This window comes from Nerophis lumbriciformis, linkage group LG21, assembly GCF_033978685.3.
Source record: "Nerophis lumbriciformis linkage group LG21, RoL_Nlum_v2.1, whole genome shotgun sequence".
Taxonomy (NCBI): Eukaryota; Metazoa; Chordata; class Actinopteri; order Syngnathiformes; family Syngnathidae; genus Nerophis; species Nerophis lumbriciformis.
Window position 1 is genome coordinate 5,707,796 of NC_084568.2, and position 144,179 is coordinate 5,851,974.

General features: G+C 37.8%; 5 protein-coding genes across 7 annotated transcripts in view; 3 read left to right on the top strand and 2 right to left on the bottom strand.

Moving 5' to 3' along the window:
• Nucleotides 1-3,217: 3,217 nt before the first annotated feature.
• On the bottom strand, nt 3,218-13,278 carry smim13 (small integral membrane protein 13). Its single transcript, XM_061983465.1, has 2 exons — nt 12,822-13,278; nt 3,218-4,013 (listed from the first exon to the last, which is right to left on the bottom strand). Exons 1-2 carry the CDS (start codon nt 12,895-12,897, stop codon nt 3,820-3,822), a joined length of 270 nt encoding a protein of 89 aa, XP_061839449.1. The 5' UTR covers nt 12,898-13,278; the 3' UTR covers nt 3,218-3,819.
• A 7,150-nt stretch (nt 13,279-20,428) lies between these two features.
• zc3h12ab (zinc finger CCCH-type containing 12Ab) lies at nt 20,429-49,006 on the bottom strand. Of its 2 annotated transcripts, none has more exons than XM_061983464.2 (6): nt 48,909-49,006; nt 44,294-44,769; nt 33,902-34,041; nt 29,499-29,733; nt 22,859-22,959; nt 20,429-21,497 (listed from the first exon to the last, which is right to left on the bottom strand). In XM_061983464.2, the coding sequence occupies exons 2-6, from the start codon at nt 44,638-44,640 to the stop codon at nt 20,740-20,742; spliced, it is 1,581 nt and encodes a 526-aa protein (XP_061839448.1). In that variant the 5' UTR covers nt 44,641-44,769; nt 48,909-49,006; the 3' UTR covers nt 20,429-20,739. The 2 variants fall into 2 exon arrangements, with proteins under 2 accessions (XP_061839448.1, XP_061839447.1); XM_061983463.2 differs by having other exon boundaries at nt 44,294-44,945; nt 48,909-48,993.
• Nucleotides 49,007-60,993: 11,987 nt separating this feature from the next.
• oscp1a (organic solute carrier partner 1a) lies at nt 60,994-82,647 on the top strand. 2 transcript variants are annotated; one of them, XM_061983177.2, is made up of 11 exons: nt 60,994-61,192; nt 61,255-61,290; nt 68,732-68,886; nt 73,731-73,898; nt 73,968-74,048; nt 75,431-75,534; nt 78,764-78,892; nt 81,682-81,730; nt 81,795-81,940; nt 82,043-82,100; nt 82,173-82,647. In XM_061983177.2, the coding sequence occupies exons 1-11, from the start codon at nt 61,081-61,083 to the stop codon at nt 82,293-82,295; spliced, it is 1,161 nt and encodes a 386-aa protein (XP_061839161.1). In that variant the 5' UTR covers nt 60,994-61,080; the 3' UTR covers nt 82,296-82,647. The 2 variants fall into 2 exon arrangements, with proteins under 2 accessions (XP_061839161.1, XP_072771632.1); XM_072915531.1 differs by lacking the exon at nt 61,255-61,290.
• A 25,039-nt stretch (nt 82,648-107,686) lies between these two features.
• lsm10 (LSM10, U7 small nuclear RNA associated) lies at nt 107,687-117,168 on the top strand. The gene is made up of 2 exons (XM_061983462.1): nt 107,687-107,821; nt 116,663-117,168. The coding sequence occupies exon 2, from the start codon at nt 116,677-116,679 to the stop codon at nt 117,082-117,084; it is 408 nt and encodes a 135-aa protein (XP_061839446.1). The 5' UTR covers nt 107,687-107,821; nt 116,663-116,676; the 3' UTR covers nt 117,085-117,168.
• A 25,952-nt stretch (nt 117,169-143,120) lies between these two features.
• eva1bb (eva-1 homolog Bb (C. elegans)) overlaps nt 143,121-144,179 on the top strand; it is a 25,355-nt gene continuing 24,296 nt past the window's right edge. Inside the window, exon 1 of the mRNA XM_061983460.2 lies at nt 143,121-143,417. The gene's annotated coding sequence lies outside the window, so the exon portion shown is untranslated. The remainder of the gene's footprint in view (nt 143,418-144,179) is intronic.

The following is a 144,179-nucleotide window of genomic DNA, read 5'->3' on the forward strand; positions in this document are numbered from 1 at the left end:
TTGTTTTTTTTAATTAATAAATATATTTATTTTTAGGTAAGATAAACATAATAATACAATTTATCTCTAGTCTGGATGATTTAGTTATTGTCACCCTGTTGTCCTCCTGTAGTGAAAAAAGGCTGTCCTCACTCAGGTCCGCATGGAGCTGGAGGGGGCGTGGCCTCCAGCTCCGGCTGAAAATCGGGAGATTTTCGGGAGAATATATGTCCCGGGAGGTTTTCGGGTGAGGCGCTGAATTTCGGGAGTCTCCCGGAAAATTCGGGAGGGTTGGCAAGTATCAAATCAAATCAAATCAACTTTATTTATAAAGCACATTTAAAATTTACCACAGGGGTAGCCAAAGTGCTGTACAATGAGCAGGTTAAAAGATAAAACGAGTACCGAGCAAACACAACACAACACAAACAGAACATGATAAAAAATAAATAATTAAAATAGAATTAATAAAAACATAAGTATGTATTATGGTACATTTTTAGTCTACTTTATACCTACATTATCCTTTCCATCCTTTGTAACTGAGCTACTGTGTGGAACAATTTCCCTTGTGGATCAATAAAGTTTGCCTAAGTCTAAGTCTAATTCGACCCCATCCTGTTTCTCGATTCAACACGATTCTCGCAATGTTACAATAATTATAATGAAACTTTTTCCAAACAAGTAACCGGTCAGAAAAGCTCCTTCTGGTTGCATGGAAAGGGCCTCAATTGTATTTCTAAAAATGGATTCTTTTTTTTTCTTCCAATTTTTGAAAGTTATAAATCAATTTAGAATCGGGATGAATAAGAATCGCGTTCATTCGGATGTGAATGGATTTTTGTGTGTACCCCTAGCAATTACCATCAAATATATATTATAGGGGTGTAACGGTACGTGTATTTGTATTGAACCGTTTCGGTACGGGCATTCCGGTTCGGTTCGGAGGTGTACCGAACGAGTTTCCACACGGACATATTAAGTAGCGTAACGCACGTTGTGTAAACAATGCACACCGAGGCACAACACACGGCATGCTAGCAGCTAACAGGCTAGGATAGACTGACCATACGTCCTCTTTTGCGGAGCTGTCAGGGCGGAGTTTCTTAAATGCCTCAAATGTCCGGCATTTTGAGTTAGGGTTGCGTGTATTTTCAATGTACGTTCAGGGTTAAGAAGGGGTTAAAAACAAAACAAATTGTGCACGCAGCAGAGCGAGAGAGTTATGATAAACGCGCATGCGTCGCCAGGCTCTGCTTTTTATCCATAGATTTATCACATTTAATTTTTTATCATCTATAGCAGGGGTGTCAAAAGTGTGCCCCGGAGGCCATTTGCAGCCCACGGCTAATGTTTTAAAGGCCCACAGCACATTCTAAAAATACTATTAAAATAAACAAAAACATAACAAAAGTGAAATAAAAAAGCTTAAAAGGCAAAATGTAATTTAGAAAAAGTTGCAATGTTGACTAATAAGACAAAGCTGTTTTTTCTTTCTTTCAAACTGTCATTGCTCAAAACATAATATTGAATCAAAATCAATGTTATTATGAATTACTGACCTATCCAAGGTTCCCATTACTTCACATCAAATATTCTACTAAGAAAAATATTTTTGGTGGAAGATTTTGCAAATTTGGTAAATAAATAACCCAAAAATGTATATTTTGTTGTTTTCTTACTGTACCGAAAATGAACCGAACCGTGACCTCTAAACCGAGGTACGTACCGAACCGACATTTATGTATACCGTTACACCCCTAATACATACCTGCCAACTTTTGAAATCAGAAAAACCTAGTAGCCAGGGTCCAGGGGCCGCAGGCCCCGGTAGGTCCAGGACAAAGTCCTGGTGGGGGGTTCAGGCTTCGCCCCCCGACGCAAAATGATTATTAGCATTCAGACAGGTTAAAATGTTGCTAAAAGCATCACTTTTCTATCAGTCACAGTGACTTTTCAAAACAAAAATATTACAGCAAAAATCATATGGGTTGATTGACATGTTTATTCTGTAAGCTAACTTCAATAGTTTGAAATTATTTTGACAGTTAATGCCAGTTATCCTGTCAACCTTTCACAAGACTTCAATTTGCTAATTGAAAGTATAAACAGTATAAACACTTTTTACAGTAAACAAATGGTAAAACAGTACTAAACAATTCCATTAAAAAAAAAATTGGTGTCATTATTAACTTTCTGTCCAAGCTTGTATAATCTACTGCCTTGTTCAATTGTATAAAATATTATGTGCCTAAAATTCACATTTCTATCACAATTATCATACTGTAAACATGGTAAGCTAACTTCATTAAAATTAATAGTCCTGTCAATAGCATGGAATTACAATTCAAATGTAGTTTTTTTGTAAGCCTTTCAAAAGAATTCAAAATGTGAAAAATTAATGAAAATTAATTTAAGCCATCAGACACTTGAAAAGTGGCACATCACATCTCTAATGTAATCATTTTAACTTTTCAACAGAAATAGCACTGCAAAAATATTAAGGACATACTTCTGTATTTTGGTAGTTATGCTGTCAACATTTAACAAGATTTCTTCAACTTGGACTTCAAAGCATAAATAGTACAAACACTTTTAACAGTATAACAGTACTAAACAATTCCAATAGATAACATTGGTGTCATTACCTTTTTGTGGCTAAAATCCGAAAAACGTTGAAAGTTTTCCACTTGTATCGCTAGCAACGGCATTAGACTTGTGTTTTTTTGTCCCAACGTGGTCTTTTACATCGCTAATTCCTCCGTGTCCGATCGAAAAATCTTGTCTGCACAAGGTGCAATTCGCGTAGTTCTCACCCTTTTTGGAACGGATAATTATTCCCGGATAGGCTTTTGAATATTCTTCACGGAATGACTGCAGTTTTCTTTTCGGTTTAAGACTCGTTTGCGATTTTTCTCCGGCTGATTCCATGATCGTTCGCTCGTTTGGAAACAATGGCAACAGGTGCCTCGTGCTTGGCAGCGGTGCTATAAATAGCCTCGCGCATTTTAAAAAAATATTTTTTTTTAATTAATGAAAAACCGTATTTTTTATCACTGCAACCGTAACCCTGAATAGGTTGATGAAAACCGTACTAATTACGGGAAAACCGGAGTAGTTGGCAGGTATGCTAATATATTATAATATTATCTAATAATGGCGGGGTATTAGAATACAGGTTTCTTTTTTTGCTGCTTTGTTCAAGTAGATAAGAGCTGGTAAAAAAACACAAACAAAATGGTGAATATTGAGGACTTTAATGTAAAAAAATGAACTAGTGAGGACACACAGTACATCTCTGACGACTGAGCTCCGCATGTTTGGTTTGAAGCAGCTGCTCCACAGATATAATTCATTATCCTTCATTAAAAAGGTGCAGTAGTTCTAATAAACGTGAAGGGAAGGGGAATCATATCAACAAGGCCTGCTTGGCTTTGCATTGGTCAATGGACATGACCTTGTTGTAGACGGCACACATGATGTGGCTAACAGTGGACGCCATCTACAGACAGGCACTAGTGCAAGCAGAAAGCAGGAAGGGGGCGACAGAGGCGGTTTGGATGCCATAACCGCGTTTTTTTTTTTTTTTAACTGCAGCAGGTAGACATCTAGTGTGTAGCAGCTTCTTCACTACTGGACTGCATGAATCCTTTCATTGCACTTCTGGGAGGTGAACGTGTGCAAAGTCCAAACACAGGAAGTGGTGACATGCCCTAATGGATGCTGCTCTAAATCCCTTTAAAAGCCAGGACATCTGCCTGCTCCAAATTCAAGTGTCTGGGTTCAAGAGTGAGGCTTCCTACCTCACCTCGGACCTTGTTTAGTGTAGAGGAGCGCATCTCACAAGGTGCCGCTCTCCGGAAAGGACACTCTTTGGCGTGCGGTCCTGGGACGATGCCGCGCGGGGACGTCGGCGGCGCGCTCGCCCCTGCTTTCGGACGGTTGGCTCTCAGCCCGCGGGGCCGCCGCGTCTCCGACGAGCTCGCGCAGGAACTTGAACTTGGACAGGAAGAGCTGCCAGACTACATACCAACCTGGGGCCGACAGACAAGGCAACATTGTGACAGTCACTCATTAACAATGCAGCCTATCATTGCATGCAGACCACCATAAACATCCCAGCAATCTGATTGGCTGTTTAGTAGTTGCCATGACAATACATGAGTCGTAATCACAGCTACTGTATATTAAATGTAGGGGTAAGGTTGTACGGTATACCAGTACTAGTATAGTACCGCGATACTAATGAATCATATTCGGTACTATACCGCCTCTAAAAAGTACCAGTGTCCCCCTCGACCCCCCCCCCCCCTTTTTTTTTCTGTTTTACGAGTAGCGCAGCATGTTCGGCAGCGCACAATCACAGAGTACTTACAAGCAGACACAGTGTGTAGACAGAAAAGAGAGAATGGACGCATTTTGGCTTAAAAACTAACGATAAAGGTGAAGTTATAACACTGAAACGCCCTCAGGAAGAGGTGCTTTAAGACATGGCTAGCTAGCAGCTAAAATCCATCTGCAGTCGGCACTGTATTAGCTACTTCTAAATCACTAATCCTCGCCTCCATGGTGACAAATAAAGTGAGTTTCTTACAAGTATCATCCCAGCAGGACGAGGAATAGCTAAACATGCTCCACTACACACCGTAGGACAAAAGCCTGAATGTAAACAAACGGCATGGGTGGCTCTACACCTGACATCCACTGTAATGATACCAAGTACAGGAGCGTATATAGTCGATACTACTATGATTACATCTATATTTTTTGCATCACAAAATCTTTTTTTTAAATTCATATTATGTTTATAAACTCAGTAAATACGTCCCTGGACACATGAGGACTTAAATTATGACCAATGTATGATCCTGTAACTACTTGGTATCCGATTGATAGCTATATTTGTGGTATCATCCAAAACTAATGTAAAGCATCAAACAACAGAAGAATAAGTGATTATTACATTTTAACAGAAGTGTAGATAGAACATGTTAAAAGAGAAAGTAAGCAGATATTAACAGTAAATGAACAAGTAGATTAATAATTAATTTTTTACCACTTGTCCTTAATAATGTTGACAAAATAATAGGTAGATAAATGACACAATATGTTACTGCATATGTCAGCAGACTAATTAGGAGCCTTTGTTTGTTTACTTACTGATAAAAGAAAAGTTGTCTAGTATGTTCACTATTTTATTTAAGGACACAATTGCAATAATAAACATATGTTTAATGTACCCTAAGATTTTGTGTTAAAATAAAGCCAATAATGCCATTTTTTTGTGATGCCCTTTATTTAGAAGAGTATCGAAATACATCTTGGTACCGGTACCGGTTTTCATGTTGGTTCTACCTCTAAATGCAGTCTGCACAGGCGAAACCTATCCTACCCAATCTGAAACTGAGCTCAGACATTCAGTGCTATTTATTGTTTTGAATAGTCAATGTAATTGAGACTCTGGCCGTGCCAGCAACTTGAGGGTTCCAGGTTCGATCCCCGCTTCCGCCATCCTAGTCACTGCCGTTGTGTCCTTGGGCAAGACACCTTACCCACCTGCTCCCAGTGCCACCCACACTGGTTTAAATGTAACTTAGATATAGGGTTTCACTATGTAAAAGTGCTTTGAGTCACGAGAGAAAAGCGCTATATAAATATAATTCACTTCACTAATTGGGAGACATGTTCCAATACTTTTGCTCTCATCTAAATGGGTCGGTTCAAACAAAAGGTGCTATAAGTCAAAGTTACAGTACCAATGATGACATACATTTCCATTTCCTATTTTTGTTTATTTATTCAGGATAAATGTATTTGCCTTTCAATGACAATACAATGGTAAACAATTATTTCCTTTTAAATGGTTACTTGCATTAATAATATTATTACATTAAACCACTGTATAGTTTTTATCCATTATTGCTTCAGTTTAAGAGCATGAAGTAGACAAAAGCTTAAAGTGTAAGTACCAATGATTGTCACATACACACTAGGTGTGGTGAAATGCGTCCTCTGCATTTGACCCATCCCCTTGACCACCCCCTGGGAGGTGAGGGGAGCAGTGGGCAGCAGCGGTGGCCACGCCCGGGAATCATATTTGGTGATTTAACCCCCAATTCCAACCTTTGATGTTGAGTGCCAAGCAGGGACGTAATGGGTCTCATTTTTATAGTCTTTGGTATGACTCGGCCGGGGTTTGAACTCACAACCTACCGATTTCAGGGCGGACACTCTAACCACTTATCTTATAAGTAGAAATGTCCGACAATGGCTTTTTTGCCGATATCCGATATTCCAATATTGTCCAACTCTTAATTACCGGTTCCGATATCAACCGATACCGATATATACAGTCGTGGAATTAACACATTATTATGCCTAATTTTGTTGTGATGCCCCGCTGGATGCATTAAACAATGTAACAAGGTTTTCCAAAATAAATCAACTCAAGTTATGGAAAAAAATGCCAAGATGGCACTGCCATATTTATTATTGAAGTCACAAAGTGCAATATTTTTTTTTAACATGCCTCAAAACAGCAGCTTGGAATTTGGGACATGCTCTCCCTGAGAGAGCATGAGGAGGTTGAGGTGGGCGGGGCTGGGGGCGGGGGGGTTTGGGTAGCGGGGGGTGTATATTGGGGCGGCATGGCGTAGTGGGTAGAGCAACCATGCCAGAAACCTGAGGGTTGCAGGTTCGCTCCCCGCCTCTTACCATCCAAAAATCGCTGCCGTTGTGTCCTTGGGCGGGACACTTCACCCTTTTCCCCCGGTACCACTCACATCGGTGAATTGAATGATGAATGATAGGTGGTGGTCGGAGGGGCCGTTGGCGCAAAATTGCAGCCACGCTTCCGTCAGTCTACCCCAGGGCAGCTGTGGCTATGAAAGTAGCTTACCACCACCAGGTGTGAACGATTGATGGGTTTTACATGTAAAGCGACTTTGGGTACTTAGAAAAGCGCTATATAAATCCCAGTTATTATTATTATTATTATATTGTAGCGTCCCGGAAGAGTTAGTGCTGCAAGGGCTTCTGGGTATTTGTTCTGTTGTGTTTATGTTGTGTTACGGTGCGGATGTTCTCCCGAAATGTGTTTGTCATTCTTGTTTGGTGTGGGTTCACAGTGTGGCGCATATTTGTAACAGTGTTAAAGATGTTTACACTGCCACCCTCAGTGTGACCTGTATGGCTGTTGACCAAGTATGCTTGCATTCACTTGTGTGTGTGTGAAAAGCCGTAGATATTATGTGATTGGGCCGGCACGCCCCCAATATTGTTGTCTGGGTGGAAATCGGGAGAAATTCAGGAGAATGGTTGCCCTGGGAGTTTTTTGGGAGGGGCACTGAAATTCGGGAGTCTCCCGGGAGGGTTGGCAAGTATGACTGGGAGACGCAACTGCTCTGTACTTCTCCCTACATCCGTGTACCACTCCGTACAGCGGCGTTTTAAAAAGTCATACATTTCACTTTTTGAAACAGATACCGATCATTTCCGATATTACATTTTAAAGCATTTATCGGCCGATAATATCGGCAGTCCGATATTATCGGACATCTGTACTTCTAAGTTGTGAATCAGATCCAGATATAAATACCTTGAAATAAAAGCGGAAATGTTCCATCTCTTGTCCCTTTGACGTCAAACCCAAATGTTTTCAGTCTACAACAAAAATAAACGAATTGGACTCACTGTTCCAATACTTTTGGAGGGCACTGTATATCGTCCATGGATGTATCGTATCAGCAACTACAAATTCCGAATCCAATCGTTGTTATAACGAATGGTGACACCCACATTTTAATGGTGACAAACATGCAAAAAGACTAAGACATGAGGAAGTCTCACCACTGTAAACACATTTGGTGCTATGTGATGGACACTATAAGCATGGTATCATATTAGCAGGGATAGACTCATCAGCACAAGATAAAAATAGACTTTTCAGGGACATGACTAACTTGTGACTGCTAATCCACGCTTTAAAAAGCTCAAATTAAGTATAGCACATGTAAGTAGTAGCTTATGTAAGTATAGTACATGTAAGTAGTAGCTTATGAAAGTATAGTACTTGTTAGTAGCTAATGTAAGTATAGTACATGCAACTTGTAGCTTATGTAAGTATAGCACATGTAAGTAGTAGCTTATGTAAGTATAGTACATGTAAGTAGTAGCTTATGTACCGTATTTTCCGCACTATTAGCCGCACCTAAAAACCACAAATTTTCTCAAAAGCTGACAGTGCGCCTTTTAACCCGGTGCGCTTTATATATGGATAAATATTAAGATTCATTTTCATAAAGTTTCGATCTCGCAACTTCGGTAAACAGCCGCCATCTTTTTTCCCGGTAGAACAGGAAGCGCTTCTTCTTCTACGCAAGCAACCGCCAAGGTAAGCACCCGCCCCCATAGAACAGGAAGCGCTTCTTCTTCTACTGTAAGCAACCACCCGCCCGCGTAGAAGAAGAAAAAGCGCGCGGATATCACCGTACGTTTAATTTCCTTTGTGTGTTTACATCTGTAAAGACCACAAAATGGCTCCTACTAAGCGACAGGGATCCGGTTCATGAAAAGACGCAATCTCTCCATCCACACACGGATTACTATTTCACAGCAACTGATATTCCTGTGAAACGCACTGTGGATACAACGGGAGCACGTACGGTGAATATTCGCACCACAGGGAATGAGAAGTCATCCTTCACTGTGGTTCTAGCTTGCCATGCTAATGGCCAGAAACTTCCACCCATGATGATATTCAAAAGGAAGACCTTGCCAAAAGAGACCTTTCCAGCCGGCGTCATCATAAAAAGCTAACTCGAAGGGATGGATGAAGAAAAGATGAGCGAGTGGTTAAGGTAAGTTTAAGTTTACGCGAAGAGGCCGGGTGGCTTTTTTCAGCAGCTCCGTCCATGTTGATATACGATTCCATGCGCGCCCACATCACGCTGGTTTTAATATATTATTAAAGTTTGACTGACCTATCTGACTGTTTTTTTGACATTCCTTTAGCGCAGTTAGATGCGGCTTACAACACGGGGCGGCTTATAGGTGGACAAAGTTTTGAAATATGCCGTTCATTGAAGGCGCGGCTTATAACCCAGGGCGCCTTATGGTGCGGAAAATACGGTAAGTATAGTACATGTAAGTAGTAGCTAATGTAAGTATAGTACATGTAACTTGTAGCTTATGTAAGTATAGCACATGTAAGTAGTAGCTTATGTAAGTATAGCACATGTAAGTAGTAGCTTATGTAAGTATAGTACATGTAAGTAGTAGCTTATGTAAGTATAGTAAATGTAAGTAGTAGCTTATATAAGTATAGTACATGTAAGTAGTAGCGTATGTAAGTATAGTAAATGTAAGTAGTAGCTTATATAAGTATAGTACATGTAAGTAGTAGCTTATGTAATAAGTATAGTACAGGGGTCGGCAACCCAAAATGTTGAAAGAGCCATATTGAACCAAAAATACAAAAACAAATCTGTCTGGAGCCGCAAAAATTAAAAGAATTAAAAGCCATATTACATACAGATAGTGTGTCTTGAGATATAAATTGAATTAAGAGGACTTAAAGGAAACTAAATGACCTCAAATATAGCTACAAATGAGGCATAATGATGCAATATGTACATATAGCTCGCCTGAATAGCATGTTAGCATCGATTAGCTTGCGGTCATGCAGTGACCAAATATGTCTGATTAGCACTCCACACAAGTCAATAACGTCAACAAAACTCACCTTTCATGCACAACGTTAAAAGTGTGGTGGACAAAACGAGACAGAAAAAGAAGTGGCATAAAACACGTCCTAGAAAGTCGGAGAAAGTTATACATGTAAACAAACTACGGTGAGTTCAAGGACCGCCAAAATTAGTAGGGCAAAACGGCGCTCGCCAAATACTCGAATCAGTGAAGCATGTTTAATATAAACAGAGGTGGGTAGAGTAGCCAGAAATTGTACTCAAGTAAGAGTACTGTTACTTTAGAGCTTTATTACTCAAGTAAAAGTAAGGAGTAGTCACCCAAATATTTACTTGAGTAAAAGTAAAAAGTATGTTGTGAAAAAACTACCGGTACTCAAGTACTGAGTAACTGAGTAACATACACACACATATCATATATATATATATATATATATATATACATATATATATACACACACACATTTATATATATATATATATATATATATATATACACACACACATTTATATATATATATATATATATATATATATATATATATATATATACAGTATATAATTTATATTTATTTATTTTGCCGTTTTTGTTTACATGTTAAAGGTGTTTTAATGAATATACATGCATGTTTAACACATATAGATTCCTTTCTTTCATGAAGACAAGAATATAAGTTGGTGTATTACCTGATTCTGATGACTTGCATTGATTGTAATCAGACAGTAGTGCTGATAGCGTCCACGTTAAAAAGTTCCTCCTTTCTGTCTAATACCACATGAAAGTGGTTGATTTTTGGCATCTTATTTGTCCAGCTTCCATATTCGTTTTTATACACTTTACAAGAAATACATTGGCGGCAAACTCCGTAGCTTGCTAGCTTGTTTGCGCTGGCTTTCGGAGACTCTTGTTTTGAAAGCGCAGGCGCGATGGAGCGGCACTTTTATTGTGAAGACAGGAACTGTGCAGTCAGACTTTAGGCTTTTGACGGGATGTACGGTTGAAATAAAAGGGTATTTTTTCCTTCACACTTTTGATTGATTGATTGAAACTTTTATTAGTAGATTGCACAGTACAGTACATATTCCGTACAATTGACCACTAAATGGTAACACCCCAATAAGTTTTTCAACTTGTTTAAGTCAGGTCATGTGACCGCCTGGCTCTGTTTGATTGGTCCAACGTCACCAGTGACTGCATCTGATTGGTGGAACGGAGTGAACGTCACCAGTGACTGTATTTGTTGAAACGCAGGCACTATGAAGGTCTGTCTGACAGACCAAAACAAACAAAGCGTGCATTAACAGATCGATAAAAAATAGTAGCGAGTAGCGAGCTGAATGTAGATAAAAGTAGCGGAGTAAAAGTAGCGTTTCTTCTCTATAAATATACTCAAGTAAAAGTAAAAGTATGTTGCATTAAAACTACTCTTAGAAGTACAATTTATCCCAAAAGTTACTCAAGTAGATGTAACGGAGTAAATGTAGCGCGTTACTACCCACCTCTGAATATAAACAGTGTGCTTTGTAACAATTAGGGAGGCTTGTGTCATGTTTGTCCTTCTACATAAACCATATTTAAACAAAAACCTCATCTTTTTCCATTTTTCATACATTTTTTAAAAAGCTGCAGAGAGCCACCAGGGCGGCGCTAAAGAGCCGCATGCGGCTCGATAGCCGCGGGTTGCCGACCCCTGGTATAGTACATGTAAGTAGTAGTTTATATAAGTATAGTACATGTAAGTAGTAGTTTATATGTACATGTAAGTATAGTACATGTAAGTAGTAGTTTATATAAGTATAGTACATGTAAGTAGTAGTTTATATAAGTATAGTACATGTAAGTATAGTACATGTAAGTAGTAGTTTATATAAGTATAGTACATGTAAGTAGTAGTTTATATAAGTATAGTACATGTAAGTATAGTACATGTAAGTAGTAGTTTATATAAGTATAGTACATGTAAGTATAGTACATGTAAGTAGTAGTTTATATAAGTATAGTACATGTAAGTAGTAGTTTATATAAGTATAGTACATGTAAGTAGTAGTTTATATAAGTATAGTACATGTAAGTAGTAGTTTATATAAGTATAGTACATGTAAGTAGTAGTTTATATAAGTATAGTACATGTAAGTAGTAGTTTATATAAGTATAGTACATGTAAGTAGTAGTTTATATAAGTATAGTACATGTAAGTATAGTACATGTAAGTAGTAGTTTATATAAGTATAGTACATGTAAGTAGTAGTTTATATAAGTATAGTACATGTAAGTATAGTACATGTAAGTAGTAGTTTATATAAGTATAGTACATGTAAGTAGTAGTTTATATAAGTATAGTACATGTAAGTATAGTACATGTAAGTAGTAGTTTATATAAGTATAGTACATGTAAGTAGTAGTTTATATAAGTATAGTACATGTAAGTAGTAGTTTATATAAGTATAGTACATGTAAGTAGTAGTTTATATGTACATGTAAGTATAGTACATGTAAGTAGTAGTTTATATAAGTATAGTACATGTAAGTAGTAGTTTATATAAGTATAGTACATGTAAGTAGTAGTTTATATAAGTATAGTACATGTAAGTATAGTACATGTAAGTAGTAGTTTATATAAGTATAGTACATGTAAGTAGTAGTTTATATAAGTATAGTACATGTAAGTATAGTACATGTAAGTAGTAGTTTATATAAGTATAGTACATGTAAGTAGTAGTTTATATAAGTATAGTACATGTAAGTAGTAGTTTATATAAGTATAGTACATGTAAGTAGTAGTTTATATGTACATGTAAGTATAGTACATGTAAGTAGTAGTTTATATGTACATGTAAGTATAGTACATGTAAGTAGTAGTTTATATAAGTATAGTACATGTAAGTAGTAGTTTATATAAGTATAGTACATGTAAGTATAGTACATGTAAGTAGTAGTTTATATAAGTATAGTACATGTAAGTAGTAGTTTATATAAGTATAGTACATGTAAGTAGTAGTTTATATAAGTATAGTACATGTAAGTAGTAGTTTATATAAGTATAGTACATGTAAGTAGTAGTTTATATAAGTATAGTACATGTAAGTAGTAGTTTATATAAGTATAGTGCATGGAGATGTGCTGTCCTTGAAACTTACCACACAACATGAAGATAAGCGCACACAACAGCGTGGCCACAATGACCAGCAATGTGAGTCCGACACTTTGCCACATCTTTGCCGGAACACTTGGTAGACGAGGGCGGGAGAGTTATTTTCCAGAAGACACCATGGCTGAGGTGAATTAAAAAAACGCGCAGTATTAGCGAGGTTAGCCGCCTGCTAGCTCGCTCACATAGCGAGCTCGTCGAGAGGGGAAAAACAAACACAGTTAGCCTGCTAGCATGTGGCTAACCCAATTATCTGTTCCACAAACAGCAGTTTTAAAGGGACTTCTCGGGCCCAATGGAGGCCGTAAAGCTGGTCTACAGTAACTGTCCCCTGTCTAGTCTAGAGTAACTGTCCCCTGTCTAGTCGGGTCCTCTTTCTTACAAGCTACATAACTGCACAATGTATTCATCTGGCTGGCTCTTTAAAGAGCAAGTACATCTACTGCGACTGCGCGAAACAGAAGTGGCTTCTGGGTAATGTAGTTGACTTAGCAGGCAATTCTGCAGTCGTGTGGTTTTAATATATTCATTATTGTTTTAAAAATGGTGCGACGATGTTTTTTTATTTACATATTTTTATAAATGTTTTTAGAATATTTTCTTTTTTTTGTGTGTTCATATTGTTGCTGTCATATGGTTGTTGCAATCAGGGCCGGCCCGTGGCATAGGCCGTATAGGCAAATGCTAAGGGCGCCGTCCATCAGGGGGCGCCACGCCAGTGCCACAAATGTTGGAGAAAAAAAAAAAGTTGGTACTATTATTTCTAAATACAAAAAATAATCCCACGTTAATTAAAATGCAAAGTAAAGCCTATTTAATAGAAATATTATTTGTTACATTACTCCCCCCGCACGTTGCACCCCCTCCCTTCCCGTATCATGACTCTTTTTGGACGTCACCACATCAAAAAATCAACACAAGATGTCAAAACGGCCAAAACTGTCAGGTGCCCAGGGAAGAAAAAAGAGAAAAGAAGAGGAGGAGAAACGAGAAAAGACAAGAGGTAGCAGGTAGGTAACGTTAGCCTACATGAAATTATTTGTCTGTTACAGAATGTGATAGTAACCTGGCTTTTTAGCATTAAGCTAATGCTACATGATTCGGCAATTGCTAATCAATAAATAGCTAGTTCTGTTTTAACGTCGGGTTAATATTGTGGAGGGGGCTAAATTGTTATGGAAAATAATAATGTAACGTTAGGTAATTACAGTACTCCCACCTTACATTCCTCAGGGACATTTGTATTAGATCTTTTAAGCAGGTGTTTTTTGTTTACATTGTTATTGCCTTCTGGTTAGCTAATGTTTGCCCTGCAGGTAATAGTCACTTTTCCACCCCTTTATATATTAGGTATAGTTGTAAGCCTAGTTGTTAAAGTGCACATCATTAATGTTAATTAAGCAATATGTATGTAAAAAATATTGTATTTCATATATTCATTTTTTATTTTTTGCATTCATTTATTTATTCATTTTTTTTTTTATCTTGTTAACTATTCTGATTGTTAATTTGCTTTCTTTAAGTAAAAAAAAGGTCAAAGACAAAGCTATTCGGTTTCTTGTGAGTATATACACTTCACTGCCGATGTGGGGGGGGGCGCCACCTAAAATCTTGCCTAGGGCGCCAGATTGGTGAGGGCCGGGCCTGGTTGCAATAAAGTTCCAGAAAAATAAATAAAAACGAACACATCGACTAACACTGCGACTTTGAATAAGGAATTGTCTTCCTTATTCCAGTCAGTTATTCAAATGAAATAAATAAATACATGTAATCATTGAAATATTAATATGATGAAAATGTAACCTATTTTTATGGACTTTCCTCTTTGTGATGTTAAGTTCCTGTTATAAGCTGTTATGCCTTGGCTTGAACTCTTATTTTGAAGGCGCTAAGAGCGGAAGTGGTGACACGGTGTGGTGGAGCGGGGTTTTGAAGAAAAAAACCGAAATAAAGTGGTCCTCGTGTAAAACTGGAGCCTCCGTGTTTGTGGTTGTGTAGTTTTTATACAGTATAGGTGACATATATCAACCCACTGGTGGCAGCAGTGTGATTTTTCAAAACGCCGCTCCGCCACACTGTGTCACCACTTCCGCTCTTAGCGCCTTCAAAATAAGAGCTCAAGGCATATACTGTATAAGAGCTTCTAACAGGGACTTAACATCACGAAGAGGTTACATAAATAACGCATCTTAATTGACTGAACATTTTTTTGGTTTAAATTCTTCATTTAACCAGTGTTCCCTTGTTTAACGCTGGGGTTATGTTCCAAAAAAAATACCCGCTTTAAGTGAAATCCCTGGAGGAGAGTTGATTTATTTATTTATTTTTCGTTTTTTTGTGTTTTTATTCAATATGTTTTTTCATTTACAGGATGTTTTTTTTTTCATTTTCTGTGCATATTTTTTTCCGTTTACAGGCTTTTTATGTATTATGTTTTTTGTTTACAGTACTGTACAATACAATGCGCATTCATACGCTGTAAATAAAATAAAAAACATGCGACACTAAAAAAATTACACACACAAAAAAATCTGTGTAATTGCGAGGCCGTATAAAGTGAACAGTGTTGTAGCGAGGGAACACTGTACATCCCATTTAAAGTCTATGAAATGTTATTTCATTTACATAGTATTATTTGAAATTATTTAATTATATTATTTATATCTTTTTAACACAAAAAATACATACCCAGATACCTACTGGCAGAGGTGGGTAGAGTAGCCAGAAATTGTACTCAAGTAAGAGTACTGTTACTTTAGAGATTTATTACTCAAGTAAAAGTAAGGAGTAGTCACCCAAATATTTACTTGAGTAAAAGTAAAAAGTATGTTGTGAAAAAACTACTCAAGTACTGAGTAACTGATGAGTAACATACACTCATATCATATATATATATATATATATATATATATATATATACACATACATTGATATATACAGTATATAATTTATATTTATTTATTTTGCCGTTTTTGTTTACATGTTAAAGGTGTTTTAATGAATATACATGCATGTTTAACACATATAGATTCCTTTCTTTCATGAAGACAAGAATATAAGTTGGTGTATTACCTGATTCTGACGACTTGCGTTGATTGGAATCAGACAGTCGTGATGATAGCGTCCACGTTTTCAAATGGAGAAAAAAAGTTCCTCCTTTCTGTCTAATACCACATGAAAGTGGTTGGTTTTTGGCTTCTTATTTGCCCAGCTTCCATATTCGTTTTTATACACTTTACAAGAAATACATTGGCGGCAAACTCCGTAGCTTGCTAGCTTGTTTGCGCTGGCTTTCGGAGACTCTTATTTTGAAAGCGCAGGCGCGATGGAGCGGCACTTTTATTGTGAAGACAGGAACTGTGCAGTCAGTCTTTAGGCTTTTGACGGGATGTACGGTTGAAATAAAAAATGGTCTTTTTTCCTTCACACTTTTGATTGATTGATTGGAACTTTTATTAGTAGATTGCACAGTACAGTACATATTCCGTACGATTGACCACTAAATGGTAACACCCCAATAAGTTTTTCAACTTGTTTAAGTCAGGTCATGTGACCGCCTGGCTCTGTTTGATTGGTCCAACGTCACCAGTGACTGCATCTGATTGGTGGAACGGAGTGAACGTCACCAGTGACTGTATTTGTTGAAACGCAGGCACTTTGAAGGTCTGTCTGACAGACCAAAACAAACAAAGCGTGCATTAACAGATCGATAAAAATTAGTAGCGAGCTGAATGTAGATAAAAGTAACGGAGTAAAAGTAGCGTTTCTTCTCTATAAATATACTCAAGTAAAAGTAAAAGTATGTTGCATTAGATCTACTCTTAGAAGTACAATTTATCCCAAAAGTTACTCAAGTAGATGTAACGGAGTAAATGTAGCGCGTTACTACTCACCTCTGCCTACTGGGCAGTTTTAATAGCTAAAATACTAGATTATTGTATTATTTATGCACCTTACATGTTGTTCCTCACCAGTCCAGCAGGGGGCTTAACTGCCAAACGCTTCAGATGCATTGAAACTGCCACAAAAAAAAAGAACCAAAAAAACAAGGCACTCCCTGGTTTAGTTAAAATGCCTTTAATATTTACAGCATGTTTAAAAACAAAAATTGCAGTGAACCTCTTTTTTTTTTAATGTTTCCAATCCAAGATTTAAATAACGATCATCTAATTACAAACAATAGAGTATCAGAAAACATTAATAAAGCTTTAATTAGTCATGTGCATACAGGCATAACCAATATTGTACAATCATGAAATTTAACTAAAAATAGAGTCAATCACTCTGTGAGAAACAGAATGTCTCGTGCACCTGCGCAGGCAACAAGATCCTCCTCACCTCATCATTTGCATATTATGAGCGTGCCACTTTACGCATTGTGTCAAAAAAAGGAATGTCAAGAATACAATCAGACCAGCCAAACAGTTTGTGTGACTGACACCCTCAGTACCTGCCAGGTACGACAGTCATGTACGTCACACTAACAGACATATTTGACTTTTACATTTTTTGCTGACTGAGCCTTTTTCTTTCCCCCTTCTGCACATGTTGTGCACACCAATGGTGCTATACCCGCATCATTCTATCTGTGTCTGGTGAAAGGTGCATACTGTATTGATAGTATTGCTTATAATCTGACAAGATACAATTTGTATCAACTATAATGGCCTCAGAGGAAACATGAAACACAATTCCAAAGCATTAATAAAATACAGTACAGGCCAAAAGTTTGGACACACCTTCTCATTCAATGCACTTTATTTATTTTCATGACTATTTACATTGTAGTTTGTCACTGAAGGCATCGAAACTATGAATGAACACATGTGGAGTTATGTACTTAACAAAAAAATGACTGAAAACATGTTTTATATTCTAGTTTCTTCAAAATAGCCACCCTTTGCTCTGATTACTGCTTTGCACACTCCTGGCATTCTCTCCATGAGCTTCAAGAGGTAGTCATCTGAAATGGTTTTCACTTCGGGCGGTACAGCTCGGTTGGTAGAGTGGCCGTGCCAGCAACGTGGGGGTTCCAGGTTCGACCCCCGCTTCCACCATCCTGGTCACTGCCGTTGTGTCCTTGGGCAAGACACTTTACCCACCTGCTCCCAGTGCCACCCACACTGCTTTAAATGTAACTTAGATATTAGGTTTCACTATGTAAAAGTGCTTTGAGTCACTAGAGAAAAGCGCTATATAAATATAATTCACTTCACTTCACAGGTGTGCTTGAAGCTCATGGAGAGAATGCCAAGAGTGTGCAAAGCAGTAATCAGGTGGCTATTTTGAAGAAACTAGAATATAAAACATGTTTTCTGTTATTTCACCTTTTTTTTGTTAAGTACATAACTCCACAAAACTATGAACACATGTGGAGTTATGTACTTAACAAAAAAAGGTGGCTATTTTGAAGAAACTAGAATATAAAACATGTTTTCCGTTAATTCACCTTTTTTTTTGTTAAGTACATAACTCCACATAACTATGAACACGTGGAGTTATGTACTTAACAAAAAAAAGGTGGCTATTTTGAAGAAACTAGAATATAAAACATGTTTTCCGTTAATTCACCTTTTTTTTTGTTAAGTACATAACTCCACATAACTATGAACACGTGGAGTTATGTACTTAACAAAAAAAAGGTGGCTATTTTGAAGAAACTAGAATATAAAACATGTTTTCCGTTATTTCACCTTTTTTTTAAGTACATAATTCCACAAAACTATGAACACATGTGGAGTTATGTACTTAACAAAAAAAGGTGGCTATTTTGAAGAAAAAACTAGAATATAAAACATGTTTTCCGTTATTTCACCTTTTTTTTAAGTACATAATTCCACAAAACTATGAACACATGTGGAGTTATGTACTTAACAAAAAAAGGTGGCTATTTTGAAGAAACTAGAATATAAAACATGTTTTCCGTTATTTCACCTTTTTTTTAAGTACATAATTCCACAAAACTATGAACACACGTGGAGTTATGTACTTAACAAAAAAAGGTGGCTATTTTGAAGAAACTAGAATATAAAACATGTTTTCCGTTATTTCACCTTTTTTTTTGTTAAGTACATAACTCCACAAAACTATAAACACATGTGGAGTTATGTACTTAACAAAAAAAAGGTGGCTATTTTGAAGAAACTAGAATATAAAACATGTTTTCCGTTATTTCACCTTTTTTTTTGTTAAGTACATAACTCCACATAACTATGAACACGTGGAGTTATGTACTTAACAAAAAAAAGGTGGCTATTTTGAAGAAACTAGAATATAAAACATGTTTTCCGTTATTTCACCTTTTTTTTTAAGTACATAATTCCACAAAACTATGAACACATGTGGAGTTATGTACTTAACAAAAAAAGGTGGCTATTTTGAAGAAACTAGAATATAAAACATGTTTTCTGTTATTTCACCTTTTTTTTAAAGTACATAACTCCACAAAACTATGAACACATGTAGAGTTACTGTATGTACTTAACAAAAAAAGGTGGCTATTTTGAAGAAACTAGAATATAAAACGTTTTCAGTTATTTCACCTTTTTTTTAAGTACATAACTCCACAAAACTATGAACACATGTAGAGTTACTGTATGTACTTAACAAAAAAAGGTGGCTATTTTGAAGAAACTAGAATATAAAACATGTTTTCAGTTATTTTACCTTTTTGTTTGTTAAGTACATAACTCCACCAAACTATGAACACGTGGAGTTATGTACTTAACAAAAAAAAAGGTGAAATAACGGAAAACATGTTTTATATTCTAGTTTCTTCAAAATAGCCACCCTTTGCTCTGATTACTTTTTTTTTTGCACACTCTTGGCATTCTCTCCATGAGCTTTAAGAGGTAGTTGCCTGAAATGGTTTTCACTTCACAGGTGTGCTTGAAGCTCATGGAGAGAATGCCAAGAGTGTGCAAAGCAGTAATCAGGTGGCTATTTTGAAGAAACTAGAATATAAAACACGTTTTCTGTTATTTCACCTTTTGTTTTGTCAAGTACATAACTCCACCAAACTATGAACACGTGGAGTTATGTACTTAACAAAAAAAGGTGGCTATTTTGAAGAAACTAGAATATGAAACATGTTTTCAGTTATTTCACCTTTTTTTTTGTTAAGTACATAACTCCACCAAACTATGAACACATGTGGAGTTATGTACTTAACAAAAAAAAAAAGGTGTAATAACGGAAAACATGTTTTACATTCTAGTTTCTTCAAAATAGCCACCCTTTGCTCTGATGACTTTTTTTGCACACTCTTGGCATTCTCTCCATAAGCTTTAAGAGGTAATAATAATAATAATAACTGGGATTTATATAGCGCTTTTCTAAGTACCCAAAGTAGCTTTACATGTAGAACCCATAAAGGTAGTCGCCTGAAATGGTTTTCACTTCACAGGTGTGCTTGAAGCTCATGGAGAGAATGCTAAGAGTGTGCAAAGCAGTAATCAGGTGGCTATTATGAAGAAACTAGAATATAAAACATGTTTTCTGTTATTTCACCTTTTTTTTTTGTTAAGTACATAACTCCACGTGTTCATTCATAGTTTTGATGCCTTTAGTGACAATCTACAATGTAAATACCGTATTTTCCGCACTATAAGGCGCACCTTCAATGAATGGCCTATTTTAAAACTTTGTTCATGTATAAGGCGCACCGCATTATAAGGCGCATAGAATAGACGCTACAGTAGAGGCTGGGGTTACGTTATGCATCCCGTAGTTGCGAGACCTGTTGTGGCTCAATATTGGTCCATATATAAAGGCGCACCGGATTATAAGGCGCACTGTCAGCTTTTGAGAAAATGTGAGGTTTTTAGGTGCGCCTTATAGTGCGGAAAATACGGTAGTCATGAATGAGAAGGTGTGTCCAAAGGTTTGGCGTGTACTGTACACAAAGCTCATCTCATCTTATTGTGACTCTGCATCATGACGATCTCAGCCACCAACATCTGCGGGTCCACCACATGCGGAAACATGTCCATGGCGGCGTCCACCACGTACGCGCTATAGATGGCGAGGAGCTTTTTACGCATGACCTTTCTCTCCTCCGAGTCGGGGTTGGACGGCGGCCTCTGACGAGGCTCCCTTGGCGAGTGGGCGCCCGGGAAAGAGTGGGCGGGCGCACCGTGCCTGAGCGGGTCGGTCCAGTACATGTGGAGGTGATCGCTGTGGCCGTGGGCCTCCATGCTCAGAGGGTGGCCTCCGTAGGTGGCGTAATGAGGCAAGTCGGAACGCATCATGTCGTGGCGAGCTGGCATCTGATGAACAGATCTCCAAGAGGCGTGTGGACAGCAGTGGCATGGAGATAATCTAGCAGAGCCATGATGTATAGGCTGGTAGCTCCCAGATTTTGCTCCATTCTGACTGTCTATAGAACCAATGCCAGAGTCCAGCTGCTTATGAGAACTTGTGCAGTGGGCCACTTTAACCTGGGTTTCTTTCTTCAAGGGCCCCTTCTCGGGACCCAGTGTCAATTTCCTGGCCATGCTTTCTACGAGCAGGAGGCTCTCGCCGGGAGCCAGGCCGCTGTCGAGTGATTTGCACGGGGGGAGCTTCCTCGTGTTCTCCCGCAGTTCGTTGGCAAGCAAGAGAGTCGACTGCTTGGCCCGCTCAGGATGCTGGAACCTACATTTGAGTCCGAAGGTACACTTCCTTCCTGGAAAGAGCAGACGCTACAGTGGAACCTCGATTTAAGAACCCCCGCACTATGCAAGATTTTCCATTTCCATCCATCCATTTTCTACCGCTTGTCCCTTTTTGGGGTGGCGGGGGGTGCTGGAGCCTATCTCAGCTGCATTCGGGCGGAAGGCGGGGTACACCCTGGACAAGTCGCCACCTCATCGCAGACCCGAGATAAAAAGTCAAAATGATGACATAAGTCTTAATTGTAAAATTAAAAAACTCATAATTTAAACTTTTTTTTGTCATAAATATGACTTTCATCTCTCAATTTCAGTTTAACGTATTTTTTAGTAAATATTAAGAAATGGAAAAAGATGTGATATAAATATGACTTTTGAAAATTATTTATAGACTTTTTCCCTCATTTTTAGACTTTTTATCTCAAAATTTAGATTTCCTTATCTCCTTATGTCGACTTTTATAACACAATTATTACTTTTTAAAATCATAATCATTACTTTTTATATCATAATTATGACTTTTTTAAATATCATAATCGTGACTTTTTTTATATCATAATCATGACTTTATATATAGTAATTATTACTTTTTTACATCTTAATAATTACTTTTCTATCATAATCGTGACTTTTTCACATCATAATCATGACTTTTTTATATCATTATCATTACTTTTTATTTCATAGTTATGACTTTTTTATATCATAACCATGACTTTTTTTTAATATTAAAATCATGACTTTTTTATATCATAATCATTACTTTTTATTTCATAGTTATGACTTTTTTTATATCATAACCATGACTTTTTTTTTTTATATCATAATCATGACTTTTTTAATCTCATAACTTTTTATATCATAATCATGACTTTTTATCTCATAATCATGACTTTTCCATTTACCAAATAAAAATACGCCTTGTAATACGAACCCTGTCTCAGTGTACAAACGTTTCACTCACCCTATTGTGTGCCAGCAGGGCAGCCATTTTGTGCCAGGCAGCACATCCACTTTCCGTGCTCGTTCAGTCAGCGGAGCAGTGCTGCCGTTAGCTATTGTGCTACTTGCACTTTTTAAAAACTATTTTTCTAGTTTTGTAAGCTCCAAAATAGTCCAAAGAAAGCAGCAATGTATGGTTTGAAACATTCAGGAACTATCATACAGCGTTGTCGACACTGCCTCACCCCCACCACCTTTCTTCCGCCGCACACCGAGAAGATTAACCGACCGTTTTGATTCCTAACATTGTAACTTTTAAAAGTTAAGGAGTTTTGTGATTTTAGCCTGTGAGTGCACCACAGGGCTAGTGACAGTGTGTGTGTGTGTGTGTGTGTGTGTGTGTGTGTGTGTGTGTGTGTGTAACATCTCTCACCATAAGGACATAGAGGGGTTTTCTGCGTCTTTGGAAACTTCCGAAGAAAGTTCTTAAGGTTCGGACCGTGGCGGCCAAGTGGATCATCAGGAACCATGAACCTGTATTTTGAGGAGAAAATCGAATCAGTAATAATAACAACAACAATAATAATAATATTGTAATATTTGTTTTATGCCTTGGGTTGTCAAATACAGCAGATTAATCACAAAAAATGATGACCTAGGACTTTTAAAGAAAGTGTCGAAACTGTGTTTCCACTGAGGGCCTCATACTGAAAATTCAAAAATGCGGGGACCACTTTGATATATTTTATTTTGAAAACCAATACAATAATATATAGATTTTTTTGGAGAAAAAAAACCCTGTATGTTAGGGGGTCTCAAAAAAATCGATTCACGATTCGATTCTGATTCTAAATCGATTCATAGTTTTATGGTGATGGTAAATCTGCTTTTCTACCTTCAAGGTACTCAAAGCACTTTGACACTTTTTCCACATTCACACACTGATGCCATGCAAGGCTCTAACCACCACCCATCAGGAGCAAGGGTGAAGTGTCTTGCTCAAGGACACAACTAGGGATGTCCCGATCCGATATTTGGATCGGATCGGCTGCCGATATTTGCCAAAAATTGCGTATCGGCAAGGCATGGGAAAATGCCGATCCAGATCCAGTTTAAAAAAAAACTCCGGTTCGTGTTTTCCAACGCACCTATTTAAATAATACATTCCACTTTCTGCTGCTCCGTAATTTCCGTTCCGCATTTTCCAGCACACCTTCAACACATCCACAATTCTCACGCAGTTGCTTTTAGCTGCTGGCATTACACGACAGGCTCTTCTCACTCTTTCCTGTGTCTCCCTCTCACAGACAGCGAGCGCACCTTCTTACACACGTCACACACTGTCACGTCACACGTCACATACTGTCACGTCACACGTCACATACGTATACGTCCTCTCCCAGCAGAGAGCGAGGTAGCGGCATGGCTAACGTTAGCTGTGATGCTAGCGCAGCCGCTAAGGTGCGCGCCTGCTCAAGCGTCCTCTGCGCACGGCAAATCTATGCCACACACAAAATCAAATAAAAAAATAAGCGCATAACAATTTTCGACACACCGACACGACAGAGACAACAGTTTTCGTCATCATTGTTCAAATATTATAACGTCTGTCGAGACGCTTATCTCCATTCGGTGCCACACGTCCACACCATCAAAATGCAAGGCAAACATTTCAACATCAACACCGTATGAAAAAACTAGTGATTTTTTTAGTTGTGATTTCCTTCTCTGCATGAAAGTTTAAAAGTAGCATATATTAATGCAGTATGAAGAAGAATGTTTTAATGTAGACATGCAAGCCTTGAAAGAACATTTTGAAAATCAAGACTACATTTCCTGCAAATGGGTGCATTTCTACCCTATATTTTAACTTTAGATTTATTCTCATATCAAACTCTTTTGGCTGTCTTTTTGACACTTACATCAGGCGCACCCCTCCACACCCTGGATTATAAATAATGTAAATAATTCAATGTGATTATCTTGTGTGATGACTGTATTATGATGATAGTATATATCTGATAGTATATATCTGTATCATGAATCAATTTAAGTGGACCCCGACTTAAACAAGTTGAAAAACTTATTGGGGTGTTACCATTTAGTGGTCAATTGTACGGAATATGTACTTCACTGTGCAACCTACTAATAAAAGTCTCAATCAATCAATCAAAACACATAGAATCATCATACTGCTGTGATTATATGCATCAAGTGTTCATTCAAGGCTAAGGCAAAATATCGAGATATATATTGTGTATCGCAATATGGCCTTAAAATATCGCGATATTAAAAAAAGGCCATATCGCCCAGCCCTAGTTCAATGATGCCATTTCTGTTTGTCATGTATAATTTTGTCTATTTTGTGTTTATCCTTGAATAAACAGGTCAGTTTCTTGTTACCAACCATTGTGTATTATTCAAACTCCCCTAATTCAGCTGGCTAGTTGTTATCAAGAGTACTAAAACCCTTTTCAACATGATTCTGACAACTAAGTAGGCTAAATAACTTTAAACTTTAATACATGCTCGGATAGGCCATTATCGGTCAGTATCGGTATCGGATCGGAAATGCAAAAACAATATCGGTATCGGATCGGAAGTGCAAAAACCTGGATCGGGACATCCCTAGACACAACGGACGTGACTAGGATGGCGGAAGCCGGGGATTGAACCAGTAACCCTCCGGTTGCTGGCACGGTTGCTCCACCAACCGAGCCACGTCGTCCATCATTTAATTTTTTTTTTATTGAAAACGAAACTTACATTTAAAATTTTTTAGGGATGAAATAAATCCTACATTTTTTTAAGAATAATTTAAAAAAATGACATTTTGAAACCTGTTTTGAAAAATAATTATTATAGCCAATAATACATTGCGAGAATCTGTTTGAATCGGGAATTGATTCTGAATTAAATCGCCGCCCCAGGAATCGTTATCAGATCATTTGTGAGGTGCCCAAAGATCGCTACCTCTACTGAATGTCGTCTTTTTGTTCGTAACGTTTCAACTTTTCTCGTTGCTTTCAGAAATCAGAATCAGAAATACTTTATTAATCCCCGAGGGGAAATTAACATTTTCAGCACAATCCCATTCAAGATCAGACAAACATTACAGGGAGACAGAACAGACAGGATCGCTGACTTTACATTGGTTTGCTCTTTTATTTCACACTCTTTAGGTATTTTTTGTTTTTTGTAATAGTATTTTTGTTCAAAAATTTACCCCGGGCCGCACTTTGGACACTCCTGTTCTAAAGCCTTCCAATAAAAGTGCTGTACAATGTGTACATTAAGGCAGTGGTCCCCAACCACCAGTCCAGGGGCTGGTACCGGTCCGTGACGCATTTGCTACCGGGCCGCAGAGAAACATCGAATCATTTATAAACACCTGCATTTTCTCCCACTTAACTTTGGCCTGTCCCACTCGAGCAGAGGTGTCAAACTCCTTTTCATCGAGGGCCACACCGCAGTTATGGCTGCCCTCAGAGGGCCGCTTATAACGGAGAGTAATATTACTGTATCTTTCGGAGTATAAGTCGCTCCGGAGTATAAGTCGTACCGGCCGAAAATGCATAATAAAGAAGGAAAAAAACATATATAAGTCGCACTATAGTATAAATCGCATTTTTTGGGGAAATTTATTTGATAAAAGCCAACACCAAGAATAGACATTTGAAAGGCAATTTAAAATAAATAAAGAATAGTGAACAACAGGCTGAATAAGTGTACGTCAGGGGTGCTCATTACGTCGATCGCGAGCTACCGGTCGATCGTGGAGGGTGTGTCAGTCGATCACCAGCCAGGCATTAAAAAAATAGTCCTATAAATGAGCGATCATAAATCGTCACTATGACGTCACTTTCGTCACTTGATTGACATTCACGGCACCCGAGGGTCTTCTGAGATGACGCTGGCTGCTGCCAGCTCATTAAAATTACCGACTGGAAGGCGAGAAACACTTTATTTCAACAGACTCTGGCGCCGTACCTGTCGTCAAAACTCCAAAGACCGACTGCACAGTTGCGCTAACAAAATAAGAGTCTCAGAAAGCTGGCGTGCACAAGCTAGCAAGCTACGGAGTTTGCCGACAATGTATTTCTTGTAAAGTGTATACAAAGGAGTACGGAAGCTGGATAAATAAGATGCCAAAAACCAACCACTTTCATGTGGTATTGGACAGAAAGGAGGACTTTTTTTTCTCCTCCATTTGAAAAAAGCGGACGTTATCATCACTACTGTCTGATTCCAATCAATGCAGGTCATCAGAATCAGGTAATACACCAACTTATATTCTTGTCTTCATGAAAGAAAGGAATCTATATGTGTTAAACATGCTTTTATTATCTTTAAACGCCTTTAACTTATTAACAATATTAACTATAAGTGTTAAACAAGCTTGTATTATCTTTAAACACCTTTAACTTGTTAACAATATTAACTATATGTGTTAAACATGCTTGTATTATCTTTAAACAGCATTAAGTTGTTAACAATATTAACTATATGTGTTAAACATGCTTGCATTATCTTTAAACACCTTTAACTTGTTAACAATATTAACTATATGTATTAAACATTCTTGTATTATCATTAAACACCTTTAATTTTTTAACAATATTAACTATATGTGTTAAACATGCTTGCATTATCATTAAACACCTTTAACTTGTTAACAAAAACATATATTTCATAAATAAGTAAATATAAATTATATATATGAATGAGGTAGATCCCCACGACTTGATCAATTGAAAAGTAGCTCGCCTGCAGAAAAAGTGTGAGCACCCCTGGTGTACGTTATATGAGGCATAAATAACCAACTGGTATGTTAACGTAACATATTATGGTAAGAGTCATTCAAATAACTATAACATATAGAACATGCTATACGTTTACCAAACAATCTGTCACTCCTAATCGCTAAATCCCATGAAATCTTATACGTCTAGTCTCTTATGTGACTGAGCTAAATAATATTATTTGATATTTTACGCTAATGTGTTAATAATTTCACACATAAGTCGCTCCTGAGTATAAGTCGCACCCCCGGCCAAACGATGAAAAAAAACTGCTACTTATAGTCCGAAAAATACGGTACCCCTTTTAATATTATTGCACTACAATATGCTTTTTTTACGTACTTCGTAAAAAAAACCTGTAGACTGGCAGCTCAGTCGGCAGAATTTTACCATGGATTCGATCGTGTTTTTTTTTCTTTACAGGATATCACTGTAAATGAAAAAATGCTACAATGTTTTTTTTACGGTAAAATTCTGGTCGACAGAGCAGCCAGTGTTAATCATAAACTCTATGGTTGGTGTTTTTGCTTTAAATACAAAAAATGGTACCAGTTTTTTTTAATGATAAAATTCTGGCTACTGAGCAGCCTTTTTATTTTTAACTATACAATCTATTACCATTTTCACAATGTATAATTGAATGGATAACATGATTTAAAATAAGTGAGTCAGATATTTTATTTTCATTTTTACAAAAAAAGTTTAATGTATGATAAAATATTTGTTACATTATTAGGAAACATGAAACTAATGGTTCATTATTATCAGAGATAACTACTTTCCAACCTAAATTCATACATATTATACAGATTCATACATAAATCAAGCAGATATTTATTTTAAGAAAAAAACATGCGTGGACAGCACCTTTTGTCATGTCTGTGTGATCATGTTTTGTTTTAGTAATGTTCGGTTTAAATTTTGGACTTTTTGTGCACTTTTGTTTTGTTTTGTCACCATAGCAACCATTAGTTTCACCTGTCACGTCACGCACCTGTTCCACGTTTGGACTCATTGTGCACTCTTGTCACCATAGCAACCATTAGTTTTCACCTGTCACGTCACGCACCTGTTTCACGTTTTGAGTCACGCACCTGCTTTCACTAATCATGTCCATAGTATTTAAGTTCATTCATTTTCTGTTGTTCGTCCTGACGACATCCCCGCATTTATGCTCCTGCACTCTCTCCACACCCTGATGACCCTTGCTACTCTTTTTTTCATGCCGGTTCCATGCCAAGTAAGTTTTTGTTTGTTAAGCCACAGTTAGTGTTTTGTTTAATTGTTCATAGTTTCTGCCAATGTGCAAGTTTTGTGTTTAAAGTCTAGTTTTGTACCTCCGCCCCTGTGCGCGCTTTTCGTTTATTCTTTTTTTGATAGTTTGAATAAATCATGTATTTACCTTCACGCCATGACCAGTCCAGTTCATTTGCACCACGGGAGAACAAACCACGCCAAAGTCCAAGTCATGACACCTTTTAGCTCTTATTTCCAAAATTGTGTACACTACTGAATTGGGGTCTTATGGCCGCTTATGTGGACACTTATACTGCCATCTGGTAGTGTTAGAAGAGTATAACATACAATGGAATTTGGAAAAAAAAAGTGTAAAAATAAAAATTTGCATGTCACTACACATGAAGTACACATTTGTGTACTTATGGACTAAGTACATCATATCAAAAGATGATTTTTTAGTTTTTATTCTAATCAGGGTCCAATAATCCCAAATAGCAAAGAGAAATAAAAAAAAGCATGTAAACAAACAGCTTGGGCCTTAAGAGGTGTTTGTTACAATATGAGATATTATTGAATAAAGTATATGCAAGTGCATGCAATAAATGTATTTTTTTTCTGTCAAAACAGAAAGAATACATCATGCATATTATTTGCAGGCGTTGGCGGGCCATATAAAATGATGTGGCGGGCCAGATCTGGCCCCCGGGCCTTGAGTTAGACACCTGCGTACTAGACACACCAATAAGCTTGTTTATAGATGTACAATAAAAAACTCCTCATAAGAAGTTGCCATTTGTTATAACTTTGTGACATGATACAATGCACATTAATGAACATATAAAATATAAATGTGACATTATACCCTGCATTAAAGGGTTAACAGTCAGTGCAGTGAGGGTACAAATTACAAACCATGAACAATTGAAGATAAAAATAAAAATGAATCAATATAAGATAATCTGCTTAACTATATGCTTATTACTCTGATTGTAGTAACAGGGTGTACCTAATGAAGTGTCTACTTGGACTCACTTGTCGTTAACGAAGGTGTACATGAGCAGCCTCGCCTCGATGAAACGCTTCCACTCGGGCTTGTCGGCCTTGAGGTCGCGGTACAAGTCGTTGGACACGATGACGCCGTCTTCATCGTAGGCCATCTTCACGATGAAAAAGTCGTCGTTGCAGACCACCCGCTTGCCCCCCACGCGGCGCGACGGTGTGAACGTCAGGTGCTTCTTCTTCTCAAGTTCCTCCAAAATCCTCTGATCTGTGTGACAAAAAAAAATACGTGTGAACTATAAAATCTAAAGCTGTTAAGTAATTTGTTAAATTACATGAATTAATTACATTTTAAATGTGTTAAGTAATTCCAAATTAGCAACAATTACCATCCTTTTATAACCAAGGTTGATTAAATACAAGTCCAAAAAATATATGGACAATAACCACTTGTCTGGAGAGAATATCTCCTTTTATTCACAGTCTAGTAATAACATTAAAAGTGTCTTAAAATATTAACTCCTTTTAGAAATCACACAAATCTGTAGGCAAAAATACAAATATCACCAGGATTAATATAAAAATTGGTGCTGCATTTTATTGCATTCATTTACAGTCATCCCTTGTTTGTTGCTGTTAATTGGTTCCCGGTATGAACGCGATACATTCATTTCAGGAATCACTAATTATGAATCAAATATTTCTATAGCTTGAGCGTATAAAAGAACCATTTTACAAACTTCTAAATCACAGGTCAAATTTTATGTGGCCCGAGAAAGCCTGGAAATAATATGCGTTAATAAAATGCTTAAATCTTTTCTTACTGAATATATTTATTTCCCTTTTGACAGTAAAAATCATGTACTGCATGCAATTGCATATCTTTTAAAATGCAATATTATCAAAATCTAAATATTCTAATATCATGTATTCCAAAACATATTTTTTGTTAAAAATAAAGATAAATACTGTACTTAAATATCTGTTTGACTTATGATTTCAAAACAAATGATCAATCAAATTGTAGACTGTAAAATTGACAGTAGATTTTACGGTTAAATTCCACAGACAGAGTTTTTTTTTACCGTAAAATCAACTTTGGTACTGTTTTTTTCCATATACAATAAGACACTAAAACATTAAAAAACAAATAAAAAAACATTAAAACAATATTTTACGGTTAAAATCCATGTATTCAATTTTTTTATATGCTGTAAAATTCTGATGACTGAGCTACAACTTTTTTAAGTTTTTTTTTTTTTGCAGCTTATTTAAAAAATATATATTGTTGTTAAATATATTGACAGTAAAAATCATGTACTGCATGCAATTGCATATCTTTTAAAATGCAATATTATCAAAATCTAAATATTCTAATATCATGTATTCCAAAACATATGTTTTGTTAAAAATAAAGATAAATACTGTACCGTACTTAAATATGTGTTTGACTTATGATTTCAAAACAAATGATCAATCAAATTGTAGACTGTAAAATTGACAGTAGATTTTACGGTTAAATTCCACAGACTGAGTTTTTTTTTACCGTAAAATCAACTTTGGTACTGTTTTTTTCCATATACAATAAGACACTAAAACATTAAAAAACAAACAAAAAAACATTAAAACAACAATATTTTACGGTTAAAATCCATGCATTAAAATTTTTTTATATGCTGTAAAAAACCCACTGTTTTTTCTGTAAAATTCTGATGACTGAGCTGCAACTTTTTTAAGTATTTTTTTTTGCAGCTTATTTAAAAAATACATATTGTTAATGTCCATCCATCCATCCATTTTCTACCGCTTATTCCCTTTGGGGTATTTTATATATATATATATATATATATATATATATATATATATATATATATATATATATATATATATATATATACACACACACATATGTATATTCATATATTACTCATTGTTAAAAGTGGCCCTTTGAGGGCAGCTATAACTGCGATGTGGCCCTCAATGAAAACCAGTTTGACAGCCCTGTTCTAAAGCAATTTGTCAACATTATGAGAGCCCTCTGGACATGAAACCCTTTTGTCACACTCTTTTAATCCAATGGAGTAATGTCGCCTGAGACTGAGCCAATCAGTGGCCACGATACTGAACAGCGTCTCCTCCCGTGGCCATTGCTACTGCAGTATTGATATTTCTAGCCCTAAATTAGCCATTGTTATGCGTGACCATGCTTAATTTTGGAACAAAAGATGGTATAATATGCTTTAAAAAAGAGAACCTACACAAAACTATCTGTGATGTGATGAAATTGCGATATTTGAAGTGCAATATGCTTGAACATGCTTAATTTTTTATTGGCAGACCGGGGTGGTGGTTCCTCTCTTTAAGAAGGGGAACCGGAGGGTGTGTTCCAACTATCGTGGGATCACACTCCTCAGCCTTCCCGGTAAGGTCTATTCAGGTGTACTGGAGAGGAGGCTACGCCGGATAGTCGAACCTCGGATTCAGGAGGAACAGTGTGGTTTTCGTCCTGGTCGTGGAACTGTGGACCAGCTCTATACTCTCGGCAGGGTCCTTGAGGGTGCATGGGAGTTTGCCCAACCAGTCTACATTTGTTTTGTGGACTTGGAGAAGGCATTCGACCGTGTCCCTCGGGAAGTCCTGTGGGGACTGCTCAGAGAGTATGGGGTATCGGACTGTCTGATTGTGGCAGTCCGCTCCCTGTATGATCAGTGCCAGAGCTTGGTCCGCATTGCCGGTAGTAAGTCGGACACGTTTCCAGTGAGGGTTGGACTCCGCCAAGGCTGCCCTTTGTCACCCATTCTGTTCATAACTTTTATGGACAGAATTTCTAGACGCAGTCAAGGCGTTGAGGGGATCTGGTTTGGTGGCTGCAGGATTAGGTCTCTGCTTTTTGCAGATGATGTGGTCCTGATGGCTTCATCTGGCCAGGATCTTCAGCTCTCACTGGATCGGTTCGCAGCTGAGTGTGAAGCGACTGGGATGAGAATCAGCACCTCCAAGTCCGAGTCCATGGTTCTCTCCCGGAAAAGGGTGGAGTGCCATCTCCGGGTTGGGGAGGAGATCTTGCCCCAAGTGGAGGAGTTCAAGTACCTCGGAGTCTTGTTCACGAGTGGGGGAAGAGTGGATCGTGAGATCGACAGGCGGATCGGTGCGGCGTCTTCAGTAATGCGGACGCTGTATCGATCCGTTGTGGTGAAGAAGGAGCTGAGCCGGAAGGCAAAGCTCTCAATTTACCGGTCGATCTACGTTCCCATCCTCACCTATGGTCATGAGCTTTGGGTTATGACCGAAAGGACAAGATCACGGGTACAAGCGGCCGAAATGAGTTTCCTCCGCCGGGTGGCGGGGCTCTCCCTTAGAGATAGGGTGAGAAGCTCTGCCATCCGGGAGGAGCTCAAAGTAAAGCCGCTGCTCCTCCACATCGAGAGGAGCCAGATGAGGTGGTTCGGGCATCTGGTCAGGATGCCGCCCGAACGCCTCCCTAGGGAGGTGTTTAGGGCACGTCCGACCGGTAGGAGGCCGCGGGGAAGACCCAGGACACGTTGGGAAGACTATGTCTCCCGGCTGGCCTGGGAACGCCTCGGGGTCCCACAGGAAGAGCTGGACGAAGTGGCTGGGGAGAGGGAAGTCTGGGCTTCCCTGCTTAGGCTGCTGCCCCCGCGACCTGACCTCGGATAAGCGGAAGAAGATGGATGGATGGATGCTTAATTTAGGACTAAAAAAACTGTAGAATATGCTTTGAAAAAATGTATATATCCCAAAAAATTCATGTGGTGAAGCCACAATATTTGAGCAGTATTGTATTTTTTTAAATTGTATTTTATATGAACCTTTTTAATTTATTTTCTACTTTCTATTTTGCATTTTTGCTTGATTTGAATTGAATTAATTACATTTATAATGTAATTATTTTACGAGGATTTTATTTTTATTCATGATTTCATTTGCCTTGTTATTTAACACATCTGTAAAACACTTCTAATTGCCTTGCGTACGAATTGTGCTCTAATAACACATTTTATTAGTCATTTTAATTTTTGTAAGAGCTGAATGAGCAGCAGTTACAGTAAGAAATAAATATTTATGATTGAATTAGTCATCTTTGTTGTTCGTAAGCACATGCCTAAAATAACTTAGGCTGCATTTAGAAGTCGATGACAAAATTAGAGGCATTAATTATGTGTACGCTTTATTATCTCATTACTCAACTAATCGTTAAGATAATCGTTGACTAATGGACTATCAAAATAATCGTTCGTTGTAGCAAGTAACCTATAATATCAGTCCCTTAAAGATTTTGCTGGCTTTTATTGTATAGTTGTTACACCATGAAAATGCCCGATTTCACGGAGTTCTCAAATTGCGGAAAAAGGGAAGAAGGCACGAGAGTTGTGCCGTCAAAACAATAAAGGGTCGAGATACAGTTATGGGTGTACCTGAGATTGGAACATCTGGCCTGGGCTGCTCTTTCCTCCACGAGGGAACAAAAACGGTGACGTTGGTGTGGCCTTGGTGCAGGAAGAAGTCCACGGCCAACTGGATTCCCAAGCAAGAGAACACTTCCTTGTTTCCATGGCTACATGTTTGCAAACACAAGCAACGGCAGGTAGATCAGACACGTCATACACATTACGGTGAAACCAGCACAGGTAACACCCATTATATAAAATACAAACCCCAAAATCAGTGAAGTTGGCACGTTGTGTAAATGGTAAATAAAAACAGAATACAATGATTTGCAAATCCTTTTCAACTTATATTCAATTGAATAGACTGCAAAGACAAGATACTTACAATTCGAACTGGAAAACTTTGTTATTTTCTACAAGTATTAGCTAATTTGGAATTTGAGGCCTGCAACATGTTTCAAAAAAGCTGGCACAAGTGGCAAAAAAGACTGAGAAAGTTGAGGAATGCTCATCAAACACTTATTTGGAACGTCCCACAGGTGAACAGGCTAATTGGGAACAGGTGGGTGCCATGTTTGGATATACATACCTGCCAACTTTTGAAATCGGAAAAACCTAGTAGCCAGGGTCCAGGGGCCGCAGGCCCCGGTAGGTCCAGGACAAAGTCCTGGTGGGGGGTTCAGGCTTCGCCCACCGACGCAAAATGATTATTAGCATTCAGACAGGTTAAAATGTTGCTAAAAGCATCACTTTTCTATCAGTCACAGTGACTTTTCAAAACAAAAATATTACAGCAAAAATCATATGGGTTGATTGACATGTTTATTCTGTAAGCTAACTTCAATAGTTTGAAATTATTTTGACAGTTAATGCCAGTTATCCTGTCAACCTTTCACAAGACTTCAATTTGTTAATTGAAAGTATAAACAGTATAAACACTTTTTACAGTAAACAAATGGTAAAACAGTACTAAACAATTCCATTAAAAAAAAAATTGGTGTCATTATTAACTTTCTGTCCAAGCTTGTATAATCTACTGCCTTGTTCAATTGTAAAAAATATTCTGTGCCTAAAATTCACATTTCTATCACAATTATCATACTGTAAACATGGTAAGCTAACTTCATTAAAATTAATAGTCCTGTCAATAGCATGGAATTACAATTCAAATGTAGTTTTTTTGTAAGCCTTTCAAAAGAATTCAAAATATGAAAAATTCATGAAAATTAATTTAAGCCATCAGACACTTGAAAAGTGGCACATCACATCTCTAATGTAATCATTTTAACTTTTCAACAGAAATAGCACTGCAAAAATATTAAGGACATACTTCTGTATTTTGGTAGTTATGCTGTCAACATTTAACAAGATTTCTTCAACTTGGACTTGAAAGCATAAATAGTATAAACACTTAACAGTATAACAGTACTAAACAATTCCAATAGATAACATTGGTGTCATTACCTTTTTGTGGCTAAAATCCGAAAAACGTTGAAAGTTTTCCACTTGTATCGCTAGCAACGGCATTAGACTTGTGTTCTTTTGTCCCAACGTGGTCTTTTACATCGCTAATTCCTCCGTGTCCGATGGAAAAATCTTGTCTGCACAAGGTGCAATTCGCGTAGTTTTCACCCTTTTTGGAACGGATAATTATTCCCGGATAGGCTTTTGAATATTCTTCACGGAATGACTGCAGTTTTCTTTTCCGTTTAAGACTCGTTTGCGATTTTTCTCCGGCTGATTCCATGATCGTTCGCTCGTTTGGAAACAATGGGCAACTGGTGCCTTGTGCTTGGCAGCGGTGCTATAAATAGCCTCGCGCATTTAAAAAAATTATTTTTTATCACTGCAACCGTAACCCGGAATAGGTTGATGAAAACCGTACTAATTACGGGAAAACCGGAGTAGTTGGCAGGTATGGGTATAAAAGCAGCTTCCATGAAATGCTCAGTCATTCACAAACAAGGATGAGGCGAGGGTCACCATTGTCCCACAGGTAAAACAACATTTATCACTGAGCTATTGCAAGGAATTTAGGGATTTCACCATCTACGGCCTGGTACATCATCAAAAGGTTCAGAGAATCTGGATAAATCACAGCACGTAAGCGATGATACTACGGACATTCGATCCCTCAGGTGGTACTGCATCAAAAAGCGACATCAGTGTGTAAAGGATATCAACACATGGGCTCAGGAACACTTCAGAAAACCACTGTCAGTGACTACAGTTTGTCGCTACATCTGTAAGTGCAAGTTAAAACTCTACTATGCAAAGCGAAAGCCATTTATCAACAACACCCAGAAACGCCGCCGGCTTCGCTGGGCCCGAACTCATCTAAAATTGAAACTTTTATTAGTAGATTGCACAGTGAAGTACATATTCCGTACAATTGACCACTAAATGGTAACACCCGAATAAGTTTTTCAACTTGTTTAAGTCGGGGTCCACTTAAATTGATTCATGATACAGATATATACTATTTTCATAATACAGTCATCACACAAGATAATCATCACAGTATATAAATTGAATTATTTACATTATTTACAATCCGGGGTGTGGGATATGGAGGGGGTCGGGGGGTTAAGTTTGGTTGGTATCAACACTTCAGTCATCAACAATTGCATCATCAGAGAAATTGACATTGGAACAGTGTAGGTCTGTCTTGGTACACATGTACAGCAAGTATTGGACACAGAGAGAGAGATCAGAAATTAAAGATGGACTGATGCAAAGTGCAAAAGTGTTCTGTGGTCTGATGAGTCCACATTTCAAATTGTTTTTGGAAACTGTGGACGTCGTGTCCTCCGGAAACATTAAGGAAAAGAACCATCCGGATTGCTATAGGCGCAAAGTTGAAAAGCCAGCATCTGTGATGGTATGGGGGTGTATTAGTGCCCAATGCATGGGTAACTTACACATCTGTGAAGGAGCCATTAATGCTGAAAAGGTACATACAGGTTTTGGAACAACATATGTTGCCATCCAAGCAACGTTATCATGGACGCCCCTGCTTATTTCAGCAAGACAATGCCACGCTGCAGTAAAAGAGTGCGGGTACCAGACTGGCCACCCTGTAGTCCAGACCTGTCTCCCATTGAAAATGTGTGGCACATTATAGAGCCTAAAATAGGACAACGGAGACCCCGGACTGTTGAACAACTTAAGCTGTACATCAAGCAAGAATGGGAAATAATTCCACCTGAAAATCTTCGAAAATTGGTCTCAGTTCCCAAACGTTTACTGAGTGTTGTTAAAAGGAAAGGCCATGTAACACAGTGGTAAAAAAAATGCCCCTGTGCCAACTTTTTTGCAATGTGTTGCTGCTGTCACGCCAAATGTATTCCCCCTACAAAAACCTTCCCCCCCCCATTTACTTCCGGGGTCATTTCCTCTTACGTCATTGACAGCGATCGATAACACTTCGGCTTTGACTGCCTGTCGCTGGAAGGATACTTGTTTTTTTTTATAATATAGCGTTAACAAAACGCCTGTATTAATCGGACAAATTAACTTGAGGATATTCCTGACTGCACATTTGACGGAGAATTAAACGATTTTTGATTCGTTTTGACAGAAGTTCCCAGCAGCGGCCCTAACACTCCGCCTGGAATTTTTCGAAGCCTGCTGGTGTTTGACATAAGTCCCCTGGGAAAGATAAAGACAAATGTCATTCAGTGACACCGCAATTTTCAGGAGATTTGGATTCTATCGATCGCTGTCAATGACGTAAGAGGAAATGACGTAGGAGGAAATGACGTAGGAGGAAATGACCCCGGAAGTAAATGGGGGGGAAGGTTTTTGTGGGGGGAAGAAATTTGGCGTGACACTGCCATTAAATTCTAAGTTAATGATTATTTGCAAAAAAAAATTAAGTTTCTCAGTTCGAACATTAAATATCTTGTCTTTGCAGTCTATTCAATTGAATATAAGTTGAAATGGATTTGCAAATCATTGTATTCTGTTTTTATTTACCATTTACACAACGTGACAACTACACTGGTTTTGGGTTTTATAGATACCGCCATTATAGCACCTTTTTTTTTGACATCCCTAATATATACTCATTAGAGATGCGCGGATAGGCAATTATTTCATCTGCAACCGCATCACAAAAGTCGTCACCCATCCGCCATCCACCCGAACTAACATTTGATCAAAACCGCACCCGCCCGCACCCACCCGTTGTTATATATCTAATATAGACGATGCAAGGCATTAGTGAGGTTATAAAGCTTTTGCCTGTTAAAGAAAGGAGACTGATCCAATGCAGCAGAGACATTCAATGCGTGCCACGCTGTCACGGCCCAGACGCACACCAGTGCGCAATCATCTGGGAGCCGCGCTGAGCGCACCTCCAAGCGCGCTCGCGCCACTCAAACTGCTGCAGGCAGCTGCGTTCTATCTTGTTTTAACATCCTGTGGCACTCTTCTGGGATCACGGCGGACGAAACTGCTCATGCTCAGGGTGTTTGTGGAGGTTCGAGGTTTTGCACAAATGTGATGCACCATGTTAGATGTCCCGGTTTTGTGACTGTCGTAGACATAAACAGCGTCGCAGCTCTTGCAAATCACGTAGCCAGCATTACTATCATCCTGATTTACAACCTCATAAAAACGAGTCCACGCTGAACTTTTCTGGCCTTTTTTTCCCCTGGTCTTTAGTATTCCCTTTTTTAGTTTGTCGCGTACCACGTTTGCTGCCGGCGTTGCCATCTTTTTTTTTTTTCTTCTTCTGTTGTGGCGTGCTACAGGTGCCTGCTCGTTTTTCATATGTGGGTAATATATATTTCCGAATTGGTTTAACTGCCACCCGCCTGAATCTATTTAAAATCTAATTTTTTTTTATTTCAACCGCCCGACCCGCGGATAAAATCAATTTTTTTTTTATTTCAACCGCCCGATCCGCGGATAATCCGCGGACTCCGCGGTTGTGTCCGCAAACCGCACATCTCTAATACTCATATATATTTTACACAATTGACACACAAGTATTGTAGTCACATCTCTACCTACCGTGCTGTTGGAAAATACCACAAATAGAGTTTCTACAGTGTTACTGCAACATACACACAATAACAAGCGGGAATTGTAATGTGAGTTTCATTTGCTCTCATTAAGTAATCAAAGAGTCGCCATAACCGACATCAATAGTTAACTTGTATTTGGACATTCATGATCATAGATAGTCAGCACAAAAAAGGTAGCCTATTGCTCATCACACAAATAGTAAAATGCAGTCAGGCTGGTTACATCCACTTTTCAAGGAAAAAAAAAAAAGATTTGCATAATGCACCTAATCTTTTCACATGCCTGCACAGACATGCCTGGCAGGAACCACAAGGGCCCGCAGAAACTAACATTGAACTTCGCCTTTTTACGCGCCGTGTGTGAATCTCCACCCAATGGAGGAAAAGGGCGCGTTCTGTAATCATTCCTAAGCTACTGTATATGCAAATTATGTCGCAGTGTTGTTTACCTTCTTCCATTCAGTCTCCCTGTAGGCTCATGCACATACAGTACAGCCATATTGTACCATAAGCATCTTTTGTAGGGATGTTCTAATCGGGGCTTAATGCTGCCAATTCCGATAGTGATCATCCATGAGTGTGATCGGCTGATGCTAATACGGATCACGTTACCATGAATTGATTTACGTGGACCCCGACTTAAACAAGTTGAAAATCGTATTCGGGTGTTACCATTTAGTGGTCAATTGTACGGAATATGTACTGTACTGTGCAATCTACTAATAACATACCTGCCAACTTTTGAAATCAGAAAAACCTAGTAGCCAGGGTCCAGGGGCCGCAGGCCCCGGTAGATCCAGGACAAAGTCCTGGTGGGGGGTTCAGGGCTTCGCCCCCCGACGCAAAATGATTATTAGCATTCAGACAGGTTAAAATGTTGCTAAAACCATCACTTTTCTATGCTAAATGGTTCCGTCTTCATGACATCGGCGATACTTTTTGAGGATTCTGTTCCAAGACACTGAATAATGTTTGATGTTTTGGTTCGACCACATCCATATTTTTTGGCGATTTTCGAGTCGGGAAACATTTTCCGAAATAACTGTCCCATGTGATCAGCCAGTGCGATTGGAAGTCCATGCTCAATTATTGCCTCCGTAAATAAAACTTCGGCATTTATCACATCCAAAGAATCTGTTTGGGCGACGAAAAACGTTGAACGTTTTCCACTTGTATCGCTAGCAACGGCATTAGACTTGTGTTTTTTTGTCCCAACGTGGTCTTTTACATCGCTAATTGCTCCGTGTCCGATCGAAAAATCGTGTCTGCACAAGGTGCAATTCGCGTAGTTTTCACCCTTTTTGGAACAGATAATTATTCCCGCATACCTGCCAACTTTTGAAATCAGAAAAACCTAGTAGCCAGGGTCCAGGGGCCGCAGGCCCCGGTAGGTCCAGGACAAAGTCCTGGTGGGGGGTTCAGGCTTCGCCATCACTTTTCTATCAGTCACAGTGACTTTTCAAAACAAAAATATTACAGCAAAAATCATATGGGTTGATTGACATGTTTATTCTGTAAGCTAACTTCAATAGTTTGAAATTATTTTGACAGTTAATGCCAGTTATCCTGTCAACCTTTCACAAGACTTCAATTTGTTCATTGAAAGTATAAACAGTATAAACACTTTTTACAGTAAACAAATGGTAAAACAGTACTAAACAATTCCATTAAAAAAAAAATTGGTGTCATTATTAACTTTCTGTCCAAGCTTGTATAATCTACTGCCTTGTTCAATTGTATAAAATATTCTGTGCCTAAAATTCACATTTCTATCACAATTATCATACTGTAAACATGGTAAGCTAACTTCATTAAAATTAATAGTCCTGTCAATAGCATGGAATTACAATTCAAATGTAGTTTTTTTGTAAGCCTTTCAAAATAATTCAAAATATGAAAAATTAATGAAAATTAATTGAAGCCATCAGACACTTGAAAAGTGGCACATCACATCTCTAATGTAATCATTTGAACTTTTCAACAGAAATAGCACTGCAAAAATATTAAGGACATACTTCTGTATTTTGGTAGTTATGCTGTCAATATTTAACAAGATTTATTCAACTTGGACTTGAAAGCATAAATAGTATAAACACTTTTAACAGTATAACAGTACTAAACAATTCCAATAGATAACATTGGTGTCGTTACCTTTTTGTGGCTAAAATCCGAAAAACGTTGAAAGTTTTCCACTTGTATCGCTAGCAACGGCATTAGACTTGTGTTTTTTTGTCCCAACGTGGTCTTTTACATCGCTAATTCCTCCGTGTCCGATCGAAAAATCTTGTCTGCACAAGGTGCAATTCGCGTAGTTTTCACCCTTTTTGGAACGGATAATTATTCCCGGATAGGCTTTTGAATATTCTTCACGGAATGACTGCAGTTTTCTTTTCGGTTTAAGACTCGTATGCGATTTTTCTCCGGCTGATTCCATGATCGTTCGCTCGTTTGGAAACAATGGCAACAGGTGCCTCGTGCTTGGCATTCGGAATGGCTCGATAGGAAGTTACGGGAAGCAGTGTCGATTGTCATTGTTGTTACGCGATTTCGTGAATAAAACTTTTTTTTAAATATATTTTTTTAATTAATGAAAAACCGTATTTTTTATCACTGCAACCGTAACCCGGAATAGGTTGATGAAAACCGTACTAATTACGGGAAAACCGGAGTAGTTGGCAGGTATGTGATAAAAGTTTCAATTAATCAATCAATCAAACGTGTATTAATTGTACTTGTATTTATGTGCTATTAACAGTTGAACAATATCAACACTTTAACAATTCTTCTCAACTAGAGGAGAAATATAATCTTAGAGAAAAATTTAATTTAAAACATTTGTATGCACGTACAACACTTAAAACCTTTAGCATATATGTACTGTATGTGGAATTTAATTATAGCATGGATTAAGTAAAGAAATCAAACAAAGCACCAATATGATTCTGAGACTGTTCCAACTACAAGTGTTCACAAAGTACAAAGAAGAACAATTATGATGAACATCTCGAACCCTTTTTTTTTCTTTTGAGAAAAAGATTATTTATGTATTTAATATTTGTTTACTTCCTATGGTAAATTATTTATTTATTCACTGTTCTGTTACAACAGAGAACAAAGAAATTGGATAAAATTGCTATGGTATGAAAAGGGCTAGGGTTAAATAAGCTCTGCTTCTTCCTACTCCTTTTCGGACGTGCTGTAATGAAACAACTGGAAATATGTGATGCATTACATTGTGTCGTATGCATGTTCCAAATAAACTGAAACTGAACTGAACACAATATTTAAACTAGTTCCTTAACCTATTTTATTACATACAAGTGTTTAGTCTAAACCAGGGCCCAGGTGTACCCAAACACAGCGATTATAAGCGTACAGCTACACAAAATCTTAAAGTTGAATCCCACACCACCAATATTTAAGGTAGTGGAGAGCATCAACTTTAACAGATGGCAACTTGTTAGCCTTGCGAAAATGCCATCAATGTTATTTATAAAATAACTAAACACAGACAAAGAGTATTATCTACTACTCATTTAAATCCTTTGTTTTCCCCCCCTAAAAGTCCTCCTGTCTCCAAGGAATTAAACCTTCAGTTTGTAAACATTTGCTTTATTTTTCTTTCCTTTACATGTTTTGCAAAAGACAGTATTTGCTCAACCAGATGGATGTTTGAAATTGTTGAGATTTGTTGAAAGTGCCTTGGTTTTTATTAGGGCTGAAACGACGCGTCGACGTCATCGGTTACGTAAATACGTCAACGCCGTTTTTGTGCGTCGACGCGTCGCATATATACGTCTCACTACCGTCATGGCGGCGCGCAAAGCAGACGATGCGAGCGGTGCGAGCGAGGGGAAAAAAGCACGCCAAAAGTCGTCAAAAGTGTGGGAGTATTTCAATAAACGGCCTAATATAATGTTGTTGTATGCAGAGGAAATGGCCTATCATAGCAGCACAACGGCTATGAACGAACATTTGAAAAGAAAACACCGACAGTGTTCTTGCCATCACCATCAACTAGTCAATCGTCCGCGTGAGTATACGTTGTCATCATTACACAAAAACATGAATGTGTCATTTGTATCTGCGTTGTAAATTCATAAACTAAAGCACCGTTTCGCTCTGAGAGGCGCGTTTGGCGTGCCTGTTCAGTGTTTACAAAGACGCGCTCCTCTTTAACGCTAACGTTAATTAGTTGTGCAAATACCTTTTTACAACATTAACAGTTACATATACTATGTACAAACAAACAATTAACTTTCACTTTAATCATACTATCATTGTTGTGTTATTAAGCAAAATAAGCAATACTTTTACTTTTGTTGAAATGTTTACACTGTTACAGAATATTTCGTTTTGCACTTTTTTGTATTGGATGTTTATCTTTATTTTTGCACATTTTAGCAAATAAGCAATACTTTTACTTTTGTTGAAATGTTTACACTGTTGTTACAGAATATTTCCGTTTTGCACATTTTTGTATTGGATGTTTATCTTTATTTTTGCACATTTTAAAGCAAAATAAGCAATACTTTTACTTTTGAAATGCTTATACTATTGCAGAATATTAAGATTTGCACTGGATGTTTACTTTTACATTTGCACATTAAAAAGCAAATAAGCTACTTTTAATTTTGTTAAATGTTAAAAGTTTTAAATGTTTACATTGTTACAGAATATTTTGTCATGTTGTTGTCAATGTTGACTGAGTGGCCATACTTTTTTTTTTTGTAAATAAAAGCCATGCCTTTTTGAAAAAACTGGCCTACATTTATTTTTTCATCTTCATTTTAAATACAAAAATAATCGGTAAAAGGAAAAATAATCTATAGATTATTAGAAAAAAATAATCTATAGATTAACCGATTAATCGAAAAAAATAATCTGTAGATTAATCGATAGAAAAATAATCGTTAGCAGCAGCCTTAGTTTTTATGTACATTGAGAATATATGTTTGTATGTACATTGTTCAATAAAAAAAAATAAAAAATAAAAAAATAAAAAAAATTCTTTGCATGTAATGTGTTTACATCACATATTAGTTTCACATTTGAAGTTGAATTTCTGGCATGAATGTACTTTTGCACGACATTCTATTTTTTTTTTTTACTTTTACCTGTCATTTTGACAAAATAATACTATTAAAAAGGATGCAACATGTTACCACATATGTCAGCAGCCAAATTAGGAGCCTTTGTAACCCGTTTTGCGATGGTTCTATTATCATTTATATCCCAAATAATATATTGTCATTTATATCGTTCTCGCAGGAGTCTGCAATATAGATTAGAGGTTATACCACCCACACCTGGAGTAGTTCTAAAGGGTTCGTTTGGGTTGTGTCCAAGAACACTGAAGTTATGAGTAAAGAAGTAAGTTTCTCACCTCATGGCCACGTTACTCCCATCTATGACAATATTCCTCAGCGCGTCTTCCTCACCGCCCTCCTCTTGGCTCGGAGAAGAAGCGAGCGGCAGCATCACGGTGGGTTCCGCGTACCGGCCGCCCCCTTTGGTGACCAGGACAGACACGGTGGTCACGGGCGCCCGCTCGGCCAGCAGGTCGGCCCTCATCCGAACCAGCTCGCCCAGGACTTTGTCGGTGTCCACGCCGGGGCCGAACTTCTTCAGCACGGCAGTGACCTGCGCCGTGGAGTATCCCAGCTTATGGAAGAAGTCCAGCTGGGTGTCGTCCGGCTCATCCGGAGGACGCGTTCCGCCTGCGGTCTCCATTGTGTCACAGGCGGGACGGGTTGAGATCCATCCAGGAGGACTCAGTCTTCAGACTGCTTGTGCTGGGGATGGGAGTCCTCAAATGTGTACTTGACAAGTTCATCCTCTCTTCCTGGGTGCAGCCTCTTCCTGTTTGGGGCCACGCCAGAACATTGTCGGTGAATTTAACAGAGATGTGTCATTGGCAAACCAGTCCAGTCTTTTGAACGGCTCTTTCAAGGAAATTCACAGTTGCAAGCCATTCCTTTGAGAGACGTTTTTTTCCATGCACATGCAGATCTTGCATCAACCGGCTGACAACTAGACTAGAAAATGAGTCAGGGACAAAGAAAAAAGCATTTGGATTAACTTTTTTTAAATTATTTTAACTTTAAATTATTCCGATTGTATGCACATGCAGATATATCGTCACCCGGCTGGCAACTAGACTAGAAAATGAGTCAGAGACAAAGAAAACAGCATTTGGATTAACTTTTAGAATTATTTAAACTTTTAATTATTTATTCCGTTTTTTTATGCTCATGCAGATATATCGTCACACGGATAGCAACTAGACTAGAAAATGAGTCAGGGAAAACAGCATTTGGATTAACTTTTAAAATTAATTTTAACTTATTTTTATTTATTTATTCAGTTTTGTATGCTAATGCAGATATATCGTCACCCGGCTGGCAACCAGAATAGAAAGTTAGTCAGGGACAAAGAAAACAGCATTTGAATTAACTTTTTTTAAATTATTTTAACTTTGAATTTTATTTTTTTTATTGATTCCGTCTTTCATGCACATGCAGATCTTGCGTCACCCGGCTGGCAACTGGACTAGAAAATGAGTCAGGGTCAAAAGAAAACAGCATTTGGATGAACTTTAAAAATTATTTTAACTTATTTTTATTTATCTATTCCGTTTTTTATGCACATGCAGATATATCGTCACCCGGCTGGCAACTAGATTAGAAAATGAGTCAGGGACAAATAAAACAGCATTTGGATTAACTTTTTTAATTATTTTAACTTTTAATTATTATTTTTTTATTGATTCCGTTTTTCATGCACATGCAGATCTTGTGTCACTCGGCTGGCAACTGGACTAGAAAATGAGTCAGGGACAAAGAAAACAGCATTTGGATGAACCTTCAAAAAAATTTTTAACTTATTTTATTTATTTATTTATTCCGTTTTTTATGCTTGTGCACATATATATATATATATATATTTTTTTTTTTAACATTATTGTTAAATTACTGCAGGACTTTATAGACTACATTTATTTTACTAACATTATTGTTAAATTACTTCAAGACTTTATAGACTACATTTATTTTACTAACATTATTGTTGAATTACTGCAGGACTTTATAGACTACATTTATTTTACTAACATTATTGTTAAATTACTGCAGGACTTTATAGACTACATTTATTTTACTAACATTATTGTTAAATTACTGCAGGACTTTATAGACTACATTTATTTTACTAACATTATTGTTAAATTACTTCAATACTTTACAGATTACATTTATTTTACTAACATTATTGTTAAATTACTGCAGGACTTTATAGACTACATTTATTTTACAAACATTATTGTTAAATTACTGCAGGACTTTATAGACTACAATTATTTTACAAACATTATTGTTAAATTACTGCAGGACTTTAGAGACTACATTTATTTTACTAACATTATTGTTAAAATTACTGCAGGACTTTATAGACTACATTTATTTTACTAACATTATTGTTAAATTACTGCAGGACTTTATAGACTACATTTATTTTACTAACATTATTGTTAAATTACTGCAGGACTTTATAGACTACATTTATTTTACTAACATTATTGTTAAATAATGTTAGTAAAATAATTATTATTGTTAAATAATGTTAGTAAAATAACGTTTTTTTTGGATTCATTTTTTAAATTATTTTAACTTTTAATAATTTTTGTATTTATTTATTCCAGTTTTTTAAGCTCGTGCAGATATATCGTCACCCGGCTGGGAACTAGACGAGAAAATAAGTCCGGGACAAAGAAAACAGCATTTGGATTAACTTTTTAAATATACTTTTTTTTTTAATTCCGTTTTTTTTTTATGCTAGTGCAGATACATTGTCAGGGACGTTAGTTTTACTTTTGTTTTCATTTATTTATTTGTATCCACTTTTCTGGTTAAATTGTTGTGGTATGTAAAGAAGTTACCAGGTAGGGTATTAATGTAGAACACATTTTTATTATGACTTTTTGTTTTATTTTCACTTTTTATTAGGCTGTGAAAACCAGAGGTGGGTAGTAACGCGCTACATTTACTCCGTTACATCTACTTGAGTAACTTTTGGGATAAATTGTACTTCTAAGAGTAGTTTTAATGCAACATACTTTTACTTTTACTTGAGTATATTTATAGAGAAGAAACGCTACTTTTACTCCGCTACTTTTACTCCGCTACTTTTATCTACATTCAGCTCGCTACTCGCTACTAATTTTTATCGATCTGTTAATGCACGCTTTGTTTGTTTTGGTCTGTCAGACAGACCTTCAAAGTGCCTGCCTTACTGGTGACGTTTCACTTCGTTCCACCAATCAGATGCAGTCACTGGTGACGTTGGACCAATCAAACAGAGCCAGGCGGTCACATGACCTGACTTAAACAAGTTGAAAAACTTATTGGGGTGTTACCATTTAGTGGTCAATTGTACGGAATATGTACTGTACTGTGCAATCTAATAATAAAAGTTCCAATCAATCAATCAAAAATGTGAAGGAAAAAAGACCCTTTTTTTTATTTCAACCGTACTTCCCGTCAAAAGCCTAAAGACTGACTGCACAGTTCCTGTCTTCACAATAAAAGTGCCGCTCCATCGCGCTTGCGCTTTCAAAATAAGAGTCTCCGAAAGCCAGCGCAAACAAGCTAGCAAGCTACGAAGTTTGCCGCCAATGTATTTCTTGTAAAGTGTATAAAAACGAATATGGAAGCTGGACGAATAAGAAGCCAAAAACCAACCACTTTCATGTGGTATTAGACAAAAAGGAGTAACTTTTTTTCTCCTCCATTTGAAAATGTGGACGTTATCATCACTACTGTCTGATTACAATCAATGCAAGTCATCAGAATCAGGTAATACACCAACTTATATTCTTGTCTTCGTGAAAGAAAGGAATCTATATGTGTTAAACATGCATGTATATTCATTAAAACACCTTAAACATGTAAACAAAAACGGCAAAATAAATATAAATTATATACTGTATATATCAATGTATGTATATATATATATGTGTACATATATATATGTGTATATATATATGTGTGTGTGTGTGTGTGTGTATATATATATATATATATATAAATATATATATATGTGTGTGTGTGTGTGTATATGTTACTCATCAGTTACTCAGTACTTGAGTAGTTTTTTCACAACATACTTTTTACTTTTACTCAAGTAAATATTTGGGTGACTACTCCTTACTTTTACTTGAGTAATGAATCTCTAAAGTAACAGTACTCTTACTTGAGTACAATTTCTGGCTACTCTACCCACCTCTGGTAGGATATTAATGTAGAACACATTTTTATTATGACTTTTTGTTTTATTTTCACTTTTTATTAGGGTGTGAAAAATGACCAAAAAAAGTCGATTACTCACAAAAAAAGAAAAGGTTTAGCGTTGATGCGGCGTAAGTGCGCATGCTCAGTAGCCATTTTTTTTAATGGGTCGCAATGTTGTCCTTCCAAGAGCCATAAATCCCATTTGTGATATGTAACATTTCTGAGAAATGACATAATGGCTGCCAAGAAATAGTTTTCAATAGAATGATAGATATTGTAATTGGTACTGTAGTTACCTTAGTCAGCAGCACGACGAAGCAAAATAACGCCACGCCTATTTTTATAGTGTCGTAAAGTACAACCACAGTCGTGTCTTAAAAATTAATTATTAGGTTTAAACAAACTTTTCGACACGGAATCTGATAGGCTAGTAGCCGTATACCTAATAAAGTGACCGCCGAGGCTCTGTACGTACACGTCGGGCTCTGTACCAAAGAGCGGCAATTAACTCCACAACTCATGTGGGAAACTGAATGAAGGGCCACTTTACTTCATTTTGTCGGAGATTTTTATACTAACCTACAGGACATTTTATACACGAATAAGCGTTCCAATGTCTGACAAGTGTCAAGGTGCCATTTTTTTCCCTTAAGTATCACTTCGTTTGAAAAAAGTCGTCGCCTTCACGTCAACTTGTTGAAAAACAGACCTTACCTTGTAAGTCCCGACAAACATTCAAAAGCGTGTACACTTTGTCGACTCCATAATTGTGTTCTTGTTTAAGACTGAAGTGGCATGCACCTTGTTAGGCGATTTGATCTATTTGGGGTTGCGGCGGCTTCCGTAGTTACAAACCTGTCGCCTGACGTGTTTGTCTGCGCTATGCTGCCATCTAGTGGGTAAAAATGAGAACTGCAGGTATATTTTATCTACTGTACTTCGCACATACTTTCAAAATAAAACTATCAAGATCAGGGGTGCTCACACTTTTTCTGCAGGCGAGCTACTTTTCAATTGATCAAGTCGAGGGGATCTACCTCATTCATATATATCATTTATATTTACTTATTTATGAAATATATGTTTTTGTTAACAAGTTAAAGGTGTTTAATGATAATGCAAGCATGTTTAACACATATAGTTAATGATGTTAAAAATTAAAGGTGTTTAATGATAATACAAGTATGTTTAATACATATAGTTAATATTGTTAACAAGTTAAAGGTGTTTAAAGATAATGCAAGCATCCATCCATCCATCCATCTTCTTCCGCTTATCCGAGGTCGGGTCGCGGGGGCAGCAGCCTAAGCAGGGAAGCCCAGACTTCCCTCTCCCCAGCCACTTCGTCCAGCTCCTCCCGGGGGATCCCGAGGCGTTCCCAGGCCAGCCGGGAGACATAGTCTTCCCAACGTGTCCTGGGTCTTCCCCGTGGCCTCCTACCGGTCGGACGTGCCCTAAACAACTCCCTAGGGAGGCGCTCGGGTGGCATCCTGACCAGATGCCCGAACCACCTCATCTGGCTCCTCTCGATGTGGAGGAGCAGCGGCTTTACTTTGAGCTCCCCCCGGATGGCAGAGCTTCTCACCCTATCTCTAAGGGAGAGCCCCGCCACCCGGCGGAGGAAACTCATTTCGGCCGCTTGTACCCGTGATCTTGTCCTTTCGGTCATAACCCAAAGCTCATGACCATAGGTGAGGATGGGAACGTAGATCGACCGGTAAATTGAGAGCTTTGCCTTCCGGCTCAGCTCCTTCTTCACCACAACGGATCGATACAGCGTCCGCATTACTGAAGACGCCGCACCGATCCGCCTGTCGATCTCACGATCCACTCTTCCCTCACTCGTGAACAAGACTCCGAGGTACTTGAACTCCTCCACTTGGGGCAAGATCTCCTCCCCAACCCGGAGATGGCACTCCACCCTTTTCCGGGCGAGAACTCATTCATATATATAATTTATATTTACTTATTTATGAAATATATGTTTTTGTTAACAAGTTAAAGGTGTTTAATGATAATGCAAGCATGTTTAACACATATAGTTAATGATGTTAAAAATTAAAGGTGTTTAATGATAATACAAGTATGTTTAATACATATAGTTAATATTGTTAACAAGTTAAAGGTGTTTAAAGATAATGCAAGCATGATAACACATATAGTTAATATTGTTAACAAGTTAAAGGTGTTTAAAGATAATACAAGCATGTTTAACACATATAGTTAATATTGTTAACGAGTTAAAGGTGTTTAAAGATAATACAAGCATGTTTAACACATATAGATTCCTTTCTTTCATGAAGACGTGGGGATCTACCTCATTCATATATATAATTTATATTTACTTATTTATGAAATATATGTTTTTGTTAACAAGTTAAAGGTGTTTAATGATAATGCAAGCATGTTTAACACATATAGTTAATATTGTTAAAAATTAAAGGTGTTTAATGATAATACAAGTATGTTTAATACATATAGTTAATATTGTTAACAAGTTAAAGGTGTTTAAAGATAATGCAAGCATGATAACACATATAGTTAATATTGTTAACAAGTTAAAGGTGTTTAATGATAATACAAGCATGTTTAACACATATAGTTAATATTGTTAACGAGTTAAAGGTGTTTAAAGATAATACAAGCATGTTTAACACATATAGTTAATATTGTTAATAAGTTAAAGGTGTTAAAAGATAATACAAGCATGTTTAACACATATAGATTCCTTTCTTTCATGAAGACAAGAATATAAGTTGGTGTATTACCTGATTCTGATGACTTGCATTGATTGGACAGTGGTGCTGATTACGTCCGCATTTTCGAATGGAGGAGAAAAAAAGTCCTCCTTTCTGTCCAATACCACATGAAAGTGGTTGGTTTTTGGCATCTTATTTGTCCAGCTTCCATACTCCTTTGTATACACTTTACAAGAAATACATTGTCGGCAAACTCCGTAGCTTGCTAGCTTGTGCACGCCAGCTTTCTGAGACTCTTATTTTGGTAGCGCAACTGTGCAGTCGGTCTTTGGAGTTTTGACGACAGGTACGGCGCCAGAGTCTGTTGAAATAAAGTGTTTCTCGCCTTCCAGTCGGTAATTTTAATGAGCTGGCAGCAGCCAGCGTCATCTCAGAAGACCCTCGGGTGCCGTGAATGTCAATCAAGTGACGAAAGTGACGTCATAGTGAAGATTTATGATCGCTCATTTTTAGGACTATTTTTTTAATGCCTGTCTGGTGATCGACTGACACACCCTCCGAGATCGACCGGTAGCTCGCGATCGACGTAATGAGCAGCCCTGATCAAGATTCTATGGACGCGGTTTGGGGATATACTACATTTGTGTATGTAAATTTACTCATTGACTGATATCCAGAAATTACCAACAACTAACTGCATTTTTTTACATATTTCTACTCAGAAATTAACAATGTATTCTTACATTGTGACTCTTATAAAAGCCACTTAAATCATTTTGCAGAGCACAATAATAACATTCAGTTATGTGGAATTCCACATTAAATGATGTGGCGGGCATTTGCCAACCTTGGGACCTCCGATTTCGGGAGGTAGGGGGTGGGGGTCGGGCGTGGTCGGGGAGGAGTATATTTACAGCTAGAATTCACCAAGTCAAGTATTTCATATATATATATATATATATATATATATATATATATATATATATATAAGAATTACTTGACTTTCAGTGAATTCTACATATATATATATATATATATATATATATATATATATATATATATATATATATAAGAAATACTTGACTTTCAGTGAATTCTAGCTATATATATATATATATATATATATATATATATATATATATATATATATATATATATATATATATATATATATATATATATATATATATATATAAAAGAAATACTTGAATTTCAGTGTTCATTTATTTACACATATACACACACATAACACTCATCTACTCATTGTTGAGTTAAGGGTTGAATTGTTCATCCTTGTTCTATTCTCTGTCACTATTTTTCCAACCATGCTGAACACCCTTTCGCAGGTACCCAGAAAGGTTTCGAGTACCACCAAAAAAACTGAATCTCTGAAGACAGTATAAAAATCTGTGTTAAAGGTGTACAAATACTGTTTGTATAATAAGCATGTTATTTTTTTTACAAATGAGGGTTAAGAGTTCAGTACTAAAAAAAAAAAGAAAAGAATGTGGCTTAAGTACAGTTTTTTAATTGAGCTGCTGCATTTTTTGGTTGGGTTGTTTATTTATTTTGAGTAACTTCTATACATTTCTAAAAGGGGAGGAATGTAATAGTGATCTATGTTTGTCTGTTGCCATCTCCTGGTGAATGTTGGCTATAGCGTACTTGGGTTACTTTTTGGTTGGCCAACGATTTACGTGGTGTTGCGCACCTGACGTCACTCAGGTCCGCATGGAGCTGGAGGGGGCGTGGCTTCCAGCTCCGCCTGAATTTCGGGAGATTTTCGGGAGAAAATTTGTCCCGGGAGGTTTTCGGGAGAGGCGCTGAATTTCGGGAGTCTCCCGGAAAATCCGGGAGGGTTGGCAAGTATGGTGGCGGGCCACTTAAAACAATGTGTCAGCTCATATAAAACGAGGCAGTGGCCCACATAAAATGACCAATAGGCCACATGACATGACGTGACGTGCCAGGCCACTTTAAGGATTTGGCGGAACACATAAAATGACATGCAGGCCATTTTAAATAATGTAGGGGACCACATGAAATGGCGACGTTGTGAACCACATAAAGGGATGTAGCAGACCACAAAAAATAAAGTGGCAGACTACATAAAATGACGTGATGTGCCACATTAAATAATGTGGCGGTCCACATAAAATTACAAAGCATAATATGGCTGACCACATAGAAGAATAAAACGACGTAAAATGACGTGACAGGCCACATAAAATAAGGATGCGAATCATATCAAATGATGTGGTGGACCACTTTTAACAATGTGGCAGACCACAATAAACAATGTTGTTGTTATTATTGTGGTTTTATTGGCCCACCACAAAATAATGTGGCAAATCACATATAGTAAAACAACGTAGAGGGCCACATTAAACAATGGCGGACCGAAAAAAAAATGATATGGCGGGCGGCCCACTTAAATAATGTTGCAGAGCACAAAAATAACATTCAGTTATGTGGAATTCCACATTAAATGATGTGGCGGGCCACTTAAAACAATGTGGCAGCTCATATTTAAAAAATGACCGGCCACTTTAAAGATTTGGCGGACCACATAAAATGACATGCAGGCCACATTAAATAATGTAGGGGACCACATCAAATGGCGACGTTGTGAACCACATAAAGGAACGTGGCAGACTACATATAATGACATGATGTGCCACATAAAATGATGTTCAGATAAAATGATGAGGTGGACCACTTTAAATAATGTGGCAGTCCACATAAAATGACATAGCAGGCCACTTAAAATAATACGGCGAACCACATAGACAAATAAAACGACGTGGCGGAAGGCAAAATAAAATGACGTGACAGGCCACGTAAATTAATGAGGCGTGTCACACAAAATAATGTGGTGGGCCAAATAAAACAATGTAGCAAATCACATATAGTAAATTTTTTTTTTTTTTTCTCAGTGTACATGAATGAAGGTGTGTGTTGCTGGACCCGACTTGGACATTATCTGGACTGGACCTGGTTTAAAAAAAAAAAAAAAAAACTTTAAACGAAGCTAATTTCATTTACAACCAGGTCTGGTGAAGATAAGGTCCTTTCTTTCCTTTTTTTTTTTTTTTTTTTTTTTTTTTATAGATAAGATAAATAAATATTTTCTTGGATAAAGAGGAAAGTAAAACATTATAAAAAATAATTACATAAGGGAGAAAAAAAAAAAAAAAAAAAAAAGTAATTACCGTATTTTCCGCACTATTAGCCGCACCTAAAAACCACAAATTTACTCAAAAGCTGACAGTGCGGCTTTTAACCCGGTGCGCTTTATATATGGATTAATATTACGATTCATTTTCATAAAGTTTCGATCTCGCAACTTCGGTAAACAGCCGCCATCTTTTTTCCCGGTAGAACAGGAAGCGCTTCTTCTTCTACGCAAGCAACCGCCAAGGTAAGCACCCGCCCCCATAGAACAGGAAGCGCTTCTTCTTCTACTGTAAGCAACCACCCGCCCGCGTAGAAGAAGAAAAAGCGCGCGGATATTACCGTACGTTTCATTTCCTTTGTGTGTTTACATCTGTAAAGACCACAAAATGGCTCCTACTAAGCGTCAGGGATCCGGTTCATGAAAAGACGCAATCTCTCCATCCGCACACGGATTACTATTTCACAGCAACTGATATTCCTGTGAACCGCACTGTGGATACAACGGGAGCACGTACGGTGAATATTCGCACCACAGGGAATGAGAAGTCATCCTTCACTGTGGTTCTAGCTTGCCATGCTAATGGCCAGAAACTTCCACCCATGGTGATATTCAAAAGGAAGACCTTGCCAAAAGAGACCTTTCCAGCCGGCGTCATCATAAAAGCTAACTCGAAGGGATGGATGAAGAAAAGATGAGCGAGTGGTTAAGGTAAGTTTAAGTTTACGCGAAGAGGCCGGGTGGCTTTTTTCACGCAGCTCTGTCCATGTTGATATACGTATGTTTGTGATTGCACATTTGCGTACATTTTGGGAGTGAACAGAATTGTTAGAACGCTGGTTTTTAATATATTATTAAAGTTTGACTGACCTATCTGACTGTTTTTTTGACATTCCTTTAGCGCAGTTAGATGCGGCTTATAACACGGGGGCGTCTTATAGGTGGACAAAGTTTTGAAATATGCCGTTCATTGAAGGCGCGGCTTATAACCCAGGGCGCCTTATGGTGCGGAAAACATGGTAAATGAAAATGTTAGTGGACCAGCAGCACAAACAATCAAGTGTGCTTCAGGGACTGTGTTGTGTCCCTTGCAGAAGTGTTGTCCATGTTGTGGGAACCAGAATATTGATAGCGGAAAGAAACAACCCCTTTTGTGTGAGTGGGTGTGTATGAGTGGGGGAGGGAGGTTTTTTTTGGGGTTGATGCACTAGTTGAAAGTGTATCGTGTGTTTTTTTCTATGTTGATTTAATTAAAAAAAAAATAAAAAAAATAAAAAAAATCACATATAGTAAAACAACATAGCGGGCCACTTAAATAATGTTACAGACAACAAAACAACATTAAATTATGTGGAATTCTACATTAAAGATGTGGCGGGCCACTTAAATAATGTTACAGACCACAAAACAACATTAAATTATGTGGAATTCCACTTTAAAGATGTGGCGGGCCACATAAAACGATGTGGCAGCCAGTGTTGGGTTAGTTACTGAAAACCAGTAACTAGTTACAGTTACTAGTTACTTTATTTCAAAAGTAACTCAGTTACTATCTCAGTTACTTAAACCAAAAAGTAATGCGTTACTGTGAAAAGTAACTATTTAGTTACTTATATATTTTTAAAAAAAATTTTTAAGGCCCCATTTAATGCCCTTTTAGCCTTCATTTTAGTACTGTTATTACACTGGAGAATAATACAATCTGTTGATCAACTTGACATGCATTTGCATCACTGAACTCTGCTAAGCAATGTGCTCTACATACAACACACAAAGACAAAGATATGTTTTAAAGGGCCAATTTGTTTCAGACCAGAACAAATTGACAAAACTATTTGAAATAGCTGCAACTTAACATACATAAGTAACAAACAGCATAATAACAACATAGCTGTAAAACAAGAAAGGCACACACTACATACATAAAGCCTAACCAGGCGTTTTTTTTATCTCAAGGAATTCTGAAATAAAATCATGTCTGAAGCCCAGAACACTCTACACATTTCCCCACTTAGTTTAGAGAAAAGGAAATATTAGCCTGGCCCACTAGTATCCCTCTTTAGGTTTGTGAACTTTATAGTCTAAACAATTAGAGTGATGTGATAATCAAACACTCTAAAAGTCTAAAATGAAAGAGTATATAAGAGAATTGACAGAGTGTGTGTACCTTCAGTGCAGGCCCGGCCCTAACTAATCTGGCGCCCTAGGCAAGATTTTAGGTGGCGCCCCCCCCACATCGGCAGTGAAGTGTATATACTCACAAGAAACCGAATAGCTTTGTCTTTGACCTTTTTTTTTTTACTTACAACTATACCTAATATACTATATTAGGTATAGTTGTAAGTAAAGGGGTGGACAAGTGACTATTACCTGCAGGGCAAACATTAGCTAACCAGAAGGCAATAACAATGTAAACAAAAAACACCTGCTTAAAAGATCTAATACAAATGTCCCTGAGGAATGTAAGGTGGGAGTACTGTAATTACCTAACGTTACATTATTATTTTCCATAACAATTTAGCCCCCTCCACAATATTAACCCGACGTTAAAACAGAACTAGCTATTTATTGATTAGCAATTGCCGAATCATGTAACATTAGCTTAATGCTAAAAAGCCAGGTTACTATCACATTCTGTAACAGACAAATAATTTCATGTAGGCTAACGTTACCTACCTGCTACCTCTGTCTTTTCTCGTTTCTCCTCCTCTTCTTTTCTCTTTTTTCTTCCCTGGGCACCTGACAGTTTTGGCCGTTTTGACATCTTGTGTTGATTTTTTGATGTGGTGATGTCCAAAAAGAGTCATGATACGGGAAGGGAGGGGGCGCACCGTGCGGGGGCGGCGGGGAGGGGGGGTTGTAACAAATAATATTTCTATTAATTAGGCTTTACTTTGCATTTTAATTAACGTGGGATTATTTTTTGTATTTAGAAATAATAGTACCAACTTTTTTTTTTTTTTTTTTTCTCCAACATTTGTGGCACTGGCGTGGCGCCCCCTGATGGACGGCGCCCTTAGCATTTGCCTATACGGCCTATGCCACGGGCCGGCCCTGCTTCAGTGTGCAGTGCCTCATTAAAATCCAGCCGCTGTTGGAGGTGGAGGTGAAGTGTGTGTCTCTTTACTAGCTTCGTCGAAGCATGTTGTTTTTGTAGCTGTTTCAGCATATTTGAAACTTACATTCAACTAAAATGTTCTTTTCTTTGTGGTCGATAAAAGAAACGTACTGAAAATATCTCCATTTTAAGAAACTCGGCTTCGGGGTTCGCCATGACGTCTTGATAGTAGACACAGACACGCCCCCTCCCACACACACTCACACACACACACACACACACACACACGTACACACAGACAGCGCGCGGCGCGCCTCTTTTTTGTCGCCTCTTCAGCAGCGCTGCAACACTCAGATCTTCTCAGTTTCTAGCCGATACTACATAAAAAATAACGCAAAATAACGCAGTAACGCATCATGTAGTAACGGTAACGGAGTTACTGAATATAAAAAATAACGCGTTAGATTACTAGTTACCGCCGATAGTAACGGCGTTACAGTAACGCGTTACTTTGTAACGCGTTAGTCCCAACACTGGTGGCAGCTCATATAAAACGAGGCGGCAGACCACCTAAAATGACCTACGGGCCACTTTAAGGATCTGGCGGACCACATAAAATGATGTGCAGGCCACATTGAATAATGTAGGGCAGTGGTTCTCAAATGGGGGTACTTGAAGGTATGCCAAGGGGTACGTGAGATTTTTTTTTAAATATTCTAAAAATAGCAACAATTCAAAAATCCTTTATAAATATATTTATTGACTAATACTTCAACAAAATATGAATGTAAGTTCATAAACTGAACATCAAATCAAGTAGGCTATTCCATTCATTACCATAAAGCCTGAGTTTCCCCCCATGCCGTGATGGTTTGACCCTACCTGGCGGTCAGAGGTGGGTAGTAACGCGCTACATTTACTCCGTTACATCTACTTGAGTAACTTTTGGGATAAATTGTACTTCTAAGAGTAGTTTTATTGCAACATACTTTTACTTTTACTTGAGTATATTTATAGAGAAGAAACGCTACTTTTACTCCGCTACTTTTATCTACATTCAGCTCGCTACTCGCTACTATTTTTTATCGATCTGTTAATGCACGCTTTGTTTGTTTTGGTCTGTCAGACAGACCTTCAAAGTGCCTGCCTTACTGGTGACGTTTCACTTCGTTCCACCAATCAGATGCAGTCACTGGTGACGTTGGACCAATCAAACAGAGCCAGGCGGTCACATGACCTGACTTAAACAAGTTGAAAAACGTATTGGGGTGTTACCATTTAGTGGTCAATTGTACGGAATATGTACTGTACTGTGCAATCTACTAATAAAAGTTCCAATCAATCAATCAAAAGTGTGAAGGAAAAAAAGACCCTTTTATTTCAACCGTACATCCCGTCAAAAGCCTAAAGACTGACTGCACAGTTCCTGTCTTCACAATAAAAGTGCCGCTCCATCGCGCCTGCGCTTTCAAAACAAGAGTCTCTGAAAGCCAGCGCAAACAAGCTAGCAAGCTACGGAGTTTGCCGCCAATGTATTTCTTGTAAAGTGTATAAAAACGAATATGGAAGCTGGACAAATAAGATGCCAAAAACCAACCACTTTCATGTGGTATTAGACAGAAAGGAGGAACTTTTTTTCTCCTCCATTTGAAAACGTGGACGTTATCATCACTACTGTCTGATTCCAATCAATGCAAGTCATCAGAATCAGGTAATACACCAACTTATATTCTTGTCTTCATGAAAGAAAGGAATCTATATGTTAAACATGCATGTATATTCATTAAAACACCTTTAACATGTAAACAAAAACGGCAAAATAAATATAAATTATATACTGTATATATATATATATATATATATATATATATATATATATATATATATAAATGTGTGTGTGTGTGTATATATATATATATATATATATATATATATATATATATATATATATATATATATATATATATATATATATATATATATATATATATATATATATATATATGATATGTGTGTGTATGTTACTCATCAGTTACTCAGTACTTGAGTAGTTTTTTCACAACATACTTTTTACTTTTACTCAAGTAAATATTTGGGTGACTACTCCTTACTTTTACTTGAGTAATAAATCTCTAAAGTAACAGTACTCTTACTTGAGTACAATTTCTGGCTACTCTACCCACCTCTGCTGGCGGTGCCACACGGCACCAACTGTCAATCAACTAAAAGATCCTCTGTGAAGCACAAGCTCAGGTTTCTCACTAAAATGTCTGTCAAAAAGAACTGTGAAAAGAAATGCAACAATGCAATATTCAGTGTTGACAGCTAGATTTTTTTGTGGACATGTTCCATTAAATATTGATGTGAAAGATTTCTTTTTTTGTGAAGAAATGTTTAGAATTAAGTTCATGAATCTCTATTACAATCTCCAAAGAGGGCACTTTAAGTTGATGATTACTTCTATGCAGGGCCGGCCCGTGGCATAGGCCGTATAGGCAAATGCTAAGGGCGCCGTCCATCAGGGGGCGCCATGCCAGTGCCACAAATGTTGGAGAAAAAAAAAAAAAAAAAAAGTTGTTACTATTATTTCTAAATACAAAAAAAATAATCTCACGTTAATTAAAATGCAAAGTAAAGCCTATTTAATAGAAATATTATTTGTTACAACATTACGCCCCCCTCCTCCCCCCGCACGGTGCGCCCCCTCCCTTCCCGTATCATGACTCTTTTTGGACGTCACCACATCAAAAAATCAACACAAGATGTCAAAACGGCCAAAACTGTCAGGTGCCCAGGGAAGAAAAAAGAGAAAAGAAGAGGAGGAGAAACGAGAAAAGACAGAGGTAGCAGGTAGGTAACGTTAGCCTACATGAAATTATTTGTCTGTTACAGAATGTGATAGTAACCTGGCTTTTTAGCATTAAGCTAATGTTACATGATTCGGCAATTGCTAATCAATAAATAGCTAGTTCTGTTTTAACGTCGGGTTAATATTGTGGAGGGGGCTAAATTGTTATGGAAAATAATAATGTAACGTTAGGTAATTACAGTACTCCCACCTTACATTCCTCAGGGACATTTGTATTAGATCTTTTAAGCAGGTGTTTTTTGTTTACATTATTGCCTTCTGGTTAGCTAATGTTTGCGCTGCGGGTAATAGTCACTTTTCCACCCCTTTATATATTAGGTATAGTTGTAAGTAAAAAAAAAGGTCAAAGACAAAGCTATTCGGGTTCTTGTGAGTATATACACAAGGGGGGGGGGGGGGGGGGGGCGCCACCTAAAATCTTGCCTAGGGCGCCAGATTGGTTAGGGCCGGGCCTGCTTCTATGTGTAGAAATCTGTATTTATAATTGAATCACTTGTTTATTTTTCAACAAGTTTTTAGTTACTTTTACATCTTTTTTTCCAAATAGTTCAAGAAAGACCACTACAAATGAGCAATATTTTGCACTGTTATACAATTTAATAAATCGGAAACTGATGACATAGTATTTTACTTCTTTATCTCTTTTTGTCAACCAAAAATGCTTTGCTCTGATTAGGGGGTACTTGAATTAAAAAAATGTTCACAGGGGGTACATCACTGAAAAAAGGTTGAGAACCACTGATGTAGGGGACCACATTAAGTGACATAGCCCCCAGAACTTAAGTCCCACACCTGAGCGATAGACCTTGCCAACCTATATTTTATTGACAAAACATAATGTTACACGTCATGAAGTGTTATTGGGCCATAGTGGTGTGGCAGTGGGCTCTAACTAGGCTACCTCGTCATTTGCATGCTGGCCAATGAGCTTGAGCGTGGCTGATCCTCTGCCTGACCACCTGTTGCATCTTAGTCTTCCCTGCAGATGCATCCTCCAAGCATGCATGGGCAGAGCTGCGGCGGACCACGGAGAACGACTCTAAATTCCTGTCGTTTGTTCAAATTGAGGATTAATTGTGTGCGAGATGTCGATGAGAACTCTTCCCATAGTTTTGGTGAGTCTGGGGGGCGAGATGCTTTACATACTGGACCAACGACTGGAAGCACAAAACCCTTCCGGGGACAACTCAGAGAAAGGTAGCTTGATATTTTCTGTGCGTGTCCCAGCATCTTACTAATCTTTGTTTTCTTTGAAAAAGCCACAGGATTGTGGTCTGAACAAGACAGACACAGAGGTACAAATATCTGTTATTAATGAGAGAAAGGCACAATGTATTCCTTTAAAGCACAGGTGTCAAACTCGAGGCCGGACCGTTTTATTACTGAAAATAATGTGTGCTAATAGAGCAGGGGTCGGCAACCTTTACCAGTCAAAGAGCCATTTTGACCAGTTTCACAAATTATAGAAAACAATGGGAGCCGCAAATATTTTTTGAAATTTTAAATGAAATAACACTGCATTAGAGATGCGCGGATAGGCAATTATTTCATCCGCAACCGCATCAGAAAGTCGTCAACCATCCGCCATCCACCCGCCCTAACATTTAATCAGAACCGCATCCGCCCGCACCCGCCCGTTGTTATATATCTAATATAGACGATGCAAGGCATCAGTGAGGTTATAAAGCTTTTGCCTGTTAAAGAAAGGAGACTGATCCAATGCAGCACAGACATTCGCACACCAGCGCAATCATATGGGAGCCGCGCTGAGCGCACCTCCAAGCGCGTCTCGCTGCCGGCGACGGCCGGGTATGGTCCCGACGCTCCAGCGCCATCCATTTTCAGGGCTAGTTGATTCGGCAGGTGGGTTGTTACACACTCCTTAGCGGGTTCCGACTTCCATGGCCACCGCTGTCTATATCAACCAGGGTGAGCCCCACCCCTTTCGTGAGCGCACTGCGCGCGGAGTGACCCCTGTTACGCGCCCCTGGCAACGGGGGTGGCGGGCAGGTAAGCTGCGCGGGCGGACGCCGGCCGCGGCGAAGGCGGACGAGGCGGGGTGTCGGTGCGGTGGGCGCGGTGGTGACCCTGGACGTGCGTCGGGCCCTTCTCGCGGATCGCCTCAGCTACGGCTCCCGGTGGGGCCCTCTCGGGGGAAGGGGCCTCGGTCCCGCGGACCCCGGCGAGGCGTCCCTTCTCCGCTCCGTAAAAGTGTCCATCTCTTTTCTTTTTTTTTTCTTCTGTTGTGGCATATGCTGCAGGTGCCTGCTCGTTTTTCGTATGTGGGTAACAACATTTAACTATGTATATATATTTCCGAATTGGTTTAACTGCCACCCGCCTGAATCTATTTAAAATCTTTTTTATTTTTTTTTTCAACCGCCCGACCCGACCCGTGGATAAAATCTAATTTTTTAAAATTTCATCCGCCCGATCCGCGGATAATCCGCGGACTCCGCGGTTGTGCCCGCAAACCGCGCATCTCTACACTGCATACAATTTTTTTTTTTGCTTTGTGCTATGTATGAACCAGGGGTCTCAGACACGCTGCCCACACCTTTATGTGGAATTTGAAAGCTGGTGCGGCACACGGGTTTTAAATGAATGGCGCTTGTCAGCGTCATGCGTGCCGTGATGGTACAACATATAGCACCCACAACAGCCAGAGTGCCTGATCAGCCACACGTTGTATGGGGCTTCCGCTTGCTCACGTAGGTGACAGCAAGGCATACTTGGTCAACAACCACACAGGTCACACTGACGGTGGCGGTATAAAAAAAAAAACTTTAACACTCTTACTAATAATGCGCCACACTGTGAACCCACACCAAACAAGAATGACAAACATCTGCACCGTAACACAACATAAACACAACAGGACAAATACCCAGAATCCCATGCAGCCCTAACTCTTCCGGGATACATTATACACCCCCCCCCACACCAAACCCCGCCCACCTCAACTTACGCATGTGTGAGGGAGCAGGGTTGGGGTGGGGGTGGGGTTTGGTGGTTAGTTAGTTAGTTTAGTTAGTTTCAAGTTTATTCACAATACCATATAACAAATACAATAGTAGTAAAATATCATCATTTAAAGATGTTGGTACGTGAAAGGGTCCCCCAAATAAGCTAGAAGAAGCTTTTGACAGGGGGGTCCTGTGGTAGCATGGGTGTATAATGGGTGTATAATGTAGCCCGGAAGAGTCAGGGCTGCATGGGATTCTGGGTGTTTGTCATTCTTGTTTGGTTTTGGTTCAAAGTGTGGCGCATTATTAGTAAGAGTGTTAAAGTTGTTTTATATGATCACCGTCAGTGTAACCTGTGTGGCTGTTGACCAAGTATGCCTTGCTGTCACGTACGTGTGCAAGCAGAAGATGTATATTGTATAACAAGTGTTGGGCTGGCACGCTGTTAATACAGAATGTAGAGGGCGCCAAATATTGTACCATCATGGCACGCCCTTATTATAGCCATAAGGGTGAAAATCGGTGAATATTAATATTAATATTAATATTAGTTTTCTGCGAGAGGCACTGAAATCCGGAAGTCTCACGGGAAAATTGAGGGGTTCAGCAAGTAAGCTGCTGAGCCGCATCAGAGTGATCAAAGAGCCGCATGCGGCTCCGGAGCCGCGGGTTGCCGACCCCTGTAATAGAGCATTTCATCTATCTTGCAAAAATGTATTTGTTCTTTTGATTTTGACAGAAACATTGCATGCCTTTTAAATTGTAATGTTATCTGATCACGCAACAAACATTATTCATATACACTATATTGCCAAAAGTATTTGTCCACCCATCCAAATGATGAGAATCAGGTGTCCTAATCACTTGGCGTATAAAATCAAGCACTTAGGCATGGAGACTTGTTTCTACAAACATTTATGAAAGAATGGGCCGCTCAGGGATTTCCAGCGTGGAACGGTCATAACATGCCACCTGTGCAATAAATCCAGTCGTGAAATTTCCTCGCTCCCAAATATTCCAAAGTCAACTTTATTATAAGAAAAGTGAAGAGTTTGGGAACAACAGCAACTCAGCCGCCAAGTGGTAGGCCCACGTAAACTGACAGAGAGGGTTCAGCATAGTGCAAAGAGACTTTCTGCACAGTCAGTTGCTACAGAGCTCCAAACTTCATGTGACCTCCCAATTAGCCCACGTACAGTACGCAGAGAGCTTCATGGAATGGGTTTCCATGGCAGAGCAGCTGAATCTAAGCCATACATCAACAAGTCCAATGCAAAGCGTGGGATGCAGTGGTGTAAAGCACGTCGCCACTGGACTCTAGAGCAGTGGAGACGCCTTCTCTGGAGTGATGAATCACGCTTTTCCATCTGGCAATCTGATGGACCAGTCCGGGTTCGGAGGTTGCCAGGAGAACGCTACATTTCGGACTGCATTGTGCCGAGTGTGAAATTTGGTGGAGGAGGAATTATGGTGTGGGGTTGTTTTTCAGGAGTTGGGCTTGGCCCCTTAGTTCCAGTGAAAGGAACTTTGAATGCTCCAGGATACCAAAACATTTTGGACAATTCCACGGGATGGCACTTCAAGTTTATATGTGAGTAAAGGCAGGTGGCCAAATACTTTTGGCAATATAATGTATATTCCAAACGTTTATTTTGTTAAAATAAAACGACATACTTAAATATGTGCACCACGGACGTGACTCGGGTTGCGGAAGCTGAGTGTCAGGGACTATTGTCGGTCTTGAACCCCAAGATGCAGAGATGGCAGGCGTAGCGCAGGAAAACAGGACTTTAGGGTTAGGGGTTAGGGGTTAGGGTTTAGGGGTTAGGGGTTAGGTTTAGGAAACAGGCAATAGGAAACAGGAAAGAGCCACCAGGATAACAGGAGAAAGGAGACAGGCTACAGGATACAATCGAGCCCTGACTGGAGGGCAAGGCAGGCATAAATAGTAGCCTGATTGGCAATTGCAACCAGGTGTGCCAATCATGGACAGTGAAGTGAAGTGAAGTGAATTATATTTATATAGCGCTTTTCTCTAGTGACTCAAAGCGCTTTACATAGTGAAACCCAATATCTAAGTTACATTTAAACCAGTGTGGGTGGCACTGGGAGCAGGTGGGTAAAGTGTCTTGCCCAAGGACACAACGGCAGTGACTAGGATGGCGGAAGCGGGGATCGAACCTGCAACCCTCAAGTTGATGGCACGGCCACTCTACCAACCGAGCTATACCGCCCCAACACCCGACAGGTGAGGGAAACGAGCGCTCAGGGAGACATGCAGGAAATGGAACCAAAATAAGAGCGCTGACAGGAAATAAACACAAACAGAAAAAAACCCAAACACAACCAAACAGGCCTGATACTGCGGATCGAACTAGGAACCCTCAAGTTGCTGGCATGGCAGCTCTACCAACCAAGCCACGCCGTCAAGATATATATGTATATGGTATAAGATGTAAAATATTGTGTATGTACTGTATGTGTATGAATATATACAGTACAGGCCAAAAGTTTGGACACACTTCATTCAATGCGTTTTCTTTATTTTCATGACTATTTACATTGTAGATTGTCACATCAAAACTATGAATGAACACATGTGGAGTTATGTACTTAACCAAAAAAGGGGAAATAACTGAAAACAGGTTCTAGTTTCATCAAAATAGCCACCCTTTGCTCCGATTACTTTTTCGCACACTCTTGGCATTCTCTCCATGACCTTCAAGAGGTAGTCACCTGAAATGGTTTTCACTTCACAGGTGTGCTTGAAGCTCACCGAGAGAATGCCAAGAGTGTGCAAAGCAGAAATCAGAACAAAAGGGTGGCTATTTTGAAGAAACAAGAATATAAAACATGTTTTGATAATAATAATAGATTTTATTTGTAAAAAGCACTTTACATTGAGCAAACAACCTCAAAGTGCTACACTGTATTGAAAAAAAAAATAAGAAAAAGATAATAAAAAAAATAAAGACTATCCATCCATCCATCCATCTTCTTCCGCTTATCCGAGGACGGGTCGCGGGGGCAGCAGCCTAAGCAGGGAAGCCCAGACTTCCCTCTCCCCAGCCACCTCGTCCAGCTCCTCCCGGGGGATCCCGAGGCGTTCCCAGGCCAGCCGGGAGAGATAGTCTTCCCAGCGTGTCCTGGGTCTTCCCCGTGGCCTCCTACCGGTCGGACGTGCCCGAAACACCTTCCTAGGGAGGCGTTCGGGTGGCATCCTGACCAGATGCGCGAACCACCTCATCTGGCTCCTCTCCATGTGGAGGAGCAGCGGCTTTACTTTGAGCTCCCTTCGAATGACAGAGCTTCTCACCCTATCTCTAAGGGAGAGCCCCGCCACTCGGCGGAGGAAACTCATTTCGGCAAGTTGTACCCGTGATCTTGTCCTTTCGGTCATGACCCAAAGCTCATGACCATAGGTGAGGATGGGAACGTAGATCGACCGGTAAATCGAGAGCTTTGCCTTCCGGCTCAGCTCCTTCTTCACCACAACGGATCGATACAGCGTCCGCATTACTGAAGACGCCGCACCGATCCGCCTGTCGATCTCACGATCCACTCTTCCCTCACTCGTGAACAAGACTCCGAGGTACTTGAACTCCTCCACTTGGGGCAGGGTCTCCTCCCCAACCCGGAGATGGCACTCCACCCTTTTCCGGGAGAGAACCATGGACTCGGACTTGGAGGTGCTGATTCCCATCCCAGTCGCTTCACACTCGGCTGCGAACCGATCCAGTGAGAGCTGAAGATCTTGGCCGGAGGAAGCCATCAGGACCACATCATCTGCAAATAGCAGTGACCTAATCCTGCAGCCACCAAACCAGATCCCCTCAACGCCTTGACTGCGCCTAGAAATTCTGTCCATAAAAGTTATGAACAGAATCGGTGACAAAGGGCAGCCTTGGCGGAGTCCAACCCTCACTGGAAACGTGTCCGACTTACTGCCGGCAATGCGGACCAAGCTCTGACACTGATCATACAGGGAGCGAACTGCCACAATAAGACAGTCCGATACCCCATACGCTCTGAGCACTCCCCACAGGACTTCCCGGGGTACACGGTCGAATGCCTTCTCCAAGTCCACAAAGCACATGTAGACTGGTTGGGCAAACTCCCATGCACCCTCAAGGACCCTGCCGAGAGTATAGAGCTGGTCCACAGTTCCACGACCAGGACGAAAACCACACTGTTCCTCCTGAATCCGAGGTTCGACTATCCGGCGTAGCCTCCTCTCCAGTACACCTGAATAGACCTTACCGGGAAGGCTGAGGAGTGTGATCCCACGATAGTTGGAACACACCCTCCAGTTCCCCTTCTTAAAGAGAGGAACCACCATCCCGGTCTGCCAATCCAGAGGAGAAAATAAATACTAGAACAGCCTAATAGCTAGAACTAGTATGCATATATCTATATATCTTTTCAGTTATTTCACCTTTTTTGTTAAGTACATAACTCCACATGTGTTCATTCATAGTTTTGATGCCTTCAGTGACAATCTACAATGTAAATAGTCATGAAAATAAAGAAAACGCATTAAAATGAGAAGGTGTCCAAACTTTTGGCCTGTACTGTATATATTTGTTAATTGAATATGTATTTATTAATTTGTGTATTGTAAATTAGGACAGACTGGTGTATTTGCTCAAAGGTCACACTATGCTTTGTTTTATTTTGAAATGCCTCAAAACTGTTTTTGATTTTTGGTTCTGCTGGATAATTTAAAGACTTATGATTTCAAAACAAGTTACCCATCAATTTGTACACAAAACTATATATTAATGAAATGCATAAGCCATACTTGCCAACCTTGAGACCTCCGATTTCGGGAGGTGGGGGCGTGGTCGGGGGTGGGGCGGGGCGTGGTTGGGGGCGTGGTTAAGAGGGGAGGAGTATATTGACAGCTAGAATTCACCAAGTCAAGTATTTCATATATATATATATATATATATATATATATATATATATATATATATATATCCTGAAAATATGCAAACAAACTGTTTAGATAATTGATACTTCAAACTTGCATAAATAAATATTAAGGAATATAACATAACTTGGGTTCTGATAGTTTCAAAATGTAATGAATAAAATGCTATAGTTGTTGATAAACAAGCAATTATTTGAATAATTAAATATGGTCATTTTAAATGAATTATGATAATTTAAAATCAATTATTTCAAATATGTTTATTTTAATGTGTAATTCTATGGATGGATGTAATAAGGAGTCACGAAAAAATACAAATAAAAATACAATTAATTTTGATGTTTTTAGCAAAATATAGTAAAAATTTATTTAGTTTTTTTTTTTTTTTAATTAATAAATATATTTATTTTTAGGTAAGATAAACATAATAATACAATTTAACTCTAGTCTGGATGATTTAGTTCTTGTCACCCTGTTGTCCTCCCGTCATGAAAAAAGGCTGCCCTCACTCAGGTTGCATGGAACTGGAGGGGGCGTGGCTTCCAGCTCCGGCTAAAAATCGGGAGATTTTCGGGAGAATATTTGTCCCGGGAGGTTTTCGGGAGAGGCGCTGAATTTCGGGAGTCTCCCGGAAAATTCGGGAGTGTTGGCAAGTATGGCATAGGCAATTGTGTCACAATATCATGAGGCGATTAGAAATGAATGTTAATTTATAGAACAAACACCTGCAACGTGGCCCTCAATGGAAACGGGTTTGACACCCCTGCTCTCAAGGAAACATTTGCATAATTCTTACGCACATAATAAGCTGTAATGACACGGCGCCTATATTGACAGTGATGAACGACATCGTGGGGACCATGTTTAGCAAAGCCTTCATGGACGAGCTTCTGAAGCCCCAGCAGATGTACTCTCACAGGACCATGAAGGTCGTCCTAACCCGTTTGGCGCACGTCTCCATCATGAGGCTCAACCCCGTCAGTATGGAGAAGGTATCAAGCATAATAATAATAATAATAAACATCAGTGTTTCCCTCACATTCAATTATTTATGGCTGGGAACAAAGAAATCACATCTTATTAGTGTCATGTCTGTGTAATCATGTTTTGTCTTAGTCATGTTTTGTTTAGTTATTGGACTTTTTAGTTTCTGGCTTTTCACTCCCTTGTCTTGTTTCCATGATTACCCATTAGTTTCACCTGTTCCACGTTTTGACTCATTGTGCACTCTTGTTTGTCACCATAGCAACCCATTAGTTTTCACCTGTCACGTCACGCACCTGTTTCACGTTTTGAGACACGCACCTGTTTTCGTTAATCATGTCTGTAGTATTTAAGTTCATTGTTTTTCAGTTTGTCTTTCTGGTGACATCCCCGCATTTATACTCTCCACACACCCTTATGACCCTTGCTGCGCTTTTTCATGCCGTTTTTTCATCCAAGTAAGTTTTCTTTATTCATGCCATAGTTTGCAAGTTTTGTTTAATTGTTCATAGTTTCTGCTAGTGATGGGTTGATGAGGTGTCATGAAGCATTTCGACACATTGCAAAACTGTATTGATACTGTGTCGATACTGTGTCACTAAATACTGACATCTGCTGGACATTAAAAATCCCTACAGGCAATCTATGGACCGACTCAACTGACACTGATTTTATGACCTAGTACAGGGGTCACCAACCTTTTTGAAACCAAAAACTACTTCTTGGGTACTGATTAATGCGAAGGGCTACCAGTTTGATACACACTTAAATAAATAAATATATTGTCATTTGTAAGTTACACGTAAGTGTGATTCAAACAAGAATAGCTAAATAAATAAATTTATATATATATAAAAAATGGGTATTTCTGTCTGTCATTTCGTCATACATTTTTTTTTCCTTTTACGGAAGGTTTTTTGTAGAGAATAAATGATGAAAAAAACACTTAATTGAACGGTTTAAAAGAGGAGAAAACACGAAAAAAATAAAAATACAATTTTGAAACATAGTTTATCTTCAATTTCGACTCTTTAAAATTCAAAATTCAACCGACAAAAAGAAGAGAAAAACTAGCTAATTTGAATCTTTTTGAAAAAATTAAAAAAAGAATTTATGGAACATCATTAGTAATTTTTCCTGATTAAGATACATTTTAGAATTTTGATGACATGTTTTAAATTGGTTAAAATCCAATCTGCACTTTGTTAGAATATTTAACTAATTGGACCAAGCTATATTTCTAACAAAGACAAATCAGTATTTCTTCTAGATTTTCCAGAACAAAAATTTTAAAAGAATTTCAAAATACTTTGAAATAAGATTTAAATTTGATTCTACAGATTTTCTAGATTTGCCAGAATAATTTTTTGGAATTTTAATCATAGTAAGTTTGAAGAAATATTTCACAAATATTCTTTGTCGAAAAACCAGAAGCTAAAATATTTATTATTCTTTACAATAAAAAAAAAAAAAAAATTACTTGAACATTGATTTAAATTGTCAGGAAATAAGAGGAAGAAATTTAAAAGGTAAAAAGGTATATTTGTTTAAAAATCCTAAAATCATTTTTAAGGTTGTATTTTTTCTCTAAAATTGTATTTCTAAAAGTAATAAGAAGCAAAGTAAAAAATAAATGAATTTATTTAAACAAGTGAAGACCCATCCATCCATCCATTTTCTACCGCTTATTCCAAGTGAAGACCAAGTCTTTAAAATATTTTCTTGAATTTCAAATTCTATTTGAGTTTTGTCTCTTTTAGAATTAAAAATGTCGAGCAAAGCGAGACCAGCTTGCTAGTAAATAAATAAAATTTAAAAAATAGAGGCATCTCACTGGTAAGTGCTGCTCTTTGAGCTATTTTTAGAACAGGCCAGCGGGCGACTGATCTGGTCCTTACGGGCTACCTGGTGACCGCGTGCACCGCGTTGGTGACCCCTGCCCTAGTATATACAATAATATAAACCAAGTCATTGTATTTCATTTAGGATTATTTCATATCTTCATTTAAATAAAAATATATTTTTATCTTTTTTAGATACAGTCAATAAATAATGTGAACATGTATCATAACATGGAAATCTAAGAGAACGTGTTGTGGATGATTGTGGACTGGGAATTTTTTTAATTTAATTTTTTTACACATTTTTATTAAAAAAAAAAAGAAGTTTTTCCGACGTATTACATTTTAGACGATTTCTCTTAGTTATTATTTCTCCGGCTGTAGAAAAGACCCGCTCACAGGGCACAGAGGAGGCGTCAGTGCGACACAGTTCGCGTATCGGTCACGTGACCAAAACAGCTCATGATCGGTCACGTGACTTTCTAAAAGCGGTACGCGCACCGACACAGGGTTTCGCTCTATGAGCTCGACGCATGCGCCGATGCATCGGTGTTGCCGGACCCATCACTACTTTCTGCCAATGTGCAAGTTCTGTGTTTATAGTCTAGTTTTGTACCTCCGCCCCTGTGCGCGCCTTTTGTTTGATCCTTTTTTTTGTAGTTATAGTGTTTAAATAAATCATGTATTTACCTTCACGCCACATCTGGTCCAATTCACTTGCACCTTGGGAGAACAAACCAAGCCATAGTCTTGACAATTAGCTTGTAAGCACCTGGTCCGCCAGAGAATAAGATCAGTGTTGCCAACTTAGCGACTTTGGAGCCATTTTTAGAGAATATTCCGACCCCTCCACCTACTAGGCGTCTAACAATTAATGTATTTGGATTTTTCGGTACAAAGCCTTCGGTTCGGTACCAAATTCCCACACATTAAAATGATAAACAGGAAGTGATTCTTGAATTTACTTGTAAACAACTAGGCCACCTACTCAGTGGCCTAGTGGTTAGAGTGTCCGCTAGAGATGCGCGGTTTGCGGACACAACCGCGGAGTCCACGGATTATCCGCGGGTCGGGCGGTTGAAATAAAAAAAATATAGATTTTATCCGCAGGTCGGGTCGGGCGGTTGAAATAAAAAAAAATTAGATTTTAAATAGATTCAGGCGGGTGGCAGTTAAACCAATTCGGAAATATATATACATAGTTAAATGTTGTTACCCACATATGAAAAATGAGCACGCACCTGCAGCATGCCACAACAGAAGAAGAAGAAAAAAAGAGATGGCAACGCCGGCAGCAAACGTGGTACGCGACAAACTAAAAAAGGGAATACTAAAGACCAGGGGGAAAAAAGGCCAGAAAAGTTCAGCGTGGACTTGTTTTTATGAGGTTGTAAATCAGGATGATAGTAATGCTGGCTACGTGATTTGCAAGAGCTGCGACGCTGTTTATGTCTACGACAGTCACAAAACCGGGACATCTAACATGGTGCATCACATTTGCGCAAAACCCCGAATCTCCACAAACACCCTGAGCATGAGCAGTTTCGTCCGCCGTGATCCCAGAAGAGTGCCACAGGATGTTAAAACAAGATAGAACGCAGCTGCCTGCAGCAGTTTGAGTGGCGCGAGCGCGCTTGGAGGTGCGCTCAGCGCGGCTCCCAGATGATTGCGCACTGGTGTGCGTCTGGGCCGTGACAGCGTGGCACGCATTGAATGTCTCTGCTACATTGGATCAGTCTCCTTTCTTTAACAGGCAAAAGCTTTATAACCTCACTAATGCCTTGCATCGTCTATATTAGATATATAACAACGGGCGGGTGGCGGATGGCGGGCGGGTGCGGTTTTGATTAAATGTTAGTTCGGGTGGATGGCGGATGGTTGACGACTTTTGTGATGCGGTTGCGGATGAAATAATTGCCTATCAGCGCATCTCTAGTGTCCGCCCTGAGATCGGTAGGTCGTGAGTTCAAACCCCGGCCGAGTCATACCAAAGACTATAAAAATGGGACTCGTATACCTCCCTGCTTGGCACTCAGCATCAAGGGTTGGAATTGGGGGTTAAATTACCAAAAATTATTCCCGGCCGCGGCCACCGCTGCTGCTCACTGCTCCCCTCACCTCCCAGGGGGTGATCAAGGGTGAGGTCATTAATTTCGTGTGACTATCATTGGTACTTTAAAAAGGCTTAGCACCTTTTAGCTCTTATTTCCAAAATTGTGTACACTACTGAATTGGGGTCTTATGGCCACTTATGTGGACACTTATACTGCCATCTGGTGGTGTCAGAAGAGTATAACATACAATGGAATTTGGAGAGAAAAAAAAAGTGTAAAAATAAGAATTAGCATGTCACTATCAATCAATCAATCAATCAATGTTTATTTATATAGCCCTAAATCACAAGTGTCTCAAAGGGCTGCACAAGCCACAACGACATCCTCGGTACAAAGCCCACATAAGGGCAAGGAAAAACTCACCCCAGTGGGACGTCGATGTGAATGATTATGAGAAACCTTGGAGAGGACCGCATATGTGGGTAACCCCCCCCCCTCTAGGGGATACCGAATGCAATGGATGTCGAGTGGGTCTGACATAATATTGTGAGAGTCCAGTCCATAGTGGATCCAACATAATAGTAAGAGTCCAGTCCATAGTGGGGCCAGCAGGACACCATCCCGAGCGGAGACGGGTCAGCATGAAGTACACGTTTGTTACTTGTGGACTAAGAACATCATATCAAAAGATGATTCTTAGTTTTTATTGTAATCAGGGTCCAATAAGAAAAAGCATGTAAACAAACAGCTTGGGCCTTAAAAGGTTTTAATCTGCTTTACAAAAAAAAAAAATCAGCCCTACTTTAAATATTGCACATGCGTCACGGCCAATTGTGCACATCAGACCTTGTGTTGATCAGGTATATTCCCAAAATTGTAGCGCATCTTATTTCACCACCGTGATTTCAGTCACCGTTAAATGCAATCTTATGTTTTAAAAAAAAAATACTCAATTAGCTGTACGAGCTGATGATCATGGCCTTCAAGTATCAAGTCTTCCTGTGCCCACGCCCTAAAGACCTGCTGCTCATCACATACAACCACATCGACGCCATCAGGGAGTTTGTAAAAGGCACCCCTGCGGTCGTAAACAATGTGGACGAGACACACAGGAGGATTATTGAGGTATGATTTAACACTGCTCAGAATAACACAAATGACTTCACTTTTGACCTATTTTCCTTCTCTATGAAGGTCTACTCCGCTATGACGGCGGGCGAATTCCAGCTTCTTCGACAAACGCTCCTCACGTTCTTGCAGGACACGCATGTTCGAGTGAGTTTTTGATTGATTGATTGATATTTTCATTACAGTACATATTCCGTACAATTGACCACTAAATGGTAACACCCCAATAAGTTTTTCAACTTGTTTTAAGTCCATGTTAATCAATTCATGGTAATCCCCCGCTATCAACAGTCACATACTTGCCAACCTTGAGACCTCCGATTTCGGAGGTGGGGGGTATGGTCGGGGGTGGGGCGGGGGGCATGGTTGGGGGCGTGGTTAAAAAAAAAAAAAAAAAAAAAAATATATATATATATATATATATATATATATATATATATATATATATATATATATAAATAAAATAAATACTTGAATTTCAGTGTTCATTTATTTACACATTTACACAAACATAACACTCATCTACTCATTGTTGAGTTAAGGGTTGAATTGTCCATCCTTTTTCTATTCTCTGTCACTATTTCAGAACCCACACATTATACAAATATACATTATAAAATCAATAAGAAAACGGTAGCTCTAATTTGGGAGTCTGAATTAGGATCAGAAGTTCCTATATAAACATTGCGCACTCACGTCGCCTTTTTGTATTGATTACTGCCGCTGTGCACTGGATTCATTCACAAATACAAACTACAACTCACAAACACTTTAGAGTTAGGCTCCACCATCAGAATGTGTACTTAAACTTATAAAGATCACATGGATATTATTCAGTGAGTTGATTCACCAAAACTAACCTGTTATAGAGGAGATTGTTCACAGACTGGTCGCGCTCATCAGAATGACAAGACACTTCCGGTCTGCAGGTGATAGCATTCAATTGGGAAGAAACGCCCTACTGCCCCCTACTGACCAATGTGAATACTGATAAATCTGTAATGACAGCTCCAAAAACGAATTCAAACCACAAAATAAAATAAATAAATCAACACCAAAATGTGACACATTATGGGTGGGTCATATATGCATGTACACTAGATGGCAGTATTGTCCTGTTTAAAAGTGTCACAACATTGCTGTTTACGGCAGACAAACTGCTTTACGGTAGACGAAAACTTGACTGCTGTTGTTGTGTGTTGTTGTTACCGCGCTGGGAGGACGTTAATGAAACTGCCTAACAATAAACCCACATAAGAAACCAAGAACTCGCCCTCCATCATTAGCTGTTTATATGGTGGGAAAGCGGACGTGTGAACAGGCTGTCAACACGTCACTCAGGTCCGCATGGAGCTGGAGGGGGCGTGGCCTCCAGCTCCGCCTGAATTTCGGGAGAAAATTTGTCCCGGGAGGTTTTCGGGGGAGGCGCTGAATTTTGGGAGTCTCCCGGGAAATCCGGGAGGGTTGGCAAGTATGAACAGTCATGCCACAACTGTTTTATTATTACTGCTCTGTGTTCCTCTACTCAGGTGGCCATGTTCCTCAAAAATCTCATCCAGAATCCCAACGGTCGTTTTGCACTGTCAGCATCAGGCCCAATGCCTCAGGGGGTAGACCTTCCTGGAACCATCAGGCGAGTGACTGACGTTTAGTCCAATATTGAAATTGCCAGTAATAATTTGGGTGAGGAACATCACAGTTAACTATAAAAATATTCGATATACATCGAATATTTTTATAGTTGGAGCCTAAAAAACTGTTAAGGCCAAAAGTTTGGACACACCTTCTCATTCAATGCGTTTTCTTTATTTTCATGACTATTTACATTGCAGATTGTCACATCAAAACTATGAATGAACACATGTGGAGTTATGTACTTAACAAAAAATGGGACCGAAAACATGTTTTGTATTCTAGTTTCTTCAAAATAGCCACCCTTTGCTCTGATTACTGCTTTGCACGCTCATGGCATTCTCTCCATGAGCTTCAAGCGCACCTGTGAAGTGAAAACCATTTCAGGTGACTACCTCTTGAAGATCATTGAGGGAATGCCAAGAGTGTGCAAAGCAGTAATCAGAGCAAAGGGTGGCTATTTTGAAGAAAGTACAAAACATACTTGCCAACCCTCCCGGATTATCCGGGAGACTCCCGAAATTCAGCGCCTCTCCCGAAAACCTCCCGGGACAAATTTTCTCCCGAAAATCTCCCAAAATTCAGGCGGACTCAGGTCCATGAGGACCTGAGTCCGCTAACTAGCATACCTGCCCAATCACGTTATAACTGTAGAATGATGGAGGGCGAGTTCTTGGTTTCTTATGTGGGTTTATTGTTAGGCAGTTTCATTAACGTCCTCCCAGCGCGGCAACAACACACAACAAGAGCAGTCACGTTTTTGTATACCGTAAAGCAGTTCCTCTGCCGTAAACAGCAATGTTGTGACACTCTTAAACAGGACAATACTGCCATCTAGTGCATTTGATGAAAGCACTTTTGTGCGTGCCACACATCAATGCATCATCAGAGAGGGTGTTCAGCATGGTTAGAAAAATAGTGACAGAGAATAGAACAAGGATGGACAATTCAATCCTTAACTCAACAATGAGTAGATGAGTGTTATGTGTGTGTATATGTGTAAATAAATGAACACTGAAATTCAAGTATTTATTTTATATATATATATATATATATATATATATATATATATATATATATATATATATATATATATATATATATATATATATGTATAATAAAATTAATATATACATATATATATATATATATATATATATATATATATATATATATATATATATATATGAAATACTTGACTTGGTGAATTCTAGCTGTAAATATACTCCTCCCCTTTTAGCCCCACCCCCAACCCCCTACCCCCACCTCCCGAAATCGGAGGTCTCAAGGTTGGCAAGTATGGTACAAAACCCAAAACCAGTGAAGTTGGCATGTTGTGTAAATGGTAAATAAAAATAAAATACATTGATTTGCAAATCCTTTTCAACTTATATTCAATCGAATAGACTGCAAAGACAAGATACTTAATGTTCAAATTAGAAAACTTTGTTATTTTTGATACTTTGCAGTCTATTCAATGGAATATAAGTTGAAAAGGATTTGCAAATCATTGTATTTTGTTTTTATTGACCATTTACACAACGTACCAACTTCACTGCTTTTGGGTTTTGTAGTTTCTTCCAAATAGCCACCCCTTGCTCTGATTACTGCTTTTGCACACTCTTGGCATTCTCTCCATGAGCTTCAAGAGGTAGTCACCTGAAATGGTTTTCACTTCACAGGTGTGCTTGAAGCTCATGGAGAGAATGCCATGAGTGTGCAAAGCAGTAATCAGAGCAACGGGTGGCTATTTTGAAGAAACTAGACTATAAAACATGTTTTCAGTTATTTCACCTTTTTTTTGTTACATGTGTTCATTCATAGTTTTGATGTGACAATCTACAATGTAAAATAGTCATTAAAATAAAGAAAACACATTGAATGAGAAGGTGTGTACAAACTTTTGGCCTGTACTGTATATATATATTTGTAATCATTATTAGAGCTCTATAGATATGAAAAACCACCATATAGGTTCTAGGTTTAGACTGCAGGGTCGGATGTCCAATTCTGATTTTTTTTGTCAAATCCAATCTTTTTAGTGGCTGTTCACATTCCAAAAATTGTTTTTATTTATTTTTGCTCTGTCCAGTTACTCAGGCAAATCATATTGTTGATGCCCATATTTGTTGTACAGATTTACTAAAGAAAAGTGTGCAATACTTCTCTTTTTGCAATTTTTGTATTTGACTATATCACATACTTGCCAACCTTGAGACCTCTGATTTCGGGAGGTGGGGGGCGTGGTTAAGAGGGGAGGAGTATATTTACAGCTAGAATTCCCCAAGTCAAGTATTTCATATATATATATATATATATATATATATATATATATATATATATATATATATATATATACATATACACAAACACATATATATATATATATATATATATATATATATATATATATATATATATGAAATACTTGACTACTTGACTTTCAGTGAATTCTAGCTATATATATATTTTTATTTATTTTTTTTATTTTTTTATTATATATATATATATATGTATATATATATATATATATATATATATATATATAAAAGAAATACTTGAATTTCAGTGTTCATTTATTTACACATATACACACACATAACACTCATCTACTCATTGTTGAGTTAAGTTAAGGGTTGAATTGTCCATCCTTGTTCTATTCTCTGTCACTATTTTTCTAACCATGCTGAACACCCTCTCTGATGATGCATTCTGCTTCGTCTCCTTGTTGTGTGCGCAGTTGTGCACTGCACTCTCTAAAAGCCCTAGATGTTAATGTCACATATGCATGCACAGTAGATGGCAGTATTGTCCTGTTTAAGAGTGTCACAACATTGCTGTTTACGGCAGACAAACTGCTTTACGGTAGACGAAAACGTGACTGCTGTTGTTGTGTGTTGTTGCCGTGCTGGGAGGACGTTAATGAAACTGCCTAACAATAAACCTGGAGGGGGCGTGGCCTCCAGCTCCGCCTGAATTTCGGGAGATTTTCGGGAGAAAATTTGTCCCGGGAGGTTTTCGGGAGAGGCGCTGAATTTCGGGAGTCTCCCGGAAAATCCGGGAGGGTTGGCAAGTATGCTATATCAGATTCATATCGATATGGGCCAACAATCACGGCTCCAGAATATCAGTATTGGAAATGGAAAAAGTCGGGACACTCCTAATTTTTGACAACTAATCAAATGGTTTTAGATTTCCATTCAACCGTCGTCTCTTTCCTGTTTCTGCAGAATATTTGACACTAAGGGACGAAAAGTGCGACAGAGCCACTTCCCTTCAGGAGGAAGTTACAGCGTCGCCAATAAAGAAGGATCGTTCGGCCTGCATGGAGACCGAGTCCTCAGACTGGGCATGAACATGTACTATATTTCACGTCATCATTTACCTTGACTCCCAGCAGGCACAAGACATTAAAACAACGTTGAGAACTTGTTGAATTAGGTCCTGAAGTCGAGCAACTTTTGAACAACATGCTTTTTGACGACGTTAAATCAATGTTGGGTTCTGACGATGAGTTGACCATTGAATTTTGGTCATTTCCCAACCAAAAACATGGATCCAACGTTAGACATCTACATTGTCTGAGTTTACAAATACAACTATTTCGCAACGTTGCTTAGAAGTCAGTTAAAAAAAACATGTATTAGGGATGTACGGTATACCGGTACTTGTATAGTATCGCGGTACTAATGAATCAAAAACGGTACTATACTCTGTTTGAAAAGTACCGGCTCGCCATATGTTTGTTTTAACGGGCATGACGGCGCGTCGTCGTCACCACGTCATGACATTGCTGGGTTTACGAGCAGAGGAGCATGTTCGGCAGCGCACAATCACAAAGTACCTACAAGCAGACACTGTGTAGACAGAAAAGGGAGAATGGACGCAATTTGGCCTAAACACTAACGATAAAGGTGAAGTTATAACACTGAAACACCCTCAGGAAGAGGTGCTTTAAGACATGGCTATCTAGCTAGTGGCTAATTTTCGTCCGTTTTTTTGAATTGTTCGTAAGGGTCCCCCCTTACGACATTTTAGCAAAACATTTTTTCTGTAAAACCTTTTTTTTCTTCCATTTTCAGGTTGTGTCGGGACTCCTGATGACATTTTGAGACATTTTATACAACTACAGCACCAGAAATGTGCTGCTGAAGCAAGTCCGTTTTTTTTTAATTTTTCGTAAAAAAAAATTTCCGAAAAAACTTTTTTTTCTTCCATTTTCCGGTTGTGTCGGGACTCCTGATGACGTTTTGAGACATTTTATACAACTATAGCACCAGAAATGTGCTGCTGAAGCAAGTCCGTTTTTTTGAATTTTTCGTAAACATTTTTTCCCGTAAAATGACATTTTAGCAAAAAAAAATTTCCGTAAAACCTTTTTTTTCTTCCATTTTCAGGTTGTGTCGGGACTCCTGATGATGTTTTGAGACATTTTATACAACTACAGCACCAGAAATGTGCTGCTGAAGCAAGTCCGTTTTTTTTTATTTTTCGTAAACATTTTTTCCCGTAAAACTTTTTTTTTCTTCCATTTTCCGGTTGTGTCGGGACTCCTGATGACGTTTTGAGACATTTTATACAACTACAGCACCAGAAATGTGCTGCTGAAGCAAGTCCGTTTTTTTTAATTTTTCATAAGGGTCCCTCCTTATGACATTTTAGCAAAAATTTTTTTCCGTAAAACCTTTTTTTTTCTTCCATTTTCAGGTTGTGTCGGGACTCCTGATGACGTTTTGAGACATTTTATACAACTACAGCACCAGAAATGTGCTGCTGAAGCTAGTCCGTTTTTTTGAATTTTTCGTAAGGGTCCCCCCTTACGACATTTTAGAAAAAATGTTTTTCCGTAAAACCTTTTTTTTCTTCCATTTTCAGGTTGTGTCGGGACTCCTGATGACGTTTTGAGACATTTTATACAACTACAGCACCAGAAATGTGCTGCTGAAGCTAGTCCGTTTTTTTTAATTTTTCGTAAGGGTCCCACCTTATGACATTTTAGCAAAACATTTTTTCTGTAAAACCTTTTTTTTCTTCCATTTTCAGGTTGTGTCGGAACTCCTGATGACGTTTTGAGACATTTTATACAACTACAGCACCAGAAATGTGCTGCTGAAGCTAGTCCGTTTTTTTGAATTTTTCGTAAGGGTCCCCCCTTACGACATTTTAGCAAAAAATTGTCCGTCCGCAATCGTCAGTGTTTTAGCTACTTCTAAATCACTAATCCTCGCCTCCATGGCGACAAATAAAGTTTACAAGTATCATCCCTGCAGGACGAGGAATAGCTAAACATGCTTCACTACACACCGTAGGAGGATACAATAGCTCACCGCCGTCACAATGTAAACAAATGCCATGGGTGGATCTACACCTGACATCTACTGTAATGATACCAAGTACAGGAGCGTATCTCGTCGATACTATGATTACATCGATATTTTTTAGCATCACAAAATCTTTCCGTTTAAAAAAAAAAAATCATATTATGTTTATAAACTCAGGAAATACGTCCCTGGACACATGAGAACTTTAATTATGACCAATGTATGATCCTGTAACTACTTGGTATCGGATCGATACCTATAGTTGTGGTATCATCCAAAACTAATGTAAAGTATCCAAACAACAGAAGAATAAGTGATTACTACATTTTAACCGAAGTGTAGATAGAACATGTTAAAACAGAAAATAAGCATATATTAACAGTAAATGAATAAGTGGATTAATAATCCATTGTTACAATTTATCCTTTATAATTTTGACAAAATAGGTGTATAAATGACACAATATGTTACTGCATATGTCAGCAGACTAATTAGGAGCCTTTGTTTGTTTACTTACTACTAAAAGACAAGTTGTCTTGTAGGTTCACTATTTTATTTAAGAACAAAATTGCAATAAGAAACATGTTTAATGTACCCTAAGATTTTTTGTTGAAATAAAACCAATAATGCCATTTTTTGTGGTGCCCTTTATCTAAAAAAGTATGGAAAAGTATGGAAAAGTATCGAAATACATTTTGGTACCGGAGACAATCCTACATGTATGTATAATCAATGTTGTATCAATGTATTGTGCCTGCTGGGCTTGTAATGCATATTATATGGCTAATCCTCCTACTTTGCTGTGTTTATTTGCTACCCTTCAAAAGGTACACTGTGAACCTGGCAGAGGAACCATCCAAGTCTCCCTCAGTGAAAGTAATTATTATCCAACATAACAGGGTATTGACGCCACGTCACATCATTCTTTCTCCTCCTTCAGACAGACAACTTAACTCCAAACTTGCTGGCAAAAGAGGAGCTCAATCTGCTGGCCCGTCTGATGGGCAACGTTGAGATTGAGAATGTGTCCGCTGGCGAAAGTGGTTTTCAGATCAACCTGTTTGGCGCGAGCCAAGAGGATGAGACGTCAGTGTTTATTTCTGCATCTGACTGATCTGATTTGTGTTATGTTAAATCAAATCAAATCAAATCAACTTTAAATCCTCATGCGATGTGTTTGATACATAGAGGAGCTGCGGGTGGAGCTGAGGACTCATCCGGAGTGATAAGTATCCAAGCATTGCCGGTAAACTCAATATTTGTTACGCACCTATTTGGAGATTTGTCATATTTTTTTCATTTCCTTTTTTTTTTTTAGGATGAATATTCTGCAACTCAGCTGTCTCAAATAGCCAGACTTTTTGCAGAACAAGAGGCTACCAATGAAAACGTGAACAGCAGCAAAGGAGACAACTTGCTCGCCATGATGGACGAACTCTGACCCTTGTGTTTAGTTTCTGCTTCAGCTTAATGGGGCCCTATTATGCAAAACCAACGTTTCCTACCTCCTGGTACATGCTGTCCTGTATTTGGGATCTGTATAAGTCCCGAAAAGTCTATATTATTGTCTTCCTTCATACTTTCAGTAAACGAACATTTAGAATTTGCCCCATAAGTGCATTTTTGTCATTAGCGGATTATCAATATACTGTAGAGATTTACCCAAAGTGCTTTGCGCGAGTCCGCCATTGCAGTCAGACGCTGAAGTCAATCAGCTCCTTTTTCGCAATCTTGGTGCTGTAGTTGTATAAAATGTCTCAAAACGTCATCAGGAGTCCCGACACAACCTGAAAATGGAAGAAAAAAAAGGTTTTACGGAAAAAATTTTTTGCTAAAATTGTCGTAAGGGGGGACCCTTACGAAAAATTCAAAAAAACGGACTTGCATTTCTGGTGCTGTAGTTGTATAAAATGTCTCAAAACGTCATCAGGAGTCCCGACACAACCTAAAAATGGAAGAAAAAAAAGGTTTTACGAAAAAAATTTTTTGCTAAAATGTCGTAAGGGGGGACCCTTACGAAAAATTCAAAAAAACGGACTTGCTTCAGCAGCACATTTCTGGTGCTGTAGTTGTATAAAATGTCTCAAAACGTCATCAGGAGTCCCGACAACCTAAAAATGGAAGAAAAAAAAGGTTTTACGGAAAAAAATTGTTTTTTAAATGTCGTAAGGGGGGATCCTTACGAAAAATTAAAAAAAACGGACTAGCTTCAGCAGCACATTTCTGGTGCTGTAGTTGTATAAAATGTCTCAAAACGTCATCAGGAGTCCCGACAACCTAAAAATGGAAGAAAAAAAAGGTTTTACGGAACATTTTTTTTGCTAAAATGTCGTAAGGGGGGACCCTTACGAAAAATTCAAAAAAACGGACTTGCATTTCTGGTGCTGTAGTTGTATAAAATGTCTCAAAACGTCATCAGGAGTCCCGACACAACCTAAAAATGGAAGAAAAAAAAGGTTTTACGAAAACATTTTTTTGCTAAAATGTCGTAAGGGGGGACCCTTACGAAAAATTCAAAAAAACGGACTTGCTTCAGCAGCACATTTCTGGTGCTGTAGTTGTATAAAATGTCTCAAAACGTCATCAGGAGTCCCGACAACCTAAAAATGGAAGAAAAAAAAGGTTTTACGGAAAAAAATTGTTTTTTAAATGTCGTAAGGGGGGATCCTTACGAAAAATTAAAAAAAACGGACTAGCTTCAGCAGCACATTTCTGGTGCTGTAGTTGTATAAAATGTCTCAAAACGTCATCAGGAGTCCCGACAACCTAAAAATGGAAGAAAAAAAAGGTTTTACGGAACATTTTTTTTGCTAAAATGTCGTAAGGGGGGACCCTTACGAAAAATTAAAAAAAACGGACTTGCTTCAGCAGCACATTTCTGGTGCTGTAGTTGTATAAAATGTCTCAAAACGTCATCAGGAGTCCCGACACAACCTAAAAATGGAAGAAAAAAAAGGTTTTACGGAAAAAAATTGTTTTTTAAATGTCGTAAGGGGGGATCCTTACGAAAAATTAAAAAAAACGGACTAGCTTCAGCAGCACATTTCTGGTGCTGTAGTTGTATAAAATGTCTCAAAACGTCATCAGGAGTCCCGACAACCTAAAAATGGAAGAAAAAAAAGGTTTTACGGAAATTTTTTTTTGCTAAAATGTCGTAAGGGGGGACCCTTACGAAAAATTTAAAAAAACGGACTTGCTTCAGCAGCACATTTCTGGTGCTGTAGTTGTATAAAATGTCTCAAAACGTCATCAGGAGTCCCGACACAACCTAAAAATGGAAGAAAAAAAAGGTTTTACGAAAAAAAAATTTGCTAAAATGTCATAAGGGGGGACCCTTACGAAAAATTCAAAAAAACGGACTTGCTTCAGCAGCACATTTCTGGTGCTAGAGTTGTATAAAATGTCTCAAAACGTCATCAGGAGTCCCGACACAACCTAAAAATGGAAGAAAAAAAAGGTTTTACGGAAAAAAATTGTTTTTTAAATGTCGTAAGGGGGGACCCTTACGAAAAATTCAAAAAAACGGACTTGCTTCAGCAGCACATTTCTGGTGCTGTAGTTGTATAAAATGTCTCAAAACGTCATCAGGAGCCCCGACACAACCTAAAAATGGAAGAAAATGCATATTTTACAGAATTTTTTTTTGCTAAAATGTCGTAAGGGGGGACCCTTACGAAAAATTTAAAAAAACGGACTTGCTTCAGCCGCACATTTCTGGTGCTGTAGTTGTATAAAATGTCTCAAAACGTCATCAGGAGTCCCGACAACTTAAAAATGGAAGAAAAAAAAGGTTTTACGGAAACATTTTTTTGCTAAAATGTCGTAAGGGGGGACCCTTACGAAAAATAAAAAAAAACGGACTTGCTTCAGCCGCACATTTCTGGTGCTGTAGTTGTATAAAATGTCTCAAAACGTCATCAGGAGTCCCGACAACCTAAAAATGGAAGAAAAAAAAGGTTTTACGGAAAAAAATTGTTTTTTAAATGTCGTAAGGGGGGATCCTTACGAAAAATTAAAAAAAACGGACTAGCTTCAGCAGCACATTTCTGGTGCTGTAGTTGTATAAAATGTCTCAAAACGTCATCAGGAGTCCCGACAACCTAAAAATGGAAGAAAAAAAAGGTTTTACGGAACATTTTTTTTGCTAAAATGTCGTAAGGGGGGACCCTTACGAAAAATTCAAAAAAACGGACTTGCTTCAGCAGCACATTTCTGGTGCTGTAGTTGTATAAAATGTCTCAAAACGTCATCAGGAGTCCCGACACAACCTAAAAATGGAAGAAAAAAAAGGTTTTACGGAAAAAAATTGTTTTTTAAATGTCGTAAGGGGGGATCCTTACGAAAAATTAAAAAAAACGGACTAGCTTCAGCAGCACATTTCTGGTGCTGTAGTTGTATAAAATGTCTCAAAACGTCATCAGGAGTCCCGACAACCTAAAAATGGAAGAAAAAAAAGGTTTTACGGAAATTTTTTTTTGCTAAAATGTCGTAAGGGGGGACCCTTACGAAAAATTTAAAAAAACGGACTTGCTTCAGCAGCACATTTCTGGTGCTGTAGTTGTATAAAATGTCTCAAAACGTCATCAGGAGTCCCGACACAACCTAAAAATGGAAGAAAAAAAAGGTTTTACGAAAAAAAAATTTGCTAAAATGTCATAAGGGGGGACCCTTATGAAAAATTCAAACAAACGTACTTGCTTCAGCAGCACATTTCTGGTGCTGTAGTTGTATAAAATGTCTCAAAACGTCATCAGGAGTCCCGACACAACCTAAAAATGGAAGAAAAAAAAGGTTTTACGGAAACATTTTTTTGCTAAAATGTCGTAAGGGGGGACCCTTACGAAAAATAAAAAAAAACGGACTTGCTTCAGCAGCACATTTCTGGTGCTAGAGTTGTATAAAATGTCTCAAAACGTCATCAGGAGTCCCGACACAACCTGAAAATGGAAGAAAAAAAAGGTTTTACAGAAAAAAAATTTTGCTAAAATTGTCGTAAGGGGGGAGACCCTTACGAAAAATTCAAAAAAACGGACTTGCATTTCTGGTGCTGTAGTTGTATAAAATGTCTCAAAACGTCATCAGGAGTCCCGACACAACCTGAAAATGGAAGAAAAAAAAGGTTTTACGTAAAAAATTTTTTGCTAAAATTGTCGTAAGGGGGGACCCTTACGAAAAATTCAAAAAAACGGACTTGCATTTCTGGTGCTGTAGTTGTATAAAATGTCTCAAAACGTCATCAGGAGTCCCGACACAACCTAAAAATGGAAGAAAAAAAAGGTTTTACGGAAAAAAATTGTTTTTTAAATGTCGTAAGGGGGGACCCTTACGAAAAATTCAAAAAAACGGACTTGCTTCAGCAGCACATTTCTGGTGCTGTAGTTGTATAAAATGTCTCAAAACGTCATCAGGAGTCCCGACAACCTAAAAATGGAAGAAAAAAAAGGTTTTACGGAAATTTTTTTTAGCTAAAATGTCGTAAGGGGGGACCCTTACGAAAAATTCAAAAAAACGGACTTGCTTCAGCAGCACATTTCTGGTGCTGTAGTTGTATAAAATGTCTCAAAACGTCTTCAGGAGTCCCGACACAACCTAAAAATGGAAGAAAAAAAAGGTTTTACGAAAAAAAAATTTGCTAAAATGTCATAAGGGGGGACCCTTATGAAAAATTCAAACAAACGTACTTGCTTCAGCAGCACATTTCTGGTGCTGTAGTTGTATAAAATGTCTCAAAACGTCATCAGGAGTCCCGACACAACCTAAAAATGGAAGAAAAAAAAGGTTTTACGGAAACATTTTTTTGCTAAAATGTCGTAAGGGGGGACCCTTACGAAAAATTCAAAAAAACGGACTTGCTTCAGCAGCACATTTCTGGTGCTAGAGTTGTATAAAATGTCTCAAAACGTCATCAGGAGTCCCGACACAACCTAAAAATGGAAAAAAAAAGGTTTTACGGAAAACATTTTTTGTTAAAATGTCGTAAGGGGGGACCCTTACGAAAAATTCAAAAAAACGGACTCGCTTCAGCAGCACATTTCTGGTGCTATAGTTGTATAAAATGTCTCAAAACGTCATCAGGAGTCCCGACAACCTAAAAATGGAAGAAAAAAAAGGTTTTACGAAAACATTTTTTTGCTAAAACTTGCTGACTTGCTTCAGCAGCACATTTCTGGTGCTGTAGTTGTATAAAATATCTCAAAACGTCATCAGGAGTCCTGACATAACCTAAAAATGGAAGAAAAAAAAGGTTTTACGAAAAAAAAAAAGTTTGCTAAAATGTCGAAGGGGGGCCCTTACGAAAAATTCAAAAAAACGGACTTGCTTCAGCAGCACATTTCTGGTGCTGTAGTTGTATAAAATGTCTCAAAACGTCATCAGGAGTCCCGACACAACCTAAAAATGGAAGAAAAAAAAGGTTTTACAGAAAAAAAATGTTGCTAAAATGTCGTAAGGGGGGACCCTTACGAAAAATTAAAAAAAACGGACTTGCTTCAGCAGCACATTTCTGGTGCTGTAGTTGTATAAAATGTCTCAAAACGTCATCAGGAGTCCCGACAACCTAAAAATGGAAGAAAAAAAAGGTTTTACGGAAAAAATTTTTTGCTAAAATGTCGTAAGGGGAGACCCTTGCGAAAAATTCAAAAAAACGGACTTGCTTCAGCAGCACATTTCTGGTGCTGTAGTTGTATAAAATGTCTCAAAACATCACCAGGAGTCCCGACACAACCTAAAAATGGAAGAAAAAAAAGGTTTTACGGAAAATAATTTTTGCTAAAATGTCGTAAGGGGGGACCCTTACAAAAAATTCAAAAAAACGGACTTGCTTCAGCAGCACATTTCTGGTGCTGTAGTTGTATAAAATGTCTCAAAACGTCATCAGGAGTCCCGACACAACCTAAAAATGGAAGAAAAAAAAGGTTTTACGGAAAACATTTTTTGCTAAAATGTCGTAAGGGGGGACCCTTACGAAAAATTCAAAAAAACGGACTCGCTTCAGCCGCACATTTCTGGTGCTGTAGTTGTATAAAATGTCTCAAAACGTCATCTGGAGTCCCGACACAACCTAAAAATGGAAGAAAAAAAAGGTTTTACGAAAAAAAAATGTTTGCTAAAATGTCGTAGGGGGACCCTTACGAAAAATTAAAAAAAACGGATTTGCTTCAGCAGCACATTTCTGGTGCTGTAGTTGTATAAAATGTCTCAAAACGTCATCAGGAGTCCCGACACAACCTAAAAATGGAAGAAAAAAAAGGTTTTACAGAAAAAAAAATGTTGCTAAAATGTCGTAAGGGGGGACCCTTACGAAAAATTCAAAAAAACGGACTTGCTTGAGCAGGACATTTCTGGTGCTGTAGTTGTATAAAATGTCTCAAAACGTCATCAGGAGTCCGGACACAACCTAAAAATGGAAGAAAAAAAAGGTTTTACGGAAATTTTTTTTTGCTAAAATGTCGTAAGGGGGGACCCTTACGAAAAATTTAAAAAAAACGGACTTGCTTCAGCAGCACATTTCTGGTGCTATAGTTGTATAAAATGTCTCAAAACGTCATCAGGAGTCCCGACAACGTAAAAATGGAAGAAAAAAAAGGTTTTACGGAAACATTTTTTTGCTAAAATGTCGTAAGGGGGGACCCTTACGAAAAATTTAAAAAAACGGACTTGCTTCAGCCGCACATTTCTGGTGCTGTAGTTGTATAAAATGTCTCAAAACGTCATCAGGAGTCCCGACAACCTAAAAATGGAAGAAAAAAAAGGTTTTACGGAAAATTTTTTTTGCTAAAATGTCGTAAGGGGAGACACTTAGGAAAAATTCAAAAAAACGGACTTGCTTCAGCAGCACATTTCTGGTGCTGTAGTTGTATAAAATGTCTCAAAACGTCATCTGGAGTCCCGACACAACCTAAAAATGGAAGAAAAAAAAGGTTTTATGGAAACATTTTTTTGCTAAAATGTCGTAAGGCGGGACCCTTACGAAAAAAAAAAAAAAAGGACTTGCTTCAGCAGCACATTTCTTGTGCTGTAGTTGTATAAAATGTCTCAAAACGTCATCAGGAGTCCCGACAACCTAAAAACGGAAGAAAAAAAAGGTTTTACGGAAAAAAATTTTTGCTAAAATGTCGTAAGGGGGGGGACCCTTACGAAAAATTCAAAAAAACGGACTTGCTTCAGCAGCACATTTCTGGTGCTGTAGTTGTATAAAATGTCTCAAAACGTCATCAGGAGTCCCGACACAACCTGAAAATGGAGGAAATAAAAGGTTTTACGGAAGAAAAAATTTGCTAAAATGTCGTAAGGGGGGACCCTTACGAAAAATTCAAAAAAACGGACTTGCTTCAGCAGCACATTTCTGGTGCTGTAGTTGTATAAAATGTCTCAAAACGTCGACAGGAGTCCCGACACAACCTAAAAATGGAAGAAAAAAAAGGTTTTACGGAAAAAAAAATTTGCTAAAATGTCGTAAGGGGGGACCCTTACGAAAAATTCAAAAAAACGGACTTGCTTCAGCAGCACATTTCTGGTGCTGTAGTTGTATAAAATGTCTCAAAACGTCATCAGGAGTCCCGACACAACCTAAAAATGGAAGAAAAAAAAGGTTTTACAGAAAAAAAATGTTGCTAAAATGTCGTAAGGGGGGACCCTTACGAAAAATTCAAAAAAACGGACTTGCTTCAGCAGCACATTTCTGGTGCTGTAGTTGTATAAAATGTCTCAAAACGTCATCAGGAGTCCCGACACAACCTAAAAATGGAAGAAAAAAAAGGTTTTACGGAAAACATTTTTTGCTAAAATGTCGTAAGGGGGGACCCTTACGAAAAATTCAAAAAAACGAACTCGCTTCAGCAGGACATTTCTGGTGCTATAGTTGTATAAAATGTCTCAAAACGTCATCAGGAGTCCCGACAACCTAAAAATGGAAGAAAAAAAAGGTTTTACGGAAACATTTTTTTGCTAAAATGTCGTAAGGGGGGACCCTTACGAAAAATTAAAAAAAACGGACTTGCTTCAGCCGCACATTTCTGGTGCTGTAGTTGTATAAAATGTCTCAAAACGTCATCAGGAGTCACGACACAACCTAAAAGTGGAAGAAAAAAAAGGTTTTACGAAAAAAAAATGTTTGCTAAAATGTCGTAGGGGGGACCCTTACGAAAAATTAAAAAAAACGGACTTGCTTCAGCAGCACATTTCTGGTGCTGTAGTTGTATAAAATGTCTCAAAACGTCATCAGGAGTCCCGACAACCTAAAAATGGAAGAAAAAAAAGGTTTTACGGAAAAAATTTTTTGCTAAAATGTCGTAAGGGGAGACCCTTGCGAAAAATTCAAAAAAACGGACTTGCTTCAGCAGCACATTTCTGGTGCTGTAGTTGTATAAAATGTCTCAAAACATCACCAGGAGTCCCGACACAACCTAAAAATGGAAGAAAAAAAAGGTTTTACGGAAAATAATTTTTGCTAAAATGTCGTAAGGGGGGACCCTTACAAAAAATTCAAAAAAACGGACTTGCTTCAGCAGCACATTTCTGGTGCTGTAGTTGTATAAAATGTCTCAAAACGTCATCAGGAGTCCCGACACAACCTAAAAATGGAAGAAAAAAAAGGTTTTACGGAAAACATTTTTTGCTAAAATGTCGTAAGGGGGGACCCTTACGAAAAATTCAAAAAAACGGACTCGCTTCAGCCGCACATTTCTGGTGCTGTAGTTGTATAAAATGTCTCAAAACGTCATCTGGAGTCCCGACACAACCTAAAAATGGAAGAAAAAAAAGGTTTTACGAAAAAAAAATGTTTGCTAAAATGTCGTAGGGGGACCCTTACGAAAAATTAAAAAAAACGGATTTGCTTCAGCAGCACATTTCTGGTGCTGTAGTTGTATAAAATGTCTCAAAACGTCATCAGGAGTCCCGACACAACCTAAAAATGGAAGAAAAAAAAGGTTTTACAGAAAAAAAAATGTTGCTAAAATGTCGTAAGGGGGGACCCTTACGAAAAATTCAAAAAAACGGACTTGCTTGAGCAGGACATTTCTGGTGCTGTAGTTGTATAAAATGTCTCAAAACGTCATCAGGAGTCCGGACACAACCTAAAAATGGAAGAAAAAAAAAGGTTTTACGGAATTTTTTTTTTGCTAAAATGTCGTAAAATTAAAAAAAACGGACTTGCTTCAGCAGCACATTTCTGGTGCTATAGTTGTATAAAATGTCTCAAAACGTCATCAGGAGTCCCGACAACGTAAAAATGGAAGAAAAAAAAGGTTTTACGGAAACATTTTTTTGCTAAAATGTCGTAAGGGGGGACCCTTACGAAAAATTTAAAAAAACGGACTTGCTTCAGCCGCACATTTCTGGTGCTGTAGTTGTATAAAATGTCTCAAAACGTCATCAGGAGTCCCGACAACCTAAAAATGGAAGAAAAAAAAGGTTTTACAGAAAAAAAATGTTGCTAAAATGTCATAAGGGGGGACCCTTACGAAAAATTCAAAAAACTAAACTTGCTTCAGCAGCACATTTCTGGTGCTGTAGTTGTATACAATGTCTCAAAACGTCATCAGGAGTCCCGACACAACCTAAAAATTGAAGAAAAAAAAGGTTTTACGGAAATTTTTTTTTGCTAAAATGTCGTAAGGGGGGACCCTTACGAAAAATAAAAAAAAACGGACTTGCTTCAGCAGCACATTTCTGGTGCTGTAGTTGTATAAAATGTCTCAAAACGTCATCAGGAGTCCCGACACAACCTAAAAAGGGAAGAAAAAAAAGGTTTTATGGAAAAATATTTTTTGCTAAAATGTCTTAAGGGGGGAGGGACCCTTGCGAAAATTTCAAAAAAACGGACTTGCTTCAGCAGCACATTTCTGGTGCTGTAGTTGTATAAAATGTCTCAAAACGTCATCAGGAGTCCCGACAACCTAAAAATGGAAGAAAAAAAAGGTTTTACGGAAATTTTTTTTTGCTAAAATGTCGTAAGGGGAGACACTTACGAAAAATAAAAAAAAAAGGACTTGCTTCAGCAGCACATTTCTGGTGCTGTAGTTGTATAAAATGTCTCAAAACGTCATCAGGAGTCCCAACACAACCTGAAAATGGAGGAAATAAAAGGTTTTACGGAAGAAAAAATTTGCTAAAATGTCGTAAGGGGGGACCCTTACGAAAAATTCAAAAAAACGGACTTGTTCAGCAGCACATTTCTGGTGCTGTAGTTGTATAAAATGTCTCAAAACGTCATCAGGAGTCCCGACACAACCTAAAAATGGAAGAAAAAAAAGGTTTTACGGAAAAAAAAATTTGCTAAAATGTCGTAAGGGGGGACCCTTACGAAAAATTCAAAAAAACGGACTTGCTTCAGCAGCACATTTCTGGTGCTGTAGTTGTATAAAATGTCTCAAAACGTCATCAGGAGTCCCGACACAACCTAAAAATGGAAGAAAAAAAAGGTTTTACGAAAAAAAAATTGTTGCTAAAATGTCGTAAGGGGGGACCCTTACGAAAAATTCAAAAAAACGGACTTGCTTCAGCAGTACATTTCTGGTGCTGTAGTTGTATAAAATGTCTCAAAACGTCATCAGGAGTCCCGACACAACCTAAAAATGGAAGAAAAAAAAGGTTTTACGGAAAAAATTTTTTGCTAAAATGTCGTAAGGGGGGCATTTACGAAAAATTCAAAAAAACGGACTTGCTTCAGCTGCACATTTCTGGTGCTGTAGTTGTATAAAATGTCTCAAAACGTCATCAGGAGTCCCGACACAACCTAAAAAGGGAAGAAAAAAAAGGTTTTACGGAAAACATTTTTTGCTAAAATGTCGTAAGGGGGGAGGGACCCTTGCGAAAATTTCAAAAGAACGGACTTGCTTCAGCAGCACATTTCTGGTGCTGTAGTTGTATAAAATGTCTCAAAACGTCATCAGGAGTCCCGACACAACCTAAAAATGGAAGAAAAAAAGGTTTTACGGAAAAAAAATTTTGCTAAAATGTCGTAAGGGGGGACCCTTACGAAAAATTCAAAAAAACGGACTTGCTTCAGCTGCACATTTCTGGTGCTGTAGTTGTATAAAATGTCTCAAAACGTCATCAGGAGTCCCGACACAACCTAAAAAGGGAAGAAAAAAAAGGTTTTACGGAAAACATTTTTTGCTAAAATGTCGTAAGGGGGGAGGGACCCTTGCGAAAATTTCAAAAGAACGGACTTGCTTCAGCAGCACATTTCTGGTGCTGTAGTTGTATAAAATGTCTCAAAACGTCATCAGGAGTCCCGACAACCTAAAAATGGAAGAAAAAAAAGGTTTTACGGAAATTGTTTTTGCTAAAATGTCGTAAGGGGGGACCCTTACGAAAAATAAAAAAAAACGGACTTGCTTCAGCAGCACATTTCTGGTGCTGTAGTTGTATAAAATGTCTCAAAATGTCATCAGGAGTCCCGACACAACCTAAAAATGGAAGAAAAAAAAGGTTTTACGGAAACATTTTTTTGCTAAAATGTCATAAGGGGGGACCCTTAAGAAAAATTCAAAAAAACGGACTTGCTTCAGCCGCACATTTCTGGTGCTGTAGTTGTATAAAATGTCTCAAAACGTCATCAGGAGTCCCGACACAACCTAAAAAGGGAAGAAAAAAAAGGTTTTACGGAAAAAAATGTTTTGCTAAAATGTCGTAAGGGGGGAGGGACCCTTGCGAAAATTTCAAAAAAACGGACTTGCTTCAGCAGCACATTTCTGGTGCTGTAGTTGTATAAAATGTCTCAAAACGTCATCAGGAGTCCCGACAACCTAAAAATGGAAAAAAAAAAAGGTTTTACGGAAAATTTTTTTTTGCTAAAATGTCGTAAGGGGGGACCCTTACGAAAAATTAAAAAAAACGGACTTGCTTCAGCAGCACATTTCTGGTGCTGTAGTTGTATAAAATGTCTCAAAACGTCATCAGGAGTCCCGACACAACCTAAAAATGGAAGAAAAAAAAGGTTTTACAGAAAAAAAATGTTGCTAAAATGTCGTAAGGGGGGACCCTTACGAAAAATTCAAAAAAACGGACTTGTTTCAGCAGCACATTTCTGGTGCTGTAGTTGTATAAAATGTCTCAAAACGTCATCAGGAGTCCCGACACAACCTAAAAATGGAAGAAAATGCATATTTTACAGAAAATTTTTTTTTCTAAAATGTCGTAAGGGGGGACCCTTACGAAAAATTCAAAAAAACGGACTTGCTTCAGCAGCACATTTCTGGTGCCGTAGTTGTATAAAATGTCTCAAAACGTCATCAGGAGTCCTGACACAACCTAAAAATGGAAGAAAATGCATATTTTACAGAAATTTTTTTTTTCTAAAATGTCGTAAGGGGGGACCCTTACGAAAAATTCAAAAAAACGGACTTGCTTCAGCAGCACATTTCTGGTGCTGTAGTTGTATAAAATGTCTCAAAACGTCATCAGGAGTCCCGACACAACCTAAAAATGGAAGAAAAAAAGGTTTTACGGAAAAAAATTTTTGCTAAAATGTCGTAAGGGGGGACCCTTACGAAAAATTCAAAAAAACGGACTTGCTTCAGCAGCACATTTCTGGTGCTGTAGTTGTATAAAATGTCTCAAAACGTCATCAGGAGTCCCGACAACCTAAAAATGGAAGAAAAAAAAGGTTTTACGGAAACATTCTTTTGCTAAAATGTCGTAGGGGGGACCCTTACGAAAAATTAAAAAAAACGGACTTGCTTCAGCAGCACATTTCTGGTGCTGTAGTTGTATAAAATGTCTCAAAACGTCATCAGGAGTCCCGACACAACCTAAAAATGGAAGAAAAAAAAGGTTTTACAGAAAAAAAATGTTGCTAAAATGTCGCAAGGGGGGACCCTTACGAAAAATTCAAAAAAACGGACTTGCTTCAGCAGCACATTTCTGGTGCTGTAGTTGTATAAAATGTCTCAAAACGTCATCAGGAGTCCCAACACAACCTAAAAATGGAAGAAAAAAAAGGTTTTATGAAAAAAAATGTTGCTAAAATGTCGCAAGGGGGGACCCTTACGAAAAATTCAAAAAAACGGACTTGCTTCAGCAGCACATTTCTGGTGCTGTAGTTGTATAAAATGTCTCAAAACGTCATCAGGAGTCCCGACACAACCTAAAAATGGAAGAAAAAAAAGGTTTTACAGAAAAAAAAAGTTGCTAAAATGTCGCAAGGGGGGACCCTTACGAAAAATTCAAAAAAACGGACTTGCTTCAGCAGCAAATTTCTGGTGCTGTAGTTGTATAAAATGTCTCAAAACGTCATCAGGAGTCCCGACACAACCTAAAAATGGAAGAAAAAAAAGGTTTTACGGAAAAAAATGTTTGCTAAAATGTCGTAGGGGGGACCCTTACGAAAAATTTAAAAAAACGGACTTGCTTCAGCAGCACATTTCTGGTGCTGTAGTTGTATAAAATGTCTCAAAACGTCATCAGGAGTCCCGACACAACCTAAAAATGGAAGAAAAAAAAGGTTTTACAGAAAAAAAATGTTGCTAAAATGTCGTAAGGGGGGACCCTTACGAAAAATTAAAATAAACGGACTTGCTTCACCTGCACATTTCTGGTGCTGTAGTTGTATAAAATGTCTCAAAACATCATCAGGAGTCCCGACACAACCTAAAAATGGAAGAAAAAAAAGGTTTTACGGAAACATATTTTTTCTAAAATGTCGTAAGGGGGGACCCTTACGAAAAATACAAAAAAACGGATTTGCTTCAGCCGCACAATTCTGGTGCTGTAGTTGTATAAAATGTCTCAAAACGTCATCAGGAGTCCCGACACAACCTAAAAATGGAAGAAAAAAAAGGTTTTACGAAAAAAAATGTTTGCTAAAATGTCGTAAGGGGGGACCCTTACGAAAAATTAAAAAAAACGGACTTGCTTCAGCAGCACATTTCTGGTGCTGTAGTTGTATAAAATGTCTCAAAACATCATCAGGAGTCCCGACACAACCTAAAAATGGAAGAAAAAAAAGGTTTTACGGAAACATTTTTTTGCTAAAATGTCGTAAGGGGGGACCCTTACGAAAAATTAAAAAAAACGGACTCGCTTCAGCAGCACATTTCTGGTGCTGTAGTTGTATAAAATGTCTCAAAACATCATGAGGAGTCCCGACAACCTAAAAATGGAAGAAAAAAAAGGTTTTACAGAAAAAAAATGTTGCTAAAAAGTTGTAAGGGGGCACCCTTACGAAGAATTCAAAAAACTGGACTTGTTTCCGCAGCACATTTCTGGTGCTGTAGTTGTATAAAATGTCTCAAAACGTCATCAGGAGTCCCGACACAACCTAAAAATGGAAGAAAAAAAAGGTTTTACGGAAAAAATGTTTTGCTAAAATGTCGTAAGGGGGGACCCTTACGAAAAATTTAAAAAAACGGACTTGCTTCAGCTGCACATTTCTGGTGCTGTAGTTGTATAAAATGTCTCAAAACGTCATCAGGAGTCCCAACACAACCTAAAAATGGAAGAAAAAAAACGTTTTACGGAAAAAAATGTTTGCTAAAATGTCGTAAGGGGGCACCCTTACGAAAATTTCATAAAAAACGGACTTCCTTCAGCAGCACATTTCTGGTGCTGTAGTTGTATAAAATGTCTCAAAACGTCATCAGGAGTCCCGACACAACCTAAAAATGGAAGAAAAAAAAGGTTTTACGGAAACATATTTTTTCTAAAATGTCGTAAGGGGGGACCCTTACGAAAAATACAAAAAAACGGATTTGCTTCAGCCGCACAATTCTGGTGCTGTAGTTGTATAAAATGTCTCAAAACGTCATCAGGAGTCCCGACACAACCTAAAAATGGAAGAAAAAAAAGGTTTTACGAAAAAAAATGTTTGCTAAAATGTCGTAAGGGGGGACCCTTACGAAAAATTAAAAAAAACGGACTTGCTTCAGCAGCACATTTCTGGTGCTGTAGTTGTATAAAATGTCTCAAAACATCATCAGGAGTCCCGACACAACCTAAAAATGGAAGAAAAAAAAGGTTTTACGGAAACATTTTTTTGCTAAAATGTCGTAAGGGGGGACCCTTACGAAAAATTCAAAAAACTGGACTTGCTTCAGCAGCACATTTCTGGTGCTGTAGTTGTATAAAATGTCTCAAAACGTCATCAGGAGTCCCGACACAACCTAAAAATGGAAGAAAAAAAAGGTTTTACGGAAAAAATGTTTTGCTAAAATGTCGTAAGGGGGGACCCTTACGAAAAATTCAAAAAAACGGACTTCCTTCAGCAGCACATTTCTGGTGCTGTAGTTGTATAAAATGTCTCAAAACGTCATCAGGAGTCCCGACACAACCTAAAAATGGAATAAAAAAAAGGTTTTATGAAAAAAAAAAAGTTTGCTAAAATGTCGTAGGGGGGACCCTTACGAAAAATTCAAAAAAACAGACTTGCTTCAGCAGCACATTTCTGGTGATGTAGTTGTATAAAATGTCTCAATACGTCATCAAGAGTCCCGACAACCTAAAAATGGAAGAAAAAAAAGGTTTTACGGAAAAAATTTTTTGCTAAAATGTCGTAAGGGGGGACCCTTACGAAAAATACAAAAAAACGGATTTGCTTCAGCCGCACAATTCTGGTGCTGTAGTTGTATAAAATGTCTCAAAACGTCATCAGGAGTCCCGACACAACCTAAAAATGGAAGAAAAAAAAGGTTTTACGAAAAAAAATGTTTGCTAAAATGTCGTAAGGGGGGACCCTTACGAAAAATTAAAAAAAACGGACTTGCTTCAGCAGCACATTTCTGGTGCTGTAGTTGTATAAAATGTCTCAAAACATCATCAGGAGTCCCGACACAACCTAAAAATGGAAGAAAAAAAAGGTTTTACGGAAACATTTTTTTGCTAAAATGTCGTAAGGGGGGACCCTTACGAAAAATTAAAAAAAACGGACTCGCTTCAGCAGCACATTTCTGGTGCTGTAGTTGTATAAAATGTCTCAAAACATCATGAGGAGTCCCGACAACCTAAAAATGGAAGAAAAAAAAGGTTTTACAGAAAAAAAATGTTGCTAAAATGTTGTAAGGGGGGACCCTTACGAAAAATTCAAAAAACTGGACTTGCTTCAGCAGCACATTTCTGGTGCTGTAGTTGTATAAAATGTCTCAAAACGTCATCAGGAGTCCCGACACAACCTAAAAATGGAAGAAAAAAAAGGTTTTACGGAAAAAATGTTTTGCTAAAATGTCGTAAGGGGGGACCCTTACGAAAAATTCAAAAAAACGGACTTCCTTCAGCAGCACATTTCTGGTGCTGTAGTTGTATAAAATGTCTCAAAACGTCATCAGGAGTCCCGACACAACCTAAAAATGGAATAAAAAAAAGGTTTTATGAAAAAAAAAAAGTTTGCTAAAATGTCGTAGGGGGGACCCTTACGAAAAATTCAAAAAAACAGACTTGCTTCAGCAGCACATTTCTGGTGATGTAGTTGTATAAAATGTCTCAATACGTCATCAAGAGTCCCGACAACCTAAAAATGGAAGAAAAAAAAGGTTTTACGGAAAAAAATTTTTGCTAAAATGTCGTAAGGGGGGACCCTTACGAAAAATTTTAAAAAACGGACTTGCTTCAGCAGCACATTTCTGGTGCTATAGTTGTATAAAATGTCTCAAAACGTCATCAGGAGTCCCGACACAACCTAAAAATGGAAGAAAAAAAAGGTTTTACGGAAAAAAATGTTTGCTAAAATGTCGTAAGGGGGGACCCTTACGAAAAATTAGAAAAAACGGACTTGCTTCAGCAGCACATTTCTGGTGCTGTAGTTGTATAAAATGTCTCAAAACGTCATCGGGAGTCCCGACACAACCTAAAAATGGAAGAAAAAAAAGGTTTTACGGAAAAAAATTTTTGCTAAAATGTCGTAAGGGGGGACCCTTACGAAAAATTCAAAAAAACGGACTTGCTTCAGCAGCACATTTCTGGTGCTGTAGTTGCATAAAATGTCTCAAAACGTCATCAGGAGTCCCGACAACCTAAAAATGGAAGAAAAAAAAGGTTTTACGAAAAAAAAAATGTTTGCTAAAATGTCGTAGGGGGGACCCTTACGAAAATATCAAAAAAACGGACTTGCTTCAGCAGCACATTTCTGGTGCTGTACTTGTATAAAATGTCTCAAAACGTCATCAGGAGTCCCGACACAACCTAAAAATGGGAGAAAAAAAAGGTTTTACGGAAAAAAATGTTTGCTAAAATGTCGTAAGGGGGGGACCCTTACGAAAAATTCAAAAAAACGGACTCGCTTCAGCAGCACATTTCTGGTGCTGTAGTTGTATAAAATGTCTCAAAACGTCATCAGGAGTCTCGACACAACCTAAAAATGGAAGGAAAAAAAAGGTTTTTAGGGAACATATTTTTTGCTAAAATGTCGTAAGGGGGGACCTTTACGAAAAATTCAAAAAAACGGATTTGCTTCAGCAGCACATTTCTGGTGCTGTAGTTGTATAAAATGTCTCAAAACGTCATCAGGAGTCCCGACACAACCTAAAAATGGAAGAAAAAAAAGGTTTTACGGAAACATTTTTTTGCTAAAATGTCGTAAGGGGGGACCCTTACGAAAAATTCAAAAAAACGGACTTGCTTCAGCAGCACATTTCTGGTGCTAGAGTTGTATAAAATGTCTCAAAACGTCATCAGGAGTCCCGACACAACCTAAAAATGGAAGAAAAAAAAGGTTTCACGGAAAAAAATGTTTGCTAAAATGTCGTAAGGGGGGACCCTTACGAAAAATTCAAAAAAACGGACTTGCTTCAGCAGCACATTTCTGGTGCTGTAGTTGTATAAAATGTCTCAAAACGTCATCAGGAGTCCCGACACAACCTAAAAATGGAAGAAAAAAAAGGTTTTACGAAAAAAAAATTTTGGATAAAATTCATAAGGGGGGACCCTTACGAAAAATTTTAAAAAACGGACTTGCTTCAGCAGCATATTTCTGTTGCTAGAGTTGTATAAAATGTCTCAAAACGTCATCAGGAGTCCCGACACAACCTAAAAATGGAAGAAAAAAAGGTTTTACGGAAAAAAATTTTTGCTAAAATGTCGTAAGGGGGGACCCTTACGAAAAATTAAAAAAAACGGACTCGCTTCAGCAGCACATTTCTGGTGCTGTAGATGTATAAAATGTCTCAAAACATCATCAGGAGTCCCGACAACCTAAAAATGGAAGAAAAAAAAGGTTTTACAGAAAAAAAATGTTGCTAAAATGTCGTAAGGGGGGACCCTTACGAAAAATTCAAAAAACTGGACTTGCTTCAGCAGCACATTTCTGGTGCTGTAGTTGTATAAAATGTCTCAAAACATCATCAGGAGTCCCGACACAACCTAAAAATGGAAGAAAAAAAAGGTTTTACGGAAAATTTTTTTTGCTAAAATGTCGTAAGGGGGGACCCTTACGAAAAATTTAAAAAAACGGACTTGCTTCAGCTGCACATTTCTGGTGCTGTAGTTGTATAAAATGTCTCAAAACGTCATCAGGAGTCCCGACACAACCTAAAAATGGAAGAAAAAAAAGGTTTTACGGAAAAAAATGTTTGCTAAAATGTCGTAAGGGGGGACCCTTACGAAAAATTCAAAAAAACGGACTCGCTTCAGCAGCACATTTCTGGTGCTGTAGTTGTATAAAATGTCTCAAAACGTCATCAGGAGTCCCGACACAACCTAAAAATGGAAGAAAAAAAAAGGTTTTTAGGGAACATTTTTTTTGCTAAAATGTCGTAAGGGGGGACCCTTACGAAAAATTTAAAAAAACGGACTTGCTTCAGCTGCACATTTCTGGTGCTGTAGTTGTATAAAATGTCTCAAAACGTCATCAGGAGTCCCGACACAACCTAAAAATGGAAGAAAAAAAAGGTTTTACGGAAAAAAATTTTTGCTAAAATGTCGTAAGGGGGGACCCTTACGAAAAATTCAAAAAAACGGACTCGCTTCAGCAGCACATTTCTGGTGCTGTAGTTGTATAAAATGTCTCAAAACATCATCAGGAGTCCCGACAACCTAAAAATGGAAGAAAAAAAAGGTTTTACAGAAAAAAAATGTTGCTAAAATGTCGTAAGGGGGGACCCTTACGAAAAATTCAAAAAACTGGACTTGCTTCAGCAGCACATTTCTGGTGCTGTAGTTGTATAAAATGTCTCAAAACGTCATCAGGAGTCCCGACACAACCTAAAAATGGGAGAAAAAAAAGGTTTTACGGAAAAAAATGTTTGCTAAAATGTCGTAAGGGGGGGACCCTTACGAAAAATTCAAAAAAACGGACTCGCTTCAGCAGCACATTTCTGGTGCTGTAGTTGTATAAAATGTCTCAAAACGTCATCAGGAGTCCCGACACAACCTAAAAATGGAAGAAAAAAAAAGGTTTTTAGGGAACATATTTTTTGCTAAAATGTCGTAAGGGGGGACCTTTACGAAAAATTAAAAAAAACGGATTTGCTTCAGCAGCACATTTCTGGTGCTGTAGTTGTATAAAATGTCTCAAAACGTCATCAGGAGTCCCGACACAACCTAAAAATGGAAGAAAAAAAAGGTTTTACGGAAACATTTTTTTGCTAAAATGTCGTAAGGGGGGACCCTTACGAAAAATTCAAAAAAACGGACTTGCTTCAGCAGCACATTTCTGGTGCTAGAGTTGTATAAAATGTCTCAAAACGTCATCAGGAGTCCCGACACAACCTAAAAATGGAAGAAAAAAAAGGTTTCACGGAAAAAAATGTTTGCTAAAATGTCGTAAGGGGGGACCCTTACGAAAAATTCAAAAAAACGGACTTGCTTCAGCAGCACATTTCTGGTGCTGTAGTTGTATAAAATGTCTCAAAACGTCATCAGGAGTCCCGACACAACCTAAAAATGGAAGAAAAAAAAGGTTTTACGAAAAAAAAATTTTGGATAAAATTCGTATGGGGGGACCCTTACGAAAAATTTTAAAAAACGGACTTGCTTCAGCAGCATATTTCTGTTGCTAGAGTTGTATAAAATGTCTCAAAACGTCATCAGGAGTCCCGACACAACCTAAAAATGGAAGAAAAAAAAGGTTTTACGGAAAAAATTTTTTTTTTTAAATGTCGTAATAGTATAATCACTGAATACATATAACAATTTAATTAATTTTTTTTCTTTTTACATTTTTTTTCTTTCCATGATGGCAGGTGAGGCCCCGCCTCACCTGCCTCTAGTGACTGCACGTCACTGATATATATTTATATTTGTGTCCTGGGCATGACGTTAAAATGCATACGGCAGTGGAGGCTCCTATATGAGGTCTTGGGGTACTAGGAGGTTAACCCCTTTACTACTGTTACCCCAGGTGGCCCTTGGCAAAGGCCTAGTACCTGACTGCCCCCTAGCTAGGGATACGGTGAAGACCCCAAGGGCGGAGCAAGCGGAAGACGGTAGATTTAAGAACTACCACAACGGCTGCGATGGCGGAAGAAAGAGCAGAAAAGGGTCCCCAGTCGTCTTGGACTCCATGCCACTGGACCCTGACCCGATTCTGTCAAGGATCGTGTGGTGACTGTCGTGCACCAGTCTCCCCACGTAAAACAAAGTCACGCACAGGCATCCACCATAAAGGGATACACCCCTACCAGGAGGATCGTCATACTCGTTTGAGTGACCGCCAATGATGAAGGGGGGACCCTTACGAAAAATTCAAAAAAACGGACTTGCTTCAGCAGCACATTTCTGGTGCTGTAGTTGTATAAAAAGTCTCAAAACATCATCAGGAGTCCCGACACAACCTAAAAATAGAAGAAAAAAAAGGTTTTACGGAAATTTTTTTTTGCTAAAATGTCGTAAGGGGGGACCCTTACGAAAAATTCAAAAAAACGGACTTGCTTCAGCAGCACATTTCTGGTGCTGTAGTTGTATAAAACGTCTCAAAACGTCATCAGGAGTCCCGACACAACCTAAAAATGGAAGACAAAAAAGGTTTTACGAAAAAAAAAAGTTTGATAAAATGTCGTAAGGGGGGACCGTTACGAAAAATTAAAAAAAAACGGACTTGCTTCAGCAGCACATTTCTGGTGCTAGAGTTGTATAAAATGTCTCAAAACGTCATCAGGAGTCCCGACACAACCTAAAAATGGAAGAAAAAAAAGGTTTTACGGAAACATTTTTTTGCTAAAATGTCGTAAGGGGGGACCCTTACGAAAAATTCAAAAAAACGGACTCGCTTCAGCAGCACATTTCTGGTGCTGTAGTTGTATAAAATGTCTCAAAACGTCATCAGGAGTCCCGACAACCTAAAAATGGAAGAAAAAAAAGGTTTTACAGAAAAAAAATGTTGCTAAAATGTCCTAAGGGGGGACACTTACGAAAAATTCAAAAAACTAAACTTGCTTCAGCAGCACATTTCTGGTGCTGTAGTTGTATACAATGTCTCAAAACGTCATCAGGAGTCCCGACACAACCTAAAAATGGAAGAAAAAAAAGGTTTTACGGAAAAAAATTTTTTGCTAAAATGTCGTAAGGGGGGACCCTTACGAAAAATTCAAAAAAACGGACTTGCTTCAGCAGCACATTTTTGGTGCTGTAGTTGTAAAAAATGTCTCAAAACGTCATCAGGAGTCCCGACACAACCTAAAAATGGAAGAAAATGCATATTTTACAGAAAATTTTTTTTGCTAAAATGTCGTAAGGGGGGACCCTCACGAAAAAAACAAAAAAAACGGACTTGCTTCAGCAGCACATTTCTGGTGCTGTAGTTGTATAAAATGTCTCAAAACGTCATCAGGAGTCCCGACACAACCTAAAAATGGAAGAAAATGCATATTTTACAGAAAAAATGTTTTGCTAAAATGTCGTAAGGGGGGACCCTTACGAAAAATTAAAAAAAAACGGACTAGCTTCAGCAGCACATTTCTGGTGCTGTAGTTGTATAAAATGTCTCAAAACATCATCAGGAGTCCCGACACAACCTGAAAATGGAAGAAAAAAAAGGTTTTCCGGAAAAATTGTTTTGCTAAAATGTCGTAAGGGGGGACCCTTACGAAAAATTTTAAAAAACGGACTTGCTTCAGCAGCACATTTCTGGTGCTGTAGTTGTATAAAATGTCTCAAAACGTCATCAGGAGTCCCGACACAATCTGAAAATGGAAGAAAAAAAAAGGTTTTACGGAAAAAAAATGTTTCCTAAAATGTCGTAAGGGGGGACCCTTACGAAAAATTCAAAAAAACGGACTTGCTTCAGCAGCACATTTCTGGTGCTGTAGTTGTATAAAAAGTCTCAAAACGTCATCAGGAGTCCCGACACAACCTAAAAACGGAAGAAAAAAAAGGTTTTACGGAAACATTTTTTTGCTAAAATGTCGTAAGGGGGGACCCTTACGAAAAATAAAAAAAAACAGACTAGCTTCAGCAGCACATTTCTGGTGCTGTAGTTGTATAAAATGTCTCAAAACGTCATCAGGAGTCCCGACACAACCTACAAATGGAAGAAAAAAAAGGTTTTACGGAAACATTTTTTGCTAAAATGTCGTAAGGGGTGACCCTTACAAAAAAATTTAAAAAAACGGACTTGCTTCAGCAGCACATTTTTGGTGCGGTGGTTGTATAAAATGTCTCAAAACGTCATCAGGAGTCCCGACACAACCTAAAAATGGAAGAAAAAAAAGGTTTTACGGAAAAAATGTTTTGCTAAAATGTCGTAAGGGGGGACCCTTTACAAAAAATTCAAAAAAACGGACTTGCTTCAGCAGCACATTTCTGGTGCTGTAGTTGTATAAAATGTCTCAAAACGGCATCAGGAGTCCCGACACAACCTAAAAATGGAAGAAAAAAAAGGTTTTACGGAAAAAAAAATTTGCTAATATGTCGTAAGGGGGGACCCTTACGAAAAATTCAAAAAAACGGACTTGCTTCAGCAGCACATTTCTGGTGCTGTAGTTGTATAAAATGTCTCAAAACGTCATCAGGAGTCCCGACACAACCTAAAAATGGAAGAAAAAAAAGGTTTTACGAAAAAAAATTTGTTGCTAAAATGTCATAAGGGGGGACCCTTACGAAAAATTTAAAAAAATGGACTTGCTTCAGAAGCACATTTCTGGTGCTGTAGTTGTATAAAATGTCTCAAAACGTCATCAGGAGTCCCGACACAATCTGAAAATGGAAGAAAAAAAAAAGGTTTTACGGAAAAAAAATGTTTCCTAAAATGTCGTAAGGGGGGACCCTTACGAAAAATTCAAAAAAACAGACTTGCTTCAGCAGCACATTTCTGGTGCTGTAGTTGTATAAAATGTCTCAAAACGTCATGAGTCCCGACACAACCTGAAAATGAAAGAAAATGCATATTTTACAGAAACATTTTTTTTTTCTAAAATGTCGTAAGGGGGCACCCTTATGAAAAATTCAAAAAAACGGACTTGCATCCTCCGCTGTTTCCATTTCTAATACAAGGTAGCGTAATTAGTTTGAACTTGTCAGTAGTCTCCATATGGAAGAGCTAAAGACTACAACAAGGATGGTGGGGAGAAGACAGATGAAGTGGAGCCACGCACTAAACAGAGCATCCTGAAGAGACGATTTAGGAACCGGCTAGAAAATGGTTTGTAAAACATAAGCTATGCAATATTTTGACCAAACAATCACTATTACATTTTATGTAGACCACAAGGAAGTGTTTTGAAGGTAGAAAAGTAATCACAATATGACCCCTTTGATGGCTAAATTGGCTACTAAGTTATAGTACCACATTCTTCACATAAAACGGTACTCTGTTGTTGACTTTTGGACGAAACATATTCAGTTGTATGCCCAGTTTACAGGTGTCAGAACTGTTTCATTGTTAACAAACTAAATATATCAATCAATCAATTAATGTTTATTTATATGGCCCTAAATCACAAGTGTCTCAAAGGGCTGCACAAGCCACAACGACATCCTCGGTTCAGATCCCACATCAGGGCAAGGAAAAACTCAACCCAGTGGGATGACAATGAGAAACCTTGGAGAGGACCGCAGATGTGGGTGACTCCCCCACCCCTCTAGGGGAGACCGGTGCAATGGATGTCGAGTGGGTCTAGCATAATATTGTGAAAGTCCAGTCCATAGTGGATCTAACATAATAGTGAGAGTCCAGTCTATAGTGGATCTAACATAATAGTGAGAGTCCAGTCCCTAGTGGATCTAACATAATATTGTGAAAGTCCAGTCCATAGTGGATCTAACATAATAGTGAGAGTCCAGTCCACAGTGGATCTAACATAATAGTGTGAGAGTCCAGTCCATAGTGGATCTAACATGATAGTGAGAGTCCAGTCCATAGTGGATCTAACATAATAGTGTGAGAGTCCAGTCCATAGTGGATCTAACATAATAGTGAGAATCCAGTCTATAGTGGATCTAACATAATAGTGAGAGTCCAGTCCATAGTGGATCTAACATAATATTGTGAAAGTCCAGTCCATAGTGGATCTAACATAATAGTGTGAGAGTCCAGTCCATAGTGGATCTAACATAATAGTGTGAGAGTCCAGTCCATAGTGGATCTAACATAATAGTGTGAGAGTCCAGTCCATAGTGGATCTAACATAATAGTGTGAGAGTCCAGTCCATAGTGGATCTAACATAATAGTGGGAGTCCAGTCCATAGTGGATCTAACATAATAGTGTGAGTCCAGGCCATAGTGGATCTAACATAATAGTGTGAGTCCAGGCCATAGTGGATCTAACATAATAGTGTGAGTCCAGGCCATAGTGGATCTAACATAATAGTGAGAGTCCAGTCCATAGTGGATCTAACATAATAGTGTGAGTCCAGTCCATAGTGGATCTAAAATAATAGTGAGAGTCCAGTCCATAGTGGATCTAACATAATAGTGTGAGTCCAGTCCATAGTGGATCTAACATAATAGTGAAGGTCCAGTCCATAGTGGATCTAACATAATAGTGAGAGTCCAGTCCATAGTGGATCTAACATAATAGTGAGAGTCCAGTCCATAGTGGATCTAACATAATAGTGTGAGTCCAGTCCATAGTGGATCTAACATAATAGTGAGAGTCCAGTCCATAGTGGATCTAACATAATAGTGTGAGTCCAGTCCATAGTGGATCTAACATAATAGTGAGAGTCCAGTCCATAGTGGATCTAACATAATAGTGTGAGAGTCCAGTCCATAGTGGATCTAACATAATAGTGTGAGTCCAGTCCATAGTGGATCTAACATAATAGTGTGAGTCCAGGCCATAGTGGATCTAACATAATAGTGTGAGTCCAGTCCATAGTGGCTCTAACATAATAGTGTGAGTCCAGTCCATAGTGGATCTAACATAATAGTGTGAGAGTCCAGTCCATAGTGGATCTAACATAATAGTGTGAGTCCAGTCCATAGTGGATCTAACATAATAGTGTGAGTCCAGTCCATAGTGGATCTAACATAATAGTGTGAGAGTCCAGTCCATAGTGGATCTAACATAATAGTGTGAGTCCAGGCCATAGTGGGGCCAGGAGGAAACCATCCTGAGCGGAGATATATTATAATATAATATAATATAATATATATATAATAATATAAAATATTATAATATAATTATAATACAAATATATTGTAGTATTCATTTTATTTGGTCACAATTCACAAAAATACAATACTTTTACTGTATTTACTATATTTCATCTGGTTTTTAAAATGCAAAAGAAATGTATTATCTTTTTGTTTTAAAAATAAAACAAATGATTAATTCTAATTTATTTTGAATGACATAAAATGTATTATTCATAAAAACATGATTTGTTTATACTACCTTATATGTGTGTTGTTATTTATGTATTGCAACTAACACCGTTCCTGTAGTTGGAGACATCTAAAAAAAAATATTGTACATGCCACGCTATGGCCTGCAGGGGGCGGTGTTGTGGCATTGGAGTGAAATTCTGTGACGCAATCATTTAACATCACGTGGTGTTTCACCAACCCGGAAACACCCGCGAGTGTTTGACCATAGTAATCCCGCCAAGGCTTTTTCACCTTAATTTGGCATGGATTGCACATTTAACTCATTCAGGTAAATATGCCATGTTACGATAATACTTCTTAGATGTTCTAAAGTCCGCCGCATTACCTAAAAGACAGATTTCACTGACTTTAGTTAGGTTGTTGTCCTTCGTTTACGGCAACTTTGTTTTATTGCAACCAAAGAATTGATCATAGCGCATGCGTGTTAATCATAAATGAGTTCCAGCTGGTAAAGATGCTAAACATTTGTACAGTTTGTTAGTGATTTATTTGTCATTCTTGGCTCTTTAAAGGAGTCGAATATCGAGGAGAAGTTCCTTTTAAAGACTGGCTTGTTGTTTTAGTTCTTTTGTTGTCTATTTTTTAAATCAAAGATACAATTACTGGTAACAGTCAGAGGTGGGTAGAGTAGCCAGAAATTGTACTCAAGTAAGAGTACTGTTACTTTAGAGATTTATTACTCAAGTAAAAGTAAGGAGTAGTCACCCAAATATTTACTTGAGTAAAAGTAAAAAGTATGTTGTGAAAAAACTACTCAAGTACTGAGTAACTGATGAGTAACATACACACACACACACATATATATATATATATATATATACATATACATTGATATATACAATATATATATACATACATATACATTGATATATACAGTATATAATTTATATGTATTTATTTAGCTGTTTTTGTTTACATGTTAAAGATGTTTTAATGAATATACATGCATGTTTAACATATAGATTCCTTTCTTTCATGAAGACAAGAATATAAGTTGGTGTATTACCTGATTCTGATGACTTGCATTGATTGGAATCAGACAGTAGTGCTGGTAACGTCCACGTTTTCAAATGGAGGAGAAGAAAAGTTCCTCCTTTCTGTCTAATACCACATGAAAGTGGTGGGTTTTTGGCATCTTATTTGTCCAGCTTCCATATTCGTTTTTATACACTTTACAAGAAATATATTGGCGTCAAACTCCTTAGCTTGTTAGCTTGTTTGCGCTGGCTTTCGGAGACTCTTGTTTTGAAAGCGCAAGCGCGATGGAGCGGCACTTTTATTGTGAAGACAGGAACGTCCTCATGTGCGGTCAGTCTTTAGGCTTTTGACGGGATGTCCGGTTGAAATAAAAAAAGTATCTTTTTTCCTTCACACTTTTGATTGATTGATTGGAACTTTTATTAGTAGATTGCACAGTACAGTACATATTCCGTACAATTGACCACTAAATCTGATTGGTGGAAAGAAGTGAAACGTCACCAGTAAGGCAGGCACTTTGAAGGTCTGTCTGACAGACCAAAACAAACAAAGCGTGCATTAACAGATCGATAAAAATTAGTAGCGAGTAGCGAGCTGAATGTAGATAAAAGTAGCGGAGTAAAAGTAGCGTTCCTTCTCTATAAATATACTTAAGTAAAAGTAAAAGTATGTTGCATTAAAACTACTCTTAGAAGTACAATTTATCCCAAAATACACTCAAGTAGATGTAACGGAGTAAATGTAGCGCGTTACTACCCACCTCTGCTGGGAACAGTTATAAAATACGATTTGTTTCGAAGTATTGCATTTACACAAGCCAACAATATATGTACTCTATTGGTGGGAATTGTTCTGAAATATTGATTATAACAATTTAGTTTGTCATGTGTTTTCATTGTAAACATTCCATAAAGGGATGCCATGTTTAGGCAGTAAGTTTACTATTTAGAATTGTTCTTCTACATCAGTGGTTCTCAACCTTTTTTCAGTGATGTACCCCCTGTGAAAATGTTTTTAATTCAAGTACCCCCTAATCAGAGCAAAGCATTTTTGGTTGGAAAAAAAGAGATAAAGTAGTAAAATACAGCACTATGTCATCAGTTTCTGATTTATTAAATTGTATAACGGTGCAAAATATTGCTCATTTGTAGTGGTCTTTCTTGAAATATTTGGAGAGAAAAAAGATATAAAAATAATTAAAAACTTGTTGAAAAATAAACAAGTGATTCAATTATAAATAAAGATTTCTACACATAGAAGTAATCATCAACTTAAAGTGCCCTCTTTGGGGATTGTAATAGAGATCCATCTGGATTCATGAACTTAATTCTAAACATTTCTTCACAAAAAAAGAAATCTTTAACATCAATATTTATAGAACATGTCCACAAAAAATCTAGCTGTCAACACTGAATATTGCATTGTTGCATTGTAATGAATGGAATAGCCTACTTGATTTGATGTTCAGTTTATGAACTTACATTCATATTTTGTTGAAGTATTATTCAATAAATATATTTATAAAGGATTTTTGAATTGTTGCTATTTTTAGAATATTTAAAAAAAAAAATCTCACGTACCCCTTGGCATACCTTCAAGTACCCCCAGGGGTACGCGTACCCCCATTTGAGAACCACTGTTCTACAGTACTCAACTATCTTAGAATTACTTCCATGCCGAACAACTTTACTGTAAAATGTTCTACACAAAAACACAAAAATTGGGAATTTCTGGAATAGCGGGAATTTTTTTTGAAAATGGTAAAAAAACAACTTGAATGGTCAGAAAGAGTTGAAATGGTTGGTGTTGGAATTTTTCAAATTGGTCGAAAAATATTGAAGTAATGTCATGTTGAATTGAGAAATGCCATCCATCCATCCATCTTCTTCCGCTTATCCGAGGTCGGGTCGCGGGGGCAGCAGCCTAAGCAGGGAAGCCCAGACTTCCCTCTCCCCAGCCACTTCGTCCAGCTCTTCCTGTGGGACCCCGAGGCGTTCCCAGGCCAGCCGGGAGACATAGTCTTCCCAACGTGTCCTGGGTCTTCCCCGCGGCCTCCTACCGGTCGGAAGTGCCCTAAACACCTCCCTAGTGAGGCGTTCGGGTGGCATCCTGACCAGATGCCCGAACCACCTCATCTGGGTCCTCTCGATGTGGAGGAGCAGCGGCTTTACTTTGAGCTCCCCCCGGATGGCAGAGCTTCTCACCCTATCTCTAAGGGAGAGCCCCGCCACCCGGCGGAGGAAACTCATTTCAGCCGCTTGTACCCGTGATCTTGTCCTTTTGGTCATAACCCAAAGCTCATGACCATAGGTGAGGATGGGAATGTAGATCGACCGGTAAATTGAGAGCTTTGCCTTCCGGCTCAGCTCCTTCTTCACCACAACGGATCGATACAGCGTCCGCATTACTGAAGACGCCGCACCGATCCGCCTGTCGATCTCACGATCAACTCTTCCCTCACTCGTGAACAAGACTCCGAGGTACTTGAACTCCTCCAATTGAGAAATGGTATTACGGAATTTCAGGAAAACCGGGAATTTTTCCAGTTCAAAAAACAACTTCGTTTTTTGTCCTGATTAAGAGGAAGGTTTTGGCGGTGGAACGGTTGAAATGCGTTGAAAAATGTGGGAGGAGTAGTTGCCAGAAAAAAGGGTGGAAATAGGGCTTTGGAAAACCAAGAATTCTGGAAAATCCTGACATTTTTTTGAACTTGGAAAAAAAAGGTAGTTTACATTTCCAGGATGGTGGAATGTGTTGAAGGTGGAATGGTTTGAATCGGTTGAAAAATGTGGAAATGGTTGACGTTTGAAAAATGTCCAATTCATTTTGAATGGGAAAAATGTCCTGGAAAACCTGGAATTCTGGGAAATCCTGACATTTTTTTTGAACTTGGAAAAAAAAGGTAGTTTACATTTCCAGGATGGTGCAATGTGTTGAAGGTGGAATGGTTTGAAATCGGTTGAAAAATGTGGAAATGGTGGACGTTTGAAAAATGTCCAATTCATTTTGAATGGGAAAAATGTCCTGGAAAACCTGGAATTCTGGGAAATCCTGACATTTTTTTGAACTTGGAAAAAAAAGGTAGTTTACATTTCCAGGATGGTGGAATGTGTTGAAGGTGGAATGGTTTGAATCGGTTGAAAAATGTGGAAATGGTGGACGTTTGAAAAATGTCCAATTCATTTTGAATGGGAAAAATGTCCTGGAAAACCTGGAATTCTGGGAAATCCTGACATTTTTTTGAACTTGGAAAAAAAAGGTAGTTTACATTTCCAGGATGGTGGAATGTGTTGAAGGTGGAATGGTTTGAATCGGTTGAAAAATGTGGAAATGGTGGACGTTTGAAAAATGTCCAATTCATTTTGAATGGGAAAAATGTCCTGGAAAACCTGGAATTCTGGGAAATCCTGACATTTTTTTTGAACTTGGAAAAAAAAGGTAGTTTACATTTCCAGGATGGTGCAATGTGTTGAAGGTGGAATGGTTTGAAATCGGTTGAAAAATGTGGAAATGGTGGACGTTTGAAAAATGTCCAATTCATTTTGAATGGGAAAAATGTCCTGGAAAACCTGGAATTCTGGGAAATCCTGACATTTTTTTGAACTTGGAAAAAAAAGGTAGTTTACATTTCCAGGATGGTGGAATGTGTTGAAGGTGGAATGGTTTGAATCGGTTGAAAAATGTGGAAATGGTTGACGTTTGAAAAATGTCCAATTCATTTTGAATGGGAAAAATGTCCTGGAAAACCTGGAATTCTGGGAGTTTTTGGAATTTGTCAAGGGAAAGCCCGCGGTCCCCGAATAGGCCGAACAGTCTGAAGTTGGAACGGTTTGAAAAAATGTGGAAGGTAGAGCACGCCAAAATCTGGAGAAGTTGTTTAATAAATAGATTCATTTTCGTGTTTACCATGAATTGATGAACGTGGACCCCGACTTAAACAAGTTGAAAAACTTATTGGGGTGTTACCATTTAGTGGTCAATTGTACGGAATATGTACTGCACTGTGCAATCTACTAATAAAAGTTTCAATCAATCAAAATGAGGACAACATGAGGACTTAAATTATGACTAGGGATGTCCGATAATGGCTTTTTGCCGATATCCGATATTCCGATATTGTCCAACTCTTTAATTACCGATACCGATATGTACAGTCGTGGAATTAACACATTATTATTCCTAATTTGGACAACCAGGTATGGTGAAGATAAGGTCCTTTTTTTTTTTTTAAATAATAAAATAAAATAAGATAAATAAATTAAAACCATTTTCTTGAATAAAAAAAAAGAAAGTAAAACAATATAAAAACAGTTGCATAAAAACTAGTAATTAATGAAAATGAGTAAAATTAAGTGTTAAAGGTTAGTACTATTAGTGGAGCAGCAGCACGCACAATCATGTGTGCTTACGGACTGTATCCCTTGCAGACTGTATTGATATATATTGATATATAATGTAGGAACAGAATATTAATAACAGAAAGAAACAACTCTTTTGTGTGAATGAGTGTAAATGGGGGAGGGAGTTTTTTTGGGTTGGTGCACTAATTGTAAGTGTATCTTGTGTTTTTTATGTTGATTTAATAAATAAAAAATAAAAAAACGATACCGATAATAAAAAAAAACGATACCGATAATTTCCGATATTACATTTTAAAGCATTTATCGGCCGATATTATCGGACATCTCTAATTATGACCATTGTATGATGCTGTAACTACTTGGTATCGGAATTGATTCCGTGGACCCCCGACTTAAACAGGTTGAAAAACGTATTGGGGTGTTACCATTTAGTGGTCAATTGTACGGAATATGTACTGTACTGTGCAATCTACTAATAAAAGTTTCAATCAATCAATCAATCAAAATGAGGACAACATGAGGACTTAAATTATGACTAGGGATGTCCGATAATGGCTTTTTGCCGATATTGTTCAACTCTTTAATTACCGATACCGATATCAACCGATACCGATATGTACAGTCGTGGAATTAACACATTATTATTCCTAATTTGGACAACCAGGTATGGTGAAGATAAGGTCCTTTTTTTAAAAAAATAATAAAATAAAATAAGATAAATAAATTAAAACCATTTTCTTGAATAAAAAAAAAGAAAGTAAAACAATATAAAAACAGTTACATAAAAATTAGTAATTAATGAAAATGAGTAAAATTAACTGTTAAAGGTTAGTACTATTAGTGGAGCAGCAGCACGCACAATCATGTGTGCTTACGGACTGTATCCCTTGCAGACTGTATTGATATATATTGATATATAATGTAGGAACCACAATATTAATAACAGAAAGAAACAACCCTTTTGTGTGAATGAGTGTAAATGGGGGAGGGAGTTTTTTTGGGTTGGTGCACTAATTGTAAGTGTATCTTGTGTTTTTTATGTTGATTTAATAAATAAAAAATAAAAAAACGATACTGATAATAAAAAAAACGATACCGATAATTTCCGATATTACATTTTAAAGCATTTATTGGCCGATATTATCGGACATCTCTAATTATGACCATTGTATGATGATGTAACTACTTGGTATCGGAATTAATTACGTGGACCCCCGACTTAAACAGGTTGAAAAACTTATTGGGGTGTTACCATTTAGTGGTCAATTGTACGAAATATGTACTGTACTGTGCAATCTACTAATAAAAGTTTCAATCAATCAATCAATCAATCAATCAAAATGAGGACAACATGAGGACTTAAATTATGACTAGGGATGTCCGATAATGGCTTTTTGCCGATATCCGATATTGTCCAACTCTTTAATTACCGATACCGATATGTACAGTCATGAAATTAACACATTATTATTCCTAATTTGGACAACCAGGTATGGTGAAGATAAAGTCCTTTTTTTTAAAAAATAATAAAATAAAATAAGATAAATAAATTAAAACCATTTTCTTGAATAAAAAAGAAAGTAAAACAATATAAAAACAGTTGCATAAAAACTAGTAATTAATGAAAATGAGTAAAATTAACTGTTAAAGGTTAGTACTATTAGTGGACCAGCAGCACGCACAATCATGTGTGCTTACGGACTGTATCCCTTGCAGACTGTATTGATATATATTGATATATAATGTAGGAACAGAATATTAATAACAGAAAGAAACAACCCTTTTGTGTGAATGAGTGTAAATGGGGGAGGGAGGTTTTTTGGGTTGGTGCACTAATTGTAAGTGTATCTTGTGTTTTTTATGTTGATTTAATAAATAAAAAATAAAAAAAACGATACCGATAATAAAAAAAACGATACCGATAATTTCCGATATTACATTTTAAAGCATTTATCGGCCGATATTATCGGACATCTCTAATTATGACCATTGTATGATGCTGTAACTACTTGGTATCGGAATTGATTACGTGGATCCCCGACTTAAACAGGTTGAAAAACTTATTGGGGTGTTACCATTTAGTGGTCAATTGTACGGAATATGTACTGTACTGTGCAATCTACTAATAAAAGTCTCAATCAATCAATAAAAAACCGTATGTGTGAATGTTTAGGAGCATTCACACACTAAAGACGTTTAAGATGCTTCCAACACTAAATTGGCCCTAGTGTGTGAATGTTGTCTGTCTATCTGTGTTGGCCCTGCGATGAGGTGGCGACTTGTCCAGGGTGTGCCCCGCCTTCCGCCCGATTGTAGCTGAGATAGGCTCCAGCGCCCCCCGCGACCCCAAAGGGAATAAGCGGTAGAAAATGGATGGATTTGGCACTGGTGGTCGTGTCAACAGCAGCTGTCTGCCATTAGCTTGGTGTTTTTCTGTGCTTTTCACACGTCTTTTGGGCGACAAGTAGTCATAAACACCCTCACATTTGAGTGGGTCAAACAAAACAAGATGTTTACATGTCCCACTGGTATTCATGAAACGACCACGACCAGAGGTGGGTAGTAACGCGCTACATTTACTCTACTTGAGTAACTTTTGGGATAAATTGTACTTCTAAGAGTAGTTTTAATGCAACATACTTTTACTTTTACTTGAGTATATTTATAGAGAAGAAACGCTACTTTTATCTACATTCAGCTCGCTACTCGCTACTAATTTTTATCGATCTGTTAATGCACGCTTTGTTTGTTTTGGTCTGTCAGACAGACCTTCATAGTGCCTGCGTTTCAACAAATGCAGTCACTGGTTGACGTTCACTCCGTTCCACCAATCAGATGCAGTCACTGGTGACGTTGGACCAATCAAACAGAGCCTGGGGTCACATGACCGGACTTAAACAAGTTGAAAAACGTATTCGGGTGTTACCATTTAGTGGTCAATTGTACGGAATATGTACTGTACTGTGCAATCTACTAATAAAAGTTTCAATCAATCAATCAATCAAAAGCGTGAAGGAAAAAAGACCCTTTTTTATTTCATCCCGTCAAAAGCCTAAAGACAGACTGCACAGTTCCTGTCTTCACAATAAAAGTGCCGCTCCATCGCGCCTGCGCTTTCAAAATAAGAGTCTCCGAAAGCCAGCGCAAACAAGCTAGCAAGCTACGGAATTTGCCGCCAATGTATTTCTTGTAAAGTGTATAAAAACAAATATGGAAGCTGGACAAATAAGATGCCAAAAACCAACCACTTTCATGTGGCATTAGACAGAAAGGAGGAACTTTTTTTCTCCTCCATTTGAAAACGTGGACGTTACCAACACTACTGTCTGATTACAATCAATGCAAGTCATCAGAATCAGGTAATACACCAACTTATATTCTTGTCTTCAAGAAAGTAAGGAATCTATATGTGTTAAACATGCATGTATATTCATTAAAACACCTTTAACATGTAAACAAAAACGGCAAAATAAATAAATATAAATTATATACTGTATATATCAATGTATGTATATATATATGTGTGTATATATATATATATATATATATATATATATATATGTGTGTTTATATGTTACTCATCAGTTACTCAGTACTTGAGTAGTTTTTTCACAACATACTTTTTACTTTTACTCAAGTAAATATTTGGGTGACTACTCCTTACTTTTACTTGAGTAATAAAACTCTAAAGTAACAGTACTCTTACTTGAGTACAATTTCTGGCTACTCTACCCACCTCTGACCACGGCTAACCTTAAGGCGGCTTGCAGGTGTTGCTGAGGCCATGGAGTCGGAGAGGACCGAGGGCTCTCTGTCCGCCCAAGCGGACGCCTTCAACTCCATCCGGGAGCGCACCATCGCAGAGAACAGCATGGTGGTGCTGCTGCAGGGCCTGCGGGGGCAGGTGACCACGGTGGACCTGAAGAACGAGAGCACAGCGCGGGGCCGGGTGGTTAACGTGGACGCCTTCATGAACGTACGCCTGGAGGAGGTGCTTTACCGTGACCGGAAGGGGACCCCCACTCGGCTGCAGGACCTCTTCATCACCGGGAGAAATATCCGCTACGTTCACATCCCAGACCACGTGGACATAATGAAGACAATACAGGGTCAACTGGCAAAGATCCACCGTGTGCGCAACTTTGGAAAAGAGGGCGGAGGAAGGAAGGAGTTTGCCAAGAAGAAAAATTAACAGAAACCAAGCTTTTTTTTTTTTTTATTCATGGCTTCCACTTAAATATTTTAAGTTTGAAAATAAAGCTTAATTGACATTGAATATTGGAGGCCACTCTTTTTTTCCTTTCCCTAATTTCCTTTAGGTCAATAAAAGTATACAACCATTAATTTGATTAGAGAAAATATTTTATACATATTATGTTGCTTTAATTGTCTAATGAGAGCTTAAAAGGATGTTCATATATTCCCATTTAGCTGAAGAATGTCTCATAATCCTCCAGAAGAAACGGGGTTCCAGGTCCTAAATGACTGTCAAAGTGTCCCAACTTGTCGGATTACCTACTCAGACAGCTCATGTCCAGGTGAGAAGCATGATTTATGATCTAGAATAGAATAGAATTGACTTTATTGTCATTATATTTGCATATAACAAGATTAAAGACTCCAATTTAAGGTGCGGGAGTGGGAACAAATATGGGATAAAAATAAATTACATAAGAAGTAATAAAGATAAAACTAAGAATTGAAATAGACTACTATCCAATAAAAATAATAAGCAATCCTGTACACTATACAAAATACTGTACAATATACAGAACAAGACAAGAGTACCGGAGTGATAACAATCAGTGTCGGATGTATTGCACTCGAAGGGTAATATTGCACAATAGGGTACATCTTTATTTTAACTACAATAAACTTACAGAGAGCAGGGAAGCGAGGAAGCAGCAGACCACTGGAAGATGCCAACATTGGCACATCTGGAAGTGATCACGGCGCCGCTATAAATAGTTTGTTTTCATTACCGCTTATAATAATAATATCACTAATACTTGGTTAATATTCAAGTCACAAAATGTAAATGGAGTATTGTTGGGGCTTTTTGAATGGTTGGTTATCGCATTTTATGGGCGGAATAGTGGCGCTCCCATTGACTCTGTTGTCAGCCAACTTTTATTTGTTTATTTAATCTTTAAAATGCATTAAAAAAAATAATTCCATCTGTCGTCCTGTCTATTAAAATAATTGTGAACGATAGGCAAAATTCCAAAAAAGTGCGGTTTCCCTTTAAGCCTGCATATTAATTTCACACCAAATTGAGGAGGGAAGTTTGCCAAACATGTAAGACTACAGTACAACCTGCGGTAAAGCCATATTTTTTAGGGTAATTATACGGACGCTAGAGATGCGCGGATAGGCAATGATTTCATCCGCAACCGCATCACAAAAGTCGTCAACCATCCGCCATCCACCCGAACCAACATTTTATCAAAACCACACCCACCCGCACCCGCCCGTTGTTATATATCTAATATAGACGATGCAAGGCATTAGTGAGGTTATAAAGCTTTTGCCTGTTAAAGAAAGGAGACTGATCCAATGTAGCAGAGACATTCAATGTGTGCCACACATTAGTGGCTAAGAGATATTAATGCGTGATAATATTATTTATCATTATTATAATATTATTGTCATTTCCATTAAGAAAGTGTTGACAATTGTTGCCAATGCCCTCAGATCAGGAGTGCGTTCCTCACACTTTGTGTGCGCAGTTGCAGCAAGCAGAACGAGGCTTTTAAGAAGTTAAAACAATATTTTAGAAAGACTAGGCCTATATTTTCGTTAGGTAAAAAAAAATGTTCTGAATTTATTTCAATGAATATTAACTTGTTAACGTTATAATGCTCAAATAGGGACGAGGGCGGGGTGCACAGTGAAGCAGTGAACAAATTTGCGACAAAGATGAACCTTTATTGATTGATCTGCAGCCATGACAAAATATCAGACAATCTCCATAAGATAAACACATAGCCTATGTTGTAGGCATAGGCATAGGCTCATACGTTTTTAAGTTGAAATAAATAAAAATTAAAAAAATGTGCCTCATAAGCCTTAGGCTGTCAATCACGCGCACAAACTTAAATTATACAATAACATATGTATGTCATCCCTATTTAAACAAAAATAAATTAAATAAATAATAATAATAAATTACCTGCAACTTATTGGCCAAGGCAAATAGCTGAAGGGGGGAAATTAAACCCATCAGACTGCACTTTATCATCAAACTTGAATTATAATGAAAATGGACGGTCGCGACGAACAAAGCAGGCTAAATAGCCTTACATTGTCGCCAATCGGAGATGCGCTTCACTTGAAAGCGAGGCCAAATAATTATTCACACATAGTAGTATATCTCGAATAGAAAAAACCCACAATAAACAACGCAATTGCCTTAATTCCTTTGCATTGTAGTGCGCCCAAACAACACGTAACCATCAAAATTATTTAGCTGACCGAACTCAATATAGGTTAGACATGGGCTTATTTGGTATAGCCTATAGGTAACGTAGACTAATTCGTTTAACATATCCAACCGTATGTCTACTTACTTTTTTTTTTGTTAGCACTATGCAGGAATAAAATGGCATCTACAGTGCCAGGATTCATGCGAGAGCGCCTGGCCTCTAAAATGCGCCCTGCTGCGCTGAAGGAGCGCTCACTTGCGCCACTTGTTGCTGGGATGCGGTGCCTGATGAATAATTGACTGTTTCAAAGAGTGCTGCTCGTTTTTCGTATGTGGGTAACAACATTTAACTATGTATATATATATTTCCGAATTGGTTCAACCGCCAACCGCCCGCATCTATTTAAAATCTATTTTTACCCACCCGACCCGCGGTTTATCCGCGGACTCCGCGGTTGTGTCCGCAAACCGCGCATCTCTAATGGACGCACATTACAACGCTTTTTTCGCCACACATCAGAGCGTCGATTGTGACATAACAATTTGTGCCAAAGTAACACTTCAGTTTGCATTCCTTAAAGCAAGATATAAACAGACTGAACAACTCCACATGCAGTAACTTCAACTTTAACCTCCCTCCCACATCAGACCCTGACAACATTGCAATATGAAGTACAATCGATAAACCGTTGAATATTTATAGTATATTAAAGTTCAACTCCTATCTGACAACCTCCTGAAAGTTTTGTAATCAATTAGAAATATCAAGTAGCTAAAACATGGGGAAGTGTGGAGGGAATGTTCTCACCCATCATGCACTGTATTTGATTTATATATGTGTCATTTTAAATTATATACAGTGGTTGAACGTGTTTTATAATGTCCACACAGTTTAATGAGCAGGAGAAGCGACCGTGTTTTGACTTTATTTGTTGATTCCAGTTATGTCATACCATGAGTTGGAAACATTGTTTAAATTGGGTCATATAAATTGATGCTGTGCTCAGCTCTAACTATTCGAAACTCATGACAATCAAATCTGTCTTCGCCCAGAGGAGTGCGGTAGAATGGTGTCGATTCAATAAACGGGTGACATAATGTAGACATTAAAACAAATCCTCTTGATAAGCTTGTGGTGTCTTGCTGGCCGTAGTTTGGACCCCCCAATATATCATGTTTTCACTCTATTGATATTGATATTGGCTTTGGGTCTCTAAACAAACCCTACATAAGTGTATTGAATGGCAGCTATTCAATAGGTGCTATGTTGTCTCCCTGCAATGACATTGCCACATAATCAAGTCACGCTAAATCAAATTAAAAGCATCACCCGAAAAAATGCAACTGTTGTCTTTTTTTAATTGAAGGCTTGTGGAATGATGTTTGACTTAGAGGCAAGGAATGAAAAGTACATTGTAAAAAGTAAAAAAAAATCCCCATATTAAGAAATATGATTGTGATTATGTAGCTGTTAATGGAGTTTTTAACTTTATCCACTTTTTTTAATCCTTTTTATGATGTTGCCCCTGTTTTAATTTAATTGTTGTTTTAATTTACCTAGGTTTTGTACAGCACTTTGCACTTTGTGATTTTTACCTGCAGGCACAAAACATTGATACAATGTTGATTATATTGACTTTGAAATAACACTGCAAAATAGTTGTATTTTTAAACTGAGAAAACGTTGATGTCTAACGTTGGATCCACGTTGTTGGTTGGAAAACAACCAAATCTCAAAGGTCATATCAACGTCACAACCTGACATTGAAAAAACGTAATCAAAAAGCATATTGTTTCAACGTTGTATTTGTGTTGTAGAACAGTGGTCCCCAACCTTTTTGTAGCTGCGGACCGATCAACGCTTGAAAATTTGTCCCACGGACAAATAAACGTCAAAAAGCATGTTGTTTCAACGTTATATTTGTGTTGTAGAATATTGGTTGGGAAATTACCATAATTCAATGGTCAAATCAACGTCAGAACCTGACATGAATAAACGTCAAAAAGCCTGTTGATCAACGTTGTATTTGTGTTGTAGAATATTTGTTGGGAAATGACCATAATTCAATGATCAAATCAACGTCAAAAAGCATGTTTTAACGTTGTATTTGTGTTGTAGGATATTGGTTGGGAAATGACCATAATTCAATGATCATATCAACGTCAAAAAGCATGTTGTTTCAACGTTGTATTTGTGTTGTAGGATATTGGTTGGGAAATGACCATAATTCAATGGTCAAATCAACTTCAGAACCCAATATTGATTAAACGTAAAAAAGCATGTTTCAATGTTGTATTTGTGTTGTAGAATATTGGTTGGGAAATGACCATAATTCAATAGTCAAATCAACGTCAAAAACCAACATTGAATAAACGTCAAAAAGCATGTTGTTTCAATGTTGTATTTGTGTTGTAGAATATTGGTTGGGAAATGACCATGATTCAATGGTCAAATCAACGTCAGAACCCAACATTGAATAAACGTCAAAAAGCATGTTGTTTCAACGTTGTATTTGTGTTGTAGAATATTGGTTGGGAAATTACCATAATTCAATGGTCAAATCAACGTCAGAACCCAACATTGAATAAACGTCAAAAATCATGTTTCAACGTTGTATTTGTGTTGTAGGATATTGGTTGGGAAATGACCATAATTTAATGGTCAAATCAACATCATAACCTGACACTGAATAAACGTCAAAAAGCATGTTGTTTCAACGTTGTATTTGTGTTGTAGAATATTGGTTGGGAAATGACCATAATTCAATAGTCAAATCAACGTCAGAACCCAACATTGAATAAACGTCAAAAAGCATGTTGTTTCAACGTTGTATTTGTGTTGTAGGATATTGGTTGGGAAATGACCATAATTCAATGGTCAAATCAATGTCAGAACCCAACATTGAATAAACGTCAAAAAGCAGGTTGTTTCAACGTTGTATTTGTGTTGTAGGATATTGGTTGGGAAATGACCATAATTCAATGGTCAAATCAACGTCATAAGCCGACATTGAATAAACGTCAAAAAGCATGTTGTTTCAACGTTGTATTTGTGTTGTAGAATATTGGTTGGGAAATGACCATAATTCAATGGTCAAATCAACTTCAGAACCACCCAACATTGAATAAACGTAAAAAAGCATGTTTTAACGTTGTATTTGTGTTGTAGGATATTGGTTGGGAAATGACCAAAATTCAATGGTCAAATCAACGTCACAATCTGACATTGAATAAATGTTGTCAAAAAGCATGTTTCAACGTTGTATTTGTGTTGTAGAATATCGGTTTGGAAATGACCATAATTCAATGGTCAAATCAACGTCATAACCCAACATTGAATATATATCAAAATTAATGTTTCAACATTGTATTTGTGTTGTAGAATATTGGTTGGGAAATTACTATAATTCAATGGTCAAATCAACGTCATAACCCAACATTGAATATCAAAATTAATGTTTCAACATTGTATTTGTGTTGTAGAATATTGGTTGGGAAATTACCATAATTCAATGGTCAAATCAACGTCATAACCGGACATTGAATAAACGCCAAAAAGCATGTTGTTTCAACGTTGTATTTGTGTTGTAGGATATTGGTTGGGAAATGACCATAATTCAATGGTCAAATCAACGTCACAATCTGACATTGAATAAACGTTGTCAAAAAGCATGTTGTTTCAACGTTGTATTTGTGTTGTAGGATATTGGTTGGGAAATGACCATAATTCAATGGTCAAATCAACGTCATAACCGGACATTGAATAAACGCCAAAAAGCATGTTGTTTCAACGTTGTATTTGTGTTGTAGGATATTGGTTGGGAAATGACCATAATTCAATGGTCAAATCAACGTCACAATCTGACATTGAATAAACGTTGTCAAAAAGCATGTTGTTTCAACGTTAGGTTTGTGTTGTAGAATATTGGTTGGGAAATGACCAAAATTCAATGGTCAAATCAATGTCACAATCTGACATTGAATAAACGTTGTCAAAAAGCATGTTGTTTCAACATTGTATTTGTGTTGTAGAATATCGGTTAAGAAATGACCATAATTCAATGGTCAAATCAACGTCAGAACCCAACATTGAATAAACGTCAAAAAGCATGTTGTTTCAACGTTGTATTTGTGTTGTAGGATATTGGTTGGGAAATGACCACAATTCAATGGTCAAATCAACGTCATAAGCCAGCATTGAATAAACATCAAAAAGCATGTTTCAACGTTGTATTTGTGTTGTAGGATATTGGTTGGGAAATGACCACAATTCAATGGTCAAATCAAAATCATAACCTGACATTGAATAAACGTCAAAAAGCATGTTGTTTCAACGTTGTATTTGTGTTGTAGAATATTGGTTGAGAAATGACCATAATTCAATGGTCAAATCAACGTCAGAACCCAACATTGAATAAACGTCAAAAAGCATGTTTCAACGTTGTATTTGTGTTGTCGGATATTGGTTGGGAAATGACCATAATTCAATGGTCAAATCAACGTCATAACCTGACACTGAATAAACGTCAAAAAGCATGTTGTTTCAACGTTGTATTTGTGTTGTAGAATATTTGATGGGAAATTACCATAATTCAATGGTCAAATCAACGTCAGAACCCAACATTGAATAAACGTCAAAAAGCATGTTGTTTCAACGTTAGGTTTGTGTTGTAGAATATTGGTTGGGAAATTACCAAAATTCAATGGTCAAATCAACGTCACAATCTGACATTGAATAAACGTCAAAAAGCATGTTGTTTCAACGTTGTATTTGTGTTGTAGGATATTGGTTGGGAAATGACCATAATTCAATGGTCAAATCAACGTCATAACCTGACATTGAATGAACGTCAAAAAGCATGTTTCAACGTTGTATTTGTGTTGTAGAATATTTGATGGGAAATTACCCTAATTCAATGGTCAAATCAACATCATAACCGGACATTGAATAAACGTCAAAAAGCATGTTGTTTCAACGTTGTATTTGTGTTGTTGAATATTGGTTGGGAAATGACCATAATTCAATAGTCAAATCAACGTCAGAACCCAACATTGAATAAATGTCAAAAAGCATGTTGTTTCAACGTTGTATTTGTGTTGTAGAATATTGGTTGGGAAATGACTATAATTCAATGGTCAAATCAACGTCATAACCGGACATTGAATAAACGTCAAAAAGCATGTTGTTTCAACGTTGTATTTGTGTTGTAGTATATTGGTTGGGAAATGACCACAATTCAATGGTCAAATCAAAGTCATAACCTGACATTGAATAAACGTCAAAAAGCATGTTTCAACGTTGTATTTGTGTTGTAGGATATTGGTTGGGAAATGACTATAATTCAATGGCCAAATCAACGTCATAACCTGACATTGAATAAACGTAAAAAAAATATGTTGTTTCAACATTGTATTTGTGTTGTAGAATATTGGTTGGGAAATGACCATAATTCAATGGTCAAATCAACGTCATAACCTGACATTGAATAAACGTCAAAAAGCATGTTGTTTCAACGTTGTATTTGTGTTGTAGAATATTGGTTGGGAAATGACCATAATTCCATGGTCAAATCAACTTCAGAACCACCCAACATTGAATAAACGTCAAAAAGCATGTTTCAACGTTGTATTTGTGTTGTAGAATATTGGTTGGGAAATGACCATAATTCAATGGTCAAATCAACGTCAGAACCCAACATTGAATAAACGTCAAAAAGCATGTTTTAACGTTGTATTTGTGTTGTAGGATATTGGTTGGGAAATGACTATAATTCAATAGTCAAATCAATGTCAGAACCCAACATTGAATCAACGTCAAAAAGCATGTTGTTTCAACGTTGTATTTGTGTTGTAGAATATTGGTTGGGAAATGACCATGATTCAATGGTCAAATCAACGTCATAACCGGACATTGAATAAACGTCAAAAAGCATGTTGTTTCAACGTTGAATTTGTGTTGTAGGATATTGGTTGGGAAATGACCATAATTCAATGGTCAAATCAACGTCAGAACCCAACATTGAATAAACGTCAAAAAGCATGTTTCAACGTTGTATTTATGTTGTAGGATATTAGTTGGGAAATGACTATAATTCAATGGTCAAATCAACGTCATAACCTGACATTGAATAAACGTCAAAAGCATATTGTTCCAACGTTGTATTTGTGTTGTAGAATTTTTGGTTGGAAAATGACCATAATTCAATGGTCAAATCAACGTCATAACCTGACATTAAAAAAACGTAATCAAAAAGCATGTTGTTTCAACGTTGTATTTGTGTTGTAGGATATTGGTTGGGAAATGACCAAAATTCAATGGTCAAATCAATGTCACAATCTGACATTGAATAAACGTTGTCAAAAAGCATGTTGTTTCAACGTTGTATTTGTGTTGTAGAATATTGGTTGGGAAATGACCATAATTCAATAGTCAAATCAACGTCAGAACCCAACATTGAATAAACGTCAAAAAACATGTTTCAACGTTGTATTTGTGTTGTAGAATATTTGATGGGAAATTACCCTAATTCAATGGTCAAATCAACGTCAGAACCCAACATTGAATAAACGTTGTCAAAAAGCATGTTGTTTCAACGTTAGGTTTGTGTTGTAGAATATTGGTTGGGAAATGACCAAAATTCAATGGTCAAATCAACGTCACAATCTGACATTGAATAAACGTAAAAAAATATGTTGTTTCAACATTGTATTTGTGTTGTAGGATATTGGTTGGGAAATGACCATAATTCAATGGTCAAATCAACATCATAACCTGACATTGAATAAACGTCAAAAAGCATGTAGTTTCAACGTTGTATTTGTGTTGTAGAATATTGGTTGGGAAATGACCAAAATTCCATTGTCAAATCAACGTCAGAACCCAACATTGATTAAACGTCGTCCAGAAGCATGTTGTTTCAACGTTGTTTGAAATGCTTAACGTCAGGACCTAATTCAACAAGTTGTTTTAATCTATTGTGCCTGCTGGGAAGGTCATTGTTTGTCGCTACCTGAACAAGTGTAGACTCTTTTTGTGCACTCCGTAGCTGCATAAGATCCTCATTGATTCCATTTCTACCTGTGCTCTGCATCCTGGGGTCACGCTTCAAGCTTGGCTTGCGCCGACCAGACGGTACCTAAACTTGGAAGGTCTTTTTTTCCCCCTGTTAAAACACAAGAGCTCTTTGTTAATACTAAGTGGAAATATTACAATGAAGAAATAAAGGGCGGGTGTGTCCGCTCTATTGGCTCTCGTGCTGTGGGCGGTGCCGGCATGTGCCACAGAGCCCATCTGTCCGTGAAATCACAAGCACCCATACCAAGGAAAACATTAGTCATGGTGGTTGCCACTCCGGTGGTAAAAGGGGGAGAGAAACAAGCAGGTTATGTTTCCACAGCGTGTCGCTTACCAACATCCCTGAGCTGTCAGTCATCATCCCTGCTGCATCCATAGCACGGGTTTGTGTTCCAAGTCACTTTTCCCTCGCAAACTGAGGTCCGCAGTGTTCTCCCAATAGAGCACAGGTGTCAAACTCAAGGCCCAGGGGCCAGATGTTGCTTGCCATTTCATTTTATTTGGCCCTTGAAAGCCTGGAAATAATATGCATCAAAGTACTGTAACTTTTCTTACTAAATGTATTCTTTCTTTCTATTTCGGGAGAAAAAAAATATGTACTCTGTGATCGCAAATTATATTAACTTAAATATTGTCTAATTATGCAAAAATATATTATCAAACATTCAAACCATTTTTTAAATAGAAATAAATACTAATAATAAGGATTTCAAAGCAAGTTATCCATCAAATTGTGCAATGTAAAAGTCACAATAGATTTTATGGTAAAATTATGAAATTTACTGTGGTTTTTACAGCGTTTTTGTCTAAATGAAAAAAACAGTACTTTTTTTTACTGTAATAAACTGTGGTGCTGTTTTGGCATCTACAGTAATACACCGAAAAATCTACAGTTGTTGATTTGCGGTAAAAAAAAAAACTAAAAAAAACTGGCAGCTCTGGCTCCAAAATTTTACTGTAAAATTGCAGGGGTTTTTTCATCTACAGTAAAAAAACAAATGTAAATTTTACAGTAAAATTCTGGCAACTGAGCTGCCTTTTTTTTTTAACCACAAAAACAGCAGTACTGTTATTCAATTTACAGTAATATACACTACATTTTGAGGTGAAATTATTGCAACTTACCTTTTTTTTTTACATTTTAGTTTAAAATTAATCTACTAATAAAATGCATAAAAAAATGTGTAATAATAGTATTCACTGTTAGAAGCGGCCCTCTGGGGCCAAACTGTGGTGTCGTTTTGGCATTTACAGTAATACACCGAAAAAACGGTAAAAAAACAAAACAAAAAAAACTGGCAGCTCAGGTGCCAACATTTTACAATAAAATTGCAGTAAAAAAACAAATGTACATTTTACAGTAAAATTCTGGCAACTGAGATGCCTTTTTTTTAACCATAAAAATAGCAATACTGTTTTTCCATTTACAGTAATATACACTACATTTTGAGGTGAAATTATTGCAACTTACCATATTTTTTTTACATTTTAGTTTTTTTTTTAAATGTACTTATAAAATGCATAAAAAATGTATAATAATAGTATTCACTGTTAGAAACGGCCCTCTGGGGCCAAACTGTGGTGTCGTTTTGGCATTTACAGCAATACACCGAAAAAACGGTAAAAAACAAACAACAACAAAAACTGGCAGCTCAGGTGCCAACATTTTACTTTAAAATTGCAGGGGTTTTTTACAGTAAAAAACAAATGTAAATTTTCCAGGAAAATTCTGGCAACTGAGCTGCCCTTTTTTAACCATAAAAACAGCAGTTCATTTTTTCCATTTATAGTAATATACACTCACTACATTTTGAGGTGAAATTATTGCAACTTACCATATTTTTTTTACATTTTAGGTTTTTTTTAAAATGTATTTATAAAATGCATAAAAAATGTATATTAATAGTATTCACTGTTAGAAACGGCCCTCTGGGGCCAAACTGTGGTGTCGTTTTGGCATTTACAGTAATACACCGAAAAAACGGTAAAAAAAAACAAAAAAAACAAAAAAACTGGCAGCTCAGGTGCCAACATTTTACAATAAAATTGCAGTAAAAAAAACAAAAGTAAATTTTACAGTAAAATTCTGGCAACTGAGCTGCCTTTTTTTAACCATAAAAATAGCAGTACTGTTTTTCCATTTACAGTAATATACACTACATTTTGAGGTGAAATTATTGCAACTTAACATATTTTTTTTACATTTTAGTTTTTTTTTTAAATGTACTTATAAAATGCATAGAAAATGTATATTAATAGTATTCACTGTTAGAAACGGCCCTCTGGGGCCAAACTGTGGTGTCGTATTGGCATTTACAGTAATACACCGAAAAAACAGTAAAAAACAAAACAAAAAAAAACTGGCAGCTCAGGTGCCAACATTTTACAATAAAATTGCAGTAAAAAAAACAAATGTAAATTTTACAGTAAAATTCTGGCAACTGAGCTGCCTTTTTTTAACCATAAAAATAGCAGTACTGTTTTTCCATTTACAGTAATATACACTACATTTTGAGGTGAAATTATTGCAACTTACCATATTTGTTTTACATTTTAGTTGTTTTTTTTAAATGTACTTATAAAATGCATAAAAAATGTATATTAATAGCATTCACTGTTAGAAACGGCCCTCTGGGGCCAAACTGTGGTGTCGTTTTGGCATTTACAGTAATACACCGAAAAAACGGTAAAAAAAAAAACAAAAACAAAAAAAAACTGGCAGCTCAGGTGCCAAAATTTTACTATAAAATTGCAGGGGTTTTTTACAGTAAAAAACAAATGTAAATTTTCCAGGAAAATTCTGGCAACTGAGCTGCCCTTTTTTAACCATAAAAACAGCAGTTAATTTTTTCCATTTATAGTAATATACACTCACTACATTTTGAGGTGAAATTATTGCAACTTACCATATTTTTTTTACATTTTAGTTTTCTTTTAAAATGTACTTATAAAATGCATAAAAAATGTATAATAATAGTATTCACTGTTAGAAACGGCCCTCTGGGGCCAAACTGTGGTGTCATTTTGGCATTTACAGTAATACACCAAAAAAAACGGTAAAAAACAAAACAAAAACAAAACTGGCAGCTCAGGTGCCAACATTTTACAATAAAATTGCAATAAAAAAAACTAATGTAAATTTTACAGTAAAATTCTGGCAACTGAGCTGCCTTTTTTTAACCATAAAAATAGCAGTATTGTTTTTCCATTTACAGTAATATACACTACATTTTGAGGTGAAATTATTGCAACTTACCATATTTTTTTTACATTTTAGTTTTTTTTTTAAATGTACTTATAAAATGCATAAAAAATGTATAATAATACCATTCACTGTTAGAAACGGCCCTCTGGGGCCAAAATGTGGTGTCGTTTTGGCATTTACAGCAATACACCGAAAAAACGGTAAAAAACAAACAAAACAAAAACTGGCAGCTCAGGTGCCAACATTTTACAATAAGATTGCAGTAAAAAAACAAATGTAAATTTTACAGTAAAATTCTGGCAACTGAGCTGCCCTTTTTTAACCATAAAAACAGCAGTTCATTTTTTCCATTTATAGTAATATACACTACATTTTGAGGTGAAATTATTGCAACTTACCATATTTTTTTTACATTTTAGGTTTTTTTTTAAATGTACTTATAAAATGCATAAAAAATGTATAATAATAGTATTCACTGTTAGAAACGGCCCTCTGGGGCCAAACTGTGGTGTCGTTTTGGCATTTACAGTAATACACCGAAAAAACGGTAAAAAACAAACAAAACAAAAACTGGCATCTCAGGTGCCAACATTTTACAATAAAATTGCAGAAAAAAAAACTAATGTAAATTTTACAGTAAAATTCTGGCAACTGAGCTGCCTTTTTTTAACCATAAAAACAGCAGTTCATTTTTTCCATTTATAGTATTATACACTCACTACATTTTGAGGTGAAATTATTGCAACTTACCATATTTTTTTTACATTTTAGTTGGTTTTTTTAAATGTACTTATAAAATGCATAAAAAATGTATATTAATAGCATTCACTGTTAGAAACGGCCCTCTGGGGCCAAACTGTGGTGTCGTTTTGGCATTTTTCAGTAATACACCGAAAAAACGGTAAAAAAAAAAAAAAAAAAAAAAAAAAAAAAACTGGCAGCTCTGGTGCCAAAATTTTACTATAAAATTGCAGGGGTTTTTTACAGTAAAAAACAAAAGTAAATTTTCCAGGAAAATTCTGGCAACTGAGCTGCCCTTTTTTAACCATAAAAACAGCAGTTCATTTTTTCCATTTATAGTAATATACACTCACTACATTTTGAGGTGAAATTATTGCAACTTACCATATTTTTTTACATTTTAGTTTTTTTTTTAAATGTACTAATAATAGTATTCACTGTTAGAAACGGCCCTCTGGGGCCAAACTGTGGTGCTGTTTTGGCTTTTACAGTAATACACCGAAAAATCTATAGTTGTTGATTTGCGGTAAAAAACAAAACAAAAACAAAAACTGGCAGCTCAGGTGCCAACATTTTACAGTAAAATTGCAGTAAAAAAAACAAATGTAAATTTTACAGTAAAATTCTGGCAACTGAGCTGCCCTTTTTTAACCATAAAAACAGCAGTTCAATTTTCCCATTTATAGTAATATACACTCACTACATTTTGAGGTGAAATTATTGCAACTTACCATATTTTTTTTACATTTTAGGTTGTTTTTTTTAAATGTACTAATAATAGTATTCACTGTTAGAAACGGCCCTCTGGGGCCAAACTGTGGTGCTGTTTTGGCTTTTACAGTAATACACCGAAAAATCTATAGTTGTTGATTTGCGGTAAAAAACAAAACAAAAACAAAAACTGGCAGCTCAGGTGCCAACATTTTACAATAAAATTGCAATAAAAAAAACAAATGTAAATTTTACAGTAAAATTCTGGCAACTGAGATGCCTTTTTTTAACCATAAAAATAGCAATACTGTTTTTCCATTTACAGTACTATACACTACATTTTGAGGTGAAATTATTGCAACTTACCATATTTTTTTTACATTTTAGTTTAAAAAAAAGTACTAATAAAATGCATTTAAAAAATGGTGTAATAATAGTATTCACTGTTAGAAGCGGCCCTCTGGGGCCAAACAAAAACTGCGATGTGGCCCTCAGTGAAAACGACTTTGACACCTCTGCAATAGACGAATGGGAATTTGAGGAATTTGCAAGACGGGCGATGTTATTCCTGCTGTGTGTCAGGAAGAGGGCAGGCCTGACAAAACACGGACACAGCTGGCTCCAATCAAGCCTCCACTGCAGATAGAAGGATGTCATTTAAAACCATGAAATGCTGAGTTAAGTGACTGTCGGGAATGTCCCTTGGCAGTCGGCTCGTCTTATTGGACCAGGCCTTGGTGTGATTTTCGGGACATATTTTCGCTCTCTCTCTTTTACGACTGTTTACTTTCAAACTAACCTTGAGATTGTGTGAATAACAACAGGCCACATAATGAAGGCCTACGGTCCACGTCGCACCACATCAACTGTTGCTAAATTCGGACTGGAACAACCGCATAAACAATTCTCCCCGAAACCAATCTTTGTAAGGATAAATTGCTTCTGATAGAGTGCGGTAACTTGTGCAGGTATAGAAAAATACAGCAAATAGAGAAGTAGTATACATATATATAACTGTACAATCGAATTTAAATGTGTATTATTGTGGTTTGCGGTGTTGAACGCGTGCATGTTTGTGTGACCTTAAGGCTCTCTATTGTCAGGCTTGACTGCTGCTCAAGTGCTGACTAGAACTAGGAAACACATAATTTCATATTTTTTTTACTACATTAGCTCCCTTTAAGTCAGCGGGTGTCATTTTTTTTCTGTCTTGTCCCCACTGGAGCAGTGGTCCCCAACCACAGGTCCTGGGAACCGGAACCGGTACCACTACCGGGCCCGCAAAGAAACATTAAAATAACTTATAAACAAGCTTCGGAGTATATGCTTACCAAACATAGGTGGGCGAAATCGATACAAATATCGACGGTATCAGGTCAGTGCAACAGTGATTAAATCGATGTTTTTTTATTAACTAAAAAAATCTTATTTGATTTCTATTATTGTTTACAAACTCAGGAAATAAATCCCTGGACACCAAAGGAGCCAACAGTAAGAAATAATTATAATATTTACCGTATTTTTCGGACTATAAGTCGCAGTTTTTTTCATAGTTTGGCCGGGGGTGCGACTTATACTCAGGAGCGACTTATGTGTGAAATTATTAACACATTACCGTAAAATATCAAATAATATTATTTAGCTCATTCACGTAAGAGACTAGCCCAGGGGTCGGCAACCCGCGGCTCCGGAGCCGCATGCGGCTCTTTGATCACTCTGATGCGGCTCAGCAGCTTACTTGCTGAACCCCCCAATTTTCCCGTGAGACTTCCGGATTTCAGTGCCTCTCGCAGAAAACTCCCGGGATTAATATTCACCGATTTTCACAGCTATAATAAGGGCGTGCCATGATGGCACAACATTTGGCGCCCTCTACAATCTGTATTAACAACGTGCCAGCCCAACACTTGTTATACAATATACATCTTCTGCTTGCACACGTACGTGACAGCAAGGCATACTTGGTCAACAGCCACACAGGTTACACTGACGGTGACCATATAAAACAACTTTATCACTCTTACTAATAATGTGCCACACTTTGAACCAAAACCAAACAAGAATGACAAACACATTTCGGGAGAACATCTGCACCTTAACACAACATAAACACAACAGAACAAACACCCAGAATCCCATGCAGCCCTGACTCTTCCGGGTTACATTATATACACCCCTTCTACCACCAAACTCCGCCCTCACCCCAAGCCTGCTCCCTCACACATCAACCCCCCACCCCCCTCTCTGTGCATCGGTTGAGGTGGGCGGGGTTTGGTAGCGGGGGTGTATAATGTAGCCCGGAAGAGTTAGGGCTACATGGGATTCTGGGTATTTGTCCTGTTGTGTTACAGTGCAGATGTTCTCCCGAAATGTGTTTGTCATTCTTGTTTGGTGTGGGTTCACAGTGTGGCGCATTATTAGTAAGAGTGTTAAAAGTTTTTTTTATACCGCAACCGTCAGTGTGACCTGTGTGGTTGTTGAGCAAGTATGCCTTGCGGTCAGAGGTGGGTAGAGTAGCCAGAAATTGTACTCAAGTAAGAGTACTGTTACTTTAGAGATTTATTACTCAAGTAAAAGTAAGGAGTAGTCACCCAAATATTTACTTGAGTAAAAGTAAAAAGTATGTTGTGAAAAAACTACTCAAGTACTGAGTAACTGATGAGTAACATACACACACATATCATATATATATATATATATATATATATATACATACATACACACACACACACACACACACACACACACACACACATACATACATATATATATATATATATATATACATATACATATACATATGTATATACCGTGTATATATATATATACACACACACACACATATATATATATATATATATATATATATATACACATATATACTGTATATATATACATACATTGATATATACAGTATATAGTTTATATTTATTTATTTTGCCGTTTTTGTTTACATGTTAAAGGTGTTTTAATGAATATACATGCATGTTTAACACATATAGATTCCTTTCTTTCATGAAGACAAGAATATAAGTTGGTGTATTACCTGATTGTGATGACTTGCATTGATTGTAATCAGACAGTAGTGATGATAACGTCCTCGTTTTCAAATGGAGGAGAAAAAAAGTTCCTCCTTTCTGTCTAATACCACATGAAAGTGGTTGCTTTTTGGCATCTTATTTGTCCAGCTTCCATATTCGTTTTTATACACTTTACAAGAAATACATTGGCGGCAAACTCCGTAGCTTGCTAGCTTGTTTGTGCTGGCTTTCGGAGACTCTTATTTTGAAAGCGCAGGCGCCATGGAGCGGCACATTTATTGTGAAGACAGGAACTGTGCAGTCAGTCTTTAGGCTTTTGACGGGATGTACGGTTGAAATAAAAAAAAGGGTCTTTTTTCCTTCACACTTTTGATTGATTGATTGGAACTTTTATTAGTAGATTGCACAGTACAGTACATATTCCGTACAATTGACCACTAAATGGTAACACCCCAATACGTTTTTCAACTTGTTTAAGTCAGGTCATGTGACCACTGGCTCTGTTTGATTGGTCCAACGTCACCAGTGACTGCATCTGATTGGTGGAACGGAGTGAACGTCACCAGTGACTGTATTTGTTGAAACGCAGGCACTATGAAGGTCTGTCTGACAGACCAAAACAAAGAAAGCGTGCATTAACAGATCGATAAAAATTAGTAGCGAGTAGCGAGCTGAATGTAGATAAAAGTAGCGGAGTAAAAGTAGCGTTCCTTCTCTATAAATATACTCAAGTAAAAGTAAAAGTATGTTGCATTAAAACTACTCTTAGAAGTACAATTTATCCCAAAAGTTACTCAAGTAGATGTAACGGAGTAAATGTAGCGCGTTACTACCCACCTCTGCTTGCGGTTACCTACGAAAGCAAGCGAAAGCCCCATTCAACATGTGGCTGATCAGGCACGCTAATTGTAGTGGTCGCTATATGCTGTACCTTCACGGCACGCATGACGCTGACAACCGCTATTCATTTAAAACCCGCGTGCCGCACCAGCTTAAAAATTCCATAAAAAGGTGTGGGCATCGTGTCTGAGACCCCTGGTTTATACATAGCACAAAGCAAAAAAAAAAAACTTTGTATGCAGTGTTATTTCATTTAAAATTTCTAAAAAAATTTGCGGCTCCCATTGTTTTCTATAATTTGTGAAACTGGTCAAAATGGCTCTTTGACTGGTAAAGGTTGCCGACCCCTGGACTAGACGTATAAGATTTCATGGGATTTAGCGATTAGGAGTGACAGATTGTTTGGTAAACGTATAGCATGTTCTATATGTTATAGTTATTTGAATGACTCTTACCATAATATGTTACGTTAAACATACCAGTTGGTTATTTATGCCTCATATAACGTACACTTATTCAGCCTGTTGTTCACTATTCTTTATTTATTTTAAATTGCCTTTCAAATGTCTATTCTTGGTGTTGACTTTTATCAAATACATTTCCCCAAAAATGCGACTCATACTCCAGTGTGACTTATATATGTTTTTTTCCTTCTTTATTATGCATTTTCGGCAGGTGTGACTTATACTCCGGTGCGACTTATAATCCGAAAAATACGGTAATGTATATTGTTACACTCTATCCTGTGTATCCTTGTGACAAACAGGCTAAAGAACAGCTTCTTCCCCAGGGCCATAACCATCCTGAACGGACTGCCCCATTGTCCCTCATAACTGCCTTCTCTTCGGTGCAATAACCCATTCCACCAACCACCCTGTTTTTGTTTTTTTCATGTATATATTCATTTCACACCATATTCATTGCACTTCTACATTTTTTATATTTTTATATATTTGCACATTGTTTTTCTAGCATGCACACATTGCACTGTATGGAATGGCCTCAATCTCGTTACCTTGCGTAATGACAATAAAGCTGATTCTGATTCTGATTCTGATGTTTATTTATAGATTTCCAAAATGTATTAATTAATTATTAATTTTTTAAGTATTAATATTTATTTTTCTCAATGAATCCTACACAGCACAAAGACCGTTCACACGAGAAGCTAACGAACAAAAACAAGTTAAAGCAAGAAACCTAGAAGCTAAACACTTAACATGGACTATGGCGTGGAACAAACAAGACTTACTGTGGCATGAAACAACTTAACACTTACGTGAACACGGCATGAATCGAACAACTAGCAAAAACTTGGGATTGGACATGAAAACGAGCGGCATGAACTAAGCATGAAACAAGCAATCGCATGACACAAGCAATGGCGCCAGGCCGACTGACAGGCAAAGACAGGCTTAAATACGGGTCTCTTGATTAGAGCATGTGCGTGTCCCGAACACCAGAGGCAGGTGAAACTAACAGGTCGCCAAGGGTGCACAAAAACAGGAACTAATGGAGTCTTAAACTAACAGAAAATAACAAAAAACATGATCCAGACCACAGATCATGACAAAAACATATTCTCTTCATTACAATTGTTGCTGTTTTTTATTGAATGGTATCTGCTTCCAAGGTTATATCCCGTGCACTGAGTATTAATTAAGTATCAGCATGAGCCAATGCTGCCCCTGTATCTACTACTATTGTAACTACTCGATACCCACATTTCTAGTATCGCCCAAAGCTGATGTAAAGTATCCAAACAACAGAAGTATAGGTGTATAATAGATTTGAACAGAAGTGTAGATAGAACCATGCTACAACAGAAAGTAACCAGATTTTAACAGTAATAATAGTTAATAAACTACAACGGGAAATAACGCAATATGTTACTGCATGCGTCAGCAGCTAAATTAGGAGCCTTTGTAACCCATTTTAAATGGTTATGGTTATTGTAGGAGGCTGCAATATAGATGTTAGGCCATATTTCACATCCCTAATCAATTTGTCAAATCGCCACAAAAATGTAAGCGTTAATAACTGGGCTCCACAAGGTCAGAGCTTGATCATGATTGTTGTGTATGTTGAAGATGACACCCTGAAGGAATGAATTGGTCACAGTGCTACGTCGGGTGGAGGGGTGGGGTCCAGGGCACACTTTTACTGCAGGCGAGCTACTTTTCAATTGACCAAGTCGAAGGGATCTACCGCATTCATATATATCATTTATATTTATTTTTTACGAAAGAGACGTTTTTGTTAACAAGTTAAAGGTGTTTAATGATAATACAAGCACGTTTAACACATATAGATTCCTTTCTTTCATGAAGACAAGAATATAAGTTGGTGTATTACCTGATTGTGATGACTTGCATTGATTGGAATCAGACAGTAGTGATGATAACGTCCACATTTTCAAATGGAGGAGAAAAAAAGTCCTCCTTTCTGTCCAATACCACATGAAAGTGGTTGGTTTTTGGCATCTTATTTGTCCAGCTTCCATACTCCTTTTTATACACTTTACAAGAAATACATTGGCGGCAAACTCCGTAGCTTGCTAGCTTGTGCACGCTAGCTTTCTGAGACTCTTATTTTGTTAGCGCAGGCGGGATGAAGGAGGGTCTTTATTGTGAAGACAGGAACTGTGCAGTCCGTCTTTATAGAGTTTTGACGGCAGGTACGGCGTGAGAGGCGAGCGTCTGGGTGAGTGTTTCTTGGGTGCGTGTACCTTCTGTTCATTCTATTTCCAATTCTTAAATGCAAATCAAAAAACAAATGTTGGGCTATTTTTTCTATTTTCATTTCTAACTATTTAATAACGCTTTTTTGAAAACGACAATAGGACTCCTGCTGATTAAACATGGTCTGTGTACCTTCCGTTCAATTATATTTCCAATTCTGAAAACGCAAATCAAACAACAAAATTAGGGTCGTTTTTCGATTTTTATTAAAAATGGCAGATTTTAAAACAAAAAAGGGTTGATTTTAATTAAAATATCGCCCGAAAATTGGATTTTGTGTTGTTTTCCTTTTATGGATTTTAATTTTTCCAGAATAACACAAACATCGAAAAAAATGTTCATCCAAAATGCAAAAATGCGTGTTTATCTGTGATGACAAATTGAACCGGAAGCAGTATTTTATCTTTTCCTTTGCGTTTAGCATGTTTTTAGCATAACGCTAACATCTTTGTTCAGCAGGAGTCCTATTGTCGTTTTAAAAAAAGTGTCATTAAAAAGTTCTCCAACTTTTGTGTCAGAAATGAAAAGAGAAAAAATGGCCCGAAATGTAAGAATTTGAAATAGAATGAACGGAAGGCACACGGACCAAAGATGTTAGCGTTATGCTAAAAACATGCTAAACGCAAAGGAAAAGCTGAAATACTGCTTCCAGTTCAATATGTCATCACACAGATAAGCACGCATTTTTTACATTTTGGATGAATATATATTAGATTTTTGTGAAAAATAAAAATCCATAAAAGGAAAACAGCACAAAATCCAATTTTATGGTAATATTTGAATGAAAAGCAACCCTTTTTTTGTATGTTTTCAAATCTGCCATATATAATAAAAATCGAAAAACGGCCCTAATTTAGTTTTTTGATTTGCGTTTCAGAATTGGAAATAGAATGAACGGAAGCTAAACGGATCTTGCCGAGAGCTATTTTTTTCCACATTAAAAATCCAATTTAAAACCGCCGTGACCCATTGAAATATGATATAACAAACGGGTCCCCAAACTACGGCCCGCCAGTGTCCAAAATCTAGTCTGCAGGAAGTCCCAAGTTAAAAAAAAAGCAAGTTTTATTTTTTTATTTAGTTTTATTTTTTATTTTTTTTAAATCTGTCCTTTTTAATCCATTTTCTACCGCTTGTTACTCTTAGTGTCTCTTAGCTGCTCAGGCATATCATATTGTCTAAAAATGCATTTTCCCATTGACAACGTGACATCATCCGCAAAGTGCGAGCTCTTTCAGTAAATTAGTGCACGAGGAATATATATATATATATATATATATATATATATATATATATATATATATATATATATATATACAGCCCAGCCCCCGGCCAAATTGTTTTAACCTACTGCGGCCCCCGAGTCAAAAAGTTTGGGGACCACTGATATAACGGATGCCAAAAGTGAGGGTTATTGTATGCTGGTCCACAGAATGGAATAGCCGATGAAACCATTTTTACCACTGTGTTACATGGCCTTTCCTTTAAACAACACTCAGTAAACAATTGGGAACTGAGGAGACACATTTTTTAAGCTTCTCAGGTGGAATTCTTTCCTATTCTTGCTTGATGTACAGCTTAAGTTGTTCAACAGTCCGGGGGTCTCCGTTGTGGTATTTTAGGCTTCATAATGCACCACACATTTTCAATGGGAGACAGGTCTGGACTACAGGCAGGCCAGTCTAGTACCCGCACTCTTTTACTATGAAGCCACGCTGTTGTAACACATGGCTTGGCATTGTCTTGCTGAAATAAGCAGGGGCGTCCATGGTAACGTTGCTTGGATGGCAACATATGTTGCTCCAAAACCTGTATGTACCTTTCAGCATTAATGGTGCCTTCACAGATGTGTAAGTTACCCATGTCTTGGGCACTAATACACCCCCATACCATCACAGATGCTGGCTTTTGAACTTTGCGCCTATAACATTCCGGATGGTTCTTTTCCTCTTTGGTCCAGAAGACACAACGTTCACAGTTTCCAAAAACAATTTAAAATGTGGACTCATCAGACCACAGAACACTTTTCCACTTTGCATCAGTCCATCTTAGATGAGCTCGGGCCCAGCGAAGCCGGCAGCGTTTCTGGGTGTTGTTGATGAATGGCTTTCGCTTTGCATAGACTTTTAACTTGCACTTACAGATGTAGCAACCAACTGTAGTTACTGGCAGTGGTTTTCTGAAGTGTTCCTGAGCCCATGTGGTGATATCCTTTACACACTGATGTCGCTTTTTGATGCAGTACCGCCGAGGGCTCGAAGGTCTGTAATATCATCGCTTACGTGCTGTGATTTTTCCAGATTCTCTGAACCTTTTGATGCCTAGTGGTTAGAGTGTCCGCCCTGAGATCGGTAGGTCGTGAGTTCATACCAAAGACTATAAAAATGGGACCCATTACCTCCCTGCTTGGCACTCAGCATCAAGGGTTGGAATTGGGGGTTAAATGAATTGATTTACGTGGACCCCAACTTAAACAAGTTGAAAAACTTATTGGGGTGTTACCATTTAGTGGTCATCCATCCATCCATCCATCTTCTTCCGCTTATCCGAGGTCGGGTCGCGGGGGCAGCAGTCTAAGCAGGGAAGCCCAGACTTCCCTCTCCCCAGCCACTTCGTCCAGCTCCTCCCGGGGGATCCCGAGGCGTTCCCAGGCCAGCCGGGAGACATAGTCTTCCCAACGTGTCCTGGGTCTTCCCCGTGGCCTCCTACCGGTCGGACGTGCCCAAAACACCTTCCGAGGGAGGCGTTCGGGTGGCATCCTGACCAGATGCCCGAACCACCTCATCTGGCTCCTCTCGATGTGGAGGAGCAGCGGCTTTACTTTGAGCTCCCCCCGGATGACAGAGCTTCTCACCCTATCTCTAAGGGAGAGCCCCGCCACTCGGCGGAGGAAACTCATTTCGGCCGCTTGTACCCGTGATCTTGTCCTTTCGGTCATAACCCAAAGCTCATGACCATAGGTGAGGATGGGAACGTAGATCGACCGGTAAATTGAGAGCTTTGCCTTCCGGCTCAGCTCCTTCTTCACCACAACGGATCGATACAGCGTCCGCATTACTGAAGACGCCGCCTGTCAATCTCACGATCCACTCTTCCCCCACTCGTGAACAAGACTCCGAGGTACTTGAACTCCTCCACTTGGGGCAAGATCTCCTCCCCAACCCGGAGATGGCACTCCACCCTTTTTCTTTTTTTTTCATTTAGTGGTCAATTGTACGGAATATGTACTGTACTGTGCAATCTACTAATAAAAGCTTCAATCAATCAATCAAATCACCAAAAATGATTCCCGGGCGTGCCCACCGCTGCTGCCCACTGCTCCCCTCACCTCCCAGCGGGTGAACAAGGGGATGGGTCAAATGCCGAGGACAAATTTCACCACACCTGGTGTGTGTGTGTGTGTGTGACAATCATGGGTACTTTAACTTTAAATTACGGACCGTAGAGGGAGAAATCCCTAATTTCCTTGCAGTAGCTCATTGAGAAATGTTGTTCTTAAACTGTTCAACAATTTTCTCACGCATTTGTTGACAAAGTGGTGACCCTCGCCCCGTCCTCGTTTGTGAACGACTGAGCATTTCATGGGAGCTGCTTTTATACCCAATCATGGCACCCACCTGTTCCCAATTAGCCTGTTCACCTGTGGGATGTTCCAAATAAGTGTTTGACGTAGCATTTTTCAACTTTCTCAGTCTTTTTTGCCACTTTTTTGAAACATGTTGCAAGCATCAAATTCCAAATAAGCGAATATTTGCAAAAAATAACAACGTTTACCAGTTTGAACGTTAAGTATCTTGTCTTTGCAGTCTATTCAATTGAATATAAGCAGAGGTGGGTAGTAACGCGCTACATTTACTCCGTTACATCTACTTGAGTAACTTTTGGGATAAATTGTACTTCTAAGAGTAGTTTTAATGCAACATACTTTTACTTTTACTTGAGTATATTTATAGAGAAGAAACGCTACTTTTACTCCGCTACTTTTATCTACATTCAGCTCGCTACTCGCTACTAATTTTTATCGATCTGTTAATGCACGCTTTGTTTGTTTTGGTCTGTCAGACAGACCTTCATAGTGCCTGCGTTTCAACAAATACAGTCACTGGTGACGTTCACTCCATTCCACCAATCAGATGCAGTCACTGGTGACGTTCGACCAATCAAACAGAGCCAGGGGTCACATGACCTGATTTAAACAAGTTGAAAAACTTATTGGGGTGTTACCATTTAGTGGTCAATTGTACGGAATATGTACTGTACTGTGCAATCTACTAATAAAAGTTTCAATCAATCAATCAATCAATCAAAAGCGTGAAGGATTTTTTCAACCGTACATCCCGTCAAAAGCCTAAAGACTGACTGCACAGTTCCTGTCTTCACAATAAAAGTGCAGCTCCATCGCGCCTGCGCTTTCAAAATAAGAGTCTCCGAAAGCCAGCGCAAACAAGCTAGCAAGCTACGGAATTTGCCGCCAATGTATTTCTTGTAAAGTGTCTTAAAACGAATATGGAAGCTGGACAAATAAGATGCCAAAAACCAACCACTTTCATGTGGTATTAGACAGAAAGGAGGAACTTTTTTTCTCCTCCATTTGAAAACATGGACGTTATCAGCACTACTGTCTGATTACAATCAATGCAAGTCATCAGAATCAGGTAATACACCAACTTATATTCTTGTCTTCATGAAAGAAAGGAATCTATATGTTAAACATGCATGTATATTCATTAAAACACCTTTAACATGTAAACAAAAACGGCAAAATAAATAAATACAAATTATATACTGTATATATCAATGTATGTATATATATATGTGTGTATATATTTATATATATGTGTGTATATATATATATATATGTGTGTGTGTATATATATATATACACACACATATATATATATATATATATGTATATATGTGTGTGTGTATATGTTACTCATCAGTTACTCAGTACTTGAGTAGTTTTTTCACAACATACTTTTTACTTTTACTCAAGTAAATATTTGGGTGACTACTCCTTACTTTTACTTGAGTAATAAATCTCTAAAGTAACAGTACTCTTACTTGAGTACAATTTCTGGCTACTCTACCCACCTCTGAATATAAGTTGAAAAGGATTTGCAAATCAATGTATTCTGTTTTTTATTTACCATTTACACCAACTTCCCTGGTTTTGGGGTTTGTACGACAAATTAAAAGTTCCAAACTATTCTATTCTAAGGCTGTAATTAGGAGCCCCTCTGGCGCAAACGTTCTTGATTACCTTCCAGATCCAATCAAAGTATACCACCTGTTCGCCTGCGGCGCTCTGCTTTTTGCATAAAACATTCGGTCGGGAAAAGAGTTCCCTCCCCTCCCTAGATTAAAATACAAGGACCTCAATTAATCCTGGAGCGCAGCAGCAGCATCAGGGCCATGTGCCCAAAAACAGCTGACAAGCTATTTCCTGTTCCACCCTCCCAGTGAACAGACCTGTGGTGTGTTTGCGAGCACCAGCGGACACATCACCTCAGTCTGGTCAGCCGGCAGGACGCAGGATTTGGAAGTGACTTTAGCCTGCAGGAAACGCATGAAGAGGAGGAGGAGGAGGAGGAAGAGCGTCACTGTCATCAGGAGACGATGAGGGGGACGTGAGGACATCTCATCTTCTCACCGCGCTCCTGCGGAAACATGACATTTTAATCAGTCAAACCTCTAAATCTTCAGTGGGACTATTTTTGTAGGAGAGACCTCCACCCAGGACCAGTGTGAGTACTGTCATGTTCTGTTTTGGTGGTATCAGTTGTAAAAACAAACTTTTCATGGGGTTTCCGGTCCAAAGTGGACATTGAATTGAATTGTTTTTGATCACACAATAGACAAGAGAGACTACTGTAAGGCAAGGAGTGGTGTTGTAAAGAGCCTTCAGCTTTCATCTTAAATGGGATTATCCGGGCAGGAAACGCGGGAGGGTTGAAGCGGAGTGCATTTTATGGGGTCACATAAACACATCCACAGCTGTGAAGAGGCTAAAGCGAGACGTTATTGGGCTAGCCTGGAAGTGCTGCCTGTTTCATTTGTCTGCCCTCCTTAAAAGAAAAAAAAAAAAAAGAAAAAAGCTAGAGGCCGTGTAAAAATGGACATTTGTCTCCCGCTGGTGATTGCGTAAGAGCTCGGACAAACTTCCACCACAAAGTGCATGTTTTTAAGTGGTCTGCATAAAAATACACAAACAAAAAGAATGATTGTTTCATTTTTTTCTATCAAGTCAAGTGTAAAATTGGATTAGTTTTGGTTTTTAGTCACCTAATAAAGTAATACCCAGACAATTTTTTTTTTTTACTCCAAACCAAGTTTTAAATCAGGTTTAACAAAATATACTTTTTTTTAACTACTGTATTTTCCGGAATATAGGCCCCACACTTTGAACCCTGAGGCTTATAAAACGGTGCGGCTATTTTGTAGATTTTTCTCAGCATTTCTCAGTCATCATGTTTTGTATTCAACAAATAATTTGTATATAACACCGA

Bases quoted from the DNA above. Each gene is read 5' to 3' on its own strand.
- lsm10 (XM_061983462.1), top strand. From the start codon at position 116,677: ATGGAGTCGGAGAGGACCGAGGGCTCTCTGTCCGCCCAAGCGGACGCC.
- smim13 (XM_061983465.1), bottom strand. From the start codon at position 12,897: ATGTGGCAAAGTGTCGGACTCACATTGCTGGTCATTGTGGCCACGCTG. The intron at 4,014-12,821 runs GTAAGTTTCAAG...TGTCGGCCCCAG, and splicing joins GCTTATCTTCATGTTGTGTG to GTTGGTATGTAGTCTGGCAG.
- oscp1a (XM_061983177.2), top strand. From the start codon at position 61,081: ATGTCGATGAGAACTCTTCCCATAGTTTTGGTGAGTCTGGGGGGCGAG. The intron at 61,193-61,254 runs GTAGCTTGATAT...TCTTTGAAAAAG, and splicing joins CGGGGACAACTCAGAGAAAG to CCACAGGATTGTGGTCTGAA. The intron at 75,535-78,763 runs GCGAGTGACTGA...CTGTTTCTGCAG, and splicing joins GACCTTCCTGGAACCATCAG to AATATTTGACACTAAGGGAC.
- zc3h12ab (XM_061983464.2), bottom strand. From the start codon at position 44,640: ATGGAGACCGCAGGCGGAACGCGTCCTCCGGATGAGCCGGACGACACC. The intron at 29,734-33,901 runs GTACACCCATAA...TTTGTCACACAG, and splicing joins GCCAGATGTTCCAATCTCAG to ATCAGAGGATTTTGGAGGAA. The intron at 22,960-29,498 runs GTGAGTCCAAGT...CTCAAAATACAG, and splicing joins TACACCTTCGTTAACGACAA to GTTCATGGTTCCTGATGATC.